The following is a 144,179-nucleotide window of genomic DNA, read 5'->3' as shown; positions in this document are numbered from 1 at the left end:
TTCTGCTTCCTTCTTTGACATTATTATATGAGACATGGACAGGGGCAAGTTGTGCCTTGAACAAGTCATGGCTACCCCATGTTGTCTCCTTTTGGCTAACCATCTTGACTCCCACTCTTACCTCTGTAAACAGTCTGGTTGTTCCAGGAGCAGAAGGCATACATTCTTGTTCCTTGTAGAAGCGTTACATGCTACTGACTGACCAGCTGGGTCTGATAAGCCTCAAGTGGCTAATCAGCATAACCTAAGGGCTCTTACAGACGAGTGTTTTTAGCTGCATTTCGGTTTCATGCATTCATGGTATTACTGCATAAGGACTAAGTATTCTGGTTTTCACCGCCCCTAATTGCCAGACCCAAATAAATATACAGGTATAGGATCCGTTATCCAGAAAGCTCTGAATTACAGAAAAGCCATCTCCCGTAGATTCCATTTTATCCAAATATTCCAAATTTTCAAAAAAGATTTCCTTTTTCTCTGTAATAATAAAACAGTCGCTTGTACTTGATCCCAACTAAAATATAATTAATCCTTATTGGCAACAAAACCAGCCCATTGGGCTTATTTAATGTTTACATGATTTTCTAGTAGACTTAAGGTATGAAGATCCAAATTATGGAAATATCCGTTACCCGGAAATATCCGTTACCCGGAAAACCCTAGGTCCTAGCATTCTGGATAACAGGTCCCCTACATGTATTGGATTTACAGAAAAGGGGCAGATTTGGGGTGTTATTTATATATGGCTGGTAGGAATGGGTTGGGTGTTAGAGAAAGGCCTTATCCAAAAATGTCCCAATATTCAGATTGAGGGTTTTGGATAGAATGTTTGCATATGAAGAATAATTCATATGGCATAACATCAACAACCAATAATGGTTGCTACTTCAACTTTTTAAACCTGACCCATTTGAAACCCTAATTCTTCAATTAAGGTTCATGTTGCTGCTTTGGAACATTGCAGTCTGCAGCATACATTTGTGCCAGTTTATTATCAGTCATTCTGCATTTAAGTCTCATATGTTGCCAATATTAAAGGAATCCTCAGAAATTTCTTTAAAACTTGCGCTCCCCAATTGCTTCTGCTGACAACATTGTAAGCGTCACCGTGTTCCATCTGCACATGTGCTGGAGCAAGCAGGAGATATAGTACAAAATGTAAAGGATATGCAAGGTGGCTCAATTCAATAATATAATCCCTGCAAACCACATCAAAACATTGTATCAAATTATATTAAAATATATCACAAGGCAAGCATTTGTTTTTCCCATCTGAAAAACAAATGCTCTGTAAGGCTACAAATATATAGTTATTGCTACTTTTTATTACTCATTTTTCTTTACAGACCCTCTCCTATTCATATTCCAGTCTCTTAATTGAATAAAAAAAAAAGTCGTGGTCTTGCTGCGGGAGTGTTCATTGGGCAAAAGTGATGTCGGCCAAGCCTTGGGGAAATGTGTTCTTGTTGCAGTGCTACTGGAACACTGGAATATATTTGGAGTGTTTGGTAAGTGCGTATGGGCTTTTTAAAATGGGAAATTCTTGTGTTTAGGGTTTCCCTGTCCTTTAAATGAAGTAGGGGCTACATTTATGGATGTGGGCAAGAGAAACCCAAACATTTCCATACCCCAAGACTTATGTTTAAGCAACCAAGTGTGCGTTGGGGTCCTGGGGAGCATGTTTAACTAAGTACCTTAATGATTAGCATCAATATACATTCCCCAATTGTAGAGCACTCACACTTGCAGGTACACCCGTAAATGACCCCCTCAGGTCTCCTTATATTTTTCCTAAATCCTGTTCTTCCAGCAATTTTCTTTTTATAATTACTCGCAAAACATGCATAATATATGATCAGTGTGTAGTGGGTGTTAGAGCCAAGGGATCAAGAAAATATTTTACGCTGTTGTACCCATTACAACAACATTGTCTTGATCATTTTCCATAGCAAAATCTGAATTTTGTATTAATGCTTGCTTTAATGCTTGCTTCTTGGCAGAGCTTGTTACTCAATGCTGCTCTTTGCTGCCATGTATTTTATTATTTTTTTTTTTACTTTCAGCTCAAAGCCTGATATGTACAATATAATTTATGGGAAGCTACAAATGCTTCATCTTTCCTGGAGTTATTTACAGTTGGCTTGCATCAATATAGCATGCTGACATTTGCAATTAGACACACACACAGCATCAAGGGCTTTTTAAAGTTTGGCTTAGCACTTGTACCTTCTGCCAGTTACATTGTGCAAAGTATTTAAAAAACCATGAAACCTAATTTTTACTTAAGACTTTGCAAATTCGAGGCATTTAGATGACCAGCAGAACATGATCATTTGGCAAATCAAATGCGCTTTTTAAAATGAATATGATGGAACAACGTTAATTCATTCCTCTTACTTGAACTGAGTTGGGTCGTTGATGTCAGTGATGTACTGTAACTTACCCTGACCATTTACGGGCCTATATTCCCGGCCAAACAAGCCCCTCCATGACTAAGATATAGCAGTAGCTTGGCCAGATATCTTTCATGCTAACTAGTTCTGTCTAGCAAGGACCATATTGGCCTTGGATGTCCTAACCTATGATTAAATTGATGGACTAGAGGCCAGATGTTCTCATCAGCCTAATATGGCTCATAATTTGGGTTACAAAATCAGGAAAAGGACTCATTTGGTGACAAATGAGTGGATTTTGGCCATCTTTCGTTAGTAGTGAGTGCAGTTGATTATATGTCAACCACGATTGCATTATCTCGAGTTGGTTGCAAAACGATTTACCAAAACCAAAGGATATGTGAACTTAAGTTTAAGCACTGTTGGTTATTCTGTAATTTTGGTCTTTAGATGGTCCAGCCCAGGGTCAATAACCGATGTAGGTAGGAGGAATGGCGTATAGTTGGTATAATACGAAAAAAGCAACAGTAGGGAAAATGGCAATAATAATAATGTGGATAATTGTTACCCTGCAATTTTGTAGTTATTGTTGACCACAACTGTCAGTATTTGAGGCCCGATGATCTTGAACTGAGTGACAATTCATTTTTACGGATTCTTCAATGTCTTTAAGGACCAGATATTGAAGAAATATACTTTGATGGTAGAGCTCTTTTGTGTCTACTCCAGTTTTTCCTTCTCTAATCACATCTACACCATTGCTTTTTTACAGAATATGGCCAAGATAGGCACTTCTATTAAGCAATGAAAATACACAGCCTCAGCATCTCAAATCTCAGCTACTAACCAGCTTCCTGCCCTTGCACCATTTCTATATTCAGTTTATCTGAAATTTTACTGGCACAATGTTCTTACTTTATCAGAAGATAACCCATCTACAGCATTCCTCAACTCTGCTTCATTATTTACCATTAACTGAAGATTCATTTACAATTTCTTCCTTCTACTACTCCTCAAAAGATCTCCTCATTTGTACCAAAACATTCCTAAATGTCTCTTATGTCCTCATGTGTTCACCATATACCTATTGCCTTCTCCTACCATACCATTTCCTCTTACTGCTCTGTACCTCTGGAATAGTTTTCTTTTCTGCCTGCCTTTAAACCCCAAATGCAAGCTTATACCTTAAAGCACTAGCACAGTATCTGACTCACTTTGAAAACTGTCGGTAAATGCCACCAGCACCGTGAGAACATATTACTCTTTCTTTTGTCTATGTGCATAAACCACCCACATAGATGATCAGCTCTGTATGGAGGAGACCCCCCTTGACTCATTTTTCTCAATACATGTCAATTATAGTGTTCCATGTAAGGAATATCTTTTGTGCATATTCTTGCCTGTGTTATAAATTTAAGAATGCTAAGTTGAAATAGTCAGGTAGCAATATATATATATTATATATATATATATATATATATATATATATATATATATATATATATATATATATATATATATATATATATATATATATATATATATAGACCAATACAAGAGTCCTCTGCACTCAACCCATTATCAATATATTTAAGACAGAGACATTTTGTGCATACTGCTACTGAAAAATGCCTTACCCTTTTTCAGTAGCAGTATGCACAAAATGTCTCCGTCTTAAATATATTGATAATGGGTTGAGTGCAGAGGACTCTTGTATTTGTATATATGTATTTTGTGGTCACAGCCTCATTGCCTAATGGTTTTAAAAATTAGTGGTGAGCACAACTTTCCCTTGTTTGTTGTTGCTTGAATGGAGCCGGGCCATTGCTAGGCAACCGGCATACACTATTATTCGGCATTACATTCGGCTTACATACGGAGTGTGATTTCCACGGCATTGCTGAACTTTCTCACGCTGGATGTTTCCAGCTTCTTAGTCACGACTCCTCGATTCCTTATCAAACCCATGCCACTTGTCTCAGCCTACGTTAAAACGGAAAATATTATTAGCAGGGTACTTCCTTCCAAAACCACATAAGTCTGCATGGGGGTATATTTTCGGCGAACACCCTTGGGTTTATTGACCAGGTAATAATTGGCATATCTGGTAGGTGCAAGAAGAACAAGGTGAAACCAGAAAAAATTTAATTAAAAACGAGAATAATATTTTCACTTTAATGTAGGCTGAGACGAGTGGCATAGGTTTGATAAGGAATCGAGGAGTCGTGACTAAGAAGATGGAAATATCCAGCGTGAGAAAGTTCGGCAATGCCGCGGAAATCATGGCAACAGCCCGGCTCCTGTCAGGCAACGTACGGAACTCTGGTACGCAATAGCGCGCACCCACCTCTATGCTGCACAGGGATTGGGTAAAAGGCTGTTCGGTTAGTCCAAGAGGGGACTCTGGGTAACGACCTGGAGAGGTAATTTTTATTTGGCATGGGCTTTCTCCTTCACCCGGTCCCTATTAAGGGATTGTGTAAGCTTTATCTTTTCCACTTTCTTCCAATGTACTGTCCCACCTTCCTCTCCTAATAGATATGTTGCTGCACATTCCTTGCGCATTCTCCAATAAAGTATAATATTTGTTAAGCTTCAGAAGAGTCCCGTGAGTGTCGCTATTCCTGCAGATATACCATTACATGTTTGCTGGCATTTACACAGGAAACAGAGTGCACCTTTGGGTGCATATATATATATATATATATATATATATATATATATATATTTAAATATACAGGTACATACATATGCATTGAACACTATAAAGTAGCACTTTCAATTTCGGTAACATGCAGTTTTAAAAGCAATGGTTGAAACAAATAGTTTCCAACATGTATAGAAATCTGCCATTCATTGCCCTAATCTGCATTCATTGCATTAATCATCTTCCTGTTATGTTAATACCTCATCTGAATGTATAGATAATTCTTGGCATTTTTAAGAAATTCAAAGTCTATAGACTTCAGTTTCTCTCAAATCCTTCCCATTAATCATTCCCCTAACAAATGACTAATTATGCATTTTACTCGTCGTCATATTTTTCATGTAACATTTGTCTAGGTTAAATGTATCCTGGTAATAGCAGAAGGTATGCTCAGTGTATGATTTTCTCATTTTCTTTTTTAGCCAGTGGTTTTTAAGCTCCTCTAAAAAGTCCACCATCCCCTCTCCATACCTCAAAATTAGGTATATGTTGTTCTACTTTACTCTACTATAGTTCTAAAAATAACTGTGGCAACAAAGAAGCAAATCAACCCAAATATCATTCTGTCTATCCTACTGGGCCCTGTATCCAGGCATTTGGTTGGGTCAACTAACTTTATGGGCAAGGGAATATCAAGGCAATAATTGTTTGTGCACAGATTTTTCTTTTGAAAAACTGAAAAATCTTTTTAGATTTGAATATGAAAATTGCAGTCTAGATTTTATTCTGTAATCAGCCCAATCTTTTGAGGAGGATTTAGTATTTGACTGAATCCAAAAATTATGGATTTAGTGAACCACTGTTCACTATTCTGTTCACTGTTACCTGGGTGAAATGTTAGGAGTAAATGGATCACAGGAGGTGGTTGTCAATGGAACATTTACAACTTGGAGTTGACGATCCGACAGGGTTCTGTCTTGGGTCCACTTCTATTTACATTTATACGTAAACAATGCATCTGTGTTTGCTGATGACACAAAACGTTGCAGACAAGAAGATCTGAAAAAGCCGAGCAGGTAAATGGCAGATGGGATTCAGTGTTGATAAATATAAAGGATTTGCATTTGGGATATAAGTAGGGATGTAGCGAACGTCGGAAAAAAAGTTCGCGAACATATTCGCGAACTTGCGCAAAAATGCGAGCGGTTCGCGAACGGTTCGCGAACCCCATAGACTTCAATGGGAAGGCGAACTTTAACATCTAAAAAAGACATTTCTGGCCAGAAAAATGATTTTAAAGTTGTTTAAAGGGTGCAACGACCTGGACAGTGGCATGCCAGAGGGGGATCAAGGGCAAAAATGTATCTGAAAAATCTGCCTGTGTGTGCTTGGAAGAGATAGTGTAGGGGGAGAGCTGTTAGTGATTTCAGGGACAGATGATAGTAAGTTTGCTGGCTAGTAATCTGCTTGATACTGCTCTGTATTGGAGGGACAGAAGTCTGCAGGGATTTGAGGGACATTTTAGCTTAGGTAGCTTTGCTGGCTAGTAATCTACTGTTCTCTTTAAACAACTGCCATACGTTGACCTTGTAGGCATTGTTTGCCCAGTTTTTTTGGTCGCAGCCACTGAAGCACAGTTGCCAGAAAAAATATGCCATATAAATGCTGAAAATAGTAATTTTTTGCCATATACGTTGAGTCAACGTATGGCAAAAAATGACTATTTTCAGCATTTATATGGCATATTTTTTCTGGCCTCTGTGCTTCAGTGGCTGCGGCCAAAAAAACTGGGCAAACAATGCCTACAAGGTCAACGTATACACTACTACAGCGGTGGATACGGATTACGTAAAATATATGAATGCTGCTTGAAAAAAAGTAACTCAAGTGGTTTTTCTAGAGACGATAATATTATCAATATTTAGACAAAATGTGAACAAGCTCACACAGCTAGATGGCGGTTTGAAGAAAACACTGTGCAAATAATGCCTACAAGGTCAACGTATACACTACTACAGCGGTGGATACGGATTACGTAAAATATATGAATGCTGCTTGAAAAAAAGTAACTCAAGTGGTTTTTCTAGAGACGATAATATTATCAATATTTAGACAAAATGTGAACAAGCTCACACAGCTAGATGGTGGTTTGAAGAAAACACTGTGCAAATACTGCCCACAAGATCAACGTATACACTACTACAGCGGTGGATACGGATTACGTAAAATATATGAATGCTGCTTGAAAAAAGTCACTCCGGTGTTTTTTCTGGAGACGGTAATATTATGGATATTTAGACAGAATGTGAACAAGGTCACACAGCTAGATGGCAGTTGGTTGAATAACACACTGGGCAAAAAATGCCTACAGGGCAAATAATGCCTAAAAGGTCAACTTATACACTACTACAGCGATGGATACGGATTACGTAAAATATATTATGGCTGCTTGAAAAAAGTCACTCCGGTGTTTTTTCTGGAGACGGTAATATTATGGATATTTAGACAGAATGTGAACAAGGTCACACAGCTAGATGGCAGTTGGTTGAATAACACACTGGGCAAAAAATGCCTACAGGGCAAATAATGCCTAAAAGATCAACTTATACACTACTACAGCGGTAGTAAAATAAAAAAAAGTAAAATAAAAAAAAAATGAATATTAAAAAAAAAAATTAAAGTTGGTGCTGCTGAACTACTAGGAGAAGCAGATTAGCACACCAGTCCCACTCCCCAACACTGCTAGACTAATAGCACTGGGCTCTTATAGTAGTAGTAGTAGTAGTAGTAGTAAAACAACAAAAAAATAAATAAAAGCAGTCCTTACAAGGACTACTGTTATTGCAGCAGTCAGCAGATGAGATCAGAAGCAGGACAGCTGCCCACTGCAGCTACATACAGAGCACTGCAGTAGAAGGTAGATTACTAGCCAGCAAAGCTACCTAAGCTTAAATGTCCCTCAAACCCCTGCAGACTTCTGTCCCTCCAATAACAGAGCAGTATCAAAACGATTACTAGCCAGCAAACTTTCAACTGTCCCTGAAATCACTAACAGGCAGCAGCTCTCTCCCTACACTATCTCTTCAGCACACACAGGCAGAGTGAAAAAACGCTGCAGGGCTTCGGTTTTTATAGGGAAGGGGAGTGGTCCAGGGGAGAGCTTCCTGATTGGCTGCCATGTACCTGCTGGTCTGGGGTGAGAGGGCAAAAAAAAGCGCCAACAATGGCGAACCCAAAATGGCGAACGTCGCGCGACGTTCGCGAACTTCCGGCGAGCGCGAACACCCGATGTTCGCGCGAACAAGTTCGCCGGCGAACAGTTCGCGCCATCTCTAGATATAAGTGATTATAATGAATAACTAATAAGCATCACTTCCTCAAACCTCCTTGGAGTGAAAAGGCTTCCCAACAAGTTGACCACCTGCAAGTCACACCCAGTGTAAGCCATTTGAGAGCCCGTTAAGCCTCACTCTGAAACCCTACCTCCTGGGACCAAAACCCAAGGAGATACTAAATCAAACTCTACTGGGCCCCTCCCCACTCTGTCAAGCATCTACCTCACCACCGCTATGACTAAAATTGGCCTGGATGATGGATGGAGAGAAACACATCACCTGAATAAAACATCCCCTACTCCCTAGCAAACCACAGTGTGGGATGCTGCTTCTTGCAAAGCTAAAACAGGAAGGGATCCAGACTTGTCTTATTGCTTATCCACACACTCCTCCAAGGGTCAATCTGGTGTGTTGGGGCCCACCAAGACCACAACTTCAAGGGCCCTCAATGCAACCTCATACCTCTCCCTCCTGAATGTGCACCCCTGTGTTCTTTCACCCATGTGGCTGTGATCAGGGGAGAGGCGATGTGGGTGAGCAGTCTAGCTTGACTATGCTTCCTCCCCTAGAATCACTGCCCTTAAAGGAGAAGGAAAGCTACCAAGGCAGTTTATTGCCAATAGATAAGCCACAACAGTGTAATCTAGAACTCCATTTTTATTCTTTACAATGCTTTTCCATACCTAAATAAACAGCTCTAGACACTGTCTCTATTTGTTTAGGATACCAGCTGCCATATTAGTTTACATCACTTCCTGCCTGAGCCTCTCCCTGCTCACTCATAGCTCTGAGCTCAGATTATAGGAGGGGGAGAGGAGCAAACTGAGCATGCTCATGCCCAAGCCCTGGAGGGTTAAGCTGAAAACAGGAAGTCTGATATAGAAGCCCATGTGTACACAATAGAAGGAAAGAAATGTGGTGTTTCTTTTGACTCTGAGCAGCATTACTGAGGGTTTACTAGTGTATTTATATAGACATTTCTAATAAAGCTTACTTTGTTTTAACCTTTCTTTCTCATTTAACCCGATTTTCCTAGATGGAATTAGAATTAGACAGGGTGCAACTAGGGGGATGGGGGCTCAATCCTGAGAAGGGGGAGCAGTTACCGTCAGGCATCACCTATATTTCTTGGTATGGCTCTGGCTGTACAGGTAGATAATATATAGAATATTTAGAATTTCTCCCCTTTATGAAGCAAATTGGAGTCAGTAACAAAGTTTTTTTTTTTTTTGCAATCTCAGCTATAACGTAATTGTTTAACTATAAAACGCATACTTGTTATGATAAGTGTGATTGCCTTTTCCTTTTACATTTATTATGATTTGAGTTTATAACATGTTTGCAAGAATCATTCAATTGTAATTTGTTCTCTGTCTCATTTATACTACAAGCTAATTTATTTTTAATTACAAATGTGAGTACACTTTGGATCTATTTCTTCACTCACAATGCAAAGCTCAGCCCAGGGACTCGATAACACGGCGAGTTTATTTATGCCACGTCTTTGGCAATTGCGTTTTGGTTTTAGCGTTGCTATAACATTGCTCTAATTGCCAGTCGGATGGTGACCTTCGCCCAGTGAGCTGGAGGGACTACTGAAGATTGTTAGTATGAATCACTGAGCATTGTGTAAACATTAGCAGCAAATATTGCGCAGAAATGATTTTTTTTGGGCTCATTGACATTTACAGGGGTGATCATTCATCTGTTTAATTGACTTTCAGCAGCCGAGAGGTTGTTTTGCTATTGCACGTCTGTCTCGGTGGGATATATACATTAAACCAAGGAATTGATAAATGAGAGGTATGCTGAAAGCTAATAATATTTCATATATCCAAAAGTTAAATCTCATCCTATCCCCCCCCCACAATAGCCTTGTGAATCTCTGCTGTGTTCTTCAGTGTTTTGTAATGCTTCCACCTCTCCAAACTCTTTTATCTCACATTTGTTTCTTCCCATACTGCTCCACCATGCAATATTTCCCTTGATGTCATTTCAAATTCATGTTTCACTCCCAATGATGGCTTCCCTTCTTTCTTCAAGCTCCATTACGGTTTGTCTTACTTTTATACAAAGGCTCACCATTGAAATTCCCACCACTGGCTGGGAGTAGTGATGGGCGAATTTCTTCCATTTCGATTCGCCCAAAAATTTGCGAATTTCCAGTGAAATTTGTGAAGCGGCGACAAATTTGGTCAATTTTGATGCCGGCATTAAAGACAGTGGGCGTCCAAATAGTGTTGACGCATGGCGGTTTAGACGTGAGCAACTTTTCTGCCGCACATCAACATTTTTTTGACGCCGGCAGGAGTTTCGCAAATGTATTCGCTGCCGGCGAAACGTGGAAATTCGCTGCAAATTTGCGCCTGGTGAATTTATTTGCCCATCACTAGCTGGGAGTAACTGACGGTTCTCCCAGTATAGGCCACTGTGTGAGCAGCAGTGTCTTGGTGGGGGGGCAGACTTCGCACCAGGATTGGACTGGGGGGGAGGTCTAGCAGGGGCCTCCCACCAACCTCTGCCACCTCCACAGACCCCCGTTCAAGCCACACTTACCATCTAAAGGGACGAGAAACAATTGATACAAAACATTTTCTAAAAGAATTGATGATTATTATTTATGGGATGTTAAATGATTATAATTACAGATGCAGAGGTGGGTCTTTAGGGAACATTTGAAGGTTTTGAGTGAAGAGAAGGGTCTGAATACATATGCCAGGGAATCCCAGAGGGACGTTTAAAGAAAGGGAGGATATGTTTAGTGGAAATGAGAGGCAAATATCAGAAGCAGATCATTTATATTTCTATCTATGTTTTAAACCCAAGGGGCCCCAATGGGGCCTGGATGCCTAAGCAAATGCCCCCTCTGCCATACTCTAAGATCCTGTTAATCCTAATCATTTAACTTTTCATTTCAGATATCAGTCCCTTCATACAGGGCAGAATTAACAGCAGGGCAAATGGGTCTGCAAAAATAGATCCATCATTAAGAACTTGAACGGACCTATGGACAGATCCATCACAACTCTTACGTAATTCTTTTACTTCTATAATTTATTAATATCTTTATGGAAAGTGTCTCAGAGCTAAGGCATGTCAATATATTATGGTACCCTGCAAAATGCTTCCGCAAGACCCCCAAAGAATGGCCCATTTGTAGCTCGAGGCCCATAATCAGGCCCTGCCATCATAGTGAAGAACATAATATTCCAAATGAAAAAAAATTATCTAAACAAAAATATTTCCACCTATGGATTCCTAGTTTTTTATGAACCTGGAAAAGAATTTACTTCCCTGACTAAAAGCTAAAGCAAATGCAAAGGACTTTTTACATCTCTTTTTCAACCAACACATGCTGTTAGTAGTATTTAAAGCATACATAATATGGCCTGCGTCTTATAAATAGATCTCCAGATCTGCAGGGGAATAATATTTTTTCTCATTTACCCAGCATTAGTCATACCACTGCACAGCACCTGCAATTCAGTCTTTCAATCCATCAATATTTTAAAGTACGGTTTTTCCAACCACTATTTTTATGGAAGAGCATGTAAATTTTAATGTTGCCAATAAATCATTTAGAGGGCCATTCCTAAAAAGCATAAGCTCATGCAAGTCATGAAGCTAAGTGCTTTTCTATGGTTACTATAGTGGGCTTTCTGTTTGGTGACACGGCAGCTGTAGTGCTTTAAACACGCATTCATTTCAATAAATTAGGAGTGAGCGAGAAATTATCACTATAGTGAATCATCTGGTTTTATTATGTATATGGTTTTATTTTGTCTGCAAAGGGATTTCAGCCAATGCTTCGACAACGTGCCAACAGAAATGGGAATCAATAGGGGAATGCAAATATTTAACAGAACGAAAATCGACAAAATTAAAAGGGACAGTTTGCCTTAAAATTAAGATGCGTAGTTATAGAGAAACTGCCCTTTTTTGCTTTGGCAGAAAATGTGCAAAACAACTGGAATTGAGAAAATGCATTGTAGTTTTTCTATCTCCAAATGCATTTTTTTCATCAATTTAAGTTTTTTCTTTACATTTTTTCTCCCACCAAATTATAGTGGGAGATCAGTTCTCATTTTTTTCCCATTAGACATTTTTTTTCCCTTGTGTGAAACAAAACGCATGGCGAAATCCTGGCGAAGATTCAGATGTAGATGCCAGAACCATTTTAAAAAGCCGCTATGGGGCAAATTTTAAAATTTGAATCGTATTTGCCGCAATACATGAATATATCACAAATTAGAGTATTTTAAAAATTACGTTTTTGAAATTCAAATAATCAAGATTAATCCATTGAAAAAATTCAGGTGAAAATATTTGATTTGGCATCTAAAAAACAAGCAAGTTCCTATAAATGTCAATAAGAAGCTATTTTACAATGCGTTTTATTTTTACATGGTATGCAAGTTTTTTGTTTTTGCGAATGATCACAATCGAGTTTTTGCCTTTTGAGTTTTCCATAAATATTCTAGAGATAAAATAAGAATCAAGTTTAATTAATTTTTTTCACAACTGAATTTCTAAATTTTTTAATCAAAGTGGAAAAAAAGGTCTCAAAGTGAGAGAACCAAGGTGAGCGTTCTTGGGCAGGCAAGGGAACTAGAACGTGTGACACGAGGAATGGGGAAAGAGTAAACGTAAACAAGTTGGGGTCATTAACCAATCAGTCAGTGTAGTACAGAATCAGAAACCAGAAGCATAGTCAAGGAAATAGGCAAAGGTGGGTTCAGGCAGCGATACAGCAATGGTCAAGGAGAGTCAAGAGTCAAGGAACAATTCAAACAAGAAGCGCACCCATGAACAATTAGGAATAGACCAATGGGAAAATGGTCATGATTGCCAATAAATATTTGAATGACATCAGATGTTGTGTTCCGAAAGAAAAGATTGTGAGCAGTAAAACCAGAAAGCCGAAGGATGTGGGCGTCCCTGCAGTGAGAGCACAGGTTTCCCCACCGCCCCAATAGACCACCATGTATTATAACACATTCCTTTGGTGGTACTAAAGGCATCGGGTAATGACTAGGATTTACACAACGGGTCCATTTTTATAAATGACCCTGCTGTGTCAAATTAAAGACATATGCAAGAATCGTTAGATAAAAATGCTTGCTGCTCTTAAAGGAGAAGGAAAGCTACGGAGGCATTTTATTGCCAATAGATTAGCTGCAATAGTGCAAGCTAGAATGCTATATTTATTCTGTAGAATGTTTTACCATACCTGAGTAAAAAGCTCTAGAAACTCTCTGTTTGTTTAGGATAGGAGCTGCAGTATTAACATGGTGTGACATCACTTCCTGCCTGAGTCTCTCCCTGCTCTGGGCTCAGATTACAGTAGAGAAGGGAGGGGGTGGGGAAGAGGAGCAAACTGAGCATGCTCTTGCCCAGGGCAATGAGGTTTAAGCTGAAGGCAGGAAGTCTGATACAGAAGCCCATGTATACACAATAGAAGGAAAGAAATGCTGTGTTTCTTTTGACAGGGGACTCAGAGCAACATTACTTTGGGGGTTTACTGGTATATTTAGATTGACCTTTCTGATAAGGCTTACGTAGTTTTAACCTTTCCTTCTCCTTTAAGAAAATAAGGCTTGGAGTGATTTTGTGGAAGGTATCCTCCACTCCTTACTACTTACTAGTTGATCCTGTTTATCTTTTACTAATTTTTTATTTTCTTCATATTTTAATTCATAGTGGAGTGTCTGACTTCTAAACAGCAAGGTGCAAGCCTTACATTAAGAATCGATGCTTTAAGAGCTTAGAATGCCTTTAAAAGGCAATATTTATCTTCGGTTACTTTGGCAGGTGGCTTTATTGTACCACTGTAACGGCTTTGCTGGCTTGGCCTGAATTTACAATGCGCTGTACATTCTTCTTCTGTAGGTAGAAATCTCTCTGCATAAATGTTAAGCGCACTAGGGGAGTGTAGCGGGTTTTGTGTGGGTGTCAAAGCAGAAAGTTGTGCACCCTTAAACGTTGGTGTGCTCCATTGTGGAATGCTTTGCTTCGTTGTCAAGAAGGAGGCGCCCTTAGCTGCGTACCAGTGCCACTTCATGACGTGGTGGCATGTGATGTAATCTTGCCAAGTTTTGGTGAGAAAATTTAAAATAAAAGGATGCTGTAGACCAGGGTTCAATTACCGAATACTGAGTGAGTTACCGGGTGCTATAAATTTGCTATTTTGACCTTGGTCCTTTGTCCTTGGTTCCTGACACTTCTGTCTGTCTCGGACCTCACTGATTGTCACCTACCTCTGACTATTGCCTGGATTATAACTTGTAGGCCCTTAACCCCTTCTATACTGCGACTTGGACTGTTCCTGCTTGCCTACATTGCAGCTTCTTCCTTGGTCCTGACTTTAATATTGTAAGTGCCATTAGGCCTTGAGAGGAGAAAGGCCATAGCTAGTGGTCTTTATGGATTTCAGAACTTACAGCTGCCCTTATAATAATGCTGTTTTACATATAGTAGAGTGCTGTGTTAATGTTTCACCCTTTTGACACCTGCAATGTAATTGTACCTCACCCCCTGTGTCTGTTTTTATTCAACTTAAGTGCAATATTTGTGACTGATAGCAGTTTATCTCATGGCAGAATAAGGACCTAGCCCAGCCAACCTAAAGTTGTGATTATTTATTTTTTCTCCTAAATTTTACTACAAAGTTATTATTTTATCCTAGTCAGCGCATATTTGCTTTTCTCTCAACACTGACGTTTTGCACATTACAGTTTTTAGATGTATTTTTACTGATGAAAATATGAGCACTCATGCACAGATGTTGAGGATATTTGAGGCACAAGAGCCAACATTTGATGGGAAAGCATCAGGCTAATCTGTCAGCATCTACCTGCCGTATTTTGTATCCAGAATGTTTTTAGGGTTATTAGTGCTGTAGATGAAAGAAAAGATATTTCAATAGTAATGTATCCTTGTTCACTTAAACACAACATTCATCACTGGAACAGCCCTAGGTACTTCTAGCTGCTGCATTCTCAGCTCCATGCTCCTGCTGCCAGAATACAGATTGATTCTTTATGAAGTGAAACTTCTGTAAATATTTCCACATATCAAGACTAAAACAGTATAATGTTACAGGCAGCATTTAAAGGAATGCTATCATCCCAAAATGAATATATTTTTTCCATACACATTTAATTAGTATCAGGCAGTTTTCTCTGATTAAATGCAGGAATGGGATCCATTATGTAGAAACCCGTTATCCAGAAAGTTGAATGGCATCTCCCATAGACTTATTATTCAAATAATCCAAATTTTTAGAAACTATTTCTTTTGATCTGTGATAATAAAACAGTAGCTTGTACTTGATCCAAACTAAGATATAATTAATCCTTTTTGGAAGAAAAATCAGCCTATTGGGTTTATTTGATGTTTTCTTGTAGACTTAAGGTACAAATTACGGAAAGTTTCATTATCTGGAAAACCCCCCATTCTGGATAACAGGTCCTGTACTTGTATTTAGGTGTCCATGTTTATTCTGCATTGCAAATCTTTCTTATTTTTAAGGGCACCTATAACATCAGAATTGGTTCCCCTACATGAGGTGCTAAGTAACAGAGCCTTTACTGGTTGAGGGAAACAATATTATTTCTTCAATCAAACCCCCCTCACTAGTACTGTATCATTATATGAATGACATAGGAATTGGGGAAACAATCCTATATCACACTAGTGAGCATAAATAGTGAGCAGGAGCATGTGCCCCATCATGGTTGCCCAGAGGGGGTTGTTCTTGACAGACTACTCTTGTTAGCCTACATCTCCAGTGGTGGAAACAATTTAATGGGCGCCCTAAGCATAAATAGGATTTGACTAAAAATGCTGTACTTTTTATACTGATGTTACTAGGGAGCTACTATGGCCACCCTTGGAGGCAAAGATCTTCACTGCTAAAGGACAGTGGTGGACTTTGATTGGCACAAAACCTCAAGACTAAAGAGGGGTCATTTACAAAGGCCTTGGGCAAAAGCACACGAACGCTAATGCATGCCTGTCCTGATGCTTTTTGTGCATTTACATTCCCCTGCTTGTTTCTCCTGTCCTTGAATACATTTTTGTCTAACCCTAGTCTGCACTAGTCTGATCTCAAAAGTGAGTAGGTACCCTGTTGATACTGCTGCAGAAAGTTTTGTGGCCACAAAAAGGCAGTGTTAAGACTATGGGCTCTCCTGGCAAGTTCCAGTTGGCCACTCAGGGTTCTAGTCCTACAGAAGGTTTAATTTGCATACACAAAAGGGGTCACTTATGGATTCACCAGCAAGGTGCTATAAAATTCATATTGATGCAATACATTAAGCCCAAACATCTCCTGTGCTTCAATATGGGTGCAAATTGCATCCATCCTGCTTTACTGATGAATGGTGCCCAAGTTTGCCCATTAATGCTTTGGAACTCAAGAGCTACCACTACTGTGGACCAGGGGGTTTACTTCAGGGTTCCTACAATGGGTCTTGACAATAGGCACACCAGACTTGTGCCTAGAGAATCTTGCAAATGGAATTTTGAACTTGTGTTCTGGAAGTGACCCAACCTTTACTCTGGAAATGCTAAATACGAAATGCACCTGATATGTGTCAAAACACAAGTGTAATTAGATGACTCCTAAAGACTGAATTGTTTTGAAGATCACCATCTTAATGTAATGTCTAAATAAAAATGCTGGGCATTCAATAGAATACTGACTATACTGATCAAATAATACCATATAACGTATAATGTGTTCAACCATACAAAATGTTATCAATGGCACTTTTATGTTTTTTTTCTCTAAAATTGCATCTTATATTAATAGTGTAGTAGAATAATCAGCTGCCTGGCGTAGAAGTGATACATTTAAGATAAATCATGACTTCCATTCGTTTCCTGTTCAAACTACTCATTGTCAGCTTGTCAGGAGAGAGGTTTTGTTTGCTTGACTCTGAATTTCCACCACAGAAATCTAAAGTGCTCCATAATCCCTCTTTAAATTATTCCAATTAGTTTCTGACAATCTTGAGACGCCGTATCTCCCGCTGCCTTCATCTACCTTCATCTATTCAGAGGAGTACACTAAAGCAACAGGCGAGTTCTTAAGTACCAGCATGCTAACGACACATAAATGAAAATATTAGGAATTCAGTTCACCTTCCATTTCATAAAATAAATCTCATTGCTGTGCTTCTAAATTGACAGTAAAAAAAAAACCATCTTAGCCTGGATGATCTCATGCTGCATTCAAACGCTGGGCTTCAGAAATTCACATCACTTTACACAGTAACAATCAGTAACAGTAAGTGCTAGTCCCAAGCTATGACTCGGGAACAAGAGCAGCTGAAACTGAAATAACCAGCAAGCAGTGTGATTAATGGGACTGTTTGCAATCCACAATCCTTCCAATTTTATAGCATTTAGAATGAATGAATATTTGCTGTTAAATAGTGGAATTATTAATTAATTGTTTGTATTTATATAATAAATATATGTGTCTATAAAGCACTATTAGGATACACAGCACTGTATAGTTTTACAATATAGAAAAATAATACAGGTATGGGATCCACTATCCCAAGGTTGGACTGGGACATCAGATAAAAACCCAGCTGGCCCATACCCACTCTTCCCGCCTGCCTAAAACTACATGCTTCCTGACCCCCCCCACCCAATCGATAGAAGAAATATGCACTAGCATATTCTGTATTATTACAGAAAAAAAGGAAATTGTTTTTAAAAATTTGGATTATTTGGATAAAATGTAGTCTTTGGGAGCTTTCTGGATAACGCAGTGTCACACTGGGAGGGTCCATGCCCTGTGGAGCTGGCACATCAAGGACCCACACACACCTGCACCATGCCCCTGACCTCCCCCACCCAATCAATAGAAGAAATATGCACTAGCAGGGGGGGAAGTAGGTGAAGGGCACTTGTGTTTGGCACAGGGGCATGGAGTTGATGGGGGGGAGGTCAGGGGCATGGTGCAGGTGTGTGTGGGTCCTTGATGTGCCAGCTCCACAGGGCATGGACCCTCCCAGTGTGACACTGCGTTATCCAAGCTTCCAAAGACTACATTTTATCCAAATCATCCAAATTTTTAAAAACAATTTCCTTTTTTTCTGTAATAATACAGATCCAAATTGTTGATCCAAAATAAGATATAATTAATCCTTATTGGAAAGAAAACCAGCCTATTTGGGCTTATTTAATATTTAAATGATTTTCTAGTAGACTTAAGGTATGAAGATTCAAATTATGAAAAGATCTATTATCTGTAAAACTCCAGGTCCTAAGAATTCTGCATAACAGGTCCCATACCTGTTAGTAAATAAATAAATATACAGAAATTAAATGCCTAGTGGTAAAAGACACATATGGAAGGAATCCCTACCTAGTAGAATTTATAATCTACATGGATGGACAACATATAGGCACAAATAGGATGGCACAGTGCATAAGGGTTTGGAGAATAGCCCTTAAGTTTTAGATCTGGGCAGATAGCATTCTAGTGCTCCTTAATTTAGGATCTTTATTTTGAAGGGGTTCAGAGAGTGTTCCTTACAGAGAAATCCAGGGATAGAATTTCAAAAGTAATGACTGAGCAGCAAGAAATACAACCGATGGAAGTGGGTGTGAATAGTGTGAAAAGACAATGGCTTGAGAGGAGCAGTGAAGATGACCAGGAACATACATAATAATATTAATTACAATCACAATATGTTCACATAATAAATGCATATATAATAATACTATTAGAATTACATTATGGGGCCCATTCACTAAGTTCGAGTGAAGGAATAGAGGAAAAACAGTTCGAATTTCGAATGTTTTTTTTGGCTACTTCGACCATCGAATTGGCTACTTCGACCTTCGACTACGACCTTTGAATCGAACGATTCGAACTAAAAATTGTTCGACTATTCGAAAGTCGAAGTACTGTTTCTTTAAAAATTGCTTTGACCCCCTAGTTTGCCACTTAAAACCTACCGAGGCCAATGTTAGCCTATGGGGAAGGTCCCCATAGGCTTGCTAACAATTTTACGATCGAATGATTATTCCTTCGATCGTTCGATCGACCGAATTCCGCAAAATCCTTCTACTTCGATATTCAAAATCAAAGGATTATAATTCGGCAGTCGAATATCGAGGGTTAATTAACCCTCGATATTCGACCCTTGATACATCTGCCCCTATGTATCATTATTTGTTGGGATTAATATTTTATTCTAATAAAAAGTTTACCAAAATATAAAAATATAATATTGTTGCTAATCACTAAAAACAACTCTATAGAATTGCTAAATATGCATTATTATTATAAACGAATAATATAATAGCATAATATAATGATATATATATATATATATAAACGAAATAAACAAACTGATAAATATAATAATTTGGGATAAATATATCTAATTATATAATGATGATTGGTAAATAATCATAATTATTTATAGTAAATTATATTTGTGCTAAATAATATATTATTATATACATATTACATAAATAAATAAATACACAAACTAAAAAACATTCATAATTAAATAAAAAAAATGTTAATTAATAATTTTTTGCAAAATGTAATCTGATGCTAGAATTATATAGCTGATTATTGAAAGGGACTGTACTGCATGGTTTTGGAAAATCATACTGATTGGCTGAAAATTTCTAAAACAGTAAAGGAAATATCCATCTACAGGGTTTTAAGACTAATTTACAAAATAGCCAATTTAAATTAAACCAAAATACTGTTGGCGAGTGCAAGTTTAGGAGGTTATTTACATTTCAAAAGTCAAATTGATCGAGTTTTTGGGCAAAACTCTCAGAAAAAAAACATCATGCAGGCACTTAACTTCTTCAAATGGTTCTCTGTCATTGACTCCTAAATGACCCCGACAGGTTTTAGATAATGTATTTCCGGATTCAAACTATTTCCATGGTCGGGGTATAACGAATCTCAAAAAAATTCTATTTTTTTTTTTGACCCGGAAATGTGGGTTTTGACCGAAAAAATAACCTCAAAAATTCATATTTTCGTAGAAATGCAACTCGAACGTTAATAAATAACAACCTTAGTGTTTGACATAGTAAGATATTGAAGTTTGTATCCATTTATTACATTTCAGTTTATTTCAATTGCTCTTTAGGTTTATAATGTCCTGCCCTACATTTTGTGTGTATATATATATATATATATATATATATATATATATATATATATATATATATATATATATATATATATATATATATATATATATATATATATATATATATATATATATATATAATACAAATATAAAAATGTAAATATAAATATATATATTATATATATATTTGTAAATAATATACAAAAAAAATGAGTCCAGAGCTTTATTGGCTCATTCTATAAGGTTTATGAATGCACAATGAATCAACAACAAAGGGGATCAGTTGGACATACAGAAGCCACTTACAGAATTAGGGATGACATTTTTCCTTTATCTATATTTATACTTAAAGGGGTTCTGTTTCCTTATCACATCAGAACTTCTGGTCTTTACCCTTAAGAGCTTGGTCTTACAGTCTCTGGATTTCAGGTCCCAGTGGGTTACCTTGTGGTTACTGAGAAGAATCTGACCATTCAGAAAACATTGCCTGGTGCTCTTAAGCTGCCCATAATAGCTTTTATCAGGTGTGACATTCTGTTCTAAAAGGGTGAGACTATTCTTCTTACAGTCTAAAATCCCCAATCGTCACAATATGTGACACATCACAGAGACGAATTATTAACTTTTCAGCGAGATAGGCTCAAACTTCCATCAACGATTTGAAATTATAATTATTGTAATTGCACTGAAGCAAAGCTTCCTTATCCTCTCGGATACTGTTGTGATTTGTTCTTTTCTGCCACAACGTAACATGATAAATTGTTTCAAGAGACACAAATGATTTATTGTTGGCTTAGGGAAACTTTAGATCAGTAAAGAAATGTATAAAGACTAAAGTGTTTGTTTCCCCAGATACACCGTTTTATTGAAATTGCTTCACGGTACAGTGAATTAAAATTAAGCATTTAGACACAATAATTTGTATTCATCTGGGGTAATGGTATGAGATTCTTTCACCTTCTTGTTAATGAAATTTGTATGTTAGGTTTTAAACAAAATTGAGCATTGTGTCAGCCGCAAATGCACTGCTCATATATTTCATCCAAGCATTAACTAATTCAGAAAGCAGAGAAAAATTGTGAGCGCTCAGTCTAACCCACATGGTAACATTGGCCAGCTGCTTATTTTTGACAGTACTCGGACTAACCTACATTCTGGAGTTGACCAATTGCTACAAACGATATACAGCCATTATTTGCATGTACAAAAGAGTGAAAAAGAAAAACAATCCAGATACTCTTTCGAATATAGAGAATTGAATGCAACTTTACTGCCTTGGAGGAAGAAGAGCGCTAAAGAACCTTGAAGTGGCAGATTTATCAAAATCGGAAAAGAAATAAAATGCTGACACAGGAAAAAAACTTTTTTCTCGAATGCTAGCTTATATAAGAAAAATAAGACAAAATATTCCTGTGTGGTTTTTTTCCGGGAAAAAAGTCACATGCCGGGGAAAATTTAATTGTCCCATTATATAAATAAATAAATAAATAAAGTTTTCAGAGAACATTCCCATTGACTTCTATACAACCTTTTTCAGCTTTTACTTGGCGAGTTTTTTGTGGCAGCTTTTCATGGTTTTATTATTTAATAAATGGTTACAAAGAATATTCTCGAGTATATTCGCACTCGTGTTTTTTCACTGCGTTTGTTCTCAAATTGTGAAAAAAGTAGAAACTCAATTTTTCGAAAAATCTGCCCTCTTAATGCGCATATATTTCTAATTTGTTTTAATTATTTGACCCATAATGAAAAACATATTCTCATGTCTAAAAACAACGTGTAAGATTATGTAAAGTAGTGTTTCAGTGCTTAAACATTTTTAAAAATATTTATTTAACAAAATATAAATTGTGCAGGTAGTAAAATACACTGGAACCGGTAAAATTAAATTTTTCCTGATATGATTACCTATTTCCATGTAAATTTTTCATCTCTTAAAAAATGTTCTTGCAATTTTTGTTTCAGTTTTTACTCCTCTTTAGGGATGAATAATACATTACAGTTTCACAGTGAAGTTTGTGATTTTGTCAGCATAGACTATGTTTGCTAATCTCTGCTAGAATTTCACTTTGCATTTTGCTTCACAGAAAAAATGTATTATTCATTATTATATGCCCCATGTTTTCAATATCAACCAATGGGTTTGGAGCCCTCCCTAGCTCGGTCTATTCAAGGAGCTGTCTGAGAACCACTTATATAAGGCCAATATAAGAACTTTTTTTTCTATAAACAATAGTTGTAGATAGTGTTAAGGAGCTTCTCTAACAACACAGAGAAATATCTATTACAGAGCTAAAAATGACTTAAACACAATGTAATTTCCCCTTTTTGCAATTTTTGTTTTCTGGCAACCCAAAACAGGCCAGTTTGGCTCCTCACATTGATATTGAATATTTGACTCAAATGGTAATGAAAATGTTTGTCTAGTTCTGGAAGAATCCGTTATTTTCTATAATAGGCTGCCCTTTTTTTATTAGAATTATTAAAAAATGTGGTTCTATTACCCCTGAATACATTTGTCAACCTTTGAATTGCTATACATTGCAAAATGACTATGAAGATTTTCATTCATCCAAGTCATGGTATATCTAATATAAGTAATTAGATATTAGTAGTCACCAAATTGTTTAAATCCAGCTGAAAATTTGACTTTGGAAAATCATAAATATTTAAATTTGTGATTTTTGTCACAATTTTCTCAAATGTTAAATCTACCATTCAAATTTTAATAAATTTAGCCCTCAATGTGTTGAATTTATCTGATAGTGTGCTCTCAGAGTGCCCCCAGTAGACACCTGTGATTCATTTAGCTATATATGAGTAGGGCACACACAGTCCTGTTTTGCCATAAGGCAAGTTGAATAACTGCCCAAGGTAAGTTCAATAACTGAACATCCATTTTTTTGAAAATTTGAGAGTGTGATGGCTTTCTCTATGCATTACAATATTTGTACTACTGAACCCTATCCTGTTAAGGTAAGACATGGGGTTTCATTGAGGCAGTGCAAGTGCTCTCAAAACACAATCTAAAACCTCAATCTATGATGTGACAGAAAAATAACTTTTAGTATATAGACAGTGGGTTTTCTAAGATCTCAGTATGGACTTCTGTATGACATGGAGACTTCTTAGTTCTTGGTGATGACTGGCAGATCTGTTTCTATAGTGCATCCCGAAGCCAACGTCATATTATGGGTAATTATCATGGTAACATTTATATACGTATAGAGGGACTCATTTATCATTCTTGTATATGCGAGTCAGAATCACTGACATAATGCCAACTTATGAATGAGAAGCATTCGTTTCCCATTATGATGTCATGATGGGTACAGCTGAAGACCACACAGGCACACTGGGGTGTAAGTATCCACAACAAGTATTGCAAATAAAGAAGTGAAGATTCCTTAGACATGGAAATTGTGTTTGCTTCTAATATTTTCCTGTGAGTCATTTTGTTTGTTAGTGTTGTGGCTATTCTCTATTCATGAGGTCAATGGATAGGATATACTAACAGATACCACCCAGCTGAAGCATGCAGTAATAAAATTCTACATTTACGTTGTAAATTGGAACAAAAAACGTGTAGCATCATAAAACTAGTTACCCTCGAAAGCCTATTTACTAAGAGCACAAAGCCCATTAATGTATTCAAACATTCCTTTTAGAATTTCTTGGATGGTTATTAATGTTTTTTCCAAATATTATTTGATACTTTGATGGCTTTTCAGAAACAACTGTATTTTCTAAAGCCTTTGTACAGCTAGGGAACATGCCTAATATGAAGAAAAACATATCCCCCAAATATGGGGAATATGTTCAATCATTAAACTTTTCCTTATATTTTCTTTATCTGATCAAATAAGCAACTCGACAGTGTTCATTTTTGAGCATTAATGGTTAGATCATCTACATAGATAACTATGACTGTGTGCCAGGTTAAAGGAAAACTATACCCCTTAAACAATGTAGGTCTCTATTAAAAGATATTGAGTAAAACAGCTCATGTGTAAAACCCTGCTTCATGTAAATGAACCATTATCATAATAATATATTTTTTTAGTAGTATGTGCCATTGGGTAATCATAAATAGAAAATTGCCATTTTAAAAAATAAGGGCCGCCCCCTGAGATCGTACAATTCACTGTGCACACATACAAACCACATGTAAGGTCACATGAGCCAATTAACAGACAGAGTTCTGCCTTTTGCTTCCTCACTTCTTCCTGTTACAGTTAGTGTTGTAGTATTTCTGGTCAGGTGATCTCTGAGGCAGCACAGATAGAGTCACAAAATGGTGGTTCAAGGCAAGAGATGTAAAAGGGCAATATTTATGTAAATATATATTCCAGTTAGGTAAAATTCTTTAATATGTCATATTAAAACTATTTGATATAATAATTTGATATAAACTATCTGTTGCTTGAGTATTCATTTTGGGGGTGTAGTTTTCCTTTAACTCAGTTTTGCACACTTGTTTTAAAGTCCTCAAAGCCTTAGCTTCAGTCTTTTAGGCAGATTTTGTAGGCAAACCTTTACAACTTCTTAGCAAACATAAAAAGAGGGTTTAAAATATTTTTGAGGACATAATCTTAATCAGGGATAGAACCAGACAAAGTTTCAGATGGATTAGAAAAAACTTTACTGTTAAGACTAAAGTTGGCCATAGACGCAAAGATCTGATCGTACAAATCATTGTATGATCGGACTTTCCCATCTCCGCCAGACGAAAAATGTTTAACTTAGTTTCTAGCAGACTTAAGGTGTGAAGATCCAAATGACTGAAATATCCATTATCCAGAAAACCCCAGGTCCTAAACATTCAAAATAACAGGTCCCATACCTGTATTTCACCATTTTGTATCTCCAACCAAGTAGTTAGTTAATGTTTAGCCTGTCTCATATATACTGTATTTCCTCTGCTTATATTACTACATTGCCCTAATTTGCATGATAATGGTTGTGTAACCATACTAAATGTATGCAAACCTACTTTAATTAAACTGAACCTCATTTTATGTTTTCTTGCCAAATTTGCCCTGAATGTTTTAGTTAAATTGCCTATTCTTATTATTGCAAATATGGGGGGGGGAGGGTTGTGGGTGCTTGAATCATTTAGACAGGGCTCTAAACGTTTTGAAATTGGCCTCAGGTGTGCACCCACAACCCCCTCAGTTTTGTATTCTTATTATTGGTCTACAGTGAAACTTTTTAATTCAACCCCCAATTAAGGTGCAACCTTGCCAGGAATGGACCTGCAAGTGAAGCAGGCCAAGGTCAAGCAGAATCAGGGGCAGGCAGAAGGTCATGGGTTGGCCAAGTTCAATTGTACTCCAGGAAACAGGCACGGTTGTACATGGCAAATCAGCGAATAAGGCTTCAGGAAACACAGAAGAAATAAATAGGTTTTAACCAAGCAAAGACTGTTCAATGCAGTGTCTAAAAAGGCCAATAAGTTGGTGCTAAACAAGTAAGAAGTGGTAGCTTACCTGTGCACTAATGTGTGTGCAAAAAAGTCAGTGTTGGACTGGCCCACCGGGATACCAGGAAAAGTCCCGGTGGGCTCAGGTGTCAGTGGGCCCTCATGCTGCTAGATATTTGGCCTATTCCATGGCCATTCCCTATTTCAATGAGAACTAAGTGGCTTAATAGATTATAGCATTATAGTATGTAAAGAAAAGAGACTTGGAGAATAGAAGTTGAGTGAGGAGAGGAAGAATAATATTAGTGAGAGTGGGCCCCTGGTCTAAAGTTACTTGGTGGGCCCCTGGTCAAAGGTTTTTGGGTTGGCCCCCGGTGTCCCAGTCCGACATTGAAAAAAGTGATAATGCACTCACAGGTGGAAGAAACATGCCCAGGGCCATGCTACGATCAGTAACAGGCCTTACAAAACGCTGGCCCCTTAACATATATAAAAAAAACATTTCATTTTCTCGATAGAATATATAGGACAGCAAATACACATTTACCCCAAATCTCACACTAACTGACCTCCGCCTTGACCAAATCTTTTATCACCTAATTTATTCAAAGGAATGTTGCTTCCTGGGTAAAACAAAAGCATTGCAAGTTGTGGCATTTTTTCGTTTTGCAGGTTGGACATCTCTGATGTATATACTGAGAATATGTAACTATTGCTATACAACCTGTTTACTTGTATCTATGCCCTACAAGGAGCTTCTCTAAAGCTATTGGTAAATCCATACTATATACCTAGCTCCCAAAAAACTGTGAGTACTTGTGAGTGCCTTTGATGACGTCTTATCCTTAAACAGAAGAACTCTATAGTAACTATGAACAGAATAATAAAAGAAAGAACTGAGATTTTTTTTAAAAAAAATTGTTGCTGGAGCAAGCTGATTACAGCAGACTCTCTATGTTCCTACGCCAGCTGATAACACTGCATATCAAAAAGACTTTTCAAAATTCAAATACAGAACCTTCTTAGAGACCTCCGAAAGAAATTTGAATAACTTTCTTGTGATTAAATAAAGTGAACATCTTAAAAAGGACAGCTTGAAAACTAAATGGAAATTATTGTACAACGGCTTATTGAACATTAAAAAAAGGAATTATGTCCTTCAGTCACATCATTGTGGTTTAGTTTTATAAAAATTAGAAAATGTAATTTCAGTCCTTTGCCAAATGGGTATTTAAGGCCGCCTAAATGGTGTTCTAAAGGGCCTATTTGCACAGAACCAAATAATTGGACGTTATTAATAATAATAATAGTAATAATAATTGGTGACCATTCCACCCAGATTTTTTTAAAAGGAGAAAAAAAGAAAGCACCACCAGTGCTCCAACACCATGTTTTTTCTTCTTCCAGGTATCCCATGTATCCCTTGTGCTGATTTAAGAAGAGGGCAGATACAATACAGTAAACAGTATAGCTATAATAACATAAACCCTCTTCTCATTCCAGTTAAATAACAGAATAAAACACCAAACTGGCAAAGCTTATTATTGGCAATTTAGTCCATATGAAAGACTTGTTGCCATGGTCTTGTCAAGGGCTTTCTCTAGTTGTACACGAAACACAGAAAGCTGCTATAAACACCATTGTGCCAGTACTCGGTCTAACTCTAAAGCATCCCGATTTTCTCCCACCAGCCATCCTTGGGATTTCTTTAGATAGCAATTTATGGGATCACTTTTAACAAGAAGGTCACGCAAATTTGTACCTTGCCTATAGCACACCATTGGAGGTGCAGGAATAACCTGCTTTAGGTCAGGATCAGTCTCAATAATTTTCCAGTAATCTTTTAAATTTTTACTCAGTTTACTGGTGCCCCCTTTGTATTTGGTGCTAAAGGTAATTCTAGGCTCCTTAAGCAGGGAAGTGTACGCCCTATCACACCGTCCCCTAGCAATTGTCAAAGCATCATGTAGAACCTTGTCAGGAAAAACTCTGTCTTTAAATCGAACCCACATCTCATCTAGTTGTTGCTCCGCCAGATGACTGACAGAGTTGTTCCTCAACACTCTGCAAAATTGCGAGATGGGTAAAGATTTCTTCATATACTAGTCCCTTGAGAAAAGATGTGTCATGTTCACAGCCAGTTCTGTTTTCCCCAGATTTCTCGAAGGGCTATCTGAGAAAGAGTGTTCGGCCATAATTAGAGGCCTTATTACTGACCATGCACCCCTAAAGTAGATGGCCCAAAAGAAGGAGACAGATAGACAAGTGAATTGATGGTTCCTCACTCTGCAGGACTACTGTGAGTGAGCCAGTGAGACAGAGATGGGCAATGTTGATGTCCTGTCCAGGGTTCATTCATGCTGGGCCTCAGTTGTTCCAACCACAGGGTTGAAACAAGGATGGGGGGTATGTGGTGAGGTCACTAGACAGAGCTTATATACTGTATCTTCTAGGTTCCTAACAGAGTGGTTCCGGGAATGTTAGTCCAGCCCAGGTGTTTTATGTCTACCTGAGTCACCTCAGGTGGATATTTAAATAGGCAGCTCAACCTAGAAGGGAAAGCTCCAGTCTGAGGAAATACAAAGGAAAGCTCCTGCTCCTGGTTAGTTACATAAACTGATCTGTGTTAGGTATAAGCCCATATATTTGCAAGGATTTTATTTTGTTTATTTGTTGCATGTGAAAATAAACTTCCGGAAAGACACACCATGAGTTGTGGTTGTGTCATGGGCTGCTTTACCCCCAGAAAGCTGACGCCAAGCTGAATGAAGTACAAGGTACTGTTTTATTATTACAGAGAAAAAGAAAATCATTTTAAAAAATTTGGATTATTTGGATAAAATGGAGTCTATGGGAGATGGCTTTCCCTTTATTCTGAGCTGTCTGGATAATGGGTTTCCAGATAACGGATCCTATACCTGTATTAGTTATCTTAGCTGAAAGTTGCTCATTTATAATTCTATAGGACCTAGTAAAGTTAGTGTACCTCACTTTTCCACAGCGTATGACCTCCACAAAATTTTTCCCTGGCCATCAGTAGGCGTAATGTTAAAATGAGCAACAAATAACTGTGATCCGTTTGTTTCTAAAAAAAAAAAAATAGGCTTTGTTTAGGAGATGAAAAATACCTTTTATTTTGAATAAGCCGCGTGATTAATTCCCCAAGAACCTTTGGCGTAAATGTTGAAATGAGCAAAATGTAACTTTGAGTACACATTACTGACATCTAGTTTATATTCCTAAAAAAGTACGATTTTACTGGAAATTGCAAAATAAAAGTTATAGTTTACGTTCCCAGATGACTGGGAAAAGAAAGTTATTTATTTGACTGATTTTACACTACACGGGCAAATTTATGTTGTAAGCATAAATGTATGCAAGCTAATTAGGAACCGAAAAAATTTCTTTCTGTTCATGTGCTTTAATTTCTTTTTAAAGAAGACATCATTTACATAGGTACAGATGTAACATTCATCACTGGTCACATTGTTGCATCGTTAAATTGTCTCAAGGTTCAATGAGTACGATCACCAAAATGATAACAGTAATGAACTTTGTGCCAGAAAATTTTTGTACCGTTGATTACAGAGAGAAGTATCGCAAAAAAAAAAAAAAAGTTAATATATGAATTTTAAAAAAATGCCATATTCAATTTTTTTTTTGCATAGAGGTTTTTTCGCACTAGCCTTCAGGAGAAATTGTAGCTCCAAAATAAGGCCTTATTTACAGTGTGCAAACTGATTAAAACAGTTCAAAGCACCTTTTTGCACTTTGTATATTGCCCCCATTGGTTGCACTGTAAGGTGTGTGCTCCTAGTGTTGCTCAATTTCTAAATACAACATTGCCTGTATTTGGCAGCTTGCATTCAGAATTCCCTGGAATACATCTAACTAATGCATTGTTTATACGTATGGAGCACGGGGTACAGGAGAGCCCCTCTATTCATGAGAGACCTGCCTTGCTGTCTGCCCACTGCCTGGATTTCCACAAAGTGAACAGGGTAGCCTTTCCTCTGTATGCATGTTCTGAGTACATAGACACTAGGGGACAGATTTATTAAATGTTGAAGTGAAAATTAGAATTAGAATTAGAATTTCCACATTTTTCTTGGTCAAAACGCTCAAATTTGAATTATCCAAACTCAATTTGAGTTTTAATTTAAATTCAAATTTTGAGATTTATCATACTCTGGCCCTTTAAGAATTAGAGTATTCACTACCTAAAACCTGCTGAATTATAAGTCAGCGGGAAAGTCCAGAGATCAAATTATATGTTTGCATCTTTCCTGACATTTTTTTAGATTTGAATCTAATTTGATTCGAGTTTTCGGGTTGTTTAAATTTGTTCAAGTTTAACAAATTCGATTTTATTAATAAATTTTGTCTAGTCAAATTTCAAATATATGGGAGTTTAAGGGAGTTTAAAAAAAACTCAAATGAATTTAAAATTTGACCCTTGATAAATGTGCCTCTAAGGGGTGCAATTTGTACTTGTCATCTGGAGCAATAGTAAATGAGCCCTAGAATTTTAAAACAAGGTTCCAGAGTTGTGTATATCAAACCATAAATCAGTAAAATGGCAGGTCAAAGTTAAGGAACCTTAGTTGTGGAGGATGTAGTGATACTATAGTTAAAGCATACGGTATATCACATAGGGTGTATTGATCACCATGAAATGTCTCAGTGACAAAAGATCCATATACAGTAGATCAGCTTGAAAATATTTTGTGTTCCTTGGTCATGAGCCATGATCTTGCTGCAAATCTAGGGGGGTTATTTACTAAACCTTGATTTTTTTCTGGTAGAGTTTTTTTTTGGCAAAAACTCAAATTATTAGAGATAAAAAAAATGAGTATACCCCAAAGCTGCAAAAAGTCAGAATCTGAAAATCAACTTGTCAAGGTTAATGTAGAATTCAATAGCAGAAGTCCCTTTTACAATTTGAAGATAATTATTGTCCAATAATCTGAAAAATGTGTGGTTTTCGGGGGGGCAACCAAAAAAATCTGAAAAATGTGTGCAATTCGAATTTTTGCTTGAGTTTTTTCCCGTCTGACTTTTTTGAGTTATTTGATTGATAAATAAGATAAAATCGTGGTTTAATAAAAATATGGGATAAATTCAAGTTTTAGTAAATAACCCCTTAACAGTAGGCAATGTTAAGTCCCAAGGAAAGTGCCAGTGATCAAACTACCCTGTGTGAAGTAACCTCTAGGCTACTGTACAATAAGTAGGCCCATAGTAGGACCTGCACAGTCACATGACAATGTTTCACTAAAGTGAACATAAAACCACAGTTAAAATATATAACAATGCAAAGTGGATCACAAAAGTTAACATGAATTTTTAATCTCATTTAAAAAAATAAATACAAATACACATTTGCAGATAGGGTTCATCTATATGGTTTGATTATGTCTTCTCAGAAAATATCACTCTTTTTTTTTTATCATTTTTTAGTGCTTCTGATTGCTACTTTCTAAATAAATGCATCCAACGTGGAGGGACCTCGGAGTTCTGGATCTCTCTATCTACATCTTTGCAGAAATTAATGTGAATAATCATTTCCAGACACCAAAATGTCAAATAAGTGCAATCAATGTTGGCTTAATAATGGCTGTTTTAATAAAATATAGAAATATCATAAACTTAGTAAAGGACTTTTGGTTTATGCTCTAACATTAATCTAATTTTTGTTTATGAATTGTATGCCTCTTTAATTTAAAAAAAAAAAAAAAGTATTTCCTGAAGTTACAAATATAATATTTCCTGGAAAGAAAAGTAACCTCTATTCATATTAAAAATACTGATCATTATTTAATTCTGTAAATATACTGTTACCGTAATGTACATTATACAAAAGAAATGGTTGGAATTGGTATTTATGAATCATATAAATCATATTAATCTGAACTGTATTTAGAGACGTTCTTTGTCATTTTATTGTGACTGCCATGCTAATTATATTAAATATTGAAAATACTATTATTCTTATACTTATTATTAAGATTTTCTGATAAGGCCGAACTGGCGACAACCTAGAACCAACAACCCTTAACTAGAAATGAATCCATTCGATAATTAATGGTTTGTTTTGTTGTATTTAAAAATGAAAATATTCGTTAATGCTTTCAATATTAAAAATCAACACCTAAATCTGTATTTATGTATTTCTTTATAATTTTTTGAAAAATAAGAATTCAATTTTGTAGCTGGATAAGAGAACTAAAGAAAAAAACAGGGAAAGCAAAGTATTTTGGTAAAGGGTATTGGACAGAATACAATGATATTTTTGATAATATATTTTATATACATAATATACATTTTTTATATTGGAAACTTTTTTTTTAACAAGCAATCAGTGCTGCACATTAACCAGGTAGGTCAAATTCACTGCCCGTCTGGTTCTCTGAATTACAATTGTATGGGCCATACTCATTGGCTGCTTATGGGTTCTGGGATTGTAATTCATAGCACTGGGGGCAGCATGAGTTTGACATATCTGATGTAATCTCACAAAACTGTACAATCAACACACACATACAAGAAGCATAAATTAAAAAAAAAAAGACAATTTTAAAACATGTTAAATACTGAGAACATTGTACAATAGGTACTTATGTTAAATACAAAAAAATAAATAAAATCATGATAGTTTCACATAAAAGTTGTACAAACAATAAATTATTCTTTTTTTTTCAGTGCTGTATTACATTATATGTCTCAATCATAAATTTTCCCAAAAAGTGTTGTATATTGCTTTCCCCAGTAAAAAAAAAAAAAGAAAGATGTTTCCACACAGAGACTTTAACCAATTTGTTAACATTAAGGGGCAGATTTATCAAGGGTCGAATTTTGAAGTTAAGAAATACTTCAAAATTCGACCATCAAATTAAAATACTTCGAAAATCGAAGTCGAAGTTTTTTCCATCGAATTTGGCTATCCTGCGGTCGAAGTAAAATCGTTCGATCGAACAATTAAATCCTTCGAATCAAATGATTCGAAGGATTTCAGCGATCGATCGAATGATTTTACTTCGACTTCCAAAAACTTAGAAAAATGCTCTAGAAGGCCCCCATAGGCTAACATAGCACTTTAGCAGGTTAAATTTGGCGAAGTATTGAAATCGAAGTTTTTTTAAAGAGACAGTACTTCGATTATCGAATGGTCGAATATTCGAACGATTTTACTTCGAATCGTATCGAAGTCGTAGTAGCCTATTCAAATTGACATTTGCAAGCTTCTTAAAATATCAGTATCCTAGTTCTTATGTTTAAAAACCACGCGGTTCATTTTCTTGTTATTGTTCAGTGACAGCTTCAAGTCGTTTTTTTTTTTTAAAACACTGACACTATCATTGGTAATTGTCTCTAATTCTATTTGTTCCATGCATCTCTGCTACTTTCTCCTGAAATTGTCTGAGAATGACAGTTGTGTTCTTAAAACACAAAAAGTGGCTAATTTAATCATTAAATGCACTCAGGTAAAAATATAATAGAAAATTGAAAACTATTTTATAATGTCTAAGGGAATTTTACTGTAAGAGTAGGCAGTAAAGGCATTTTACTGTAATAGTAACTAAAATGTGGCACATTTAAAAAAAACAAAACAAAGGATTATGATTAATGTTTAATGATGGGCGAATCTGACCTGTTTTGCTTCACTGAAAATTTGACAAAATTTAATGAAACAGCAAAAAATGTGTCCACTGCATTGACGCCAAGGGGCAAATCTGGCGAAGAATTTCGCTCATCATTAATAAAGATCCTATGAAGAAAAAACATTTCTTCTTACACATTGATCATCTTTTAAAAGAATATTAAGGCCTGATTTAATTCATTAATTTTTATATTTCTTTATATAAATAAACTCACTGATGTATCAAAAATAACGAGACAGTTACATGACTATCCATCAGTAAATCAAAAATGAATAAGCTAATTCCAATTAAAATATTCATTTTTTTTTAAAATTTTACAAAAAATAATTGATTAAATCAATTTATAAAGAAAATATAACTTTATTGCATGTTATCTGTGATCTTATTTTCTGTACTTTCTGTAATTATTTTATATATTTTAATGACATAAGCTTATATTCAGTTTTGGGGAAAATAAATGTTTTTATATTATAATAATCTCTATAAAAAAGTTTGCTTTAGAATTTTCTGTTCAAGGGATTTTCAAGAGCCCTGATTTAATTCCGAATTTTATATTTCTTTAAATAAACAAATTCACTGATCTATAAGGAATAATACAACTGAAACGTGACTTGCCTTCAGTAGAACAAATACAAAAAAGCAAATCTTGCTAAAATTTTACAAAAATAATTCCATTGTAAATGAAAATATATCCATATTTTCTTTCCTTACAATTATGTCAAAATATTATTTTACTGGGTAAACTATTTGTGTCAATATCAATAAAGTAAAATAATATATGTGAAAGCAGCATAATGATTATAACATCTACTTTTATTGGATTGTGTTGTATTACTGTAAAGGTATTTAAACAATATGTACAGTATATTTTTCTTTCTTTTTTTCATTTTAAAACGGATCCTGAACAAAAATGGTTTAATTTTTTTTTAAAGCCCAAATATTTAAAATAGTATGTTTTCAAATATTTAAGATGGCTACAAGTTCACAAATTGATATCAGGTACAAGTTGTTTAAAAAAAAAAAAGTGTTTTGAATGACGTATTTTCCTCTGATGACCTTTTGGTGATGCCAGGAAACTTTAGACTGTGGCTGCCTGTATTTGGTAAAGTCTGTCTGTTTGAAATAAATGTGGCCAAGAATGACCTGTTCAACAACTGGTCTAATTTGTTCTTTTATAAGTGTTTTATATGTGTTTTTATGTCATGTGAAAATATTGCTGACTTCCCGTAACCTAATGAAGCTGTTTTTTTTTCCAAACAATTTTGAAAATGATCCTTGGCCATATCAACTAAAAAATGTCTAGCTGCTTTCTAAAAGTAACAATACATGATGCAAAATCATTTGGGAAAGACAATGGTAAAATTGGCATGATGCTGCATTAATTGATTTGCTATCAATAGCAAAATGATTGATCTCTGCAAAGTACTTCAGTTTTAGGCTCTAGTGTTGGTATGCTTTATTTCCAGATGCATTGTGCCACAGTTGGTATATTCAGTCTTAATATTTTCACTCTAAATTTTTTTTGATGACTTGTCTAGAACATTCTGCAAAACCTTTTTTCTCTCTGTGTGGAGACAGTCTTGGATACATGTGCTTTGCCTTTGAATGTTTAAGCATTTTGGGGTACATACTATAAAGCAGAGACAGCACTCACAGTTTGCATCCCATAATTTACTTATGTGCCCTCATCCACAGTTAAGGTACTGCGAATGACAATACAGCATTGTCTATAAAGAGAAACACACCATAACACCCCAGAAAGCCTCTTATAGCTCACTATATAATGCAGCTCATTTACAGCCAATCAGAAACTTAGTAAATTAACATTTTAAGGGGGTAATTGTTCCCATTCTAATAACTTACATTAACCAATCAGCAGGTAGCATTCTTCTGGCCTGCTGTTTGAAAGCAAACATCTGATTTGTTGTTTTGGGTCAATAGACCTGGGCCACCTGTTCCCACATTTTAGTAATTAAGGTGTGCAAACATCTGATACTCTAATGGCTAAATTACTTCACTTGTATATAATATTCTCTTTTTTAATCTAAGTGTATATATGTATAAAGAATGTCAGATGTTTACAACACTCCAATGACTTTTTTTGGTTCTAAAAAAAAATCTTTCCACAGAATCAGCTGTGTACCTTTGACAAAGATTGTAACATTTTTTGAGCAGGGAAGGCATCACATTTTCTAAAATGAAAATCTGCTGTCATAAATGAATGGGGTGTGGGGGGTAAGGAACCCAAGAATGAACAGCAGCAAGCTGTTTTTCCAGTAAATCTCTCCAGCAGCCCCTGTATGAAATGGAATGGTCACAGCAGCTGCAGAAATACTTTGGTCAATCTTGTGCTTAAATAAAGAAGCAAGTGATATAACGTGGCACACAATATGACACATATAGTATTTACAATCACCACAAGTATAACCTACTGCATGCCATCCACAAGTACAAATTAACAGATGTTCCTCAAGGTTTTTTTGTTCTATCTAGAGGTAGGTGGCAAAATAAGGAGATCTTTCTCCTCGGAACCTCCATTACTATATGTCACGTTCTACCTTTCATGATTTTGAGGTTGTGTTGCCATTTTATGGTACACATTATAATCTTGATGAATGTTTTCTTTTGGTAGAGACTCAACAAAGCCTCGGCCTACATCTGTGTAGATAGAGATACTGTAGCACTACAGTAAAATCAGAGCAAACGTAAGTCCTTTGGTTAACACTTCTTCAGCAAACACTGTTTAAATGCTGATGGTCTCTGAGAAAGTAGGCACCCTTTAGCTAATTTTCCGTGTCCATCTTGACACTGGACAGTCCTGGTGTGCCAGCCGGTGTCACATGTTCTGGAGCAGGAAAGCCATGGTCCTGTCACCCACTGTGGCTGGGAAATCTTTGGGACCACATTGTTAATGTTATTTATACTGTTTGTATTAGAATCCTGTTTTGAAGGTACATAAAAACTGTAACGTACATCAATAGGTTTGCTTTGATCTGTGGCAAGGATCTGGACTACTAACACTTCTTGAGTTGATGAATGTCCCATGGAATGAAGCATATCTTCTGCATGACTCCAGCCACTGTAGTTCATAACAAAACCATTCATTTCAATAATGGTTTCAGATGTAGATATCATATACTTCCCATTGGTGATATATTCCCCCGTTTTCTTTTTTAATGCCAAGTAAGCTGTAAATCTAGTCTGGTCTTTGGCTTTGTACTGTCGTACTTTTATGTGGGTTGCACCTTCAGGAATCTTAACGATATCAGTGTAGCCTTTGCTGTAAAACAAAGAGAATGCATTTTAGAAAGAAAATGTTATTTTAATACACAATATATAGAAATAAAATGTTTGTTGGAGGACCCTACAATTTTGTTTACATTATCATCTGTGGGAGCTAAATCCTGTGAGCACTGGTCGTTGTATGACAAACTGGAAACTTATTTTATCTAAACATGAAACTTGATCCAAACATATACCATTCTGTACAAGGAATAATATTTTTATTTTAGGGTCACTTACCCAAATGTGGTTACCAGATATTTCTTTTGAATGAACCTAATGATATTTAAATCATTTCTATAATTATTGAGAATGTGGAATCATTATGGACCCATTCCATTAATCTAAATGAGTGATTTGAATTATTTAATTGAAAGAATGCTCCAATTTGACATTGAATGGAGGAAACTATAAAACTAGTTGTTTCCAAGTATATTTGTCGTTAAACTTTTGTAAGAGTGACATTAACTACCCCCATACTTCCAAATTATACATACAAGTATAACATGCAAATCAAAAATGTAGTGCAAAGTTACACAGGAAAATGGAGGTCCATGTCTGTAGAGCTTGGCAAAGGTTGAGTAAAACCAACCCAAAATAATATTGTGTAGTAAAATGTGCCCAAACTTACCAAACAGTCCAGTAACTGCTGCTTGGTTGGTCATCTTACTGCATAACTTTTTCCCTAATAGCCTATGTGCTACAACCACAAGAACATCTGCCACCATAAGGCTACCTTCAGTAAACTTATATGTAATTTGGCCAAGTTGTGTAGCTCTAGCTGCAGAGAAACAGCACCTCCCAGAATTCCATACCAGGGTGTGAAGATGAAGACATTTGTTAGCATGTTCATGACCCAGCTATGATTTGACTTTGCAGATCTGAAGCCAGGGCAAATGTCCACATTCTCACTTGTAGAGAGAGTTATACTTTGTACTAGAATACTATAGATATTATACGTGTTCAGCATTTATAACCCAATTTATTGAAATGTTTTTAGCATATAAGGCTATACTGTACATCTACAACACTCCCTTGCAACTTAAAATAAGTGACAGATTTTAATCTACCCACGCAATAAGTACAAAAGGAATGCTTTTAGTGGTAAATGTTGAATTTACAAGAGGGTCACTTTCTAAATAAAAAAATACTTTAATGCTCAAGGCATTTCTCTTCTGGAAAATGAGTTTATTCCCCTAAATTCTAAAAACACAATGACAAAAACTTGTTGAGAATCCCTTGAAACTATGTGCAAAGGCTACCTACTTGCTTTTAGAAATTCAAATCTCACACAGGGTATTTTTCCTGTGGCAACTAAACCTGGAGGATAGTCATGCAAATGTGGTGTATATTGTGTGATATTACATGATTGCAAGCAGGGTCAGCTTTAGGGTGAATAGTGCTGCTGGCAAAATTGAGCTTTTGCTCTAGTCCAAAAAGTCCACCCATAGACAATTTGAAATCTAGGGTACAATGAAAAAAATATATATCAGTTTTCAGAATAGGACTTCCATATGGTGCCCTGTTCAAGGTTTACAGCCAAAAGGTTGGCAATAGTTGCAAGTGAACCAAATAGATGAAGTGTAGTGTAGTAAATTTTGCCAACTGGTATTAATTGGTCTAATTGCCTTGGCCTCTAACCAACTTGGACCCACTTGCCCACAAGTCTTGGCTTACAATTCTATCTACCCAACCCGTAACATACTATCTGCCACCTGCCCTGAAACAGGTGGAGGGCAGAAATGGAGATGGAATGACTGATGTGGGAATAAAAGAGCAACATGCTCTCAGTCCTTAGCCAATCTGCAAGGCAATAAGACAACTCCTCAAACCTCCTTATTATTGCAGGTACCCTTCTAGGTGCAGAACTTGATAACTTTTGAAAAGATATTGGTAGTTTTTGCTTAATTTAGAAATTCTGTAAATTAGCAAAATATTATAGGGGACAGTTCTTGGCTACATTAATCTTGCTCCAAACGTGGAAATTAAAATACTTTTATGTGATGGTTAATGACTCTCTATAATATATTTTCAAGACAGCTAATTTTCACACTAATTTTCAACTATTGAAAGCTATCCTAACCTGCACCAAGTGTTTTAATGCTGTTCTATGTTTTTGTAATTCTGTTCTACAGTTCCCATCTTTGTTTTAACATAAATTCACGCAAATAACATATCTGAAAATGAATCAGAATAAACACATATATAATTATATAAATTCTTCAATCCTGACTATTGTTCTGCATGGGTCACAGTGAACAGATGAGATAAAGTCTAAGGTCAATCAGTTGATCAGTCTGACAAAAAGATTGCTGCAGAGTAGACATGATTAGTGACAAGAACCCCTTACTGACGCACGTTGGGATTATTTTCTTACTGACACATCATAGCAGGCAGCCTTGACAGTAAAAGTCTATAAAAGTCACTGTCTCTATTATTAGATGATTAGGTAGTTGTCAAAGTTGATGGCAGATTTATCTTTTAAATACTTCTAAAATATTTACTGTTCAAAACGCAAACTTCATATTCAATTTTTAACAACTTGTGCATGTAGAGCACCCCTATGCAATACAAATTCTCTATTATATTCCCATCATGCCCTTGGAAAGAACAGTCTTGTCATTGAGGTCACACTGTGCCACTGTTTCAATTGCACACCATTTGAATGGAAATTGGCCTGTAGTTGGAATCTGAAGGCTTCTAATAATGATTAGGTCAGTTTGTTGTCATTTGAAGGCCTGATTCTCCACCTCTCCACTTGCTCCTCCACAGGGTCCCTGTTGATCATTTTAGCCCCAGCCTGACTCCTGCAATAATCCCCTTCCTACCACTTGGTGAAGACGGGATATTATCAGCTGATAACATAAATAGCACCCTGTTCTACCTTTAATTTCCTTTTGCATCCTACTAGCTCCATCCCTATTTGGATTCCTACAAAAACAGCATTGCCCATAATCCCCTTCTCCTAACCAAATGGTAACCCTATTCCTTACTCTGTCTTGGCCCTGTTGTTCACAATAGAAAGACACTGGAGCCACACACATGTTGCATCAAAACAGTGTTCTGTTTTATCCACCCAAAATGTTATCTTGAATTGGCACTCGGTGACCATAATAAATGGGTAGAACACCTTTTTGAACGTGTGCAGCTCCTATCTCATATTATTGCCGACTTGATACCCCGCATACCATGTGCATGTGATAACTCACCCTCGTGGTCTAGTGAGGGTGCGATGCCTGCCGCATCCGAGCCCCCTGCACCATTCTTCCGGGTTGCAAGTTCGGATTTATCCAGAAACTACCAAACGTGACTTCATCAAAGGCGCAAAATTCAAATATTTAAAGGACTCTTTGTGTAGTTTTCATTGCCCAATGTAAGAGTTATTTTCTAGAAGTTCCTGGGTGCGTTTCTACTGTGAATTCCTACTGTTACGGATTCTGCCTATCCCTGGTTCTCCTCCTGTCTGCTGCATGTCCTGATTAATGCCCATTTTGACAACTCTTTTGGATTCTGTTTTTGTACTGCAATTCTGGTATGTTTGATCTGGCCTGTGACCCTGACCATCCCTATGTCTCCTGCATCTGTACCTGGCTTTTGACTATGTTCCTTGTTCTACAATACTCTTGGTTCCCTTGCTTGTTTAGAACTCTCTCCTTGATTCTCCCACAATAAGACCAAGCAGCATCTGAGTAGCGGAGGGCTCCACCCAAAGCCAAAGACGGTTGCTACAGGTGGAAGAGTAGGCCGAGACCAGAACCTGCATTACAGTGCAATTCAGAACTCACTAGCGGATATCACTGTTTGATGTCATTCTCTACATAATAGGCCTTATCACAGAAGGAGATGGGCCTTGCTCATTGTGGGGAGAACTGTTGGGTAATATATGGAATGTGAGGGGGTTGCAGAGGATTTAGACCTCTCAATATGAAACAGGCTAGAAGTAAGGACTATAAAGGATCTCAACAAACATCTACGACTCTATCCAGTTCTGCCACCTCCACACACAAACATGTTTTAGTAATTTCCTATCCCCTGATGTAGATATTCCAAGCAGATACACGGTATGAATTTCCATGTCACTGATATTTTATTGCCAAGTGCACACATTGAACTTCCTCCATGTACCTGAAGTACATTTACTTGGCTTGCACATTACTGCATCTCCATCGATACAGTCAGAAAGTGTTTTTAGCCATTACACTGGTTATTATTGTCTATTTCATGCCTTCCAGCTCCTAAATGGGCACTTTTTTGGAGTTATCATTTACTTTTTTTTCGTCTATGTGCAGTCAGTATCTCTAAGTGTTTTCTGAATGTTATTCTGATATTGAAGGACAAGAAATAGCAGAGCATGCAGTTCTTCTGAATATGAGATTACATCACCAGATAAATATTGAGTGAAAGGAAACATCTGCTGACCAGAGCAAGCATTTATCACTGAATTAATGGGGTTGATTTATTAGAATTTAAATGATAATATCCCATCCACAGCCAATCTTCCCTCTTTCTCCTTAGCTAATCCCTAGCTCTTGTTCTGCATGGGTCCCTTTCTCCAGCTTCCTACTAGATCATGGCTATTAGATATCTACAGATGCAGCCACTTTGGTTTGTCTGTTTGACACAGAATAACTAAACACAGATATCCCATTTATCTCATTTAACACAGAAAACTGTGTCACAACATCCCATCTAATTAAAGCATTCACCATTGTGAACAATGGTGCTTTGGTATGCTAATGAAAAGGTTAAATGCATTAAATGAGTTAAGATGACTTTAGATAACCCAGTTTCTTCAATTAACCCTGAGTCATGACGCATTTAACTCACAAATCCAAGTGGCTTCATCTGTACATTGCATTGTTCTCAGCAAAGCAGGAGATCATTTACACCAAAATTGTAAGGCTTCCACCATGGAGAGGCCAGGACCAGTAGCAAGGGGTCTCAGATTAAGGGAGAATTCATATGTGCTCTTATAGATACACTTGAAAGCTCAGCTTAAGGTCAGTAAGTTTGTGATTTGGGATGAACATTTATGGGGTTATTTATCAAAGTCCAAATTTATCTCAATATTTTCTGCTTCAAACTCCGATCAAATCCGCTCAGGTTTTTTACGCTTATTTGTTATTACATTTTCCTGAAAATTTGCTTTGCGGGAAAAAAAATCAGATTTTCATGATTTTCATCCGAAAACTTCGGGGGATTGCACGAAACCCAGCGCACATCAAAAAATCATTGGGACTTCTCCCATTGACTTATATGCAACCTCAACAGGTCTGAGATGCCGGATTTTCAGTTTCAGACTTTTACATCCTCAGGGTTTAATAAATTCTGTCCAATTTTATAACTAAAAAAAAAAATCACAATTTTTTGTGATTTTTGAATTCGGAGTTTAGTAAAATAACCCCCTTAGTGAGTGACAGATATGATTGCCATTCTCATTAAAGGAGAACAAACACATGATAAGAACCCTAGAACCCAAATGAGGCTTCCCTCTCCCCTCCCAAACGGTACCACCAGGTACTATCATTCTCTCTACAGGAGCATGTATGGTTGAAGCCGAACCACATTTTGCTTTACCTGAGCATGCTCTGTTTTGGTGGTCACAGTGAAAAGAAATTTAAGTGGAACCACATGGCATTCGGTAGTTGTTTGGCGAATCCCTGATAGTGTGGTTAAGTAAGGGGGGGGGTGGAAGACTGTAGAGGGGACTGTTGTTCTTCTCCTTTAAGGTAAGATTACTAAGACCCTGTGCATACTTGATTAAAGCAGTGTGTTCAAAATCTGTGATATAAAAGTCATGACAAGATCATCAGTATTCTATGGTCCATTCAGAGTAGTATAGAGAGATATTAATACAGTGAAGTATATCCTTGGGAGAAAAACCAAGCGTCAAAATAAACAATTCTGTAAAAATTGTAAGGAAAAATGCAAGTATTTAAGTTTCATTTTCTTTGGGCTGCATTCTTGTATCACACTCCCAGTTCTGTCAAGTTGAGTCAAATTCAGGGTGGCAGCAAAAGCCTGCATTTATTTGTTCATAATATATGAACCAAATGTAATAATCCACGGCCATCGATTCCTTTTATTGCTAAGCCTGTTGTTGTTTAAACGAGAGGTCAACTTGAAGAGGAAATATTCCAGGGCTGCTAACCATCTGCATTCTTTGTTTAGATAAGACCTTGAGCTGGAGAAGGAGCCTGTGTATTTGAGTTGACTGCAGCACTAACACTAAGCTGCATTCATAACAGCAAAAGGTACACAAGGCAAAATGCTGTCCCAGCCAGACATAACAAGTGAAGTAAGAGAAGCAGTTAATGTCTCCAGGGATCTTTTCATAAAAACATGCCAGGGGAGCACCCTGTATGTTTTCTGCACAAGAAATAGACAAGGGTGTTGTACAAATAAGATTTATCAACCTTTTTTTTGTTTGCAGCACAATCTTTACAAGTAATGTGCATTTAAATGATATCTTAGATAATTCTTGAGAGCATTGTAGGAAGTTATTATGGAAGGCATCAGAAAAGGCTAAAGGATGACATAAGAGAAGAAGATCATGGACAGAGAGAAGCAAACTGGAAGGGGAACGCTTAAAGGAAATCTTAGAAATCGATAAGACCCTCGACATTATATATTAGCGCCAGGATTGCAAAGTGCTAGAAAAGTAATCTCAAATGCTTTTTATCCTGTCCCAGAACCTTCTGCAGTGTGAAAGCTCTTTTATATGAGGGTGCATTGTATCTGTAAATGGTATAACTCAGGATATGTCTGTTTGATATCCCCTGATGAACAGTGATGATATATTATCATTTGCAGAAAATAAGGCTGAGTTAACACAAGCTACAGAGAAGGAGGTGAGCAATGACAGAACCATTGTTACCAGAAAACTGATTAGGCATCGCCATAAGGTTAAAGAACCAAGCATGAAAAGCTAAATTAAATGTAAACTGTATTTATATTCATTTGATTTCAGTTACCAGTGTATCAATTTAAGGCCATCCAGTTTTTCATCAGGGTCGTGCTAAAAAGTATATACATTGGCGTGCCAAAAGGTTCAGAGAAAAATTCACAATTAAAGGAAAAGTTAAGTTCCCCAAGGATTGTAATGACTTACCTGATACCCCAGGCTGATGCTCCTGTTAGCAGAAAACTGCACCAGCCTGGGGCACTAGTGAGCGATTCTTTTCCTCCCTTCTTCTTTAATCAATATCCACAGGCTGTCACATACACAGTAGAATGAATAAAACGGCTTTTAACTCTACTGCATATGGCCACCCATGTGAAGGAAAAGGATTGCATGCTGGCTCGTGACTCGGGCACTGGACCAGGGTATCAGGTAAGTCATTACAATCCTTGTGAGGTGCCCTATCATTTGGCAACCCCTTAGAACTTTCATTCTCCTTTAAAGTGGCCATTCACAGGCAATAAAGGTACCTCAAGACCAAGTCACCAGCTCCCCAGGGGCCAAATGATCAAATCAGCCCCAAGTGTGGCCACATTGAGCAGATGCCCCCTCATCTGCAACCTGTCCAAATGAGCAAATCATTAGATATATTGACAGCTTTAAAAAAATGGTAAGTGTCTCATCTGCCTATAACCTTCATGTGCAATCAAGGTCTGACTGTTCCAGTGCACTGTTCCCATACCCAGTGCCAGAACAAAATACCACTTTTGTTGCTCTGTAGAGTCCAGAAAATGGAGGGGATGGCACTAGGGCATAGTAGTTCCTAGGTCTCTGCTATAACAACCTGAGAGGCAGGATCTGGTTGCTGATTAGTTGGGCCCTTTAAATGAGTGATTTTCTGTTCTCCTAGCATGAAAGCAGCAGTGCAAGGTCTGAAAGTTTAACTGCCATATTCATTGCTTGTCACTCAATAGATCTGTGCACGCATATTGTAAATTTAAAACCTATCAAGCACATTCTTTCTTCTCTACTGCAAAGCAGATGTGCACCATCCTTGGCCACTCCAGCTTGGAATGGACACAAACCAACATGGCACCCGCTGCATGCACTTCAACATAAACTGCATACAGATCTAAAGTGTAGCTTAAAACAGTGTTCCAAGGGGGGATGCAAGCTCACTAATACTTAATTAGTTTCCATTAAAGCAATTAAGAATTGTTCGTTTAGGACTGGTTGTTGGAATGGCATCACAGCAAGCCAAAAATCTGTATGAATACCTCTCTTAGTTGAGAGGCCATACTGGAAACATGCAGCATACTAGGTTTACCAATGGGTTTCCTTAGCTATTCCACAGAAGAGATTTGTTTTTGGATGAACAATATCCGTGCTACCTTATCCTGCAAGATTACATAATCCACAATAATTCAGAAAGTATCCAATAAACTATTTGAATTTTAAAAACCACAGACTTTAATAACCGGATTACATTGCTAACATGCTCTAAACATAGCTGTTTTTATTACACATCTGGTGACCATATGAACCGGCAAATCATTGATCTGAACTAGGTGACAGTTACCAGATGACATGAGACACTTCATAGGGAAACCCCTTGTTCCAAAACATCCCCCAGTTAAAAGAATGTCTTCTAGAGTTCACTGGGCCCAAGGATCCCTCATGTCAACATAAAGCAATCCTTCGGTTAATCATGGACCATCCAGGATAAAAAAAAATGCAAGCTATTGCTTCAATTCAGTTATTTTCACTATATAAAGCAATGTAGCTGTTATTAATAAAATTGTCAGACTGAATTTTGAAATGAAAAAAAGGAAAAACATCAAGTTTCAGTTCTGGGCCTTCTGCCTATAAATGCATTTATTGGACAATGAGCCAAGATAAGGAAAGAAAATTCTATGTGTTATAAATATATCTTCATATTTATAGAAAGTACAGCAGCCTAAGTTCTATCAGGCATATTGAAATCATAAATATGGTTGCATAGTTAGCATGCCTGCCCGCTCCTTCCTCCCTCCATTGTCTGCAGGTTGTCACACCACAGGAGCTCCACCTAACCAATGACTTACACAAGTGTGTTTCATTGTGTACTTCACACATACAGGTTCACTCTAGAGCATATTCAACAAAATAATGACATGAATTCAAACAGTGTTCATCCAGAGGACGGCAACACAAAACCTAACTAAGACAGCTACCAATATATCCACCCCATAAATATCAGTGACCCTATAAAATGCAATCAATTTCCTTGGCCAGTCTACTAATGAATTTTAATGATAAAAATGGAAATATCAATTTATGTCAGAGATACATCCAGTCTATTGTTAACTTTAATGATTGTACCCAACATCTCTCCCTTGGCAAAGAGTATCAATGCCTTACTACCCTTATTGTGAACTCTCTCTCTCTCTCTCTCTCTCTCTCTCTCTCTCTCTCTCTCTCTCTCTCTCTCTCTCTCTCTCTCTCTCTCTCTCTCTCTCTCTCTCTCTTTTGATGCTAAAGATGGAACAGATTTATTTCCAATCTAAATTAAAGTGTTACCGGTGCAGTCCTACATATGAATCACTTATATACTTAAACATATAAGGTTTATTTACAAAGGCACCCACGAGTGTGGGTGCTCTAGAATGGACACAATGGAGAGGGCATATTGACACAACTAATTATGGAGTGTCCAAAAACACTCCAGCATTCCACATGGTTACCCTGCCTCTTCAGATGAATGGTTTGGTCTGCAACTATAAATATTGACTCTGGGGCACCATCGAGCCACCACCACCCTTGATGATAGCTTCAGGGTTCTCACAGTTAGTTGCAGGCCAGACGTGTGCCTAGTAAATTGGATGCAAAAGCAATCTAATGCATTCTCCTAAAGTGATACAACCCTCACTCTGAAAATAGATGTAACTTGCACAACATAAGACAAATTCCATTCTAGCATTATGGCAACTCGTGTCTGCAATTGCCCTGTAAAAAGCATTGTGATTTCATCCAAAATTGCTCTTTGCAATTATGTTTCCTTCTATCTAAGTCAACCCTAGAACATAGCCACATTAATCTTCTACTCAAAGAACTCTTTTAGTCAGTGCTGCTCTTTTAAAGGTGAATACTGCAGTGTAACAATGTTTGCACCTTGACAAAGCTTATGTAATATCCAAAGATTGTTCTGTTAATGAAGATGTTTTGCATGTTCTACTCCTACATATTGCCGGAGCAAACAGAAAGGCTTTTGGTGTTAAGAAAATGTTTTCTTCCCTTTGCTCCATTCCATGTGTTTAAGGGGTAAGTTGCAGCAGAACTGTTGATTCCGAACAATTTATGTGTGTAAAAGATGTCTAACACAGTGCACATACCACTGGCTCAGGTTTGACTGTGTGGTTTTTCTATGGAAACGCTTGTTAAAGATCTAGTTAAACTTATGTCAAAGATTTGTCAGATCTGAATAACTCTGAACCAGCATACTGAGTTTCGAGGGTGCCTAGTTTCGAGGGTAAATCTGAGACAGAATATATTACACATTTATATAAAGCAGGGTACATAGCTACAATCATCTGGTGGAAAATATGTTGAAATTATGACTAAAGGTGGCCATGCACAGATAGATTACAGCTGCCCTTGTATGAGGCACTCTGATGGGCTTACCCGACCAATACCTAACTGAAAATCAGTCAGACATCAATTGGATGGGGTTTAAAAATGTATTCGGGGCAATGGCCATATCAGCTCTTGTCCTGATGGCCTGCATGCTCATTGTTACGATCAGTGTCGGACTGGGACACCTGGGGCCCACCCAAAAACCTTAGACCAGGGGCCCAGCATGAAAATTTTGACCAGGGGCCCACTCTCAGTACAATTATTCTTCCTCTCCTCACTCAACCTCTATTCTCCTAGTCTCTTTTAGTTATACATACTATAATCTATTATTCCATTAAAAAGTAATGGCCATGAAATAGGCCAAATGTTTAGCAGCACAAGGGCCCACTGACACCTGGGCCCACCAGAAGTTTTCCTAGTATCCCGGTGGGCCAGTCCGACACTGGTTGTGATCCTTTTGTTTGGTCCTCAAGGTAGAAATATTGAGGAAAGATCAGCTTGTTTGGCGAGCTCACCAAATGAACAGAACTTTCTATATATGGCCAGCTATGGTCATCCAACTAGAGGCCCTTTGTCTGGATGTAACCGTTCAAGAGATATAAACTGAACTCCTACACTGATCAAGAACTCATCTGATCTCTTTAAATTACAACATTGTACCGTATGATTGGCTACAGGCTGGTTACAGATGTTTTTACTTCATAGCTGGTCAATTACAGAGGAGCAAAGCAGAAAAACGTTTATGTAATCTATACAGGTATGGGTTCTGTTATCTGGTCGTTATCCAGAAAGCTCTGAATTATGGGAAAGTCTTTAATCAAATAATTCACGTTATAATAATATGGTACTGTGTACTTGATCCCAACTAAGATTTAATGAATCCTTATTGGAAGCAAAACAACCCTAATGGGTTAATTTAAGTTTAAATGATTTTTAAGTATACTAAAAATATGGTAAATTATGAAATGATACCTTATCTGGAAAACTCCAAGGCCCTGAGCATGCTGGATGATAAATTCCATACTTGGTTAAGAAAGTTATGTTATTTCTTTGTTTGTGCAGCAACAGTGGAAGAATAAGCAGGTATCACTAGAAAAGTTTTAAGGCTATACAATTCTGATTGGGGAGTTTAGACTTCCACTGCTAGTTTTCAGTTGAGATTAACACACTTAGGGGCACATTTACTTAGCTGGAGTGAAGGATTAGAATAAAAAATACTTGAATTTCGAAGTATTTTTTTGGCTACTTCGACCATCAAATTGGCTACTTCGACCTTCGACTACGACGAGTTCGACTTCGAATTGAACAATTCGAACTAAAAATCGTTCGACTATTCGACCATTCGATAGTCGAAGTACTGTCTCTTTAAAAAAAACTTCGACCACCTACTTCGCCACCTAAAACCTACCGAGTACCAATGTTAGCCTATGGGGAAGGTCCCCATAGGCTTTCCAAGCTTTTTTTGATCGAAGGTATATCGTTCGATCGATGGATGAAAATCCTTTAAACGAATGATTTTTCCTTCGATCGTTCGAACAAAGGAAATGCGGTACATCCTTCGACTTCGATATTCGAAGTCGAAGTATTTTACTTTGACGGTCAAATATCGAGGGTTAATTAACCCTCGATATTCGACCAATAGTAAATGTGCCCCTTAGCTGCAACAATAGGAGGCAAGCTTCCTCACAGTGGTATCATGCCACAATTCTCCCTTCTGGGCCCAGCATGAAAAATAAGATTATTACCACTAAATTCCAAAGTTTACATTAATATTGATATAGTGTGAGAAGGCTCTAAAATTAGCTTTTTTGAAGAACTGAAACATGTTGGGGAAGTTATCAAAACAGCTTCAAAAACTGGAAAATTTCCTGGAACAAGAATTCTTAGAGATACATTTTTAAAGCAATTTAACAATTACTTGCAAATTAGGAACAGCTGAAAACTATGTGGGTGCTCCAAAGAGGGGTTACTGTTTAGTTGACATGGTCTGGGGTCAGACGAGGCTGGCTGAAACTGGTCATGGCTAGGGGGAATCAGGAGTGAATTAAATGCTCAAAATTTTAAATCTGTAATGCTGGGAAGAATGCCTTAACCTCTTCTTCCACAATTTTATATAACTGACAGGGTCAAGCCCAAGCAAATAACCCCAAACAGAAGATAGTTGTAACTGATCTCTATAATTCTCTATAAGCAAATTGAGTTATAAACTAAACTGATTTTCAGAAGTCATTATTTGAAGCCCTCCTTTTTGGTCTAACAGCCAGGTCCGCCTACCTCATAACCAAGTAAAGAGGAGCAAAAGCCTACTGACTTCCCGCTTTCCAAACCACACCATTGGAGAGTCTGACAGCTGACCTGACTTAGTAGTGCAGCAGGGTTTTCAGGATTTTAGATCTTCTTGAAGACAGTTGAAGATGGGTCCAGATCACATGCTCCTTTGGCGAGTTGCAGACTGATGCAGCACAAAGTGGTGCTTGACAACTCAGATGCTATGGCAGCTATGTATTTTAATCAGATATAGAGGTAAAGGAAGTTGTGAGAATTCCATGTGGTACAGATCAAGAGAGGAGAAGGAAAGCCTTTGGAGAGGACCTTGGGTTATCAGTAGGCTTTTAAGTTCATGGAATAAATTTTCCATGGTTTCAGAGGAGCCCTTGATAGCAAATATCCATTTATCCCACATCTCAACGAACTGGGCCCCAATAAATTGTTTCTGGCTCTCTTAGGCGAACCAGCCCTGAATTTTGGTACCCAATGCACTAAATTGCCAAAACAACTAAACATCTTTCATTGTATATATCATATTTCAGAGTTGTATGAACATTTGCCTGTGACTTCTATTTACTCACAAATTTTAAAATGAGGATCTCCACTACTACTAATTTAGCTTTATAGAGGGTTTAAAGGGTGATTTGGGTCATATATCCTGCCATATTTTTTCCTCCTGTCGTTTCAAATGTGTTCCATATATTATTGACCTATTTGCAACTTCCTCTCCTTATTTGTTAGTAGCTCAGAGTAAAAATATTTAGCAACTATGTCCAGTAAAAGTTTTTATTTTGTCTAAAAAAGTGTGTGTCCATGGTTTATTGTGCAGGATTTTGTCCGGAGCAAAGCTCTGTAACACCCGATTGCCTCCTTTTTTAATGTGATTGGTTTAAAGATTGCAGCAATTTAAGCTTCCGGTGCTTTCACTTACCCGTGCAATAAAAGGCACTTAGCTCCAAATAACCTTCCTCTTGTAAAAGTTACATTTACGTTAGATTCGCTTAAAAATCGTACATCTGTATTATAGCGCTCAGTCTTCCATCAAATTCCAGATAAATATACTGCAAGTGCAGAGCCAAGGAAGTAAAGCTCAAATTAGATGTTACAGAAGAAAATTTTTTTTTTTTCCGTTGAAGCGGATATAGGAATTTAAGCAATCAATTTGAAAATATTTGAAATATAAAATGATTGTTTGCACTGCCATAGCAGTGACTATGTATTTTTACATTTTCAAATAGAATCCTTTAGAATACTTTTATTATGTAATTGAATTATTTAAATAAAAAAACGTATCTTTATTTAAAATCAAATGTGTGAAACATGATCCGTTCTGCTTAATGATTACAAAAGTGAGGCATTTGTGCTTGACCGTGTTTTTTTTTTTTTTTTCAATTGGCCCATTTGAGTTCAAGCTGGGACATCATTAAATCTGAGCCTTCTATCTGCCTTCGGGGTCTGAAGCTGTACTTCTCTCTCAAGCCAATGTTTACTTGTCTATTTTGCTTCAGGACACAATGAATGTCATAGAGGTGTTTATATGGTTTGGCAGCCTGGCTGCTACTGTGGATCTTGTTTAAAGGCATCATCGTGATGCGGAGACGAAAGTCATGTATCGTATAAACAGCATAGTGCATAGAGATAAGGATGGCTTTATTATAATACTATGCAACATTCCACTCCAGTTTTTATCTTATTTTGACATTTTAAAATTATATTTTTCACCAATATTATGTTTTTCCAAGACCATTCAAGGTTACATTCTTTGTGTGCTACATTGCCCCCCTTTTATATAAGTGGAAAACTACTACTGACTACTGAATTAATAGTCTATCATAAGAGATACATTTTAAAATGTTGTGTGGAAAGGGAAATTACCAAGAATTTTGGTTACTTTCCATTCACATATAAATATTAGAGAAATGTCCCTTCTTCATTTAGCCCAATATTTCAGCCAAATCCATTTAGTTGGCTGGACACTTGCCCCTACTACATGTGAGGGGTATCTTCTTAAACCTTTTAGGATAGAACCAATATTGAGGGGCCGATTCACTAACTTCGAGTGAAGGATTCGAAGTAAAAAAACTTCGAATTTCGAAGCTTTTTTTGGGCTACTTCGACCATCGAATGGGCTACTTCGACCTTTGACTACGACTTCGAATCGAAGGATTCGAAGTTAAAATCGTTCGACTATTCGACCATTCGATAGTCGAAGTACTGTCTCTTTAAAAAAACTTCGACCCCCTAGTTCGGCATCTAAAAGCTACCGAAGTCAATGTTAGCCTATGGGGAAAGTCCCCATAGGCTTGGCTATCGAAGGATATTCCTTCGATCGTTGGATTTAAATCCTTCGAATCGTTCGATATTCGACCCTTAGTGAATCGGCCCCTGAGTTTTGGATTCACATATGGAACCCATCATTTACTATGTGATAGTTATGTATCTTCTTTTTAGTTGGGTCTACTTTTTAAAAGTTGAGCTGAAGAAAGTTATTTTTTGAATGATTCAAGATTTTATTTTATAAATCTATCAATTTTTCTCAATCTTAACCTATGATATAAATTTAGGAGCTCAAACTTGACAATATCCATTGAATTATGGAAGGTTACTGAAATCTGTTCCAAGAACACCAACACAAACTCTGAAAAACAAAATGATGTAGTTTTGGGTACTTTCCCAATAGGTGAAGAACCCTCTTATCTTTATAGACTTCATTTCTTTGCAATATAGTTTTGTATTCAATAAATATAGAATATCACAATATACAAAATCACTGTTTTTGCAAATTTGTGCTTAAGATAATACCTTTTAGTTGTGTAGGTGCCCATGACCTTTGCACAGCTGGAGTTGTCACCTCCACATATACCGCATTTATCAAACTGGAGCTTGGAACCTATAATCCCATCACAACCCGTGCGAACGCATTTCCCTCTTACGCACACCGAATTGCTGTAAGGTCTACATTCAGTGCCATCAGTAACCTGCCAGGAAAAGAATGGGGAAAAATATGAGCTACAAAGGGAAAAGGCTATATCTGTTCTTACTAGAAACATAATTGTTCTGGACAGGAACATGCCTCTCAACAGAACAGCCAGCAAAACGACACATTCTCTATAAACAGTACAAGCTATTATTTCTCTACAAAAACAACCATCACTTTTCAGTCTATTTGATTTAAGGTTAAAAGAACAATTTGTACAATTTACTATCGAGGGAGAAAAACAACACATTTTTGTGGTCCAAGAAATAACCATTTTTTTTTTAAATCAAGAACTGATTTGTACCTTCAATGCCAATAAAAACCTAGAGTAGATCTAGAGGCGTTAATGAATTACACATGAACCAATAAAAATATTGTTTGTAGTGGAAATATGTTCTGCAAATATTGGTTTAATTAATCGGCACCTTAAATAGAGTAAATAGAAACTCTCACATCTTAGAGCCTTCATTGCCAGTATTTGGTGAAACTCTAAAGGTGACTAAACAATAGCTGATACTGTAGGAGGGTATGCATCTGATTGGCCCATGAGTCCACTAATTGGAACTGCATAAAGAGAAGATGAGCTGTGGCTCTTCCTCCTCTGCCAGTGAACCCTACACTGGGTTGAACTCTAAAGGTATATTAGAACTATACAATGTCCAATTCTGAAGGGTATCCATCTGATTGGCCATGTGGCTCTTCCTCCTCTGCTGATGAACCCTGCACTGGATGGCATGGTCATGGAATATTGTCATGTATTGTGGAATAATTGTAAAACAAAATCCATTCTGCATCACTTTCAGTTAAATACCTGTATATATAGTTTTAATACAAGTGTTATTGGCTTGAGGAACATACAGGAACCATGGTCTTTTATAACTTAAGTTCCAGGTAAGGATGTTTTCATTAAGTTGTTATTAGCTCAGGGCATTATAATAGACATAATATGAAGGAAAGTATCAATATGACTTTAAATCAGTTCTGGAATGAGGGAGGGATGATCATGGATGCCATCCTTCCACTTCTTTATTTCTGTAAAATAGCAGCCACTCAGGGGGGGGGGCAATAGTTTTGACTCCCAGAACATTTTTTTTGTTGTTGTAATACCGGAACTTTCTTTTGCTCCCCCCTACTTCTGCATGCAAATTAAATGGAAAGGTTCAAAAGCTCAAGTAGAAGCGAATTTATTCGGCAGTCATGGATTCACAGTGAATTTTCGCTTATCGCCGCCCACTAATGTTTTCGCGGAACTGCGGCAAAAATTTGCAGCAACAAAAATATTGTTGCGTGTCAAAATTGACACGAGCATAAACATTGTTGCACGTCAAAATTATTCGGACACCATTGACTTTAATGCATTTGGACAAAATGGACGCGAATAAATAATTTGGAAGCCCATTGTGAAATTTGTGTTTTGCAGATTTTTCGCCAAACTGAAATGGGACAGATTAGCCCATCAATAGCAACTATATCTGGTTGTTATGACTTATAACCTAACTAGGGCACAATCGATTGTGCCCTAGTTAGTTTACTGTTTAAATTACAAGGTAAAAGTTGAAGGTCCATAATAAATCAGGCATTGGGCTACAAATAAACTGCTCAATGCTTTGAAGACATTAGCAAATGAGATATTAGGAAAATAATGTGTTATAAATTACCTTTTGTGAAAAAACAACATAATATCCAGTTCCTTTGGCTTGACAGATAAGCTTGCACACATCTCCGGGCTGAACTCCTGCATACTTGGGCACCCACTCAACAAACGTCTTCACACCTTTAGCATCAGTCTGGTAGCCATTCCTCGCTTCACACTGTTGTTGCCGGAAAGATTTAGCTTAAAGAAATGGAAAAGGTTAAGGTTAATGAGATTTTTTCATTCTAGTAATGGGTAAAGAAAGTTTAAAGTTTAACCCACCAACCCAGCTGAATATGAGATGCTGTGGAACCCAACATCAGTCAGATCTATTGGTGGTGAAAAAATATAGATAAAGTTGAACTGACTAGTAATGTAACAGTTGTTTGATAATATCAGGGGGACCCATTGGGCTGCCTTTAATCTTTTGTCAAAGGGCAATTATAAGATTCTTGCTGACATCTGAAGGAATGCTGGGAGTTTAAGTTCAAATGCTGGAAATCCACTGGTTGGACAATCTCTGTGCCAAATGGAGCTCCCAGACCTCATCCATTTTCAAAATCGCTTTAATTTCTAATGCTTATATCAGTCAACGTTAACTGACAATTTGTTGCAATGTCAAGACAAAATCTTGCATACTCCCCAAAAACGTTGCAGAACTTTAACCTGCATATGGAATTCTTGGAAATTTTAATGTTAATGCCACCTTCAGAAATGCCACAGCACAGGTTAAAATGCTGCAAATATGCTCTTTATTCCTGAACACTTTATATGGCCATACCAGTGGAACTGTATCTAAAAGAGTGTAGAAACCTGGCTAAAAGTCCAACTTCTTTTCTGTATAATACAAAAAAGAAATATAGAAGAAAAACTCAATGATAGATGTATGCCTTCACAGCGCGGCGCTGAGACAATACCACACCATAGGACATTAATCAATACAAGCTGCTCTTCTGAAGGCACAGAATTTCAGTGCAGCAAATACATTGCTGGCGATGCATTATTTATCAAAAGAGCTACATCAGACTGATAAATAGTGGATGCTTGGGCATTAAAGGGACTGCTCATCTTTAAGGAGACTTTTTGGGCACTTCAAGTACCCAAACACTTTGGACCAAAGTGCTCAAAAGCAACTCATTGGTTTCTATGTGCACCCTCTGCATGACCATGTGCTGGTACTTTATGACCTGTAAAAAAAATCAATGTCCTGTTTCTAGACAACTAACACCTGCTAAGCGTTACAGACAATTTTCATCCAAGTCAATGGGGGTGCTCTTGGATTCTTTGACAAGGCTTTTGAGGACTACCTCTAGATCCAGTGCAAAACAACTAGGGATGCACCGACTCCACTATTTTGGATTTGGCCGAACCCCCGATTCCTTTGTGAAAGATTTGGCCGAATACCGAACCAAATCCTAATTTGCATATGCAAATTAGGGTTGGGAAGGGGAAATTATTTTTTACTTTCTTTTTTTTTTTTTACAAAAAGTCTCGCAATTTCCCTCCCGGGTCCTAATTTGCATATGCAAATTAGGATTCGGTTCGGCCAGGCAGAAGGATTCGGCTGAATCCGAATCCTGCTGAAAAAGGCCGAATCCTGTCTGAATCCCGAACCGAATCCTGGATGCGTTGCATCCCTAAAAACAACCCATGTTCCATTGGCGTTAGTATAAGTAAGGCATCGCATTGTAAAATAATAAGTAGTACTAATCCTTTTTTTTTATTATTTGTGGTTTTTAAATTATTTATTTTATATTCTAGACTTCTCCAGCTTGGAATTTAAGCAACCAAAGCAATGACTAGAAAAGAACCACCACCACCACATCTATAAACACCACTGTGTTCAAATCACTAATGTCACATTACCATACTGACCTACGGCACCCGTATATGCAACATATGTTATAGAACATGGGTTTCTTCTTACCATTAGATGGGCATGGGGTAACATTGCAAGAACGGTAGATTGCTCGCTTCCCTATGCAATACTTTCCACTGTTCTTAGGGGCAGGATTATTACAGTGGCGATATGCAAACTGGACTCCTCCACCACATGTGCGAGAGCACTGTCCCCATGGTCCCCAGGAACCCCAATTACCATGGCTGGAAACCTGTAGGGTAGAGATTATTAAAAGTGTGAAAATAAGAAAGGCAACTTAGTTGAAATACATATAGGCTGAATACAAATATACAGCATAAACAAGAACAAGTTGTGCTACATATGACTTATGACTCAATTTGTCTTTTCTTTATTAAGTGAGTCTTCCTTGTATAATGGAAGCGGAAATGGCTAAGACTCTGCAGGGCAGCTGTTTCCAAGCTAAAAATCACAGATAGGTGACCTTAACCCCAGTAGTTGTGATGTCAAAAACTGGACATGGTTTACATGGTAATGGCTGTGCTGTGTGACCCCTACCCCTAGCATAAAAGGCTGGATGGAGACTGTTTAGACACTTGGATCCCTCTCAGTGAGGAGGATGGATGTGTTTTCAGAACCTGGTATGGTGTAGACCCCAGAACAGTACAAAACAGAACAGGGTCCCTAAAAATGACTTTATTGAAATTAGCCAGTATTAAATGCAGTCTTCATTAAAAAAACTGATACCATAAATGTTTCTCAAATATAATGATAGTATCACACAGGCTGATATGTCTGTTTGGCCTGGTTGCCAGACAAACAGACCTGTGAGCAATTGGGCAAAGCGGAGAAGAGTCAAGCTGCACCGAGGCCAATTTTGTGGGCCAAATAACCTGATCACAAAGCAACTGCACAACTAGTACTTCCATTCTGGCAGAGACCTTGCAGCTGCCAATGTAAAGATTAAGTGCTTAAATGTAATTTTAATTAAGTGACTTTTGTACAGTTAGAATGATCACCAATGCGGCACCACTCATTAAAACAGCCAGGTTCATTTTTTTCTTTAATTAGCTTTCCATTGGAGGCGTGTTTATGATCATACATACCGAATAATATTTCTTTTTGTTTTTGTCAACACATTTTCCATGGAGGCATATTCTTCCTTTCCCGCATGGTGTTCCCTCCACTGCCGGAAGTTTCTTCGTTAAACACACCATTTGGCCTTGCCGTACAACTGCGCACCATAATCGCGAGCAGACATCCATGCCAGGACACACAGTGTATGTCGGCCCAAAGGCGAGTTTGCACTGGCGGATGGCATCATAGCTCTGTCCAGGAAGCTCTTCTGGTCCCAAGATTTGATTTCTAGGTTGATCCAGTAAACAGTTTCCTGAAAAGGCACAGAGATTTATATTTACATTTAGGTACAACATTGAGAAACTTTACTTCCAAAAACCATGGGGGCCCAGAGCATTTAGGGTGAGATTTTGGAGGAGAATGTTTTAGATACTAATGGAATACTAGCTAAATATTCACATTTGTATATAAACTAAATTCTGGGGCCTAAAACCACTGATTTACATGAAGGATGTTCTAGAAGAGGTCCTCATAACTCCCCCCCTCCCTGATAAGCTCCTGATAATTAAACCCTACACCCCTAAGTCTTTCAATTAGTGTCAGAGGTGTCTGCAAACAGTGGTGTCTCCTCTGCCTGACACGTTGGGGATATCCATAGACCAACAGTGCCTTTAGATAAAACTATTGACTTAAAATAACAAAAATAAAACACCAGTGTGCTTTTTTTTAAACCCCGTTATGGGCGGGGCAAACTTCACATGTTACTACACAACCGAAAATTAAATAATGTGAGTTCTACTTGTGGTAGAAGACTATATAAAACTTGCTTTGTAGATTCCTATAAAACTTAAAGTAATATTTGGGGAATGAGCCTGGGCTAATGCTTTCCATAACTTTGGCTACAGTAGATACTTTTTTTTTAAATGGGATTTCATTACTGACAGCAGTCTTAAACTAAGAAGAAAAAAAGGTACAAATACAGAAGCAACCGCCTCCGTGGAATTCTACAAAGCTGTCGTGGCTCCTAAAGAATGCAGTTTGGCAAAACTCCACTGGGTCTGAAACAGCAAACACTCCTGCCCTTGTGCCCACTCCAGGCTTTGAACACCAGCCTCTACTTTCAATGCTCGGTGGTTTCATGGAAAAAGAATTAAAAAACAAGCATGTAAACCGGAACATTAAAACAGACTGTTGGTAAAACAGAAAGGCCAATTTGAAACACGCTAGTAATTCCACTAAGTGACCTCGTCTACCCTCTGTTTAAGAATTCAGGTCATCTGTTTCTCAGCTTTTGTCAATGGAATGTTGTTTTCACTGCAACAAGTAGTCCTTTTGGCAGCTAAAAACATGAAAAAAAATAGAAGCAATACTGGACAAACTTCAGCAAATGGGCCTATTGGCAAATTATACCTATATATGCAAATCTATATAACGAAATGAAAGAAAAAAATGGAATTTACAACATGAATCTAAACAAGTCATACTCTATTACCAATCATTTTATAATTGTTTGTTACAAAAGAAATTGATTGCAAATGCCTAACACAGGGATTTCAGTCAAGTTGTTGCCGTACAAACCCCAAATACTTTTTTTTAGGAGTTGTGGATGAACAGTAGGTTGCAAATTTACTTATGTTGTTTAACTGTTAATTAACCCTCGATATTCGACTGCCGAATTGAAATCCTTCGACTTCGAATATCGAAGGATTTACCACAATTCGTTCGATTGATCGAATGAAAAATCGATTAAATCCTTCGAATCATTTGATTCAAAGGATTTTAATCCATCGATCGAACGATTTTTGTTCGACCAAAAAAAGATAGCAAAGCCTATGGGGACCTTCCCCATAGGCTAACATTGACTTCGGTAGGTTTTCGGTGGCGAAGTAGGGGGGTCAAAGTTTTTTCTTAAAGAGACAGTACTTCGACTATCAAATGGTGGAATAGTCGTATGATTTTTAGTTCGAATCGTTCGATTCGAAGTCGAAGTCGTAGTTGAAGGTAGAAGTAGCCTATTCGATGGTCGAAGTAGCCAAAAAAATTCAACTTTTTTTTATTCTATTCCTTCACTCGAGCTTAGTAAAGGGGCCCCTAGATGTAGGGTGGCAATTTTACCTATATAAAGCCTTGTGATTAATGCAGAAGGCCCAATGGTAGCCAACCATGGAACAGCTGGAGTCCTGCATACAGCCTTATAGCAGGTTGAATCCAAAAGACCCAATGGGTAAAGGGTATAATTCCCAATAATCATTTTTTAATAAGGCCATAATGAAGAATGCATTGTGCTACATTATATAATGTTCAATATCTGCTATACTTAGCTTTACTATATGTCAGAAGGAATGCACCCAGGGGGCTACATGGAGGTCAAAAGAACAGTTTGTCTCCTATTTATGGAGGAGCGCTAGGATCTGCTAGTCTCTCCAGAACTTTAATTCCAGGAACGACCATACTTAATATTCATGGAATAGATTATTGCAACAACCTTTGGATCAAAACCACCTTCATCAAGAAACACAGAGTACAGGTGCAAGAGATTACAAGGAAACTGAAGACTTCAGGGGAAACTTCCATAAAGGCAAACTATATGCCAACTAAAGGCCACCAAGAAGCTGCAACTTAAATTGAGCAGAACCTCAGTTAGGGGGAAACAGCAGAAGACATGGCTGGAATACAGAAGTAGATGGTGAAAGCCAAGCGCAGAGACAAAGGTAAACACTAAATTCTTTAAAATATTTAAAATATTTAAAGCGTTGGTAACTATTAACCTTGACCTGACTACACATCCATTGGGACCACCCATTGGCATAAATCATGTACACTTCAATATTTTACTAGGAATAATACAATAATTTCCTGCTGCGAGACCCTTGATATACATAACCTCAAAACAGGGGACTTCAGTAGAAAGAACAGGTAACAGGTAAGCCAGTAAATGCAGGAACTGTTCATTGTATATTGGGCAGATCAATTCCTTTCCACTATGATCAGTAGCAGAAAAGTAAGAGCCGCGTGTAATGCTATTCATCTTGGGTATGGGGAATAGGGATAATGATTGTTTCCCTATATAACATTTCCTAAACAGTCACTGTATCCCTCTTGTGTCCTCAGACAAACTCGGAATTGTAATCAGACTCACAGAGCGGCTTTGGCACAGGTCTCCACTAGTACTGCCACAGCCTTAGATTAATGGCATTACGTCCGATAATGAAATATCCTTTGTTTCCTTTTATCGAAGTAATTAGATAGGGCCGCGCAACTATACCATTTGAGAAGAAAAATAGCCTTATGAGAAAAATTATTGGAATAATTCATTTCCCCAACCCCTCTTTTTAAAACCTACACTTTATTCAGGATGATTTATTGTGGCAAATAGCCCGATTTGGTACAAAAGTGTTTCTATTATAAGGGTCACTATAGTATAATTTTTTATATAGATTTGACAAATGAAACTATTAAGAGCTGGATGTATGTTTATTCTTTTTTTTTTTTTACTTTCTTTCCCCCAAGCTTCTATGAAACCTCGACTGGATCCCAGGTTTATTTTTGCCTAAGCAGAGACTGTTGCTCTCTGATCAAATCCTTCCTTGCTATTTCCGACAGCCTTCCTGTTGTGTTAGAATTCCATTGGAAGAAGCCAGAAGGAACGTGGCACATAAACCTGGGATATAGATGGCGGAACAGTCAAAAACAGGGACAATGGGTGTATCCAGCAGAGCATTAGAAGGTTACTCTACAATTATCCCCAACCAGTGGTTCGTGAGCCACATTTTTCTCACCAAACATTTGGATGTTGCTCCCAGTGGCATCAAAGCAGGTGCTTATTTTTGAATACCTGGCTTGGAGGCAAGTTTTGGTTGCATAAAAACAGGGGTTCTGCCAAACAGAGCCTCCTGTAGGCTGCCAGTCCACGTAGGGGCTACCAAATGGCCAATCACAGAACATATTTTGCACCACCCAAGAACATTTTTCATGGTTGTGTTCCCCAACTCTTTTTACATCTGAATGTTGCTCACGGGTAAAAAAAATATTGAGGATCCCTGCTTTATGAGGAAAAAAAATTGCAACTTTAATTCATAGTTACATAGTTAAATTGGGTTGAAAAAAGACAAAGTCCATCAAGTTCAACCCCTCCAAATGAAAACCCAGCATCCATACACACACACCCCTCCCTACTTTTAATTAAATTCTACATACCTATACTAACTATAGAGTTTAGTATCACAATAGCCTTTGATATTATGTCTGTCCAAAAAATCATCCAAGCCATTCTTATAGTCATTAACAGAATCAGCATCACAACATCACCCGGCAGTGCATTCCACAACCTCACTGTCCTGACTGTCATCCCTTACTGTAGCTGTCATTTTTACATAGAAGAGAAGTTTAATGTTCAAGGGGCAATGACTTGATTCCCAAAAGAGACAATTACCTCCCTGTTGTCTAGACCTACCAACTTCTCTGCACAGGTAAAATGTTTTTGGCCTGTGAACTCAGGGTTGCTTTCAAAAAAGAGACAAAAGGGCGTCAGTTTTTTTTACTGCGAGAGCTTTAAAAGGAAGCAGGTCCCATAAACACCCTAAATTTAATCAACTGGAAGAGAATATTTGTATGATTTTAGGAAGATGTATAGCTTTAATAGCACTGCAGTGCAGCTAATCTCCATAGGGGCATAGAAACAGCATGTCATCGTGCAAGGCATACAGCAGCTCAACATCTTAACAGGGCCGTATACCCCCTTTGTTCAACATAATTGCAATAAATAGGATGTTAAAACTTCTTTATGCCTATTGTTTTAATAAAGAGAATAACAGAGCATACAGGGAAAATAAAGCTATTCCACGTTCCTGGTTCTTGCAAGGCAGATTACCAGCACCCTTTAATGACAGAAAGCCAATACAAAGAGGCAACGGGAGGGGGATGTTTATACAGAGCTCAGTTTCTCTAAGTATGTGTGAAAGCAAAACATTGTTATGCTAGTGTTTTATAGTATTATATAGGCTGTATAAATGTACAAACAGATGAACAGACCCTTTTATGCTCTTAATGAAGCTGCGCGACCAGCAGGGTGCAATTTCCCAAATGTTCACTTCCCACTGCTGAATTCTCAGAACAATATCAAGATATTTATAAAACATTATCCTGCAGTGTCATCTGATATGCATCGGTTGTGTTTCAGCATTTCGCCTGCACTAACTACTGCGCTGTATGGGCCAGAATCTGTTTCTGCTACAGTAATCACAATGTGCAATAGAAAATGAAGTCTCGCACTAATGTAAAACGAGTGCAGTGTCACAAAGCGCTGGTAACACATCCTATCAGGCACCCAGTGAAGAGTGAGGATTCGCATCGGCTTTTCACTCATGCAGAAAGGTACAGAGAGTTATTAGTTATTAAGCGCAGCAGTTTAAGCAAGGTCATTGCAAATGGAGGAGAGAGAGAGATAGAATCTTATAGCTTTAATTTGCCTTGGATGGCAGTTGCGGCAATGCCAGCTCAACCTGCAAACAAAACATCTCTGGGAGGGACATTAGACTGGCAATTATGGAGCTGGAAAGGGATACTTTGTTTGTATGGCATACCTTGCAGAAAGAACGAGAGCAAGAGGAAAGTAATTACTAAGCAAAAAATACCGAATAAAACCGGCATTCTAACACTTTTATAACTGGCGGCTGGGGCACTGTTCTGCTTTAGTGTGCGAATGTTTTGTCTCTGTTATCTACAATGTAGATGCTCCCACGACTGGGGCGTTGTTTTATTGGAGTCTAAGAAGTACAGGCACGGGATCTATTATCCGAAATGCATGGGACCTGGGGTGTAACTTGGAGCCCCCTGCCTGAAGGCTGCTTAAAAACATTTCAACCAATCAGATTGTTTGTCAACAACATGAAATTATACAGCTTCGTTACCATTAGGTATCATTTTATTACTGCAGAGAAAAGTGTAAAAAAATAAGAAATTGCTTGCTTAAAGAAAACCTTATAGGAAAGGGCATCAGAGCCTTCTGGATAATGGATTTCCAGCTTATAGATCACTATATAGCATCAGACTGGGGGACCCAGAGTCTGAGCCGCAATCAGGACTGGGGGGTAGATAAAGGGGCAGCACATAAGGAGTCAGGCAGGGAGCGCTTCTGGGTGAGTGGGCCCACCAGTTCCAGCAGTCCGACCCTGTCCCTGTATGTTTCTGTTGACTGAAAGCATTATATCAGCTCCAACTCGTGGTGGGTCATTAATTTGCACAAAAAACAGATGCAATGGACCATGTTTTCAGCACTTTGAACCCTCCCATGATATAACAAACTTCTAAGCTGATTTCATATGTAGCACTATAGTAAATTGAGTGCACCGTTCACTATCTATAGGCTTCACCCCTATACTGTGCCCCGGATGAGACTTTAATTCTTAGGGAGTAAGCCCTTGCAAACGGTGTGGAGGCAGGGTGTAGTACAGCTGTAACTTTGTGCAGGGTACAATGATTGTAGATGGTGGTTCTTTTGTAGATGGTGGTTCTTAGAACCTAACCAAAGAATATATTTATTGCACAGGAGCATCCACAATGGAGTGTACATATAGAGCAAACAGGATCATACAGCACATTTGGTCAGTATTGGTCCCCGCAGGGAAGAGAACATATACAACAGCAAGTACTCGGGGTACACCCAGCTTTTGTCCTTTTCCCTAAGTGGAACCTATGGGGAATCTCAGTTTGTACACTAAGTCCCTACTTCTGGGCAATTGGTACATGTGATCATAATCCCTCTCACAATCCTCGGAAGAGCTTCAAGCTTCAATCTGTCACTCCTAGAGTGGCACTCTTAAGGTGAGTAGCCTGTCCTTACTAGACCTGACCTGTCTAGGTTCCACTGGAGCCCTGACTGCCTGCTGAGGCCAGGACTAGCACAACATGGACCCTGGGCACATGTTTGCCCAATACTGGGAGACTAGTTTACCAGTCCCCTACACATATATCAGAATACAGGAGAACTAAGCACTAGTACTGTATATTTTGGGGAATTATTAAGAGTTAAAGACTTGCCAGTCTTGCACATTTTATGAGTCTCAGGAGAATCCCATATAAGCTTTTAACATGAGAGTTTAAAGTGCCTGCTCATTAACATGTCACGGAGCTTAGATAACTGCTCACACTTGTCACTCCATAGGGGTGGCCTCCTCCTCCTCCCTGGGGTAACATGTGCCTCAGGTCTGAGTTTGCTGTATCTGCCAGCAGTAATTTTGTTGTTTTAACTGTATTGGCTAGTTTTGACAGGAGTTATTCTGGGGTTTCTGTGGGTACCCATAAGTGTTTATTTATGCACATGCCCTAGGGGTCCTTTATATAGGATCAACCTCCCCTGGTCCTTCCAGCGCACAAAGCTGTTCTGTCTATCTTTCCTAGTGTGTTCTACAACTGGAGCAACCAGCCTCTATTTATTCACAAAGGACAAGATAGTGGCTTGTACCTCATTATCCCAGACTTCACTAAGGTTTAGTTAGCTTAGGGTTAATTCTCCACTCTGAGGATTTTTTTCCCATAATAGACCATTATTCCTCAGGATCTTCAGCAGCATACACCCCTATGGAGTCCAAAGAGACCAAGTGCAACCTCCCTGTATATAGTCTAGGAAGGAGAAACTACAATCTCTACCCATGGGCCTTTAGGAACACATTCCTCCCCAGAGCATACAGTATTGGTAGGGAGTAGGGATGGTTGTTAAAGGGATGGTTCACCTTTACGTTAACTTTTAGTATGTTATAGAATGGCCAATTCCAAGCTACTATTCATTTGGCCTTTGTTTCTTCTTTTTTATAGTTTTTGAATGATTTGCCTTCTTCTTCTGATTCTTTCCAGCTTTCAAATAGGGTTCCTGACCCCATCTAAAAACAAATGCTCTTTAAGGCTACAAGTGTATTGTAATTGCTACATTTTATTACTGATCTTTCTATTCAGGCCTCTCCTATTCCTATTCCAGTCTCTTATTCACTGGGTAATTTAGACCCTAGCAACCAGATTGCTGCAAACTGGAGAGCGCTGAATAAAAAGCGAAATAACTCAAAAAAACACAAATTATAAAAAATGAAAGCCAATTGCAAACCTTCTTGGGACATCACTCTCTACATCATGTTTAACTTAAAGGTGAACAAACCCTTTAACTCCTTACATATACTAAATAAGAAACCAAAAAAATTGCATTGATAGAAAATGACACAGACCTGTGTAAAATGTATTTTTATTTTGGTATCCATTAAATGACTTTAACATAACTACCTATTACCGCCATAAACATCTACTTTCTAGAACTGTCACCATGGGGCTTACGGCACGACTGCAGCTGCTTATGGCCAATTCTGACTTTCTAATTCATTAACTAGTAAATGAAGGCAAATAAAAGGACAGATGAAAGGAGCCAAATTGACCGAACAAGTTGGCCTTTTTTCCATTAAGTTATGTCTGTGCGTTCTTAACAGAAATAAAAAGAACTTCGCTGCTATAATAGTCTGAAGGAATCAATATGGTAAAATGCAAGAACATTGAAGGAGAATCAGATGGAACACGATCAATTAATCTCACTGTCTGGAAAAGCCCTAACTCTTTCCCCTCACTTGTGCCTTTGTATGTGGTTCATACTATCTTTAGACCATAGATGCAGTATCCCATTTGCTTAAAGTATCTATAATGTAGTAACATCAAGAAATGGCTTTGATTAGAATATATACGCATTTATTTATAGCATTTCAGTAAATGCATCCTGAAGATAGAGCTGAACCAAGGAATACTCATTCTGTTCATTACAGTCTCAGATCAAAGGAAACAGGCACTAAATATACTGGGCTTCAGGAAATATAGCAATTTACAGTGATTTTTCTTATGCGCATAGTCCAATGGGCCAGCAATGGCCTGACAAGTAAATTAGTCTTAAGTGTAGTAGAGTCAAATCAGTGATGTGATATGGAATCAGAATCTATATGAATAACTCAGGTATCTGAGATGAAAGAAGTATGCCAACCTGAGCCTTCATGGAAAATTTAAAAATGTTAAAGTTCTAGAACTGATAGAATCGAGGGGCCCACATTTCTTACAGATGCTTCCTTCACTGCTCACTGCAATATATGCCCTTGGACCACTTCCAAATGTTTCCATAAAATGTATACGTAGTTAGACATATTTATACATCTGCAATTAAACTGTGATATTATTGGATCTGAAGAGGCAAGGGAACCTCATGGGAGATGAGTATCCAAGCCGGCCTTTGACATCATGGCATGATCATATTTTGAAGTCATGAGTTTAGCACAGTGATTGCAGAACACCAGGCAAAGTGGAACCCAAAATTAGATGCAGGGAGGGGACTAGAGGGAATCATTTCAAAATAATGCTGTTAATAATTCTGATTGGGCTCATTTATAACATGGAAGGCATGGTGCAAAGTGCGAAAAATATGCCATGTTTGTGCACACTATCATCCAATCTAGATGAATCTCTGCAATTCTCTGCACTCAACTTCAGAGCAGAAGGACCTGTGGCCACACCTGTGACTGCTGTTGGCAGCACTGTATTCATGAGGGATGGGCATAGGCATGTAAGGAGCATCCACTCTCCCATCGCTACTTGTCCACTACTTTGAGAATTGTATAGACAAACGGATGCAGACCAAAACTTGTGTTTGCCAGTGCTAAATTCTTCATTATGCACTGGATTTTTTGTCCACCACAATGTGCAGACCACAGCCAGACCCCAAACAGAAGTGATGATATTGAATCATCCTTCTGAGTCCTACCCTAAGGCATGGGCTCCGTTGCCCAAGCTGTTCCCAGCTACTGCCAGCGAACAGCTCGAACGGGAGGGTCCCCCTTCACTGAAGCTAGGGAGGGCCCACCACCCCGTCCCCCCGAAGGGGTTTGGGGACGTTTGGACTCCCCTTCGCCAAAGCTAGGGGGAGTCCCGTCTACCCTGGGTTCTGCCAAAGCTTCCCCCAGGGCGTGTCATGGCCTGCGAGTCCAGCCAAAAGACCGTGACTCCATCCAGGGTGCTCAAACCAGACACAAAAAAGGTGCTGCAGTGGGCGGTGCAAGGCCATTGGTTGCGTTCTGCAAGGCTCTGGTTGGCAGCCAGAAAAAGAAAAGACTTCCTGCCCACTTAGGGCTAGTCCACACGGGGAGATAGGCACGCGTTTGCGGTCGCGGCGACAAAGCGCCGCGCCAGTCGCCGCGACCGGCGCAGGCGACAGGTTTGTATGGGCGCCTATGTAAAAACGCCTGTGCTAACCACACGAGGCGATGCGCTTTTCAACAGTCGCCTGAAAAAGCTTGGTGAGGCATTTTCAGGCGACTGTTGAAAAGCGCATCGCCTCGTGTGGTTAGCACAGGCGTTTTTACATAGGCGCCCATACAAAACTGTCGCCTGCGCCGGTCGCGGCGACTGGCGCGGCGCTTTGTCGCCGCGACCGCAAACGCGTGGCTATCTCCCCGTGTGGAATAGCCCTTAATGGTAAGAGCAAAGGAAGTGAAGCTTGATTAAGCATGGGAGCATGTGCATCTCCCCTAACTCAAAACGCAAGTCAGGGGCCACCCTCATGGGAGCATCAAGCTTAGTCCAGAGGACCAATGGTTTCTCTGTTCTTCAGATAGGAGCATTAGAACAGATACTCCTCTTTGGTCTTGCCAGTCAGAGGACCAAGTGGTTCCAAAGGTACTACACTTGATCTTAGCCAAAAGCCCGAGAAGCGATCCCAAACAGAAGTGATAGTAAATCTGTAGTTTAGGGTCGGCAAGTAGAAATTGATAACTCACACACTAAGGAAGAGGCCCAGGTGCACCGCTCTAAGCACTCAGCACGGGGAGAGGACAAACCAAAAAGTGGGCACTCAATGAAGGCAATCTTCCACCAGGCAGATAAATTCAAAGTGAAAAGTTTATTGTGTCCACAGCCTTACACGTTTCATGATAAACACTTAATCATAGGCTAACTTTACAGAGCCATGCTACAAATATTTAAACAAAAATACACCAATCGCAGAAGTGGTCTGACACCTAAGGGGCATTTCTTTGCCCCCCTCAGAGCTCTTGAACTTTAGTCCAGGGTCTTTGTAAATGACCCCTTAAACAGAGAAGAAGTAAGTCCTGACAATGCAAGCAATGCAAGATGCTGGTACGTAAAGTTTATCAACATTCTGAGGTCTGCAGGCTGGACAACCCTGATATTACTCAATGATATTTTTCATGTATGAAATGTAATACTGTTTTTTAATGTTCTCTCCACCAAGGGACAGCTTTGATGCAGGAGGCCTGAGGCTCCTTATTTCAGGTTCTCTAGGGTCGGGTTCCAATGTGATACTGATAATATATTGCAAAGAATTAGGTTATATTGTCACTTTTTGCTGTACTTTCTCACTTGTAAAATAATAATGAACTGTCGGACTAAGCAATACTGTTATAGAGAACAGAATAGAAAAGACAGAGGCTTATAAGGCAAAACATTTTACAAACAAGCTGTTTACAGAACACAAGGACGTTTTTGGAAGACGTCTGAAGCTGAATCTGCACTGGTGACTCTTAAGTCTAGATATGCTGCTGGCAACAGTTCTCACAAAATAGCTCTAATTGTTTCCTACGGGGCAAACAGACCGGGATACTTCAGCAGTTGCAAACAATTTTAATTCCTAGTGGCAGGGACCTTCCAGGACTGCAAGTCGCTGGGAAAAAGTAGGTCTCCTTTGATTTAGCAGGAGCTGAACTGCGTCTTGAGTCAAGAGAGATAAGTAACAGAGTAACAGAGATGCGCTGTTGTGTCAGTTGTGTCAGTTGTGTTTGTGGGGAGCCAGACTGTAATGAAAGGCACTGTCCTGAACTCCAGGGCTCCTTTTTAGCAATCAATATTAAGGTCATTGTATAGACTAAAAATGCCTGGCACATTTAATGATAGGGTGCCTAGTTACAGGCGAGGTGGGAGGTGCAAAGTACAGGGTGCACAGGCACAAGGAAGCCTTACATGTTCCTTGCCTACACACTCAGCTGACTAACATCACCTGAGGATACTCTCTTTTTGACACAATGAGTATCGCACCCAGGGGCGGATACCAGGGGCGACAAAAAAAAAAGAGCTGCTCTGAGTAACTTTAAGAACCAAATTTACGGTTATGAAACCAGGATTACGCAATTATGCTCTCTGACCTGGACCATCGTGGACCCTCTGGAAAGGTGAATGTGGGGCAGGGGAGGTGGCATTGTGAAAGTCGCCTCAGAGTGGCAATGGTTAAAGAATCGCCCTTGATCGCACCAACAGAATACAACTTACCTGTGATGCAAAGATGCATTACTAGTAGGAGCAATCCAAGCCCTCCTCCACCATTAGCTCTTTTGGTCCTCCCAGAATACCAGCATACCACCAGCAGCCAAAAGGAATCAGGGAATTCAGAGATCAGCAACTGCTGGAGGTGTGTTTGGCACTTCCCTGATTTATGTAATTTCCCCATCACATGCTCAGATAGGAGGCACCAAACCCATTCCTATAATTCCAACTCTGAAGCTAGGTGAAGTATTTTTACTTCTCTTCCCTATTCTTCGGGAGGCACCTGACCATATGCCCTGCAGGATGGAAGTATTCTCCATTGGTACAGGGGTTTGTGGATCCCCAGAGTATATAATGGGAGGAAACATGTGTGCAGTGCCTTTTTGGGCTTCACCATAGCAGGGGCTGAAGGTGCCAGAGGGCCTGAGGTGAAGGTAGACCTCAGAAGAGGTTGGACCTTAAGGTAAAAAATCCTTGACCACTTGAATGGGGTTAATAAGTGTAAGACTGTCACAGTACACCCCAGGTATGTAAGATAATCACAGATAGGGAGCAAGAGCCCTTCTGAGCTTGACTAAAGGGAATTCATTGGGCTAAGGTTCCACAATCTGCACCTGCCAGATTGAGGACTTCAGTGTAGTAGTGTAGTAGGCCATTCCCTTGATAAACCACTGAGTATCCTGCATGCTAGAGCTACATCCGTGGTTAGATTAACAATTAATGTGCATGTTGTATAAGTATTGCTGAATCTACTACCTCAATGTATAAAGTGTATACAGTCTACCCCCTATAATTTTACAACTGTTTGTGTGTTGTTACAAAAACAACACACAACAGCTATTAAGTCATTATTAGCCTTAAAATTTAGATTTCATGCAATAAAGTATATCTTATATTATTTTACTTGATGCAGGCCAACCGGCAGTAATTTTCATGCAGACTTGACAGCTGTCAATGACTGTAATGAACAGGGTGTAATATTTTGAGAGCGGTTTGTATATTATCGTGTTCTTACCGTGGCCGTCGTCCAAGAAATCGGTGATTGTCGCCGAGGTGCACTTTGACCAAGGTTTCGAAGCATCAATGCTCGTCAGTACCGATGACATAAGGCGTTTGTCTTCCAGGGAGCCAAAGTTTTCCTCGCAGAACTTCGAGTCGTCATGGGAAAGTCCAAGAAGGTGTCCTAGGAATTAGGAAAATACGGTTGGGATTTAATAGAAGATTTGCTATCTTTGAAAGCTCAGAAAGTAAAAAGAAAAATAGAGAATAGAGAATAGGGTTCCTATGTGATGTATAATTCACAGAAAAAAATGAATAAGCTGTAAAATAAAGTTACTTTAAAGCTTTTTTAGACGTAGCCACAAATTCCTTACACATACTCCTAATAGCACAAGGTGCAACCAAGCAATGCGTGTGAATTTCATGGGACATGATCCCTTTGAGCAAATGCTGACCTTCTAATCAGAGTCTCTGATGATGGCTTCTGTCAACTGAGCTCAACAATTTTCTAACATAACACATATGGACAACAGAAATGTGATAGACTATGCAGCGGCAAGCTCCCACATGCAGAAATCAATCACGCAAATGTTTGTGTCTGGTACAAAAAAATGCCAAAACTCCATTTATCATGGAGTCTCGTCCTGGGTCTATTCTTCCCATGCAAAAAGACCCAACTTCCCTATAATACTGGAATTCCCCTCTCTTTAGTAACAATAATGCTGTGTTTTCTTTTCTATTCCCTGAACTAAATTACATTTCTAAAATTGAACTTCTATTTATGCACAAATATCATCTTCAACCCAGGCACAATTCGTCTGTCAAGTACGTGTTTTACATGACCTTGAGTAAAGTATGGAATCATACAATATATTATAACCTTTTAACACAAGGCCTGTGAGATCAATTTTAGATGTTTTAGTTGACCTGGGGGGGGGGCATCTATGGAATTGTACAATACATTATAACCCTTTAACACAAGGCCTCAGGGGTCAATTGCACAGACCTCCAATATTTAGGGCAGTGCTATGGGTTCCATAAGACAAACCCATATCTCCATTCCTCAGTTCAGCACTTGCAAATGTATAAATGAGCCTTTTTTTTTATAAAATGTAAAGGGATGGTTCACCTTTATGTTAGCTTTTAGTATGTTGTAGAATGGCCAATTCTAAGCAACTTTTCAATTGGTTGTTATTATTTATTTACTATAGTTTTTTTTTATTATTATTTGCCTTCTGCTTCTGACTGTTCCTAGCTTCAAAATGTTGGTCACTGACCCTATCTAATAAACAAATGCTCTGTAAGGCTAGACATTTATATTTATTGCTACTTTTTATTACTGATCTTTCTATTCAGGCCTCTCCTATTCATATTCCAGTCTCTTTTCCAATTAAGTGCATGGTTGCTAGAGTAATTTGGACCATAGCAAACAAATTGCTGAAAATGCTGGAGAGCTGCTGAATAAAAAGCTAAACAACTCAAAAACCACAAATAATACAAAATGAAAACCAATTGCAAATTGTCTCAGAATATCACTCTCTGCATCATACTAAAAGTTAACTTAAAGGTGAACAGCCTTTCGGCAAAAAAGTCATTTGTTTTGAACCATGAGAATTACACAGAGATTTGTCAGCTGATACAAAGTGTTTTGAGTACTAGGGGTTCTTATAAATGGATGATAATGTAAAAATGCAAATTTGATGTTCACATCAAAAAATTCTATTCCGAACCTATTTATAGCAATGACTCATGAACCAGTTTATAGATCTTCCAAATCAGCACATTTCTCTGTGAATCATTTGCATTTCAAATGAATAATATTTTTACTGATTCAACTTTTTTTGATGCTTGTAGTAAATGAATGATTAGAGAGTCGGTGGTCTCATTGGGTTCCATTCTTATAAATCACACTATAAATGGCATCAGAGAAGACAGAGAGTGATAGAGAGGCTGCCCGCTCTTTCCCAAGCAGTTATACTAGCAGCAAAGAATGCGATGTGGTCAGGGAAAGTCAACAAAACACAACTGTAGACATGTTGCAGGTGTGCTACTTACTATTTAATTAAACTGCCTCACAGGACTAATTGGTTCAAGCGTATCCCCCTGGTAATAGTTACGTAATTGCTTCTTGTCACCTTAGTTTCTTTTCCATGTGCGGAATGCCAAAATTAACAGGGATTTGTTAGAAAACACATGTCAAGTATCGGGTAACATGTTTTCTGGGCTTAAACTTGAGAAGTATGAGGTTCTTTAAACATTTTCAGAATGAATTAAGATAAAAAGTCTTGAAATGAGCGAAGGTTCTTAGCACTTAATTCTTTGTGGAGTGCGCCTTATATTGGTTAATTTATGTAATTATTTTCCTTTTATGTGGTTCATCTTTATTTTAAAGTATCCACAAAATTTCCACCTAACTTCTGGTTCACAACCCTCAACATCGTTGGCTTTAAACATTGCCTCAAGGCGTATCAGCATTAAGCTCGAGCGGGGGTCCCCAACCTTCTGTACCCACGAGCCACATTCTAATGTAAAAAAGAGTTGGGGAACAACATAAGCATGGGGGGTGGCAAATAATGGATGTTATTTGCTATTTAGTAGGAGGCTCTATTTGGCAGTACATTTGGCTTTATACAACCAAAACTTGCCTCCAGGAATTCAAAAATAAGCACCTACTTTGAGGCCACTGGGAGCAACATCCAAGGGGTTGCCAAGGGGCAACATGATGCCCAGCCACTGCTTGATGATCACTGAGTTAGAGGATTCTTGGATTAGAACATCGCCCTTCCCTACCAGCCATTTCACAAGCTCTTCTCCCTGTCTGGTCTCATAGGAACCTAGAAACACCTTTGTCAATGGGTCCACCTAATATTGTAGTATTTTTAAACTGGCTTCACGGTGTAGAAATGGCATAGCTCTCCAGTGTTTGAGACTCATGGTTATGTAAACAACTCGATATTGGCTTACTCAAATCCAAAGGGCAGACACATTCAGCCAACTATATACCTTTACAACCACAGTGCCTAAGTGTAGAACATGTGCTAACCATGTGTTGTAATCTTCTGTTCTTCACCGGCCCACACCCGGACAGATATATTCGACTCTATTGAACCAAATAAATATCATTACAGTACAGACAACCAAATAACCACATCACTGTTAGGATGCACATGGTTTGATCAAGACGACAAGATGTTCACCTTGCTCAATCAATAAATGTACAAGTCAAATAGACTGAATTAGTGAATAGTTATAATTTTAGCATACAGGCATTGGACCTGTTATCTGGAATGCTCAGGACCTGGGGCTTTCCCTGTCTTTCTGTAATTTGGATCTTCATACCTTAAGTCTACAAGAGAATCATTTAAACATTAAATAAACATTTAATTCAATAATATTGGTTTTGCTTCCAATAAGGATTAATTATATCTTTGTTTGGATCAAATACAAGGTACTGCTTTATTATTATAGGGAAAAAGGAAATAAAATCTGAATTATTTGGATAAAATGGAGTCAATTGGAGATGCCATCCTGTAATTTGGAACTTTCTGTATAATGGGTTTCTGGATAACAGATCCCATATCTGTACAAACACAGAACTAGCCAATTCAGCCTTTCAGACTAGAAAACCTACTCAATATTTCAACTATACATATTCACTTTTATGCTGATCACTAACAAAGTGAACCTTTCTTCTACAACTTGACCACTGAGTAATCACACCTATGGCCAGACTCACCAAATGTAGGACAAACTGGCTGTAATGATACTGTACCTATCTTAATCATTGCTGCTTTGCCTTGAAATCAAAGAGTGAGGCAATAATCGGTCCTGGATTTCTGAGCCCGTATAATGAAAAATATGCTTGAATATGAGCTAATGTCTTTCAGGTACTGGGACCAAATATTGACCAATATTGAAACAGTCTTCTCACAAAGCAACAAATACATTGGCAGTGTGTGGCCCACTTTAAATCTGCTGCTGATGTGTTAATGATGGTGAGGAGGAAGGGAAGCTGCCCTAACGTGTAGTGATATTCAACCAATGTTCTCCATGAATTAGCAAACGCAATGCTGACTTTGCATTTAATGTAGGAGAACATGTTATCTGTTGGTATGTAAGCAATACTTGGTTTGGTGCTCAAAGGAGAGACAGAAAGCGGAGTATATGACGTCGCACAATCCTAAATTACCCTTGTGTTAAACGTTGTGTCTACCTGCTTAAGGCAATCAACTTTGCATGAATATAAATAAATAAATTATTGTGTTCGTGTTGTGATCATTCCAATCAATCTGTGATTATCAAAAACAGGATCAAATAAAGTGCATTATTAAACAATTCATAGTGACTCAGATATTTAAAGTGCATAGTGCTTGATTGTGAACATGGAAAATTGTTTGAGCCTGCGGCTTGGACTGATTAAAGAGACATCATAAAAAGTAACTTTTATTTCATCTACTAAAAATTCATTGGTTGAAAGGGAATTAATTATTAAAACCACTAAAAACAATTAAAAGACAAAGGTGGAAATCGGATCTGGATTTTGTATGAAAAGGGGTGACAGTGTAAGTGTTTCCTTAGACTGTTCCCATATCGATCTCACGACACCCGTTTCCCTATAATGGCTGAATAGTAGTCAGGGAGTGCGTTAAGGAAAAGTTAGCACTGTTGCAGTGATCTCCAAAGTGACTGAGCGAAGGTGAGCGAGGATTGGGGGTTATGGGGAGGTGCCCCTTGATGTCGAGCGTGATATGTCAGCCACTGTACAGTATGGTGTGCGCAAAGTTTTACTGACACTGTGTCCTCTCAGAGACACCTAAAGCGTTATGGCCTATTCCCTAGACACTACGAAAGCGACACATCACACTGACAGATCCGCTGCACAGGACGGTATGAGGATGGGTTCCCCCACCAAGAAAATATCATCCGTTCTTTCCCCCCTAGTCCTCTAACCCACTGCGTGCTTAAATAAGGTTCCTTATAGTTCCCAGTTTTTTAACCGCTAAATTGGCAGCTAAGCTACGGTGCACATCACAGTGCACATACATACATACGGTGCATATCACAGGCTTTGTCAAAGGCTGTGATATGCAGGTGAAACGCGCGTCAGGCGCATTTTAGAATTGTTAGGCAGGGGGGCTGAATCTACAAAGAATCTTTGGGCTACCGCTTCACAGCAGAAACGGGTGGGAAGCTCTGTGGGTGAAGGGGTGGGTTCTCGACGGTGATTTTGTGGCTGGGATAGAAGCTTAACCTCCATTTAAATCTAAAACTAATTGAACACGGCTACTTTGGTTGTTTATCTTTGGGCTACCGCTTCACAGCAGAAACGGGTGGGAAGCTCTGTGGGTGAAGGGGTGGGTTCTCGACGGTGATTTTGTGGCTGGGATAGAAGCTTAACCTCCATTTAAATCTAAAACTAATTGAACACGGCTACTTTGGTTGTTTATCTTTGGGCTACCGCTTCACAGCAGAAACGGGTGGGAAGCTCTGTGGGTGAAGGGGTGGGTTCTCGACGGTGATTTTGTGGCTGGGATAGAATCTTTACCTCCATTTAAATCTAAAACTAATTGAATACGGCTACTTTGGTTGCTTACTTTGGAGGGGAGGGGGCGCTTGAGGGTGAAGGGGTGGTGCACCAGACCTGATTGCGCTTTCTGTTAATCCCTATCTCAGTCTATGGCTTATTAACTAAACTCTGCTGCCTACCAGCACTCGCATGCCAGGGTTGGCAGTTTATGTATTTAATTTACCTGATTTAATTCAGGGTTAATCGACATACAGCCATATACACTGGCTTCTCTCTCTTTGGCTATGGGAGGGTGTGCTTGAGGGTGAAGGGGTGGTGGATATTTTAAGGCCTAAAAGCCATCATACAAGGTTTACCCCGACTTATGGCTGTTAAATTATTGTATGTGACTTACCAGTATTTACATTTGTAGGCTCGTGGGTTACTCTTTGACATCCCAAACACCCACTGTATGCTGTGTACTTTTTTGCCCATTTGAATTCGGGTTTTTTGCCTCCCTGTCCCTAACCTTATTTTAAACGCTCCTCTGGACTTACGGTTTTAATTCATTTATTAAAAGTTACGTTTTATTGTTCCTTGAGTCCTCGGATTTAAAGATGGGGTGGTGCAACTTTAAGGGTTAATCTTTTTCTCTTTTGTGCTACTATTTATCCATATAACCCTGCACACCATTTGTCTGTTTCTCTTTGATTTAGGGGTGGTGCTCCCTTATTCAGGCTTACTTATATTGTATAAGTAGAACTATTAATTTGGAATCAGTGATACTTGGACTCTTTACAGCAGGGATGCTAAATCAAGTCTCCTTTTATATCTGCCCTAGCAGGCCATTGAAGAAGCCCAATGGCTGTATTGTAACAGCACTGGAATCACAGTTACAACACAACACTGTTATTGCTAACTGCCTTTGATATATAAAATTCAACAGACTCCTGAGCTCTAAAGGTGGCCATACACAGGGCGATCCGCTCGTTTAGCAATGTCACCAAATGAGCTGATCTCTCCCCGATATGCCCACATTGAGGTGGACGATATTGGACTGATCCAATCATGGGCCCTAGGGCCCGTCGGATGGCCCCACACACAGGCCAATAAGCTGCCGACTTGGTCTTTTATCAGCCCGTGTATGGGGGCCTTTAGTTGCACATTAGACAACATCAGTGCCTTTCAATGCTTATTCACAGCCACACAAGCCATTGTACCACTGAATGCCCATCATTTATAGATGCAGTGGACACAGGTCTGGACTGGGACTTGAAAAAGGCCCTGCCATTCCAATAATAGAGGGGCCCAATCAGCTCCTTACCAGCCCACTAAATGTGACTTTCTATGGCATCTTATGGCAGCCCCTCTGGCATTTGCCAGAACCCACAGATTGCCAGTCTGGGCCTGAGTGGACACAAAAGTATGAATGTCAGGTGGACAGCCATCATATATAACTGATTGCTTGTAAAGTTCTGTAATTCAAAGAAATGCTATAAATGTTTTAGCCACTTCCAAGTTTGCTTTTGGGAAAATATGTTTCCCCTTGATTTTCAAGTATGGCAATGTGGCAATATTCTCTGTTCAGCAAGCATCTCTCAGCATTTGATTAAGATTCCGTTTATAATGTTTTTTTATCCCAGTGTGATCTATATTATGTTATCTGATAGCAAGTCTCTCCTGTACAGCATATGTCGTCAAATCAGCATCACTGAACTAAAACAATTAAACTGAATTAAATAAAATGTATGGTGCAAAGGGATTTAGTGCATTCCAACTAATCACTTAAGGTGCCACCAAACCTTCGGAATTAGCTTTTCTTTGCATTCACTTTATGGAAATATTAAGCAAGTGTCTTGCCTTTCAAAAATGATGTTATCCACAAAATTAACTTTTCCCATTGTTCTGATCTCCACCTTCCAATCTTCTATTGCAGAGGTGCCCAAAAGGTAGATCAGGATTTACCAGTAGACCTTTAGCTGCTGATCAGTAGATCTCAATGAAGTGTCAACAAACAGCTTGTCTAAATCACCCTCTTGTTTCATGCTTTTCATTCAGACATTTATTACATTTAGGTTACATAAGAAATCCTTGTTTGTTAAATCAACATTTAAGTAATATTTTCCATGGAACAGAATGCTAACACTGCTTTCATGGCTGTAGATCCTAATGGGACATCACTGCTAAAAGTAGACCTTGCATTAGTAAAGTATAGGAACTCCTACTCTATTGTATTTACCCCCTTAAATACTCACGAAGGAGGACCAACAAGTGGTCAAGGGGTGTGACCTAATGTAGTAAGTAGGTAACCAGTCAAGACGGGTCCAAAATACTGTTAAATTATGTCTCACTTATCATATATAAGTTACATAAATAGTCATTATTTATAAATCTTTTATCTGGGGCTTTGTAGGCTACTTATCCAACTTTATCAGCTCCGATGTGAGCTCCCACATGGGAATCCATGAGTTACAAATAAATTGAATTGTCAATGGATGTCAGAGAACGTAGTTGGAACTTGCTGATTGGCCCACAAATGGTTATGTGGACTATTAATCTGTTTACTGCATTTAAGGAACTATCATTTTACAATAAGATAACCAAGATGACTAAGTAGTAGATATCTGAGTTAAATATCTACCCTGTACTTAAAGAAGAAGGAAAGCTATGGAGGCATTTTATTGCCAATAGATTAGCTGCAATAGTGCAAGCTAGAATGCTATATTTATTCTGCAGAATGTTTTACCATAAAAAGCTCTAGAAACTCTCTGTTTGTTTAGGATAGCAGCTGTCATAGTAGCTTGGTGTGACATCACTTCCTGCCTGAGTCTCTCCCTGCTCACTTATAGCTCTGGGCTCAGATTACAGCAGAGAAGGGAGGAGGGGGGAAGAGGAGCAAACTGAGCATGCTCACGCCCAGGGCAAGGAGGTTTAAGCTGAAAACAGGAAGTCTGATACAGAAGCCCATGAGTACACAATAGAAGGAAAGAAATGCTGTGTTTCTATTGATAGAGGACTCAGAGCAGCATTACTTTGAAGGTTTACTGGTGTATTTAGGTGGACCTTTCTTATAAGGCTTACTTAGTTTTAACCTTTCCTTCTCCTTTAAGTAATTTACCTATAAAACTAGCTTTTTCGTTTTCTCTTCTCTATGGTCCCCAGGACATACGCACATCTTCATGTAAAAAAGCAGGTTGAACTGCATGTCACCCCAGGTTCAGAAAGAACACAATGGTCAACAGATATAGGTCAACAGAGTCAACAATGTTGATAACTTGTCAAGTGTTCGGTTCCGTCACTGAACAGTTAAATCCATTAATCAAGCAGTGGTTATCGGCAGGCAGCAAAAACAGATTTACAAAAGGAGAAATAACCCATTCTAAAAAGTGCCACCAAACCATGGTCAGGTGAGTACTATGGTATCCTACAATGATGCTAATGAATTACAATATGAAATTACCACTAAGACCAGGTTTGGGAGCTAATAGTCACCATAACAGTTTGCTTTCAAATAATGTAGATGTCCAGTAAACCTTTGGCTGGTTCTATAGTAGGTTATTAGACCAGGTGCAAACTATTAGCTTTGTATCACTTTACTCAAAATACTTTAGGAACTCACATATTGTAATGACATATGTGCACCAAGAGAGCAGGAAGACTGGATGTCCCATAAAGGAAGCTCAAACCACTAAGGCAAGCCCATTCACAATAAGCATAATCTTACATTCAGCTTCTAAATATCCAGCGGAACATCAGAACTGATAATTATACAATGATCAAAGGACAAGAAGTCTTGTCTTTCCCACATCTTTCAGAGGAGCCCGCCCGTAACCTTCTCTTTACCCCTGCTGAATTGTTTTAAGGTAACCTGTATCAGGATAGAGTACAGCTTTCAAAATAAAGTCCTGTTTCATTTCCCCCCGTCCGTCAGGATAAACTTCTACATAGATCAGCAAAAGGCGTAAAAGAAAAAATAATAATAAACCTCAAACCACTGCAAAAACAGAGCGTAGATAGTGTTGTGTCTGAGACATTTCCTAACAGTTTGGCTGAACATTCTTCTTTGATTTTTAGATTGTCAGACGTGTATTTTTTTTTATCCAGTCCACCGGGCCCACCAGTGCTACAGCCAATCAAAGCCTGTTTGGAGACAAACGTTTTGGGAAATATTGAGTAGGATTAAAATAGCAAGCTTGATTATTGAATTAAATTGTACCCAACGCTCACAGACGAGGCTTCTTTCCACTGAGACGCTCATTCCTCCAACATGTGGGCAGCAGGTGGAATCATTATGACCGTTACATGTTATTTAATAGATTCAAGGGAAAGCCAAGAATTTGATGTAAAATATTAAACTCGGCTGTTTACACTTGCTGTTTATTTCTTGACAAAGCACTTTGCTGCTTCTGATTGCCTGAAATCCGTGCATATCTGACATAGCCACCTGTAAGCCATCTTGCGTCGGCTTTTCTTTCTCAGCCCGGCATGACGTACTTAGTGAAATTTGTTTCATTAAGGGAATTCAAGCAGTCATCATGACTGATCACCTAATAAGGCCTCACTAGGAATAACATTGTTTTAAGCATGTTAAATGACTTGTTAAATAGATTTTAGTCTTCTGACTTGTAGGCCCCTGACACCCCCAGCCTGCACCAGGAATATAGCAAACAACGCTGACCCAGATAAATAGTTTTTTATATCGAAAGGGATTTTATAATGAAATATTTACTACCTACCTGCCTGGACTAGCAACGAGAGTAACAATAGGAAAGTCCAAAGAACATCTTTGAACACATGAATAACCTCAACATGTGCAAAGACTGCATCTATCGTAAATGAGACCCTTTGTTCTCGGCCTGGGATGGTAAATTAAGTTTTGTACAATATTATTGACCCGCTTTAGTAGTCTATGTGGCTCTATCCATGACACATTGGGGAAGATTTACTTGAGTGCCAAAATTCACCAGCAACCGCTTTGCACCCATCGTTACACTTCGGCAGTCGAAAGTTCACTCAGACAATGTTAATTCACTGGAATGAAGAGTTTCATTGTGGGCGCCGAATGTTTCACTAGCGTTATTTCGGCAATGCGATCAATTGAAAGCGAAGATGCGCTAGCGTTCATTCTGCCTAGCACAAATTTGCTAGATGTTTTGCACTCAGGTTAATTTGCATATGGCAGGAAATTTAAAGTTGAATCAACGCATATGTTGCAGCAAATGCATTATATTACGCAAGTCCAGGGAACCTTCATGTAATGCCCTACACATGAGCCCACTGTATAGTTAATGTCCCATATGTTAGAAAATGTATGGGGGAACCCGGTTACCCAAAAAAAAAAGTAAGGACTTTTGCAGGCTAAGGAAAAGACACCAGTGTTTTTTGGACTTTTTTGGAAGCTTTTTTCACTTAAAAATATGATGTAAGTAACAGAAGATTGAGGAAGATCTATGCACTCCAGTGCACTTCACCTGGTCTAAACTGGCGAAAGAGGTAACGTTCAGTAAAATCCGCATTTCATTAAATTTGCGGAGTAACGTCCATTCGCCAGAGCTAATTGTCGCCTGGCGATAGAGTGCGAATGACCGCTACCGTCTATCTCTTTCGCTAGCGAAGTTATGCCTGCGCCCGTTAGTAAATTGGCAATGTCCCTGCGGGTAATGCTAGCGAATTGACGCTAGCCTTAGCCACTTCACACTCGAGTAAATATGACCCTTAGGGCCAGTGGATATATTGTTCCTTTTTTAATTAATCTACACTAAATAATATATTTTTCATGTTATATTTGGAGGCCCTTGTGAATTTCTTTTTGAGTGCCTGGATGCCCCCTTTGATTTTCTATTGGTTATCCACTCCCTAAGCTGAGGGGCTGGTGCACCTGGACCACTTTTCTACTTGGTGAGCACATATATTGTGTCCTGTACTCCTATTTTTAGTTTTGGTGCTCCTTGGATGTTGCTCCCAGTGGCCTTAAAGAAGGTGCTTAATTTGGATTTTCTGACTTGGAGGTGAGTTTTGGTTGCATATAAACCAGATATACTGCCACTTGAGAGCCTCCTGTAGGCTGCCAGTCCATGCAGAGGCCACCAAATAGCCAATCACAGCCCTTATTTAGCACCACCAGAAACTATAGTCATGCTTCTATTGCTCCCCAATTGAAAGTGACTCACAGGTAAAAAAAAAAAAAAAAAGGTTGGGACCACTGCTCTAGCAGACTGGAGTTACATTTCTACCCAGTCCAGTGTGATGGATGGAAGGGCCTGCACCCTAAGAACATTGGCACACTAGGTAATTTCCCTAGCAGAGTGCTATCAGGGAGAACCTTCTCCATCTGTCATAGTTTTCCTTTCATAAGAATGGCATCTACTGGTGACACTTGAATCCTCCTTATTTCTGGGTGATCCATATTTGTCTCAGCCACTGTCTGTAATAGACAGAGCCATTCTCATTCTTTAGAACACCTCAGTTCTCCTAGAGCCACAATAGCTGGGCAATGGTGAAGGAGCAAGAAAGGAAGAAAGAAGGACTAGTTTTTAGTATACTGGTAACAATTAAATTGGAAGGTGTCAGCATCACTCAGAGTTTGATAATTAACATTGTATTTCTGCAGAAGAGAAAACACATGGGCCTACCAAGTTCAACCCCAAGTTCAAACCCAAGTTCAAACCCAGGTAACATCATTCTTTTTTTTTTTTTAAAGACCACACTTTGAACGTTAGCTTGCATGTTCCTTGTACAACCTCAGATATTTTTCCTTATTGAGAAGGAAGGCTGTTTCTCCTCTGACATGCCATTTAGCATGACCCCTCGGGCTTCCTTCAAAACAAAAGACATACATTGTAGGTGTGGTGCAGAGGAAATGTGCTCAGCGGGGATTTGAGTAGCAATTTCGATTAGCACTGATATGGCAACTGGACTTGACACCGGCATTGTAACGAGAGGAACTCTAGGAGAGGTGCTGAAGTTCACACCTCTCTCACAAAGGCCAAGGAAATGGGACTTCACACATGATTAAGGAAATGGTAACAAAGCATTCCAACTTTATTAAACCTTTCCCACACTGTGATCTAATTCTCAGTGCCATTTTGTTTCATCCTGATATGACCTTTTGTCTTTAACTCTCTCTCTGTGTTAATTTCAGAGTCAATCAATGCTTTAGTCATGACACTAAAGATATGCAATGTTCTTATGGGTGGGGGCTACTCTGGAATATTATTTAATGCATAGCAATTATATGTGTAAGGGGAGTTGCATGTGTTTTTGATGACACAACTCCCACCTCACATCTGGAATTATGGGAATAAAACACTGTATTGTGGGTAAAAAAAGCACCAAGTTGATTGAAGCAAAGCATTGATCCCCTACCAGTGGCAACAAGTTGCTCTCCAACTCCTTGGATGTTGCTCCTAGTGGCCTCAAAGCAGGTGCTTATTTTTTAATTTTGGGCTTGGAGGTATCTTTTAGTTGCATAAAAAAACAGGTGTCTCCTGTCTGACAGTCCATATGGTGCTTTCAAATAGCCAATCACAGCCCTTGTTTAAACATTTATTATTTATTATTATTATTGATGCATAATAAATACGGTTCTCAAAAGTGTCGAAAAATCTCCCTATTATCTTACTAATATAAACCGTGCCCATGAAATCTCTTCCTGACAAAGTCATCTGAAAATGCTGAGAGCAGCGAATCTGTCCTTGGAATGCGCAGAGCTCAGCTGCAGAGCCCTGGCAGAGATATGCAATCCTTACAACACATACACGGAGCTGCGGGGTCCTTGTATTGTCTGGGAGAAACATAAAACCAAGACTGGAAAGTCTAAAAGCTTCCTGTTTGGTGCACCGACAAAAATGGGAGCGATCAATACGGGATCATGTTGCACGGCAGCTCTACTTTAACAATTTCTTTGATAAGGGACACCAGGCTGGGCAGAGGCACATAGAAAGGCAGGTTACTGCAATAAATCTACCTTCCTTTTACTGGAGTGCCATCTTATTCCTTGTTATCATAATTAAGCCCTAGAAACCAGCTTCTAACCCTGAGAGTTTGCAGCAAAACATATGTAAATGATTCAAAAGCCAGATGCTGCTGTCATAATATCATTATGCTAATATTAAGCTGTACTACTCCTTTAAAAAAAAGTTTAGTATGATGTAGGGAGCGATGTTCTGAGACAATTTGCAATTGGTTTTCATTTGTTATTTTTTGTGGTTTTTGAGTTATTTAGCTTTTTATTCAGTGACTCTCAGTGACTCTCCACATGGCAATTTCAGAAAATTCGCTGCAAGGGTACAATTACCCTAGCAACCATGCATTGGTTGAAACAAGAGACTGTAATATGAGAGCCCTGAATAGAAAGATCATTAATTCGTGACGGCCGATTATGTCCCGTTTCGCTTCGCTGAAAAATTTGGGAAACGGTGAAACAGCAAAAAATTTGGGAAACGGCAAAAAATTTGTGAAATGTGTGAAAGGCATTGAAGTCAATTTACACTCTTTATATGCGCGACTATTTTGTCCAAATGCATTAAAGTTAATGGGTGTCTGAATAATTTTGACTCGTGACATTTTTTATTTGCGCGACAATATTGAAACGCAACAATTTTTTTATGCGGCTGCGGATTTTTTGCCGGCTAATCATTGCCGCAGTTTTGCGAATTTATTCGCGGGCTGCGGAACGCAGAAATTCTGCACAAATCCATGCCTGCTGAATTTATTCGCCCACCACTATCAGTAATAAAAAGTGCCAATAACAATACATTTGTAGCCTTACAAAGCATCTTAAAGGTGAACCACCCCTTTAAAGAAAAAGGAAAGGCTTAATCATTTGGGAGTGGCAATTTGTTAGGCACCCCCCCATTATTATAATAGCTAACCTTAGACTCAGGGACCCTGCTACAGTCAACAATGCCAGCAGAACCTGGGCCAGTGCAGTTTTCAGCAAAGTGCAGCACCACCTTGGGGTCTTAAGGTGACCATTCACGATAAGATCTGCTTGTTGCCAAACGAGCGGATCTTTCCCCGATATGCTCACCAACAGCAGGGTCCTATCGGGTTAATCTGAACAATTGGATTACAATGAAGACAATTGGCACTGACGAGTCCCTGATCGATATCTGCCCGATGTTTGTCCTGATATCAATCAGGGAGACCCGTCGGAAGTCCCCATACACTGGCAGATATAGGCAGCTTTTATCTGCCGTGTATGGTCATCACTATAATCACTGGGGAGGGGGTTGCCAAACAGATTAGCACATATTAATAATAAAGCTTTTCCTTGTTCTTTAAGGGACTGAGACCTGTGTATCTTTAAGTGCAGTTAGTGACCCTAACTACCTGTATAAGGCTAGGGCCACACGGGAAGATTCAGGGAGATTAGATGCGACGATTAGTCGCCAGGCGACTAATCTTCCTGAAATCTTCCCGTGTGGCCTAGCCCTTAATGTATAACTATGCTAAAATAGAATATAACCTATAACACGGCTGGAATTACCAATATAAGGATGAGCTTATGAAGGTGTATAACGATGCTTGCCTGTTTTTGGGTGTGTATGACTGTTTTCAGCAGAGGAAAACACTGAAGCCCAAGATTTGCATAAAAGGCTCAGTTTCAAGGGATTTAACAACATTTTCCAGTGCGGATATTTTTTGTAATTAAAATACGTCTACTTTCCATTGTATGCCAGGCCGACTTCCTTTTTGAGCTGTAGTTAGAGCCTGTGTTTGTGAATGGATTCCGTGTATTTACTTGCCAAGCCTCTCTCTCTTTAGTTGTTTTTACTCCATCCATTTACTTATACTGCCGAATATTTTAACTATTCTACACAAGTCTCTAATTGGACAAGCCAGATTTATTTCCTTTCCCCAGAAATGGATTTAGGTACAGTTTGTGCTGAAGGGGCTGTGAATTTTAGGATGCCCGTATGTACTCAAAGAGTCCTTCCCTGGATGGGAAATAATTACAGACCTTCAAACAGGATCAATGTTTTATCATCTCAGTTTTAAATAAAATACACAACTAGCGCAGATCAAATATACACATGAAAGGGTTGTTTATATGTGTGGGGATGGTTGTTTAAATGCAGGTGTTTGATGTCCTTCAGAAAAACTCCATTATGGCAGTGGGGAACAAACAGTTAACCCCACCAGCCTCCCATGCCATGTACAGTATAATATTTTGGTTGTGGTGGGACTATAACACCACTTGAGGTACAAAGCTGTCTTTGTGACAGTCTGTGGCATGTTCATGGCCTTAGTTGGCTTAGATGACAGTTGTATTTACTGCATATGTTCAGGTTAAAGATGAAGACAAATATGGGGGCTACAACAATAACCATCAGCATATTCAAGTTACAGGCTGAAGAACAATATGGGAGCTACAACGATAACCGTCAGCATATTCAGGTTAGAGGATGAAGATATGGGGGCTACTACGATAACCACGAGCATATTCAGGTTACAGGATGAAGAGAAGACCAATATGGGGGCTACAACAATAACCATGAGCATATTCAGGTTACAGGGTGAAGACCAATATGGGGGCTACAACAATAACAATGAGCATAGTCAGGTTAAAGTATAAGACCAATATGGGGGCTACAACGATAACCATGAGCATATCCAGGTTACAGGATGAAGACCAATATGGCTGCCAGGACAAAGGTCATGCTGGACATATCTAGATGTCGAGTACAATGTCTCACAGTGCATGTACCTGGGATTGACATTGCAACTAACTGATTTCAGGGGCTACGGAGGGCCAGCCCAGCTAGGAGGCCATTATGTAGTGCATTGATGTGCAATCATTAAACCCCAGTGCCAAAATACAGTAGGCCATCAAGTAACTCAATGCTTTATGTCCAGGATAACAGAAAATATACAACTTTAAATTCATGGAGTAATCAAGATGTCATAGCTCCTCTTGTGCTGGTCAAACGAGACCAAACATTAGATCATAAAGTGGTCTCAAAGCTAAGGAAGTCTGAAAACTAATTCTGCAGGGTAATGTTTTGTTTCCATTATTCATTGAGAGGTAAATATTGATATACATAAATATTATTTGACCTTTTTGGCAATGCTACAGTGTCATAACCAATGGCAACCAATCAGGAGTTAGTTATTACTGATCTAGGCCAATTTACATCAAAAATGGAAACATCTGATTGGTTGCTTTGGGTTAGGTCATGGTATGGCCATGTACTAAGAGAGGTTAATTAAAGACTTCTCTTATGTATATCCCATAGAATATGGAGTATATGAAGCATATAACCATGTATAATACCTCCATCCTTTGCGTTGTAGGACATTTATTGGTGTTGGTTTGGGCAGGCTTATCTTTCACACAACTTCAATGAAATCCACTCATGCTGACTTGGGCAAATCCATTTAATGCCAAGGCCAAGAGTAAACTGAGCATACTGAGCCCCCTGGGACTGCGGTCAACTACCCACATGTCTGTGCGCCAAACCTATAAGTGATTGCTGTTGCAGGGCTGGGTCTGGGGTGTTTGGGCCCATGAGGACTGATGCCATTAGCGGATGAGTCCTGCTCTGAACAAGGCTAAAATAACTTATGCTGAACATGGATATATATCCTGTTTTTCTATAAATTCAATAGCCATTGCTTTGAAGTTCTCGTCTCATCCTGGACCTTTTTGTCACATCACTGCGAAAATATAAAGTGTTCTAATTAGCTGCCGTTTAGGAACACGGGGATTAACCACTTTAACATTCTCAAATTCCACAACCTATTATTTCCTTTCTATTTAAAGATGTTTGAACTGCTGAACTGAGACTCCAAAGCAGACTATACTTTGATTTGGCAAGCACTTAGAAGCAGTTTGTGAGTTGGCAGTTTCAGATTTGGTTTGCCTAGCTCTGTCTCTTTCCTGCCAAGAACATGAAATAATATTTTTCTTTTTTCTCCCTTTTTTTTTTTTTTTGGTGTGTTTGTAGTGAGATGATCACTTTGAAAATGGATGTTTTGTTTTTACATATTCATTAAAGGCTGAGTAATCTAAAAATGTTCACAAATATAAGGTATCAAACCGAGTGTCAGCTGATCTTCCCTTTAGCAAGGAAAAGGGAATATGAAGTAAGATGGAATGTGTGTGTGTGGGGGGGGTGAAAGAACTGAAGAATGGGGTTACATAGGGATAGGCCACATTATGGCAATATTTTGATTTCCATCAAGCCAACAAAGAGCTACAGTGCCATACCATGCTCAAAGACACACCTATAGTAAAGTAGAACTCTAGGACCCTACTGACCATAACCATAACTGAGGCCCATAGGGCAGACCCTAGTGCTGTTTTGAATGAACTTTATAGTTGGACTAGGAGCAGCAGAACCATTTTGCCAACACCCACTCCACTGCAGCTTAATTCAGCCAATGAGAAAGAAATATTACATAGACTTAAAAGCTGGACGTTACTGCTTGACCATTCATGGCTCCTCGTATGGTTCCTGACCATTAGGTTGATCAGTTCATATACTGTACTTAGTTGGCTCATGCATCAACACCTTAATGCTAGAGACTGAAGAAAATGCCTAAAAATTGTACAATATAAAATATTATAGCAGGTGAAAACTTTACTCCATTTCTAGTAACCTACAGCAACTGGATGTTTGCCCCCAAACAGCAGACCTGTAAACGCTCCCTGTTGATTAGCTGCTATGGGTTTTCAGACCCGGAGAAAACTTTCCAGCTGTTATTTATATAACCCTCCTACTAATATATATGTTCACTCAATTTTGCTTTCAAAAATTCTAAATAACCCCCAGAGGGGAGCACAGGGGTATAGAGACACCATATATAATGCTTTGCCGATGGCCCTAAATATTGTTCCATAAAAACATAATCCTCCTGCAAAACAGACGAAACAAGCGTAAAGCTGGAATTCATTGAAGAGTATTTGGGTTTGTCAAATGCAGCTGTTTAAAGTGTTTGATTTGGCCAAAGAACAGAAAAAAAGCACCACATACCAATTTCGTGAGCGACAGTGAAAGCTGCGTGGAGGCCGTCATCCTCAATTACTGCACAGCTGCGCTCCGGTGAGCATATGGTTCCAACGTCTGCCATTCCCAAGGTATCACATGAATGATGCCCACATAAATCCTGTCCAAGAAGGAAAAATAAGTAATGTAAATCATATTTTACACTTACAGTGAGCAACAACATGTTGTCAGCCACTTACACAGAGTAAATCCTTGGCTCACAATGATGGAAGTCTGGCAATGGTATAGAATGCTACAAAGTCACCTGGCACATTAACCCTACTGTACTCACATACAGTACATGAATAGGAATCCCAATGGCTTATGGTCCCAACTCTTATATTGATGAGTATTGAGTTATGAGACCTTACATCTGTTTGAAAAACATCTCCCCAGCTTTTGACTTAAAGGACTACCTGTGTGGTTTAAAGGAACACTAAAAAAAATGGGTCACTGTCTGGTATTTGGCTGATTGGCCCTGCAGGCTGAAAGGATTTATACTATAAGAGGGCACCTCCCTGTTGTTTCCTTTCATATCGATCAATAGCCTGAATTATCTGAACAAGAAGCTGTGGCGTCGTCATATCCTCATCTCCTGATGTACCACGCACTCGCCAACACATCCCAACATATGCCATCCAATATGACCTTACAATGATTGGTTAGAATGGAGATCTAAACTGGCAAACATGCCCAGAAGGTCAGTGTGATAACCTTCCTGGAGTTGGACCAGGGACCTGATGTTCCTGTATTGTCTGCATTACCACTGCTCTATGCTAGCAGACAGCTAAGGCTCTGGTTCACTCCTATGGCTATGCTTGGTAATTGCTAGGAAGCATGGCTTGTTTCACCAATTTGGTGCCTGACCTTGCCAATCTGCTTCCTGAACTGACCCCTACGTGGGTTTGACTATTCTTCGGATTCTGACTATGCTTCTGCTTCCTAAATTGATACCGCACAGTCTGTTTAGTTTTGACCTTGCCTGTCCTCTGACCTCACTCTTTGTTCTCCGTTCCAGTTACACCTTACGCTTCACTCGCCTGCCCAGAGCTTTCACCTTGGTCCTCTCGAATTAAGTCCTGGCGGCATCCGAGAAACGAAGGGCTCCTCCCTAAGCCAAAGGTTGCTGCTATAGGCAGAAGTATGAGCTGTGAATGGGACATTGGGATTTACTCTGGGTTTTGGGATACCATACTTGACAGTCATGCAGTATATTCAAATTTTGGCCAAACTGCCTGACCAAACATCAGCACGTATAACTTTAGTCTTCGCTCTGTGGTAGACTGGCAACAAGCTTGAGGCCTTCTTCATCGGGTCAGGTACCCACCTTCAAAATGATTGGGAATCTGGTGGAAAACCCTAATCTCTAGACATGTGGGAAGTGCAAAGGTACCCTACAGAGGGAGTCAGGAAGGCAGTGGGCCACAGAAGAAATTAAAACACTTCCAGTCTAGTTTGATGTCAATTTCAGTTTAAGGGGACATCACATCCATATTTGGCTTTGTCGGGATGACTCTGTGAGAAAAGCTATTCAGAAGGGCTCGGATAGACGTAACATGGAGAACAGGGGTGGGTCAGTGGGTCAAATTAAGTTGTAAATCAGGTTCTGGATTGGTCTGTTAAGCCAGACCAATCAGGCTGTACCACAATATTCATAATTACCTCTTATTATGTTTAAACCCCTTTGCAAAAAGCCAGATGAGGTGGTGGTATATCATCGATGGAGTGTTACCTGATTACCTGGACAATAAAACAGCACCCTCAATTGCAAGAATGACTACTAGGTTTTCTCATTGACTGTAGAGAGAGATAATAATCTATGGCAGCATAGGTGTGTTCTAAACACAATAACCGTGTTTTCGTTTTCACTATTTATATATATATATACATCTATATATATAGATATATATATATATATAGATATATATATATATATATATATATATATATATATATATATATATAGTCATCGTTTTCTCTTGGTTGAGCTATTTAGCATATACATTTAAGGAAACTGCTTTTTAGAATGAACCGATTATGGCGAATAAACATGACATGGGAAAACAACATCATTTTTTATGGAGGTGCCACATGCTCTGACATCACAAAACACAACCCTGACCTGTACTCGTAAACAAAATGTGGGTTCTGGGATGAATGGCTGTCTAGCATAGACCTCAAGCGTCACATTCTTTTTACACAATACTTTAATAAACTCAACTGCGGGTTGCTTTTTTGGAACTGTAAAGCACAGTGTCGATGAACTGCAGGAGGAATCATTAACATGCAATCATTTCTCTGTTCACAAGTCGGCAGTTGTTATCCTAAACAAAACCGTGTTTGTTAGCAGTAAGTAAATGAAATTAGATTTTAACCCCTGGGGGAAAAGTGTGGCCTATTTACTAGGAATGCGAATTCAAAGGACTATTAAATCCACAAGTTGTCAGGGCAAAGGGGAAAAGGACTAGCAGTTGTACATGGGGTACATTAGCTTTTCATGTAACGCAATTAAAGGAACAATGTCCCACAAATAAAGTGCCCAATTGAAAGAGTTTGACATGAAAGACATTTCTGTAACAGTAGGAGACACAGGAGGCCAGGGAATTAGTATAAAGGCAAATGGTTTATTTCATCCAAGTTGGCATTTCATTAATGAAAGTCTTATTATAGGCTTGCCAGTTTCCAATGGTCTATACGGGGCTTTGAAAGCAGCTGCCTACTACTAGCAGTGTTAGGATAGGATATGCCGCTTAATTCCCAGATATAAGAGATAAGGGTTACGTTAACCACAATGTACACAGAGTACAGGTATGGGACCTGTTATCCAGAATGCTCGGGACCTGTGGTTTTTCAGATAACAGATCTTTCTGTAATTTGGATCTTCACACTTTAAGTCTACTAGAAAATCATGTATACATTAAATAAACCCCAAAAAGCTGCTTTTGCTTCCAATAAGGATTAATTATACAGTATCTTAGTTTGGATCAAGTACAAGCTGCTGTTTTATTAATACAGAGAAAATGGAAATCATTTTTAAATATTTGGATTGATTGGATAATTATGGGAGACAGCCATTCCGTTATTTGGAGTTTCTGGATAACGGTTTTCTGGATAACGGATCCAATACCTGTATAAGGAAATATGGTCAAGCTGGTGACTTATCTCCAACTATCTGTGCTAGTGATGGGCGAATTTGTCCCGTTTCCCGCAAAATTCGCGAAACGGTTGAAAAATTTGGAGAATCAAAACGCCGGTGACAATTGACCCACAGTAAAGTCAATGGGCATCCGTTTAATTGTCGCCGGCATCGGAACTGTGTTTTGACACCCGTGAATTTTTGCGGCAAATTGCGCCTGCCAAATAAATTCACCCATCACTAATCTGTGCATGCAAAGCCAATGCAGGGGCTTTTTTAATAGAATGTCCAGTAATCTTTGGATATCAATTGTCCCATTGTCCTTTCTTGGTTGCTGTATGGAGCATCAGCAGGTGAATATGAGGCACTTTTGGTTGAGATGCATTTATTTGGATCCAAAACCCATACATTGGATATCAAATGTCCCAGTCTCATTTATCAGCTGCTGGATGGGGGAATTGGCAGGTGGATAGGAGCCAGTTCCCCCTCATTTTGGTTCAAATCCATTTATTTGGATCCTAAACCCATACCTCCTCAAATATGAAGACGTTAAGGCTGTGAACCACACCCACAAAGTCCACTTGTATGAATAACACCATATTCTGCCCCAAACCAAACTCACTTTCCAGGAACCCTCAGAGTATGTACCGGAAAGGTTGTTTTTGTTTTTTTAACTCTTTTTTAATTTACCATATAGCCACCCAAGGGTCGACCCGTAAAGTTGCCAACCTAGACATGGGCCCTCTGGTGTCTATATGGTACTACTCTTCCCTACCTATGTAATCAGGAGACATTCATTAGTTACAGATACTGGTTGATGTAGAAATGTTCTCTTTCCATTTCTGCAATTGTAGGCTGTGTCTTAGGGGAAGCCCATTATACAGGGGGTTCAACTGCCTTCTACTCCTCCCGCAGTTGCTCTGAACAACCAATAGTGTTGTTAAATGATAGCAACATAGGAACATAGTAAGTTAGGTTGAAAAAAGAAACACGTCCATCAAGTTCAATCTTTTAACTCTAACTCTATTTTAAGCTGCCTAACTGGCAGTTGATTCAGAGGAAGGCAAAAGCCCCATTTGAAGCCTCTCAAATTTGCCTCAGAGGGGAAAGAAATTCCTTCCTGATTCCAAATGGCAATTGGACCAGTCCCTGAATCAACTTGTACTATGAGCTATCTCCCATATCCCTGTATTCCCTTACTTGCTAAACACCATCCAACCCCTTCTTAAAGCTATATAATGTATCAGCCTGTACAACTAAATCAGTTTCTGCACTGATCAGAGCAAGAAATAACAAATACCATGGGTTTCTCTTATTTAAACCAATCGAGAGAAAGCATATTCAATACACGTCTAATTTATTGAAATCATGTGATGCATAAATGATTATATCCTCTTTAGGCATCACATCCATCACAAAATGAAAGTCCCTGCCATCCTCATGGAGTCTGGGAATGTCTTATTGTCACCAGTATTTCCTAATTCCATAGTAAGACATTGGGACAGATTCAGCATTGCAAAAAAAAAACGCAAAAGAGGTCTATGGTGATATCTGGAACAAAATAAGGAGATTGAATCGGATCCATTATCTTATCTATCACTGATAGAAGTTCACATCAATCTTTGATGCAAGTTCCAACATCACAGAGTCAGACTTGTCACCATTCCAAAGAGACGTAAGAATGCGGACTGACAAAAGGAGTGCTCTTGTTGTATAATACAAGATACTGTTGGAACACGTCTATCAACAATCTGCTGTTCAAATCTGTTTAGGGGAAGAAAATCTGTACATGTGTGCGCGTGTCAGCAGAAGATTTTTCTTTTTTACATTTCTCTTAATGTATTTACGTGCATATAAAGAAATAGGAGAGGTTGTAAGCTTTTTCTCTGCAATTAACCAACACTCCCTAAGCCACCTGTTCATATTCAATTTCAGTTTTCCTTAAAAAAAAAAGACAAAACCGACAAAGAATGTACTTCCAAGTTATTTCTTATTCAAATGGAAAGAACGTTTCCAGCCTAAGTCCATGGCATAAAAATAGGAGTTTTACAGGTTTTTGGAACTAACTTGTTTTGCCTGCAGAGAATCTCTGTGTACTCCAAATACACGGAAATATACTATATCCTGGAGAGATTTGAGGATAAATGAAAGGTACCCTATTTAATGTTTATTTTTTTTAGGGTTTTTGCATATCTTTGTTAGTGTGTATACACACATCTGATTGTTGGTATCTCAGAGTTAGTGGTTAGTTGTATTTCTTTGCCAACCTCAAATGTTTCCAGCCCAAATGACCAGAACTGCAAGAGCTGCGGCTTCTGTTAATTTTCTCATCTGCTCATGTAGTTTGCACTGGCCAACATGGTTCATCAGCAGATTTGAAGCAAGTTCTACCATCTGCAGTCTGAAAGGATCCCACTAATAGTGTTATTAGATGTTTTGGGCCCCACAACAAACAAATTTTAGGGCCACCATATCCAGAAGTTGTCCTGTTGGACCAATATACATTGAAATTGCTCATTAATCAGGGCTTCATGGTGCCCCCTATACCTCCTGGGCCTCCTGCAGCCACAGGGTCTGCATCCTCTGTAGTTACACCCCTGGATTCCACAATGATTGGTGAAAACAGCCCCACCAACCAGGCAAACATATCTTTGATGTACAGCCAGCTTAACATTAAAGCCTACTGACAGGATCCTTCCCTGCTATGCCCACCGGCCAATTTCAGGCTGATCCAATCCAATGTGATCCAGTTGGATCACAAAGATGGTGATATAGGCTGTTGGGGTAAGCAGCTGATGCAATCACCACCCCAACAAGATTTTTAAACCTGTCCAATCCATATCTGGCCAACTTTTGCCCATCATATTGGTTGGGTAGACCCGTCTAAAGGTGGCCATACACAGAGAGATCCGCTCGTTTGGCGATGTGCTAAACGAGTGGATCTCTCTCTCCGATATGCCCACCTTGAGGTGGGCAATATCGGGCTAATCCGATCGTGGGCCCTAGGGCCCAATGATCGGATCCTAGCGAATGGGAACGGGCAGTCAGATCGCGGGACCGCATCAACAAACAGATGCGGCCGCGATCCGATGGGATTTTTAGTCCCATCTGATCGAGATCTGGCCGACTTTCGGGGGAAGCCCGTGGGGGGGGGCCCCATACACGGGCCAATAAGCTGCCGACTCAGTCTGTCGGCAGCTTTTTTGTATGGCCACCTTGAGTCCCACATACATGGCCAGATAAGCTGCCAACTAGGAGTGAATGATCCAAATTGCCATCTAAAAAATGCCCATGTATGCCTGCCTTAAGGGTATTGGTTCAAGGATAATTTTGTCACCTACTAAATTTCTATCACATAGGCAGGAGTCAAAAGGCTATAAAATACTTTTGCATTGATAATAATGGTAATCACACTGACCCTGCCAGTCATTGGCAATGGGCAATGCCTATGTCTGAGCAATAAGGAGCTGATCAGGCACTGCACTGGCAGGGTCAGAGCAATAATAATGTATAATATTTTGCACTTGGCCACCCACGTGTGAGCGAGAAACCACAACAAAGCACCACATGTACCGTTACCCTAAAATGAGGCACCATATGAAGGTGACTACATACAGGTGCAACATGGTTCTTGTATTAAGCAGAGAATAAAATAGAGTATTCTGTTGTCCATATTTTATATTTGTCTTTGCCCCTAATATAAAAGGCAAAATTTAATGTTACCAATTGAAGGTAAGATGAAAACAGATCAGCGTATTGTTTCTATGCATTGGACATTCCTGTAATGTTACAGCTGTTCTAAGGAAATAAAAGCAGCTCATACCCTTTTCATTATCAGAGACAGATAGCGTCTTTATCAAAGTGTCTACAAAAATCTTTTAAAAAAGAGGCTACAGGAAGTCAAGCATGGCGTACTGTAAGAATTAGACAACCTTATCTTTGTTGGAAGGTTCTTCCCATATTGTTCTCCCCAGTGACTTCAATTAACCAAAATGTTCATTATACGAGATATGTATGGAGGCTGGGAAATAGAACTATGTGTTCTGAAGGACAGCAATGTCTAGCCTTGGACCTTTCGTTGATTTACATACAAGGAGTTATAATCGAACAAAAGTTTTGACAGCACCAATGTAAAAGTACTAGTCTCCTTTACTGTTATTATCCCTCAGGTCTCTTGTTATTGCAGTTTATTCTTTTTTCATTATTCAATAAGGGAATGACATTCATGAATAGTTTGGGCTTGGGGAATCCAGCAATGAGCGCATGCAATATGCTCATAGTACTAGGGGAAATCACATTTTTGACCTTCATGGAAGGTGTGCCAGGGTAAACAGCAACAAACAGGGTGGCATTACTGGCAATGATTTCCTCAAGGCAGTTACCTTGTCATTTTTACTCATGGTTTGTTGGGGTGGTTCCTTTGTAGACATACTATTGTGGTTTATATGGTACTGTGATACATTTTGATGTATGTGTGTGTGGTCGCTGAATTGCATAGAGTAGAGTTTTATTATTTTGATTTTGTGGGTGGTGTACTGCATTCTGCTGTGTTATGGGCACGGTGCCACATACTGTGTTTTGGTCATGGTAATTACTCTAAATTATATTTTATTACATTCTGTTGGGCCATTCTGGCACGAATGCTGTCAATGTGCTTTTATACCCACTGAACTGACCTCAGTTGCTTGTGTTCTGTTGTATAATCTCCTCCAGTAGGTAATAATAGTAATAATAATAATAATACTGATGATGATGATGAAGATGAAGAAGTTTACATCTATGTCAATAAATTATGTCGATAAACTTCTGTAGACCAATTTCTCCGACATGTTCCTGAGGCAGAACCTGCATCTAACAACATAAGACAACTCTGTGTTGAAGCCAGCAAATGTTATGTTGCTATGGTCATGCAACGTGGCAGTAGATACGACATTTCAAAACACAGACCTTGGGTGCAGAACTGGTAAGGGAGAATCTAGGACTACAACTACTCGTTCACTTTGACACAACAACAGTTGTATCTACTACTAAATGTCCAATGTGCCAGATGTCTCCTGATCTTCAACCAGCCACTGTTGGACACCACTACCCTGCACAACCTCATAGCCATCCAAAGACCTTCAGTAATATGGAGCTAAAAAGTTTCAAGTTGAAGATTGTTGCTGTACACGTTTCTCCCCTCTTCAGCCAAGGGAATAACATGCTGATCCAGCTTCTATAAATAACAGTATTGAGAAGAACTCACATCAGAATAATTTAGCAAGCTCTTCTCATGCCGCTGACAGCTAAATGTGGGAGAATTTGCCTTCATGTACTGGGGGCCTATGTGACCTCGGCAGAAAGGAAAAAATGAAGATTTAGCAGCAAAACACAGTAGCTGTCCTGTGTGAAAGGAGTTCTGTGGGAAAGCTGATAGGAGCGAAATACAGGAGTAAATAATGACAGCATCTGGGGCCAAGCATAACATGGAAACGTACAAGGGATTTAGCTGTCTAGAGATAAAAGAGGAAACTATCTGTTCTTTCTGGGGATTTACAGGTTATGCTGACATTCCATCAACTGCCTTTGTTTTTTAAAAAATTCACTTTCGTGGGGGAAATAAACTGAAATATACTATGCATTAATTAAGGGAGGAAAATCAGTAGCAATAGCCCCCCTCCTAAAGAATTGTACATATAATAATCATTAACCAGGAGACAAGGTTGAGCACCACATGGGTAAACTGCCCACAAAAGTCCATTCAAAAGCGAAATGTTCTAAATTCAGTCAGGACGTGTGGACCTTACTTACTGGTAAGGAGTTTCATCAATACTGCCCCCTGCCCTTCTTACCCTTCATAGAGGTAAAGATAGACATACATTGTAAGATTAGCCAGGGTTGCCAACATACTGAGCCAAATTCAGATGATCTGATTGTTTGGTGCACTAGTCCGACAGTAGGATCATAAATGGGTTTATAGGGAGATCCATAAGCAGAGGATGCCAGTGTGTTCTTTGCTGGATGGGATTTTCTAACCTGCACAGTTTTCAATCAGATATTGTTGGTCAGGCCTCTGGGAGGGCCACATTCAGGGGTGTAACTACAGAGGAAGCAGACTCTGCAGCTGTAGTGGGGCCCAGTAGGGCCCCATGAAGCCCTAATTTATATACAATTTCAAAAAAGAAGTCAACCTCATTTTGGCGGCCCGAAAAATAATTTGCTGTGGGGCCCAGTAATATCTAGTTACGCCACTGGCCACATACATAGGCCAATAAGCCACCCGAGGGACTGGATCAGAAGCTTATCAGTCCATGCTTGAGGCCTTCTTGGCCACCTTAACAGGAGAGAGTCTGGATCAATGTTCCCCAACATGTAACTCACCAACACCTTGGATGTTGCTCTCAGTGGTCTCAAAGCAGGTGCTTATGTTTTAATTCCAGACTTGGAGGCAAGTTTTAATTGCATAAAAACTAGATGTACTTTCAAGTAGAGCCTCCTGTAGGCTGCCAGTTCACACATAGGCTACCAAATAGCCAATCATAGTATTTATTTGACATCCCCAGGGACTTTTTTTATGCTTGTGTTGCTCCCCGACTCTTTTTACATTTGAATGTGGCTCACGGGTAAGAAAGGTTGGTGACCCCTGGTCTGGAGAGATAGGCAGTGGGGCAGAATAGGGCATGTGTGCTGCTCCACTTCAGATAGCAGAATATCCCAGACTGCACACCAAGACAAAATAAAGTAGGCAATACTTAATAAATGGCACAAGGTTTACTCCAGATCTGATTAAGAATACCAACCTGATTTCACAGTTGACTGGTAAATATTACCATCGGATTGGTTGCAAGGGGTATAAGAACGGGTGCAAACTATGCCCTGTTAATACATTACCTCCTAGTAGGGTTGTGGTGTATATAACCAGCCCAGCAGGTATAAATGACACCCTGCACCCATTTTATTAATAGAGGGAACATAACAGACTAGTTCAGCCCCCTGCTAGAGTCCCTGGTACTTGGGATCAAATCCAAGTGTTGACCCTGAACATGTAAGTGATTAGAGTCAACAAATAGGCTTTTGTGTTTATCAGATTGCACAAATTCTTACAGCCGGGCATATCAGGACACTCAGAGGGCAAGGAGGGACTTCTTGCTATGCCATTGGGGGGGTGTTTTTCTCAATATTCTTTTTATTTATTTTATTTAGGCCACTGGCTTAATGTCTACCAGGAATTCTGGAAATCCTTGGTATGCCTTGATTTTCTGTATATTATTTATCAAATCTTATTGGTCTGCATTCTGTTTTTCTCCATTAAACCTTACACTCCAGTGCAAGCCTGTGACATCCCATTAGCCAGTGGAACTGCGAGGAACACATCTCTTGGCAATAACATAACAGGTCACCCCAGGTAGTTCTGCTGGAGAAATTTCATATATTTATGCCAAAGTCTTACATTGTCATGTGCTCGCCTAATGCATACTTTTCCCTGTGCCTGAGAGCTACCAACTGCTTGTGAAATGTTCTCGTTTGACAGCTAAAATGCAAATATTATTCTGCTAACACACAAGCACGAAGTTCAAAGTAGCCCTTGCTAGTAAACAGAAATGGAAAATGTACCTCACGCGTTTCGCCTGGTTGAAGGATAAATACACCATTAGGATGTGCAAAAAAATTCAGCTCTGCGGGAGGCTGAGCCAATCAAAACACAGAGATGCTTGTTTGGAGTCTAGCTTAGAGATGAGGAAACTGCAGACATCCAGATATTGTCAAAACAAAAACTTTTAACCCAAATAGATGTCATTTAATAACAACTGCAAGACTCCAGCCCCATCCTGCACTGGGAATTGCAAGGATTAATAGTTTCCCAGTAATTAACGATGTTCCCCTTTGCTCTGTCCATTAATTATTCCATATTACCCGTCCCTGAACAAACTTCTGCCCTCCAGTTCTGTGAGCTGTAGTTCAAAAAGATATAGCCCTGTGAAGGAATTTAGCGTTAGGCTGCCCAGATAACTAGTGTAACTGAGGACACATATCAAGTGCAAGTATTTCAAGGATTCATTCTAATCAGCAGCGTAGCTAGAAATTACTGGGCCCCATAGGAAAATCATTTTAGAGCCCCTGTTAACTTTGGGAATAAGATTTTTATTTTGCAAATTATATATTGAAACTGCAAATCCAGTGCCTTTATGGCCGGGCCAATCTTATCATCTGCGTCCCCTTGACTGGGTGTTGCTTGATGGTAGGCTATGGGGACTCCAGGCTGAATATGCAAATACTGTATTCCCTCTGCTGTCTGCCACTGTAATACTACCCATTCAACTCTCTCATTGTGACCCCCAGCATTTCATGACATAGTTTTAACAAACTGTGACCACCAACATTTCATGGCACAGTCCTAACATACTGTGACCCCAGGATTTCATGGCACAGTCCTAAGACACTGTGACTCCCAGCATTTCATGGCACAGTTCTAGCACACTGTGACCCCCAGCATTTCACAGCACAGTTTTAACAAACTGTGACCACCAACATTTCATGGTACATTCCTAACACACTGTGTCTCCCAGCATTTCATGGCACAGTTCTAACACACTGTGACCCCATAATTTCATGGCACAATCCTAACACACTGTGACTTCCAGCATTTCATGGCAAAGTTTTAAGAAACTATGACCACCAACATTTCATGGTACATTCCTAACACACTGTGATTCCCAGCATTTCATAGCATAGTTTTAACAAACTGTGACCACCAACATTTCATGGCACAGTCCTAACACACTGTGACTCCCAGCATTTCATGGCACAGTCCTAACACATTGTGACCCCAGGATTTTATGGCACAGTCCTAACACACTGTGGCCCCTATCATTTCATGGCACAGTCAGAACACACTGTGACCACCAGCATTTTATGGCTCAGTCTCCAAACTGCAGCCTCCAAGCTTTTCTCAAGAGACCGAGTGTCAGCCTCCCTCCCCAAGCTCCGCACACATATTATCATCAGCAAACCCCCATGCCTCTTGTCTCCAGACAGCTGCAATTTATATAATGCAGGGAGTGACGTCACAATATCTTCTCTTGAGAATGTGACACGCACTCCGGAGGGGGCAGCCAGGTATGCTAAGATGAGGGTCCCTGATTAGGCACAATAGATTCAATATCTGGGCCCCCAGCAGTCACAGTGTCTACTTCTATAGTTATAGCCCTAATTCAAATGAGTTATCCTGCCCTACCGCTGAACACAGGTGAGATACAACATGCAGAGTATTACCTGGGTTTGGTGGTTCAGCGGCTGTGCCGTGGGTACGGATACAAGTGAAAAGAGTAGCCTCCATTAACTCATGCCTTCCCATGTGGTGGAATTAAAATGCCAAAGCAGAGGAACGCAAGAGTAAACATCTGTGTATATGGGCCCTTAGATGTGCCTGATTTTAGGTGGGAATGAGGACGGTGGCAGTTCCCTAGCAACAAGCTTTACACATCCAAAAAAAAGTTGGCCAAATCCTGTTACTTTTTTTTTCAAATTTAATAAAAACAAACGTGCTGAGGTCATTTCTACTCTTTTTTTTTCAAATTGCTTTGCCATTCAGGCTGGGGCTCCATTGTTAGCGTGGAGCAGGGTTAACTGAGGCAAATCATTACTAACATAAATATCACTTTACCGAGGAGCATACAGGATTACAGGGCACCGGCAACTGAAATCCTGATTTTAAATTCCAGACATGTTGCCTCATTGTTTTTTAACCTCTTTCTTTCTTTAGGGGTAAAAAAAACGGTGGGGGGAGGGGGAACTTGGCCGGGGCCTTTAAGGCATATGCTTCTAGTTATGGTATGTAGGTTAGTGTCTGTCTATTTATAGCCCAGCCACCATGACTGTTGTGTACATTGCACTATAAACTTACACAAGTGGTTTAGTTAAGGAACTGATTGTGTTCAGATGCTTTCTCTGATGTTACTGGCATGGAGAGGGTTGGCACAGGGAAGGATGGAACAAACCCCCCCGTCCGACCACATTATATAGTGAATAAAGTACCCCCTATTGTAAAATAAAAGGATATTATAAGTTACCGTGGAGTTTCGTGACCATATAAAAGTACGAGGCCGAAGGCCGAGTGTTTTTATACTGGTCATGGAACTCCGAGGTTACTTCTAATATCCTCATATTTTGCAACTGGAGGTACTTTATTTATTATAATACACAAGTTTCAGTGAGTCATGTGACAGAAATTACGTCAGAACTCACCTTTTTTAACTGATGACATCACTACTCACCGTTTATAAGGATATAATTTACAAGATATTCATGGCTTTTGTGTATTATATATATATATATATATGTACATCATGACAACCTACAGTTTTTTCTGAACTACAACTCAGACCTTCTGGGACCATGGGAACGCTGGCAACATTCAAAGATTGCCAATGGGCACTGAGCTATAAAAATGGATACAAAATTGGACACTATTTTATACTATTCACTTGCACGTAGGCACACCCTGTGGGACTTTTGTTACTGGCCATAACTGACCCCATTTGTACATGAACTCAGGGTCGCCCCCATCCCCTACCTTTTATTTGCTCAAATTTTCATCATCGGGACCAGAGCAATGGGGATTGGCGTATGGGAGATTTAAAAAATGATCGTAACTCCTGGGCATCAAAGAATAAGAAGCACCTATGGCGGAGCTCACCCAAGCGTGCAGTGTCTCCTTGCCGGTCGCAGCTATCGTTAGACTTCTGTCGCTTCTCTCAAACCCTCGCTTTCAAAAACCTACGCATTTCGTGCCTGTATAGTCAGCACTTCCTCAGGGTTTAGGGTACCCTGAGGCAGTGCCGACTATACAGGCACGGAACGCGTAGGTTTTTGAATTTGCACACCCACTGTTACTACGTTTCCACAATAAAGCCGGATTGATATTAAAGCCAGTGTCTTCTGTGCGGTGTGGTCAGCGCTGTAAAGCGAGCATTATATTTTGCAATTCGGAGTATCTCCTGGGCATCCCCGGTGTTTTTGAACAAATGCTTAAGCATGACTTGATGCAATTGCCAATTTGCAACCTGCAACAATGCTGACAGTTTGGGGAAATTAGCCTCATTGTGGACGATTAAATGATAATCCACATGCAAATGTTGCCCCTTACATGCTGAACTTGCTTGGGAAATGAGCACTGAAGAAGGAATGATATGCTGCACTTACCCTTTACTCTTACCCTTTCACTAAAAGGGCATAGTAATCCCAACCAGAGTCTAGTAACATTTTTGGCAATTCTTATTATGTTACCCTCTAAACACTACTGTGCAGTTGCTCAGGTTTAAAAATCAGGGGCATGAGCACATAATCATAGGGATTGCATATGATTAAGTGCTGGGTAAGCATGAAACGCATTGGGCTACATGTGGGGGTTTTTGTTGTATTTTAATATGATATAATAAACATTTGTTTATCAATAGCATGATTATATAGTGAATAAAGTACCCCCTCTTGTAAAATATAAGGATATTATAAGTTACCGAGGAGTTTCATGACCATATAAAAACACGAGGCCGAAGGCCGAGTGTTTTTATACAGGTCATGGAACTCCGAGGTAACTTCTAATATCCTTATATTTTAAAGCTGGGGGTACTTTATTTATTATAATACACAAGTTTCAGTGAGTCATGTGACAGAAATGACATCAGAACTCACCGTTTATAACTGATGACATCAGAACTCACCGTTTATAAGGATATAATTTACAAGATATTCATGGCTTTTGTGTATTATAGAGATATTTTAAGTTTTAGGCTAGGGCCACACGGGAAGATTCAGGGAGATTGGTCGCCTGGCGAGGCAATTTCGAGCGACTTTGAAAAACGTGTCGCCGCGTGTGAATAGGCACAGGCGACTTTAGTGCTAGTGGGTGCAAATACCAGCAAGCCATTCAGGAAGATTCGACGTGGCGATTAGTCGCCAGGCGACTAATCTCCCTGAAATCTTCCCGTGTGGCCTAGCCCTAATGAGCAGGAAGAGACACAATGGGTTGGTGTTGCCCTTCCTTATATGAGCTGACTATTTGCTATACAGGTATGTGACCTGTTATCCAGAATGCTCGGGACCTGGGGATTTCCGGATAACAGATCTTTCCGTAATGTGGATCTTTATACCTTTACTTTAAACAAGGATTAATTATATCTTACTTTGAATCAAGTGCACTGTACTGTTTTATTATTACAGATAAAAAAGAAAAAAAATTTGATTATTTGATTATAAAGAAGTCTATGGGAGATGGGCTTTCTGTAATTCTGAGCTTTCTAGATAACGGGTTTCCGGATAATGGATCTTATACCTGTACTACATGTTAGGTGCCAGATTGTAATAAAATGATGATGCTGTTCAATGAGGTCAGTGGAGTGGAGAAATCTAAGGGCCATAAAAATCTGTTGGAGGCCACATGTTACTCAGTGAGATAGCCCTGCAGTGGCCCATTCCTTTTCTTTGAGCTGCTGGGCAATTACAGTAAGAAGACAAGAAGCAGCAAAGGCCAGTCGGGCCAATCAAGGGAATCTGGTTGGAAAGGAAATAGTTTCCCTGAAATAAAGTGGATTTTGCTTTGTGATTAGTGGTTGGACTGGGGTGCACTAGCTCAGAGAGGAACTCAATGCACAAGGGAAAGGGAAAATAAATCAAACACAACAGCACCCACTCCCCAAAGAATGTCCAGCAATGAAATGTATGCCATGCCATCTGGGACAGCCGTTTCCACTCGCCATTCCAGGGATTTTTATTCCCCTTAAGCCTCAGATGTTGAACTGCCTTTATAATCCCCGAGACTGGCATGTAACTTATGACTTGAGAAAAACATAGGAAGACAGAGAGCAAATGTGATTCATCTGAAGCTACACAGGCTGCCAAGTCCCTAGCGCTTGCCAGGAGCAGGTTTATTTCTCTTAAAGGACATTTCTGGCTGGCTGTGTTCATTACGGACGCTGCGTGGATTCTTTAAGGCATGTATGGGCAGGTGGGTTCCCCCTGTTCTGGCTGTGGTGAATTCTAGCACCTTTTAAGGAGTGGTGAGCAGCAGAAGAACAGAAAGCAAAGAGAGATTAATGCTGCTGCCTTTTGCAGACACAACTGATATTTTAGTAACAGACCCAGGGTGGCCCCAGAACAGGGCTACCAGCATCCCAATGAGGCATTTGGTGACAGTTGTGCCAAGCATAAGACCAAACTGAGAGCAGTAAGAGCTCTGCATGGTCATCTTTAGGGCTAAGGAAAGTCCAGAGGCTATGGATGGAAACAAGGACCAGAAGTTAATGAAATGTGGACATTGGCGAGGCAGGGGCTTTATCTGCTCTAGGGTTCCCCTCAGTGGACCTACCATGGGGTCCTGGGTGAAGCAGGAGCACTACGAGTAGGTGATAAGGACAAGGGTGCAGGTAATGGAGACTGGTTTAGGTTAGCAACAGGGCCCATAAGGAACAAGTTTTGAAGTGCTACAGAACCCACCTTAGATATTAGATAACAGAGCAGTAAATGCAGCCTGCTGATTGGTTGTTTTGAGGTATGAACGCTACTATTATATTATCCTTATTTAATACACAAGAGCCATGAATATCCTGTAAATTATATAGTGAATAAAGTACCCCCTCTTGTAAAATATAAGGATATTATAAGTTACAGAGGAGTTTCATGACCATATAAAAACACGAGGCCGAAGGTGACTTCTAATATCCTCATATTTTGCAACTGGGGGTACTTTATTTATTATAATACACACATTTCAGTGAGCTATGTGACAGAAATGACATCAGAACTCACCGTTTATAAGGATAAAATTTACATAGCTTTTGTGTATTATATCCTTATACACAAAAGCCATGAATATCTTGTAAATTATATCCTTATAAACGGTGAGTTCTGATGTCATCAGTTATAAACGGTGAGTTCTGATGTCATTTCTGTCACATGACTCACTGAAACTTATGTATTATAATAAATAAAGTACCCCCAGTTGCAAAATATGAGGATATTAGAAGTTACCTCGGAGTTCCATGACCTGTATAAAAACACTCGGCCTTCGGCCTCGCATTTTTATATGATCATGGTACTCCTCGGTAACTTATAATATCCTTATATTTTACAAGAGGGGGTACTTTATTCACTATATAAACAGTGCTTAGTGATGTTATCGGTTATAATCGGAGCTTATAATGTAAACCGCTCCTGCTTTGTGAATTCCCAGTGAATCTCTTCTGCATTACGGGACACCGAACGAAACAGAGTTGATCGTGTGAGAGCCATAGGAAAAGGTAAAGATAAGTAATGGAGATACACATCTCTTTCTGGTTTCTATGCTCATTGACCCTGGCAACCAGGCGGCATTTTAAATTCCAGGTGGCTGGAGAGATGCAGGAAAGGAGGGCAGGCTCAACGTTCATCCATGCACGCCTACATGATTTCAGGTTAACTTCCCCTTTAATACTCACAGTTGGAAAACCAGGATTCCTATATCCCTTAGTTAATCTCTGTGGGTCAGGATTCCCATTTACACTCTGCCCACCCACCGCACAATCCCTGTATGTACCCACGCCTTTCCTTTAACCACGGGGCGCCCTATTAAATACATCGCAGTCATCCAAGGGAAAGAGAGAAAAAAAAAGTCCAGCCAGCTGAGCAAAGTCTCCGGGGCCTCATTTCAACTTTCAGCTGCAAAACTGACATTTGCCGTCTCCCTCCCGTCCAACCTGCGTAACTGGGTTATAAAATGTTCAGTGTGGCCCCAGGCAAAATGTGAGCAGAACGATTTTTCATCAAGTCCGGGCTCTGTTTGGTCAAAACGGAATAAAAACAGAGGCTCCATGGGTTAAATAGTGGAACAGACGCATCCTGCTTGGTTATCCTGTATTATTATTGAGTAGCCATTCAGTATATAGTTGAAATAATAGCACATTGTTTATCACTGAAGCCAAAGACTGTTATACTTGTTATGATACTAACTTGTAACCTTTGTTTTTCCAGTTGTCGTTAAACGACAACTCCCAGCGTACCACCAAGCGCTAGAGCTTGTTTGGGTTACCGGGAGCTATCCTTACGGAAGATCTGATGGGGCCGCCAGCTGCAGAAGCCTGTACTGGATTCCAAACAGCCACCTGTGTTTTCATTGGCTCGGCCTTCTCTAGTGCTGATATTTTGTTTGGCTCTCCAGATTGTGTTGAACTTCAACTCCCGGATGAATACTGTCGTTGATTGCTGGAGTTACATCTGGAGAGGCTGCAGGTTGCCCTAGAGTTAGTCCTTACCACTGGAAACTGACACCCTGCAAGACTAACTATGGTGCAGACTGCAGCGGTTATTGTACAGCCATGAAGTTTTGATCCAAATGAATTACTATCCATAACACCTGCTGAATCCATATGTAATCTGCTTTTTGGGGGAGTTAAATGGCAACCTAGGGCCTCCAGAACATCTGTAGATACTGCAGATTGCCCTAAAGTTGTACAGTTGCCTCCTAAACACTGGATCGCACAGGTAACTGACACCCTGCAAGACTAACTATGGTGCAGACTGCAGTAGTTATCTTGCAGCCATGAACTTTTAAATCTAAATTAATTACTATCCATACCGTATGCTGGATCCATATTGAATCTGCTTTTTGAGGGAGTTAAATGGCAACCTGTGGCCTCCAGAGCATCTGTAGAGGCTGCAGGTTGCCCTAGAATTGTACAGTTGCCTCCTGGATCACACAGGAAACTGACACCCTGCAAGGCTTATTGTGATGCAGACTGCAGTGATTATTCTGCAGCCATGAAGTTTTGATCTAAATGAATTACTATCCATAACACCTGTTGAATCCATTTGTAATCTGCTTTGAGAGGGGGTTAAATGGCAACCCTGGCACCTTGTGAGTAGGTTAAAAAGCACAGGTGGCTATACAGTACCTCTATGATTTGCCCTTAACTGGGATCAGCTTTCAAAGGTCTTGGAAGCACAGATCTCTGGAATGTATAACATAACCCATCAAAGCTGTTTCAAAACAACAACTCCCAGCATGCTTTCCAAGCCAAGGGAGGAGCTGATATTTCCAACAGCTGGAGGGGTGTGTGACACTAATGTTGTGAGGGTTTGGGGAGAGAGAGGAGGGTGCATATGGGAAGTAGGGTTTGTCTGGGGAAATGTGCAATGCTCAACCCAGCACTACACACGCACACAATCGCATGTTGTCCTATTACATAACCCAAAGCCAAATAACAAAACATAAGGCCGACACATATTTCTTTGAAGGCTAGATGGGAAACGGAGATAATATGACAAGAATCATCTACAGACACACAAGAGAGGAGGCTCTAGCCCGGGGCCCTTGATATTTAAGGACTGTACTTGTTTATTCCTATTCCCCCTAATGTCAAGGAATTGCCGAGGTGTGTGCAGAACACACGTTCTCTCCTCTCTCTTAGAGCTCAAAAGGAATGACTGAGCATGGGAAGTGCTGCTTTGCTGCCAACAGTAATTGGCTATGGGGATGGGGTGGGGGGAGCATGAACTGCACCTGTTTCAGTACTAGGAATGTTGCCAGCAATACAGAAAACTCACATGAAGCAGCCACCTCACCCCCCACCTTAAAGACTCGCACATTGGAAATCAACATGCCAAATCTAGATGTGAGCTGCAGACTGCACTGATTATTGAGCAGCCATGCACATGTTACATTTTCTGGTGAAGGCCTGAGTCGCTCCGGTAACTTGCAGAATGCGGTAGAGTCACCCTGCAACAATTTCCCTTATTGCTGCTCTTTGGGTATCAAAGGGTTAAAGTTTCTGATGAAGTGCTATAGCCTCCCATGGACCTGAAGCCGGCTGAAAATTACACGTCATTGTTTTCTATGGCGTAAACCATACAGGTACACATGGTAGATGGTCACCCCAATACTACTGCTTCCATTCTCACTTAATATGGACAATGCAACAATTTCCCTTATTGCTGCTCTTTTGGCTATTAAAGGGTTAAAGTTTCTGATGATGTGCTAAAGTCTCACATTGACCTGAAGCCGGCTAAAAATTACACGTCATAGTTTTCTATGGAGTAAGTCACACAGGTACACATGGTAGATTGTCAGCCCACTACTACTTCCCTTAAAATGGACCTTTTAGGCTATTAGAGTTTTACAATTTCTGATTATAAGCTATGCCACACAGGTGACTTGTAGCAGCCTAAGAATTACATCATTGTTTTCTATGGCGTAAACCACATGAGCTACATATGGTAGATTATCAGCCTACTGCTTCTGCATGGATCACTGCTTAAAAAAAACCAGACCTGTTTGGCTATTAGAGCGTTAAAGTTTCTGATGAAGTGCTAACCAAGCTGAAAATTACACATCATTGTTTTCTATGGAATAAACCACACTGGTGCACATGGTAGATGGTCACCCCACTACTACTGCTTCAATTGTCACCTAATAAAACCTTTTAGGCTATTAGAGTTTTACAATTTCTGATTATAAGCTATGCCACACAGGTGACTTGCAGCAGCCTAAAAATTACATCATTGTTTTCTATGGCGTAAACCACATGAGCTACATATGGTAGATTTTCAGACTACTGCTTCTGCACTGATTGCTGCTTAAAAACCTGACCTGTTTGGCTATAAGAGGGCTACATTTTTTGATGAATAGTGTGGTTTTAAACTGGCTACTTGTAGCTGTCTAAAAATTGCATGTTATTGTTTTCTATGGCATAAATCCCACAGGCATCTAGTATTATCACATTGGGGATAGTGTGTCTTATATAAAAATAAAGCATTGCCATGACCTTGGGTTAAACTTGGTTGTTTGTTGTGTGAAGTAGAAAGACATTAGCTCCTGGGTGACCATTTGTATGTGATAACTTGATAGAAGTAGGGTACTTTTCTCTCTCTAAATGATTCTTGGGTTAAACTCCTGGTAAAAAAGAGGAATAACACCCATCCCCTCCACACACATTTGATCTACCACCTACCTCCCTGGTGAAGAGGATGGCCGCATCATAGTGCTGATCGTGCTCATCATCCAGTTGGTTGTGCTGATGTTGCCACTTGCAGAAGTTCTTCAGGGTGGTGGCCGCGTTCTTGTTCACATCTGGCCCCTTGTCCTTGTCTGTCAACATCACCACCTTGACCACAGCCAAGCGGATATGGTTTTCAATGCTGGCATGACTGTACAGCCTCGATGCAATAGAAGCCAAAGTCAACAGATAGTGGTGGAGGTCCTTCCCGTACTTCTTGGCCATGGACTCATCAGCTACCAGGAGGAGTTCCACGTGTCTGGACTTGGATATGGACCTCCTCTGGCGTTTCTTTAGTGCGGTTGACTGGAAGAACGTTTCTTTGAGGTTGGGATCAGAAGGAACTGAGGTCTGGTTGGCTTTCTGAGGGTTCTCCTGGGTTTGCTGGTGTTTGTGGGGGTGCCCATGCTTATGCAGCCTTTTCTTTAAGCCATGGGTTTCACAGCTGGCTCTGGTGGGTACAGTCTCAAAGCTAAAGCGATCCTTGATGAAGGCATGGAGCACCCTCTCAGAACCATCGCTGTAGACATGGGCTTCACCTGCTGAGCCTTTGATTAGAGGCTTGATGGTGTAGTGGGCATGTTTGATTGCAAAGTAGCCATCCAAGCCCCCACACAGGTTGAACACAGCCAAAGACTGGGGGCTGGAGTCCACTGTCCCCCTGTAGAAGCAGTGTCGCTGGAAACGGTGCTGAGGATGGAGGCGTCCCAGGTACCTGGTGCTGAAGTGGGGAGACAACAACAACTCATCCCTCTCCAAGTCCAGCAGAAACTTCTTGCCGTCCGCGTACAGAATGTAGCCCACCTTGCCCCCGCCGGCGTAAATCTGGTCGATATTCTGCACGATGCCGCTGCGCCTCTGGTGTTCGCCCCGGTGATGTTTATAATGGGCAGGTGGATCGGCCCGGCCGCTGGAGTCGGCAGTTTTGTTAGAAAGCGCAGCGGCGGCAAAGTGCAACTTCCCAGCCACAAGCAGCAGCAGCAGGACGCTCGGGATCAGCACCATTGTTCTCTAACTGAAAGAAGGGGAAAATATAAAAAAAAAAAAAAAAAAAAAAAAAAGCGTCTGGGATGAATCAGCCACAGGAATAAAAATGTCAACAGAAGCAGGAACCGGTCAAAACTTTGTTCCTGTTAAGCAACAGCAGCAGATTGTGGCAGCCTTGTGCTTCTTTCAGCATCAGCGCTCACAATAGACTGGAAACTGCCAGCTCTTCTTACAGTGGATCTCAAGGATGCGAACTGCCGGTTTTGAATACGCGGTATCTCTGTGCAAACTGCCGGCTCTGAATACTGCTGTATCGCTCTGAATACTGCTGTATCTCTCTGCAAACTGCCGGCTCTTCGGACAATGCCGGCGCTGCTAACTGTCAGCTCTTCCTCCAGGTTTCCCAACTTGATCAAGGCGCCCCTGTCATTTCTCTATCTCCCTGGATGCAGTTCTTGCGCCTTTGTGGCTGGTCCAGGGGAAGCAAAGGCGCGTCTGAGCGCAGGAGTCGGCACAAGTCGCACAAGTCGCCTTTTTTTTTGTAGTTGTGACCCCCCCTCCTCTTCCAGCCCAGGGTGGATACGAACATGAAGAGAAGAGAGAGAGAAGTGAAGATGAGAGGAGGTGGAACAATAAATTTATACTGGAATGCCATTTTCAATGAGTCGTCACTGCAGGCTGCCTCTTAAAGGGAGAGATTTTTTGGAGCAGCCCTCCCACCCCAAATAATCCCAAGCGCAGGGAAAGTGTTATGTGTCTGCAGCTCTTTCATTTCCATCCTCTCCGGGATCTTATTTCCCAACTTGTCGCTGACTAACAGCTGACTTGCTGCATCTTTGTGGCATTTTAGCGTCTTTTCCTGGAAATGCCCAGCAGATTTGACTGGTGGGTGTTGTTCCTTCTTATGGAATGCTGGGGGTCTTTAGACACCCCACAGATATCCAACCTGCTCCATTCAGTCACAGCTCCCAGCATGCACCTGCACCAAAGGGATGAGGTTTAGTTAAACAGCACTTTGGGGGTTACAAAAGGGATGAGGTTTAGTTAAACAGCACTTTGGGGGTTACAGGTTGGACACCCCCTGCTATTGGTGTGAGCCATCCTGGCATTAGTAATATACATTATATGTATATAGGTATGGGACTTGTTATCCAGAATGGATGGGACCTGGGGTTTTTCGGATAATGGATCTTTCCGTAATTGGGATCTTTAGAGCTTAAAGGAGAAGTAAAGTCGTTTAGCACTTGGGGGTGCCAGGGTTCATCCAGCGAGCACCACGGAGCGATCCTCTTCCGCCTTCTTCTTCCTTCATGCGACTGCGCATACGCATAAGAGTGAAAAGCCGAACTTTAACTAAAAAGTCGACTTTTTCATTCTACTGCGCATGCGCCCGCCCCAGGACATTTGAAGAAAGAATAAGCCGGCAGGGGATCGATCCATGGTGCTCGCTGGTATAACCCCGGCACCCCCAAGTACTAAACGACTTTCCTTCTCCTTTAAGTCTAATAGAATATCATGTAAACATTAAATAAAGCCAATAGGCTGGTTTTGTTTCCAATAAGGATTGGGTCGGGATCAAGTACACAGTATTGTTTTATTATTACAGAGAAAAAGGAAATAATTTTAAAAAATTGGATTATCTGGATAATTGGAGTCTATGGGAGAGAATTTCTGGATAACAGATCCCATACCTGTACATGTACCTGTATATTTATCTATATAAATCAATAAAGGATCAGCGTTCTCTTTCATCCAGTGAATAGTGATGGGCAAATTTGTCCCGTTTTGTGCAATTTTCGCCAGTTTCACGAATTTGGCAGGAAATTTGCGAAACTGGTGAAAAATGTGTGAATCTGCGAGTTTGACATCAAAATGGGCACCGGCATCAACTTTGAATGTCAATGGGCGTCCAAATTTTTCTGACGCTGGTGAATTTTCGAGGCTGATTCGCAAATTTATTTGCTGGTGGTGAAATCGGCAAATTCGCCATGAATTCGTGCTTGGCAAATAAATTCGCCCATCACTACTAGTGAACGAAGTGTTTACTGTCAACACAGCATCATATCCGACGTTTCAGTCCCACTTGAGAAAATGTCCCCAAGTGAGGAGGCAGCATGTTAAATAGCTCTGATATAAACTGTGAAAATACTTTCTAAGGGTCTAAAGGCTTGAATAGGATTATGGGAGCTGCAGTTTAGCCAGAGGGCTGTAGTATTGACAATGTGTGTTTGGGCTAATAGGCTCAATTTATACAAAAGGAGATAGAGGGAGCAGTAGAGAGGGAATTTGGCATTGCTAATACAGTGACTGTAAGAATGAGTAGGATGAGGGCAAAGTTTCAAGGTAAGGGACACTTATTCCCCATGATGTTGTGCGAATGGATTGTGCCACACAAGGGGCAAAGCTTGGGAAAGGCTAATGCCAGGCTTATGTATTATGAATCAAGTAGTGAGAGATGATGTCAGGCAGGTTGTTAGTACTGAACTGCGTAGCCTCCACCCCTTCCCTGTGCAACAGGCCCTGCATCTATTACTAGTTACACCTGCGTGCAAGGAATAGCTGTGTGTATATTGTTTATACGACACACACTGTCCAGCATACATTCTAATGACCTCTCTTTCAGCCCAGACCCTGTATTCACATTTAATGATGCAAGAGGAATAGAGGCTGCAAACATCCAACTACTGCCCCATATGGGGTGAAGATCAGCCAGTGCCAAAATGTAACACTTCTACCTTATACCACCGTTGCACATGGTAAGCACCCCTTACATTATTTTACACAGGGCTGGATTTAGGATCAGACACAGTAGGCCTACGGCTCAAGTCAGAAGAGGGAGGCCGAATTATGTTTAATTACGCTAGACATGTCCATGATGCAGAACTACAACTCCCACTATTGGCTGTTGGGGGGGGGTTGAGAGTTGTAGTGCAACAGCAAGTCAGAAGGACACGGGTTAAATACATGTCCGTGTATGTCACAAGCACAAGAGAAGACGCCAGCGTAGAATCGCTTAAACTGACAGGTATGAAGTCTATAAAAGAGCACGGGGCATGTGTGGACTTGGCTTTATTTTGAGATTAGTTGGAGTTTTTTAGGGAATTGATACTGATAATTTGCCACAGGCAGTAAATGTGCCATTCCTGAGCATCATTGTCTGCTTTAAAGAAGGATGGTCCCCACTCATTTAACCCCATGAATATTTCTAGCTAAAGTTTTAATATATATATATATATATATATATATATATATATATATATATATATATATATATATATATATATATATATATATTTAGCACCTCTCAGGCTCACTCCAGGTCCTCATTAAAGTCATAGTGGATCAGTTTAATGCCCTATTCTTTCATTTGTCACTATAATTGGACTGGGCCAGCAGGAGACCAGGAAAAAACCTGGTGGGCCCCTCCGACCCAGGACTACTCTCCGCTCCCTGCTCCGATCCTTGACTTTTGGTGCTCCTCCCCCATCCTATCAAAAATGCGGTGGCAAGACGGGTGCAAGTAGAGGTACGAGTTGCAATGGAAGGGGTGATGGGAGGCAGCGACTCAGGAGGGGGGGTAACAAGCTTAATGGGCCCCCCGACACCCCAATCCGACACTGCAATGATTAGCTGTTTTCAGCAGTGAAAGAAAACATTGGATTGGATGCCAAGTGCAAATGTGCTCACTGTTTATTAGGGATGCACTGAATCCAGGATTCGGGTCGGGATTCATCCAGGATTCCGCATTTTTCAGCAGGATTCGGATCCTTAATTCTGCCTGGCCGAACCGTATCCAAATTTGCATATGGCAATTATGGACGGGAAGGGAAATCGTGTGACTTTTTGTCACAAAACAAGGAAGTAAAAATGTTTTCCCACCCCTAATTTGCATATGCAAATTAGGATTCAGTTCAGTATTCAGCCGAATCTTTCGCAAAGGATTTGGGGTTAGGCCGAATCCAAAATAGTGGATTGGGTGCTTCCCTAGTGTTTATAAATGACCCCAGCATTGTACCCCAACTCATTAACTCACACATTATGGGACCTATTTACCATGCTGTGTAAAAAGTGGAGTGAAATATTAGTGGTGTCGTTGCCCAGAGCAACCAATCAGCAATTCGATTTGATTCCTCATACAGGAACATAGGGTTAAGAAAAGTAAAAGCATCTGCCAAATATTTTTCTGGCAAAATTATAAATAGCACTCAAGACAATGTTATGATAAATAATAAAAAAGGTTATTTTCTGATGTCAGTATCTCTTTTAATTAAAGGTGAAGCACCCCATTAATGCAAACAAAGTTGAAAAGTGGCACATGTCCTGTGGGTGGCAAACTGCCAGTATCCGTTTCCCTAAGATATTACAATTAACCTGGAAATTGAAACATGAATGCAGGTGCAATACAATTCCCAGCACCTCCCCCACCCAACAGTCATTCGTGGGAGTTGTAGTTCAACATCATGGGGAACTGCAACTCTTTTTACTGTCTGCCGATGACATGAGTTGCAGTTGCAAGTGAGACATCCCGCATCCATATTCACAGGCAGATCGAGAGCTGATCCTGAGCATATTCCTACTGTGCCTAATTAAAACTGGGGTCCTGCTCAGCACCTTTATGTCATGCACCAGTTCCAGAAATCTCAGGCAAAGTGTCATCTCATTGTCTTTTCTTGATTGGACAGGCTGTCTTCGAAAGTGTCAGCAGCGCTTTCTGGCAGTCGGTGTCACTGCCACTCTGACATGCTATTAATGCAGCTAAATAAACTCCACGCCGAGCGTTTGACTCGCAAAGAGTTCATCTTTCATCTTTAAGGTCTGATTATATAACCTTACAGCAGGTCACAGAAAATAATAAACAGAAATTACGGAAAAGTGCTGCAAGAGGCTGCAGAGAAGGGCTACGTTGAGAAGCAAATTGGTGGAGGTTACGTGTTTGCAGCTGTGGTTTTTGTAACCCGTTGAGTACTAGAAAATCCTTCTCTGTTCCATTGCTTTCCAAGCTGTTCTCTACAGCATCAGGTTTTTGATACAGCTATGGGACCTGCTATCCAGAATGTTCGGGACCTGGGGATTTCCGGATAAGGGGTCTTCCTTAATTTAAATCTCTGTACCTTAAATCCTCTAAAAAATATGTAAAGATAAATTAAATCCATTAGATTAGTTTTGCACCAATGAGGCTTCATTATAGTTAATCTAGGATCAAGTACACAAAACTGTTTTATTATGACAGAGAAAAAGGAAATATTTATTTTAAAAATGGATTATATGATTAAAACTAGGGATGCACCGAATCCAGGAATCTTATTCGGCCGAATCCTTCTGCCCGGCTGAACCGAATCCTAATTTCCTGAATCACATGACTTTTTGTCACAAAACAAGGAAGTAAAAAATGTTTTCCCCTTCCCACCCATAATTTGCATATGCAAATTAGGATTTGGTTCGGTATTCTGCCGAATCTTTCGTGAAGGATTCGGGGGTTCAGCCGAATCCAAAATAGTGGATTCGGTGCATCCCTAATTAAAACGGAGTCTATGGGAGATGGCCTTCCTGTAATTCGGATCTTTCTGAATAACGGGTTTCCAGATATTTTTATTATTATTAGTGTGTATAAAGCACCAACATATTCCACAGCTCTGTACAATAGAAGGGTTTATGCACCAATCTACAGATCACATACAAATACTGACTTATACAAGGGGTAAAGAAGGTCCTGCTCAGCAGAGCTGTTAGTTTAAGAGGAGAGTAAGAAACACAAGGTGTGAGGTTGGACAGGGTCAGTAGTAAGAGAGGTGAGAAATGTGGTATAGAGTATTTCATGCCAGTGCCGGGCCAAGCTGGCTGGGAGCCCAAGGCAATGTAGCCAACCCATTGACTCCCCATCGCACATACTTGTTTTACTGACAGGGGTGGTGAGAAGGGTTTAGACTAAGGGTAGGCTACATATGAGGAACGTGCCTGGCACTCCTCCACCTTTATGCCTCCCCCTAGTTCTAGTCCTGTTGCATGGATAGGGTTAAGTATAGGTATGGAACCTATTATCCAGAATGCTTAGGGCCTGGGGTTTTCTGTATAAGGGATCTTTCCATATTTAAATCTCCATACCTTTAAAAAACGTATTAAAAAATCATTTAATCATTACATAGACACAATAGGATTGTTTTGCCTCTAATAAGGATTATTTATATCTTAGTTTATATCAACTACAAGTTACTGTTCCTTTATTACAGAGAAAAGGCAAATCAATTTTAAAAATCTGAAATATCTTATTAAAATAAAGTCTATGGGAGAGGGCCTTCCCATAATTCGGAGCTTTCTGAATAACAGGTTTCCGGATAACGGGTCCCATACCTGTAGAAGAGTGTAATAAGCATTTGGTAGGTTCTTGGAAATATGTTAAGTATAAGGACTGGCAGAATGGCATGGTATAGGTGTCTGAGCCTGGCAGTTGCATTGTTATGGACTGGAGTCAGTCTCTAATGGGTGGGCCCATTAGTAGAGAAACATTGTAGTCATGTGACATATGCAGAGGATTAACACAATGGCAGCATCTTGTGTGATGAATAGTGCTGAGCAAAATTTTTCGTCAAGTTTGGACGCAAATATGACGCCCATAGACTCAAATGGGTGAAAAAATATTGTTGTGCGTGAAAAATGTTGTCGTCCGTAGACTTCAATACATTTCAGCTTATTTTCACAGTTTCGCAAATTTTTGCAGAAGCAAAATGGGTCCGATTCGCCAACAGGCCCGGACTGGCAATCTATGGTTTCTGGCAAATGCCAGAGGGGCTGCTGCAGGATACCATAGAGAGTCATTGTTTAGTCTGCTGGTGGGAGGCTGTTTGGGCCTCTGTGGACTGGAAATGCCAGGGCCTATTTTAAATCCTAGTCCAGGCCTGTTCGCCCATCATTAGTAATGAACAATTATATGTTAGAAATATTCAGTAGAAAGTGATAGGAGGAAAAGCATAATTTCCATGTAAGACTAATTTTATCTACATGTAGTATAGGTAAATCTAACTGACACCAGTCAGTTGAACTGAAGAAGCTGCTCGGATGAGTAGCGAAACGTCTTCATTGATTACTCAGCTAGTCCAGTTGTTTTTAGATTTACCTATACAGGTATGGGACCTGTTATCCAGAATGCTCGGGACCTGGGGTTTTCTGGATAACAGATCTTTCCATAATTTGGGTCTTCATGCCTTAAGTCTACTAGAAATTCATTTAAACATTGCATACAACAAGGATTAATTATATCTTAGTTGGGATCAAGTACACGCTACTGTTTTATTATTATAGAGAAAAAGGAAATCATTTTTAAAAATGTGGATTATTTAGATAAAATGGAGTCTATGGGAGAGAGCCATTCCGTTATTCGGAGCTTTCTTTATATCAGGTTTCCGGATAAGGGATCCTTTACCTGTACTAGATATACCATGACCTGGATGAATGAAAATCTTCATAGTCATATGTAAGACTAATGTAATTTAAGGTAGTGCCAGGTAGAGATGACTCGCAAACTAGAGGAGACCTGAAATAAGAGATCAGGGTTGTGGTTAGGAGAGGAAAGAAACATTTGAGCCATAGAGGAGTAACTAAACACCATATTCTATTGATTTATAGTCCAAGGAAAGTGATATACAAACACAGGACAGGGCCATGAGGAACCCCAACAAAAGGAAGTAAGATACTGTACATTACAAGAGTGATTTGAAAGGAAGAGAGACTGGAGAAGGAGAGGGTGATTGGCAGTATCAAATCCTAATGAGATATCAAGCAGGCTGTTGCTGAGATTTGTCCACATACACACCTGTCAATTGCCTGCAATTTCAACAATAGAATGCCTGAGTGCAACATGCATGTGGTCAAGGTAGGAGCTACCGTGGCATCTTCCCCAATAGTGATGGGCTAAGTTATTCGCCAGGCATGGGTTTGCGGCAAATTTTCTCATTTCACCACCCACGACTGTTTTCACAAAAACTGTGGCAAATATTTGCAGGTGAAAAAATTTGCAGCGACAACAAGAAAATTGTCGCTGGCATAAAAATTGTGTAAAAATAATTTTGACTCCCGTTGACTTCAATAAGTTTCGCAATTGTTTTGCTGTTTCACAAATTTTTCGCGAAACGGGACAGATTCGCCCATCACTAATCTCCAATACAAGATACATCAGGCCCACCGGTCCATATGCCAATAACACTGTACTTCTTATATTTTGTATATTTTTGTTGAAAATTAGTAAACGTCTTTCTTTATTTGTTGGCCACAAAATTCATTGGCACCTTCCACGGTCCTCCTTTTATGTTACTTTTTATATTGTTATTTCATAGAAGGAGCTAGCAGGGGGTGTGTTCTAGGTGTTGTCTGGTGTTTATAGGGATTGGCTATGGCAAATGTCTTTCCCTAGACATGGTATTATATTATTAAGTACAGAGAGATACCATAAACAGCATAGGGGTTTCCTCTGTTCTTAAAATAATTCAACAAGGAAATGTTAGGGGTAAGTGGCCCTTTAACTTATCTGCCATCATTGTTTCCTCCCACACCCATAAGTGCCATTAGTCTTTTTTAATATCTTTCCATATCGGTAATATTGCAGAACTAAATAACACAACAAGCCTCCAGGCTGCCAAGGAAACAGAACATTAGGTGGGCTCATAGATCTCATGATATCAGCTCAATGTGACTCTGGGGTGACCCTAAAATCTAATTCAATTAAGACATCATCAACTCTATAATTTCATTATCTGGCTAATAGTTCAAGGTTGATGTAAAGTATGTTTTAAGAAGTTTGTCGATGTTTCATTTAATGGAAGCTTTTGTGTTATTAACGTTATGGTCTTCAGATAACAATCCGTTCCTCCATGAGACACCAAACCCAGATCGGAAGTTCCGGGCCAGCATTATCAGCATTTTAATAACTTGTTATGTATAATTACTGTATAATAGTGTAATAATTATAGTAGTGTAATAGTGTTATTATAGTGTTACATACAAACAATTATTATAGTAATTGTAAAAATCAATCTAATTTCCAGCTCTTTGGGAACTGCTATGGGCATCAGTATAATGATGGCTGCCACCCATAGAGAGTTCTGTACGATGGTGTTGGAAGCTATAGACAAAGCACAACTATTAATACTCTAGTAACTGGACTAACTGGCCAACTAGTAACTGGCCTTGTATAAGGTGCCGAGATATTGTTTCAATGATATTTCCACAGTTATTAATGAATATTGAGCCATTATGAATAATAATGAATTCCGATAAGCTCAGATAAGCAAAAAAATGTTCTATAAATAAACAGCCCTGTGCAGTGTGGGACTTGATTCATTTCCTGACCACAAATGATGGTGATGTTTCTACAGAGTCACCCAGAGGAAGCCTTCCTAATAATGACTAAGGATGTTATGTTCCCGACAGCCTTCGTGGAGGCAACCACAAGAGACATGGTGAGGATTGTGCCCCCCACCAGAAAAGATCTATGCAGCACAATGGTATGCTGGACCCCACTTGCAGAAATGACCTCTGTATTGCTCATTCTCCGAAGGAGCAGTGTAGCTTGGAACAGAGTTAAGGAATTCTAGAGAAGTATTCTGAGATCCAGGTGGTTGAAGAAGATTAAATGTGTTGGAGAAGTGTGTTGAATGCCAACTCTTGTATCACCTAAGCTTTGTGGCATTTTTAAGTATTGACAAAATATGGCTTTAAAGCATATGAACCCCTCCGGAAAACAAACTGGTTGCCTGCCATACCAGTATATGCTGAACTGGAACAAGGTAAAACTGAGCACACTCTTTCCTTCCTTCAGGTGGCCTGGTGCACAATGTAAGAGGGTACGGCAACCCCCAAAGGACAATAGTATAGAAATACACTGGCACTCAAGGCAATTGAAATGCAGGGTTACCCCTTGCTATTTATTCCGTGCGAACATGCAAAGTTTTGGGGGCGAGCCCCTTTATCAAACATGCTTGATAAAGGGGCTTGCCCCGAAACGTTGCATGTTCGCACGGAATAAATAGCAAGGGGTAACCCTGCATTTCAATTGCCTTGAGTTCCAGTGTATTTCTATACTATTGCCTGCCATAACAGCCACCTTCCGCAGCAGTGTCAAGTGGTCAAGTGAGAGCAGGCAGACCATAATCCACCATCCTCCTAAGACCCTTGTCCTAGGAGGTTGCCATCCATCTTTTGACACCCATGTGTCAAAACAGGTGTCTAGCCTCCATCTTTCATTCTATTATCAGTTGTATTCAAAGTGCATGCTGGTGGACAATGCTCCTCAAAGGAAATTGGGACCACTCCTTGCTCCTACATTTCCACTACTACCTTTCCCTATCCTGACTCACTTCCTGTGTAATGTTCCTTCCTCCTATTGAGTCCAACTTTCTCCTTTCTCCACCTCCTCCTTTTAACAACCTCTGTTCTGCCTGCCCTTCCTAGCACCGTCAAGGTTCCTGCCCCCTTAATGCCCCCTTAGCTCTGCCTGAGAATAATCCCCATATACCATGGGCCATAAGTATAAGTTGGCACCCTATTTCCAGTGCTGACAGCTATGTGCTACATCCAGTTATTCTTAGTGCGCATTTATGAAAGTGATCAAGCCCCAATGAACATTCACAGAGGTCCATGTCTTTCACCCACAATGTACCAGATTTTGGGAATCAGGTGACTTTAAAAGGACACCCACATCCCACCCCTTTCATGGTAGCTAAAAACCTATAACCACAGCTCACTATTCATGGTGAGTAGCATACCTACAAGTGGTCTTGGCAATACAATATGCTTGGGTGACATTTGGGTAAGGCTTGAGTGTCCCTTTATCTTCAGGAATTTAAATGATTACATGATTACATGATTTCCTAATGCAAACAGCACAAGCGCACAGAGAGTATTAGTAGTGCTGGGCAAGAGTCATATGTGTTTTGTGCCCACAGTATTGGCTCTTTTGTGTTCTGGTTATTAAAAACTATTAGTGTCAACCAAAGGTGAGTTTTGGATTCTTCTAGGTGAAGGCACTGTGCCATAGTGTTCTAGGACTCTAGTCCCTCCCCACATCAGCCTAAAGAGGGTTGCCCAGTGCCAGCAGCTAAACATCAATGAGCGTGTCTTTAATTTAAAGACGGTGCCAGCAGAGCTGATAGTATTACACTTAGTATGAAGAAAAATAAGCAACCTCAATGTTCAAAGGCTGCCCTAATGGAACAGAAATATAAGTTCTTCATGCGCTTTAGAAATGGCAAAGTTCACTGCAGCAGATGTGAAAGGGAAAATCAATGCAGGTTGAGAGCGGTGGGATTACAACAGATTATATTTCACACACGGGCTAATGAAATGAACACCATAAACATAAGCGTGTTGAGAAGACACTTTTTTTGGTGCTACGTTTGTGCTGGTATTGGAGTGAATTTCTTGCTTTACATCTGGAGCATAATAATAACCTTCCCCACGGTGATATTACCTCATAGGAATAACATAGAAAAGTTTTATGTTTGAGTGTTACAGGGAAAATATCTATTTAGGGAGGGTTTCAGAGCTGCTTACTGTAAGTCAAAGGACACGTGGCTATAGGTCAGGAAGTTTGAGGAGCACCTAGTTTAGAAAATATAACCAGAACTTAATTAAGCAACTCTCACACCATCCCTGCCCTTGCACTGTATGCCCCAGATGCATCAGTAAATTGTGCTGCATAAGTGGATACACAACATCAAGTAACTCTGTGGGCCGGCCAAAACTGACTATACACCCTACACAACATGTACACAAAGACACATTTTGGTTTGGTTGGGGCAAACATGGCAGCAGATGCATAAGGTAGGACTATGGAAAGGAACTAAAGTGGACCTCAGTGACTTTTTTTTCTTGTAGGAGGTTTATTTCTCCCATTGCATCTCTCTTTCTCTCTGGGTCTCATTTATTAATGACCGAATGCAAGTCTTTAAGCAGTTAGGGGAAAAAAATGTAGTTCTCATTCAGAAAACACTTGATCCAGGGCATACCCACCCTTTGCACCTCGGAAAACTAAAGCTTGACTAAGGAAGTAGGGTAGAAATGTTGTACATTACTTTATGTTTTGGGCTTCTGTATCAGCCTAAGGAAACCACAGCCCTTTAGTAATAAAAATCTGTCCCTCCAAAGAAAAAAATCCGGTGGGCCCCAGTTTTCATGGGCCACGTCGGCCCAAATCTGCTCTTCTGCCTGGATCAACTCCTCTCCCCCGGCCAGACCAGATCAGGAAGAGGGAAGTATGCACCGAAGTCCTGCTTGCGCGTGCACGTGGGGATGGTATCTGGTGCGAAGTTCAGCGCCAGTAGAAAGGCCCTTTCATTTTCTTGGAGGGCCCTGGCATTCACGCTCCCATTTTCCCAGTGGGCCCTGTACACACCAGTCCGACCATGTCCAAAGATGCCCATTTTTTTCTGCTGATTCACTGCACATGCTCTGTGCTGCTGTCACTTACTGAGCTTAGGGACCCACTCACAATATACAGTACACATAGAATAAAAATGTCACAATATAAGGCTGATTAGTCATTAATACAGATAATTACTACATGGCAGCACAGAAACCAGTGCAATTATCATCAGAATTTAATAATCAGCCCTGTAGCATCAGCTTATATTACAGACCAACCTCATTTTCTGCTGGATAATTAGTGACGAGCCCTAAGCTTAGCTTCTCAACAGCTGCTCAGAGCCCACTGAGCATGTGAGTGTCACAGACACTTTCCAAGATGGTGACCCCCTGTGACAAGTTTGAAGTCCTGGATCATTGCTGCTACTGACAAGCTGAAAAGCTGGTGCAATAGGTTTAGTATATAAAATATGGCATTATTAGCCATAAATTCATTATTAGGGTTTAGTTCTCCATTTAGGAATTGGGATGTGCCTCCCCCCACTTTGCCCTCAGGTGAATAAAGTGCTGCTGAGTGCAGGCAATGCTGTATTCATGATGGAAGTACAGGTTCTTGGGTAATGAGGCTGTTTTTTCCACTTCACATCCTGTACAAATAAGCCAAAGCAAACAAGCAAATAACCCATTCTTTCTCTCTCATGGGAAATATCTTATTCTTGGTTGAATTGCTGCAAAGTAGCTTTTCACTGCTGTTAATATTGACATGTGGTCTTATTTATCTTACTCATGGGTACAACTGCTGAAACCCTAAGGGGCATAACATTGGGGGCTCGCAGTAAATTCTGCACTCAGCAATTGTGTAGAGAGAAGCATTGCTGGGCACAAAAGAGCTTATTGCAGTACAGGGCTTTCCTGCACCTTCCCCAGGCAGCACATCTGAATGATGCAAAAGCTAAAGGGTATTCCAGGGGGGAGCATAGGACATTCTGGAGGGTGTCCACTTGCCACCCATCACCCGCCCCTCTGAATGTAGCACTGCCAAAGACATCACTTACAGCATTTCGAGCAAGGTGCTGCATTCTTATAGCATTCATCTGCATTCATCTAGCTTAATCCAAATAACCTTTATATACTGAACTTATTGTTCATCAGCCCTATAACAGTTATGGTCCAGGCCTTCAAAGTTCTTAACAAGAGTTTGCCATCTTGGATCTTCTTAGGTCATCTTTTGGTGTCAGCGGCACTGCACATGCTCAGTGTGCTCTGTGCTGCTGTTGGGAAGCTAAGCTAAAGGGTCACCAGAAATCATCAAGAAGAAAATGAGATTCTTCTGTCATAGAAGTTGATACTACAGGGCAGATTTTTGCATTTGGATGCAGAATGTTACCCGGAAAAAAAAACGGGCACCCTGCGGAATGAGGGGAGGATTTTCAGGTGCGGGTATAGATGTGGGTTGCGAGTCTCATTTAAATTTCTTATCTTATGTGCGGTTGTCTTTGTTTTACTCCCTTTAAAGTTTTACAAAACATGTTTCTGTCCCCGCCCACATTTGATGTCACTTCTGGGTTTGCAGCAACATCACTTCCTGTTTGATGGTGATCGGCGGGTTGCGGGTTGGGCTGTGGATAAGGCATTTGTGGGTCCAGGGCTGGTATAGGATCAAAGTGGGTAAATATGTGGGTTGTGGTTTGGGTTGCGGACTGCGGTTTCGGGTTGAGTTTGGGTCAGGTTCGGGTCTTAGAAATTGGTTCTGCGCCAGGCTTTAGCACAATGCACTGGTTTCTATGCTGCCTTGTAATGTAAATCAGATTTATTTACTAGTAGGCCTTGTATCATGCCTTTTATATTATTTAAATATATTGCATGTTCTGTTAATCAACAGAAAAAAAAGGAGCTTCTGGGAGGCATCTTCAGAGACACAGATCTTTACTACTTAAGAGCTCAGACAGTCACAAAAATTGGAGCGCTCACCTCTCAAACAAACACCGTTGAAGTGCCAGGTGCTGAACTAGAAGACCCAATCCTGTCCTCGGGTCACATCAATCCATAGACAAAAAATAGCAGCACACTGTTAAGTTGCAAAAGTGCTCAAGTGCATAATTTATTTAGCCCACAGCATACAAAGACAACGTTTCGAGCCAACCAGGCCCTTGATAAAGGGCCTGGTTGGCTCGAAACGTTGCCTTTGTATGCTGTGGGCTAAATAAATTATGCACTTGAGCACTTTTGCAACTTAACAGTGTGCTACTTAAGAGCTCAGAACCTAATGTACAGCATTTCTAGCCTACTGCTTTTTTAAGCTTAAGCTCTCCTTTAATACTTGTTGCTGATTTCCTTTTATTTCCCCCACAACTGCAGGAAAAATATTCATTTGTACCCAGAGAACACTCTCTGCTTATCAAGACAAGATTTATCTTGTGCTGTTTATAATGTACTAAATAGTTTAGCGTTATTTGTATGATTTCTATATTATGTCTGAATCAATCCTAATGTTTTAATGAAGCAAAGTCACCGATCATTTATATGAATCCATTTCTTTTGTTTATACCACTGCCGCCCAGAAGGACCATAACTGAATGAGATAGAAGATGGCAGAGGTATGAAATTTTAGCCACGTAACGAAATCTACATTACTCTTCCCATATATAAGTATAATTGAATTCTTTCAGAGCTAGCCGGCTTTGTTTAAACAAGTTAAATGGGCGTATACAAAAAAGGAGATGGATTAGGTGATGATAGTATCCCTTAATTGTGTCTGTAGACAACCACATCTGGTAGACACTTAGCTGCCCTCTCTGCGGAAATCTCCTTTGCATTGTTCAAGAGGAAATTTCATTATCATTATGGAAAGGGCTAGTCTCTTGTTCTCAGCAATGGAAAAGATCTGCAGAAATTCACGTTTAGCTTGAGTATACTTGTATATATTCATAAGATCCTCTTCTGAGCACCCCCTAATCACATTGAGGGTATCAGCTGCCTGCTTATTTATGTTCCAAGATGTATGACCTTCTGATCATTAATACTGCTCCACACCTGCCTACTGGCCTTGGTAGAAGAGCAGAGTTTATTTCACTTCCAGCACTGGGCAAATCTCTCATTAAATTCAAGCACAAAGAGGTGCCGAAGAACAACATTCTTCTAACAATTCCTCAAATTCCAAGTATATGTATTCACTTTATCACAGGAAAAGAAGGGAGGGAGGAAAGTGTCAAGGGTTCTATACAAGGTTTTCTAGTCATCTGAAGAGATGGTTCAACTTGTTTCCTTAGTAAACTAAACAATCACCTTAATGTTCCTTGCCAAGGATATTTAAGTCAACACAGTGGCCTACAAATGAAGCCAAGACCAACATCAACCTTATCAGAAATACCAAAGACTAATAAATAAGAATTACTAGGGTTTGTATAGTAACTATATAAATATATATAGTAAAATGTTTCCCAGGTCCACTGTCCTATAGAAACTTCTTGACAATTTGCTGTTATTGGTCAATATGTCTAATAGACTTAGAACTTAGAAAGCAAGTATCTATTTGGTAAGTGTTCTACAATAGTTTTTTTTTTAATCTTTGAAAAGGTCCACAATTATTCACTAATGCATTCATTAACTTAACATTTTCTGCATATTTTGCATTTAAAATGGAATAGAGATATATAATTCCCAAGTTGTTATTAGCTAATGGCTAATTGGACTTGGTTTAAGGTAAGAGAAGCTAAAGTGAAAATCATAAGAGAGATATCTAGACACTAGGGGGAATTACTGAGTAGAGATCCCATGAATAAGGTGTAGCCTGTTCTTGTAGTAAGATTGCTTGTAGAGGGAGGAAAATGTGAAGGGTTCTCTACAGGTTTCAAGTGATAGTTCAACTTGTTTCCTTAGTATACTCAGTAGTCACCTTTATGTTCCTTGCCAATTATATTTTAGTCAACCCAGTGGTTAACAAAGGAAACTAAGACCAGCATCAAATAAGAAGACCAAAACCAAATGAGAAATAATAGAGGTTTTATAGTAACATGAGCAAAATGTTTTTCAGGTCCAATATCCCATAGAAACTACAAAAAAAAGTTAGCTGTTATTGGTTGACTTATATTATAAACTTAGAAAGTATACCTGTATACTGTACTTGGTTAGTGTTCTACAATAGTTAAATATTTGCAAAGATCCACAATTATCCCTTAAGATTTTCTGCAGATTTGCATTTTAAAGGGATAGAGATGTATTCTTTCTCTACTGTTATTAGCTAATGATCTCAGTTTGAGGTCTGGGCCTGTGAGAGGCATGGGTGGAAGGAAGATATCCCAATCCAAATGTTGGCATATTTTTGTGAAATGGTACTTAGTGTCAGGCGGTAAACCCCTAGTTCATAAAATGTAGTGTCTTTACACTCCACTTATAGAAAGGGATGAGTGGACATGGTTTTAAGGTAAGGGAAGCTGAAGTGAATGAATAGAAGAAAAAATACTTCGAATTTCGAACGTTTTTTTTGGCTACTTCGACCTTCGACTACGACTTTGAATCGAACGATTCGAACTAAAAATCGTTTGACTATTCGACCATTCGACCATTCGACCATTCGATAGTCTAAGTACTGTCTCTTTAAAAAAAACGTTGACTCCCTACTTCGCCAACTACTTCGCCCATAGGCTTTCCTAGGTTTTTTTGATCGAAGGAAAATCATTCGATCGATGAATTAAAATCCTCGAATTATTTCATTTCCTACGATCGTTCGAACGAACGAATAGCGGTAAATCCTTCGACTTCGATATTCGAAGTTGAAGGATTTTACTTCGATGGTCGAATATCGAGGGTTAATTAACCCTCGATATTTGACCCTAAGTAAATGTGCCCCTAAGTGTTCTAGAAAGTCCTGTAAATATTAAATAAACCCAATTGGCTTGTTTTGCAATTATATCTTAGTTTGGAACAAGGTACTGTTTTATTATTACAGAGAAAAAGTTTGACTTATTTGGATAAAATGGAGTCTATGGGAGATGACCTTCCCGCCACTGTGCTACGTGAAAGCTGAAAGAGTTCTTTGTCCGTTCCGCTAGCTAACGACTAACTGCTATTGCCCTGTATTGCCAGTGGTCCATCAGTTTCACAATCTGCCGGGGGTGGGATGCTAATATGAGAGATACATTATGTGCCGCTGCGCTCTGCTGATAATAGTGCCGCAAATAGGTCATTAGCCTGACATTTCAGCACAAATAATGGGATTTGCATTATCACACGGGGAGAGTAGTTTTGACGTGTCAGCATAATGATGCACTTCACTTCGCTCTAATAGAAAAATAGCATTAAAATATATATGTTCCATTTCTCTTGCTTTGTGCCTATAAAGGGAATGGATGGAAGAATTTCAACAAGTGATGTGATGTCCATACAGGTCATGGAAGTTTTGAGAGACAAAAGATGGCTAAAGTAATTGAGCTGTCCCATTACATGTCGCCAAAAATGTTTAAAATGGTGAAAATAAGCAAAAATCATCAATACAATGGGCGTTTTTTTCGATGTAAAACTGCAATTTAATTCCCATGCCAACTTTTTTTGCACAATACATTGCAACTTACGGACTTTTTCCATGGCGAAACTTGGATAAAAATGTTTATATTTGATCATTAGGCATCTACTTTCCCACTGTGAATCACACAATCATAATAATAACACTAAGCACCAGAAATGACACAATCCCCACTCTCAAAAATGTTGGATGCAATTGCATTAGTATCGATGCATCTGGTGCAATTAAGGCAGGTGCAACTCAATGCTCAACTGCAATGAGGCTGGAATTATTGGAAAAAAACATAAAAAACAGCAAGTGAATGCAAATCCCTTCCCAAATACAGAAAGGATTCTTCTTATAGATTGTAACCTTTTGTGAGCAAGGCCCTCCAATCCTATTGTTGTTATGTAGTCCTTGTTTGTTGCCGCTGTATTAATAAATGATACTGTTGATGTGAGATCTGTTCTGTCGAGGGATCATTGGGAAAATAAGAAATGCTATCCCCATGATCCATCATTTCAATTATAAATCTGTAGTGGAATGGAAATTGAAATAAAGGTTCAGCATTTCTGGGAAAATGTTCTTAAAATGGCATTTAATGTCAGCAAGAGGGCCCTGCAATCAGCCTGAAGGCAAAAGGTCAAGGAAAACACGATGTATAGAAAGGAAAGAATAGGCAGCAGCAATGCAATTTCATGTCTATAATGTGGGCTGGGGGGGGGGGGTTATCTGTCCCAAAGACTGTTTTAAAGGGGTGAGGTTTTTGGTATAATCAAGCACTCTAATTTAGACTTAATTATTGGCTCTCAGTATTTGAGATATCATTGGTTTATTATGGTGTGTTTTCTCAAATGAACATTCTCCTACTGCAAATGACTCATACTGTGTGACAATAGTGTTCTAAATCCACAAGATGTAGAAGTCCCCCTCCCGAGTTGGTCAGGAAGCTGTCCCGAATTAAACAAGCTCCTCCAATTAAGTTAACACATCTCTAGGAAAGGGGAAAAGTGCACAAAATCACAGATAATTCTTAATGAAGTGAGGTATAGTATATGAACCTTATACACTTAAGTCTAATACCTGCCAAAAGTGCAGGTAGGTACAAACAAGATACCCTTATTATATAGCCTGCAAAATATACACATATAAAAACAAACATGATTACAAAATGTTACTTCAGTGGCCAGTGAGCAATACAATCCTGAATGGTGCAGTTGGGTGCTTACCAGATATCCGATACCCATTTTAAATTAACTGGTTAGTGGACCAGGTCCATCGCTAATGAGCAATTCCAGGCATTTTGCTGCCCACAATTGGAGCTTTTAAATGCTTTAAACAATGGAGGTGAGTGACATTTCTCTAAGATTGAATTGAATGGCATTGCAAGTCATTTTTAAGGTAGGTAGAACGTCTGATAAACACCTTATACCCGCAAATATTGCTTTTAGGGATCAACATACTTTATTGCTATAATGCAGGAATTCTAACATTTCCCGTATATACAGTATATATATATAAATATATATATATATATATATATATATATATATATATATATATATATATATATATATATATATATATATATATATATATTATCCCACAGCACCAGCACTCAGATCAGTGTATAACAGGTGGTGCACGATCAAAGTTGCATATATAGTTTAAAGAGGATCAGCACTCACATCGTTGTAGATGAAGAAAATAGTATTTATTCAATAGATTTACATCTTAATCCATTAAGATTAAGATGTAAATCTATTGAATAAATACTATTTTCTTCATCTACAAAGTTAATTTGTTTAGTTCAGTTTATGATATAAGCCACACACCCTTGCACCAGACTGATTAGTGGTGCTTGCGAAGCAAATCATCACTACTGTTATCTTGCAAACTTATTTTTATTCTTCTTCCGTATGAAAGTTTGGCGCGTAACTAGTCCCGCACCGTTTGTCCTAGACCCATGAATGAGGTGTCAAATCGTGCGGCTTAATCGGGAATGGGGTGGTATGACTTTTCTAAGGGGTGGGTGGTTAATTAACCACCCCGAAAAGTCCCATAGATTAACATTGAGGCCAACTTTTGACGGATTCTAGCGCAGAGAGGGAATCTTGTAGAAACGTTAAATTTACCACATTTGAAGAGGTTTGCGACCTGTGTCAGATGATACCCCACACGAGGGTATAAATTTTACCCCCGGGGCAGGAGAGGTCCCCAAATTTGCCCCATTGACTTATAATGGGGATATTTATCGAATAATTAGTTTGTCGCAGACCCATGAATGAGGTGTCAAACCGTTCAGCTTATTCGGGAATGGGGTGTTGTGACTTTTCTGTCCTATTTTGGGGACCCAAAAAAGTGAGCGGAGCCGCAAACAACCAATCAGATTTTCCCTATTGACTGCAATGAGAAAATGTAAACAGCTGTAATTCTCACAGTAATAAAGCCAGAGCTCCCAAACTTGGCACCGTGGGTCACTGGGTGACTGCGGCCAAAATTTACAAAAAGTGGGCAGAGTCTATAACAGCCAATCAAATTTCAGCCATTCAATTAAATAGGAAAATTTTAAACTGCTGCCGCTCTTAGACGGTTAATGGCAGCCTCCTCAAAATTGGCACAGTTGGTCACTGGGGGACTGGGATTAAAATTAAGAAAAGTGGGTGGAGCCAAAACCAACCAATCAGATTTCTTTGATTGGTTTTAATGGGAAAAATTAAGAAGGCTGCCATTCTCTCAGTACTGATGTCAGGGACCTTGAATATCACAAATGTGGTCGCTGGGGGTTTCCACTTCAAGTTTAGAAAAAGTGGGCGGAGCCACCAACAACCAATCAAATTTCATTCATTGATTTTCAATAGAAAAAAATAGAAATGCTGCCATTTTTACACATTAAATGACAGCATTCCCAAACTTTGGTATGTTAGTCACTGAGTGACTGTGGTTCACAATTAGGAAAAAAAAGGGGCGGGGCAACAACAGCCAATCAGATTTGGGCCTGAGTTTTGCCACGGCAAGCACCACTCAAATTTTCTTCAGGAAATGTACCTCTCTAGTTTTAATTGCAACACATGAATGAGCTGCATTTTTTGTTTTTGTATATTCTATAAAGGAAAGTGGCTTTCCCTTTAATGCTTGCTCTCCCAACCCCCGCCCCTCTAAACACAGTCCTACAGATCACTTAAAAGCCCATAATGCTGAATGTTTCTTTGGAAGAGGTCATGCCAAATAAAGAGAGAAGCAGGTATGGTCTTTCTCCTCCCAAAGAAAATACCCTTTGTTCACTTAGGTAGGACTGATGCATGGACACTGCCTTGGCGGGGCGCATCAGCTTATGCATACTTTGTACAAACCATGTAACCAAAAGTGTCTCTTTTTGCCAAATTCAGATAAGTTCTCTTTAATCCAATTGTTCCTTAAAGTTGTATAATGATAGTGCTGGGTTAATTTGTTTAGTTCAGTATATGATATAAGCCACACACCCATGCACCAGACTGATTTTAATTGCAACACATGGATGAGCTGCATTTTTTGTTTTCTGTTTTTGTGTGTGTATACATATATATATATATATATATATATATATATATATATATATATATATATATATATATATATATATATATATATATATATATATATATATATATATATATATATATATATATATATAGTAAGTAGCCGCACTCCAATCTGGTCTTTCTCTAATTAATGCTGGTGCAAGGTATAGATTTGTTGAAAAGACCAGCACTCCAGTTTGTAATCACTCAAAATGCTTTTATTGCATACATATATCCAGATATATGGATATATGTACTCAATAAAAGCATTTTGAGTGTTTAAAAAATGGAGTAATCAGTATATATATATCTGTATCAAATCCGTATATCATGTGCGGCCCAGACACTGCACATGAATATTTGCCGGAGCCACATAAACACAATGTACGTGCACCATATGATCACTGTGTGCCCTGGGCTGCTGCCCATTCTATCCAGTAGCTCATCTCGAAACTATGTGAACCATCTGAAGCAAAATGAAACCATTCATTTTCTGTGGAATAAATGTTCTAAAACTGATCTGAAACACAAATATTTTGGGTCAGATTCCACCATCACATTTGTCTAGTAACACGCTACCCTTAAGGAAACATGCCATCAATCTACAAGTGACAGAATATAAATCAGCCGTATCGAATCATGCTCAGTTTTAATTGTAAATCCAAGCTAGATGCCCTCAAAAAGTAGGTAGTTGCTAACTTGCACTGACGTTACACTGCTTAATTTAACTTGCTGGTCTTTGGTTGGCCACCAATCTTACATTACTGCAAGTGCCCCCAAAATTGTTTTATCCGTGAGCAGCATTTAGATAAAAAAAAAGTGTTGGGGAGCAACACAAGCAAAAAAAAATTTTCCTGGGTGGTGCAGTTGGCCATTAGGTAGCCCCTATGTGGACTGTCAGCCAACAGGAGGTTCTGTTTGGCAGTACAGCTGGTTTTTTATGTAACCAAAACTTACCTACACGTCTGGAACTCAAGAATAAGCAACTGTTTCAGTCCACTGGGAGCAACATCCAAGGAGTTGGGTGGAGATCACTGCATTACTGTATGAGATTTCCTCATTATTCAATGTGTAGTAAGCTTGGGGGAGTCAGTGTAGATCTTTGACCTAGCCTTCTTTCCTCTGTGCAACCTAACCTTTCTGTTTATCATTTATAACCAGTGGTTAGGGTTTACGTTTGGTAGAAGCTTGATTAATTAGACTACTTAGAAGTCATTTTGCGTGTTTTAGTCAAGCCAAGAACAATGAATGATCAAAGTCCTGAAGGCTATATAATGATAACAATCTGAAGTCAAGGTGAACGAATATTGAGACTTTAAAAATCCATCTTATATGTTTTAGGGAAATCCAAATGCTTCCAACTAGAATATGACTACATAGGTTAAGGGGAAAATGGACGTGAGATGGAGCACAGGTGGTAGATCCTGGTGGCCTGTTAATTCAGTGACTGCTTGCATGGACCAAAGTAACCAGATTGATTTACCAACAAGTGGAATCTACTTAACACATTTGGAAGATCAGAATCCAATGCAATGACGCACTCCAGGCCAAAATTTCCGTTATTACTGGCACTATTTAACTTTTTATTCAGTATTTGACTTTTGCAGTATCTGATGTCTCTGTCCATGTATATGCCACTCCAAAACCAAATCTCATGTAGATTTTTAGACTTAAAGAGGTGGTTCACCTTACTTATAGTATGTTAGAGAATTGCCAATTCTAAGCAACTTTCCAATTGGCCTTCATTTTTCATTAATTATAGTTTTTGAATTATTTTCCTTCCTCTTCTTATTACAGATTTCAAATGGGGGTCACTGACCCCATCTAGAAAACAAATGATCTGTAAGGCTACAGATGTATTGATATTGCTACTTTTTATTACTCCTCTTTCTATTCAGGCCTCTCCTATTCATATTCCAGTCTCTTATTCAGATCAATGCATGGTTGCTAGGGTAATTTGGGCCCTAGCAACAGATTGCTAAACTTGCAAACTGGAGAGCAGCTGAATCAATATCTCAAAAAAACACAAATAATAAAAAATGAAAACCAGTTGCCAATTGTCTCGGAATATCACTCTGTACATCATACTAAAAGTGAATTTATAGTAATTTATAATTTATAATGAATAATAATTTATAACAATAATAATTGGAATAAAAATGTGCAATGAGAGTCATTTTTACTTTGCCCATTTTTAATATAACTACAGCTAACCCGGAGGAAAGAAGAAAAAGCATTTTATAGCGGTTGTAATAAAAATTCTTAATGACAAAAAAAATATTTGGTATCTAAAAAAATACATGACATCACCTTTATGAAGATTGTGAGTTAGAAATTTGATATACTAATATTAATTTGAGAGGCATACTTTGCTGTCAGTCATTCATTGGTGTTCCGAAAAGCTTCATAAATACAATCCTTTAAAGTGTTTGTTGGCTGTACTCCTACACATGCAAGGGAAGGTAAGGACAACTTTCTAATGCTTTTAGTCTCTAAAAGTCCCCAACTACTCTGAGAAGCCCCTTATAATAATCGCCAGAGGAGTGAACTGATTGTGTACCCCTTATAATAATATAAGGAATAATATAGAGACCTAATTCCATGCAGCCCTGTCACCTTCCTTGACTTGCTCAAGAGTCACAAATCTAAATAAACACAAAAATCCCATGTAGGGCCTAATCTTTGCCGGTGATTAGTGTGACTTGAAGGTGTTTATTATACATATTGTTGAATACATCAGGTCACCAAAGGTGCTGTGCCGTTGGGTGAACGACAGACTCAAGTGATTGGACATTGTGGAATGTTCCGGTTATGAATACATACCTGGCATCTGCAAATGGCCATAAACATCAGCTTGAATTTAGTGCACAATGGACAGAAGGACTTACCTTGGTGAACTCAGTGTGTTAGCGTGATTAGTATTTACTCATATCTAAGATTCATTTATTCCTATTCTAAATGAGGCAAACGAAACATCTGGCGTGTTTTCATCCATAAAACATGATTCATTAAAGGCAAAAATACTATGTTAATTAAGACAACTGTTTTACTTCTGCTGCCAAGCAGTCCCAACCACACAGATTGGGTATTGTTCCCTTGTAAGAGATATTTGAAATTGGCATCTCCTGCTGAGTAGGTGTATCCAGTGCTTGTTTGACCTTCCTTGCTGTTCATGGCACATGAGGTACATCCTCCAATGGTTTTTAGCTGGTGGAAAAGCGCCCATATGGGTTAGCGGAATCTGCCTGTCACCACTAGTTCAATTCATGCAAGTGATAGGCTGAGCAATCACTTTGGAAATATGCCTCATGCCCACCTCTAAAGGTGGCCATACACAGGCCAATATAAGATGACGACAGATTAAGACGGCATTATTGTGCAGTGAATGGGTTTTCGGACGCACTTCCCTAAACAATATATGGCCCAAAGTCAGCCAAATGTCGATCGGGCAGGTTTAAAAACCCCGTCGGATCAAGGGCTGCATCTGTTCGTTGATGTGGTCCTCAATTCGTCTACCCGTTTTTCCTCGTGATCCGATCATTGGGTCCTAGGGCCCACAATCGAATCAGCCAGATATTGCCCATTGGGCAAATCAGGGAGTGATCACCAAATGAGCAGATTTCTGTATGCCAGGCCAGCTTAAGGTCTTATATCGGCATGGCCCACAGGGGGGATAATAACACTGCCCAAGACAAAGACATAAATTATCATACTCTAAAGCTGCCCATATATCTGCAAATTTAAGATGCTGATTATCGTCCTTTAGACCAATTTTGGTAGCATAACTATCAGTACATGAGGCCTCCAATGGGCCTCCCAGACCGATATGTGGCCAAAATCAGCCAGATCACAATCGGCAGGTTTGTTGATGCAGTCCTCGTTCCGTTGACTTGTTTCCCCATCATTATAATTTGATCATTTGGTTCTAGGATTAAACAATCAGATTAGCCTAAAATCGTAGCCTTTGGTGGGCATATCGGGGGAAAGATTCGACCCTGGCAAATGATCAAACTATCAGTTTTACAAGGGCAATTTTCTGGTTAGAGTAAATAGTTAACACGCTGAATTACTAATTTCTCCAGTCACTCCGAGTGGCTGACTGTACTGAACAGCAGCTGGTTTCTTTTGAGCTCTGATAGGTGTCATTCCTTCACATATGAAACCGTTCTTCGCTGTAATAGTAGCATTCAAAATAGCACAGTGAGAGATATGGTTGAGTCCTGGGAGCTGTAATTACTGTCTGTCCTGAAGCAGGTCGCATGAACAGTGATCAAGAACTATTCCACTCTGTTTTATGATTTATAAATATCAGTGGCCTCACTTGTACTGATTCAGTAAGTTATTTCCCAGCATCCATTTTTCTATGTATAAATGGTGGTGATGTTGATGGAATATCATCTACTCCCATCCACTCAAAGACTCTTGTTGCCTATAGATTAAGAGAGGATGACCCATGTATAGCACTCTTAGATTAAAGTGCAACCAATGGTTGGCCAGAGATTCATCCAGATGCAAGCATACAGGGATTCTGTGGATAAACTGAAGGTGTGTGCTTCTCTCTAGTCGTACATCTATGACCTACGCATTAAAGCACCTAATGACTCGTGTAACCCTATATTTCTCCTCTAATGATTATTTTGTCTTTGCATAGCCCCTCTGCACTGTTGGATCAAATGTGTCTGTTAGCTTTAGATTGTTGGTTTTTCTATTTAGAAACTTGGCATGTTATACATCTTACACAAAGTTCTCTTAATTCCACAGCCCAAAGTTGGTGAAATCTGTAGACAATATTAAAGGTCAAATCATTCATCTGTGGCTTACTTACTACAATTCAATTAAATGGAAACAGAGCATAATTACCCTTTTATGTGAATTCCTTACATTTTTCAGGTTTTCGGTAACAGCCATGTGCGTAATTAGATTTTTTACACTGCATTACCATGCTACTACCGTGATTATTGGTGCCATAGTTAACTGACCTTTACTTTATTGTTTCGTTAACACTGATGCGGGAACTGAGTTTTATAGCATTTTTCTCCCTAAGAATGTAGATTTTGTTTAAACCTGAAAGAGAAAGAGTTTAGACTTAGCCGAGAACTGAATTCATTCCGGTGGCCCATTGTAAGGAAAGCAAAGGCAAAATGAGGTTTTGTGTGCTACAATGTATACAATAGATATTATAGATTCTTGTTCATTACATATCCATACATAACCTTCCCAAAGTTTCCTGTCGGAGTGCTTTGTTTATCCAGGTGTAGCAGCTCCCATTAACATATGTTAACATTTTTGATAAATGGTTTCTACTGTTATTTTGAATTAAATAATGACTTGTTAGGAACTCATCTTGTCCAAAAAAAAAGCATTGGCTTGGTTATTCTACTCTTGCTTTAGCAAATGTTATTTCCATTAGGCGTTAATAAAGGAATACCCCTCATTTGTTAAATCCTGCCTATTGTGTTTCATTTGTTTGGAAATGTGTCTTTGCTGTGGATTAAAAAATGTTATCTTTCTAGAAGCTGCAACAGAGAGGGCTCTTGTTTTTAAGGAGGACAGGAGAATCTCATTTGAACTAGGTCATTTTGGAGATCCACCATGCTAGGAGGTGTTCCTTTTGTTATCATTCTAGAAGCTGCAACAGAGATGGCTTTTGTTTTTTAGGAGGACAGGAGAATCTCATTTGAACTAGGTCATTTTGGATATCTGCCATGCGAGAAGGTGTTCCTTGTTCTTTTTGTTATCATTCTAGAAGCTGCAACAAAGTAGGATTTTGTTTTTTTAGAAGGACAGGAGAATCTCATTTGAAATAGTTCATTTTGGAGATGCACCATGCTAGGAAGTGTTCCTCGTTCTTTTTGTCATCTTTCCAAAGGAGGACAGTCATGTTCTATATATTTATTGATCCATTAGTTTGACCTGCATATTCTTCTGTCCAGAGGACTCTTGGTTATTTTTAATGATGCAACTCCAATATGTAGATATATATTTATATAATTAATATTGTTAATTTTTACACGCCTTTATGTGCATCCATGCTTTTATGCACGGTGTTGTTACTCAGTTGTGTCAACAGTCTTTTTTTGGTGCCAGCACTTATCCTTTATTAATATTTCAATGGAAGTAAACTGTAATTGGTTATACACTTAGCTCATTATCCACTACTTCATGCTGCTGCTGTTTAAGTCCATGTCGCTGCCTGTCTTGTCCATTAACTTTTCTTGACTCTGCATTATCTAACATCAGCCTTCATTTCCCTTTATGCATTAAGAATTAAATTCAGAATGTAGTTGTGATCATAAACCTGAAAGGCTTAATAAAAGTGGGCGGTACTGCACTGTGCTTTTAATCATGGCGTGTGCAGTAACTTCTACTACTAATGGGAGAAGAGAAATGTCTTAGAGAGAGTTAAATGTTTGTTCCTCTCAAGACTCAAGATTACTTTAAACCATGATCTAGTGAAACTCAATCCACGTGTGAAGAATGCTTGAGGTTCTTTGCCAGAATGGTTGGATTAGGAACCTACAAATGGAGTAATTCCATAGAAAAACAATTATAATGGCCAGGAAGGGAATGCCATATGGTTATGTTATTTAATTCAGTATAATGCTACTTGGTAATTGGTAGTTGGCCCAATTCATTTGAAATGATACCAGTGTCACTGACCAGAGTTGCATGTGAGATTCTAGACTTACAGCAAAAGGATATTGCATGTACTGTACTAATGTTTATATCGAGGATGAAAAAGTCATGACAATTCAGCTGTCAGAATAACTGTTTGAGTTCTTCAGACTAGCATTCAGAGTTCCCATTCGATGGAGATGGCCAAGTATCACAATGGTTTTTAGTTTACGCTGAAAACGAATACATCCCTGGAAGTCACTGTTGAGTAAATGAGTTGCCTGTAAATGGTTCTGGTGACTTGAATTTGTGAAGGTGGAACAAATAATAGTAGAATAGAAGAAGTAGAATATTGATTAGATTTCACCTGGATTCAGTTGTCCAGGATAAATGGGGGCAGTTTCTGCTCAGTGTCAGGATTATTATTACTTTGAATAAAATTCATGTTATTAGGGTAGTGTGTCTTAGCTAGTAAACTATATGCTACATGTTACTCTCAGCAGCTTCGGACTATAGTTCACTCAAGTAAACTATTCTTCTCTTCCCTCTAAATCCATAGGTCCCTAAGAAGAAGGATAAAGGGTACTAACCTCACTTTCACTCCTAGGTAAAGGTACTGGCTGCTCACTAAAAAGCTTCTCTATATTGTGCTTTTAGAGCACCTGAAGAGATAATTAAACATGGGTCACTGGCTAATCACTTATTTCCATTGTCGACCTGCCCTGCCGTGGGCTCTTCTGGGATCTCTTGCTAAAGAACTCATACTTTACTTGGGTATTCATCTATATGAAGGTTTGGACCTACAGCCTCTCTTCTTTCTATCGACATTCCAATAGAGAGATACAAGAGCTTACACTTCGCTGGGGGCTTCTTCCATATCAGTGTGGACCTACATCTTTTCTTCTTCTTGTTGAGGCTCTAAAGAAAACAGGAGTTGGTTTGGACTTACATCCTCTCTTTTTTTCCTACTGAGGTTCCAAGGGAAAGAAAACAAGAGCGCACACTTCACTGGGGACTTCTACATAAGGGTGTGGACCTACATGATCTCTTCAAGATAGAGACAAACAGGCTACCACTATACTGGGGTCATCTTCTACATAAGGGTTTGGATGTACATTATCTCTTCTCCCTAATGAGGTTCCAAAAGAAAAAAACAAGAGCTTACACTTCACTAGGGCCTTATTCTACATCACGGTTTGGACCTACATACTCTTACTTCCTACTGAGGTTCCAAGAGAAAGAAAACAAGAGCTCACACTTCAATGGGGCCTTTTGTATCATGGTCTGGATCTAAATACTCTCTTCTTCCCACCGAGGTTCCAGGATAAATAAAAAAGGGTCCCCCCTATACTGGGGCCTTCTTCTACATCAGGGTTGGATGTACATAATTTCTTCTTCCTATCCAGGTGCCAAGAGAAAAAAACAAGATCTCATACTTCACTTTGGCCTTCTTTTACATCAGGGTTTGGACCAACATACTATCTTTTTCCTAATAAGGTAACTATGACTTGACTTGACTCTAGTAGTGATGTTCTAGCTACTCCTTACTATTCCACCTCAGAGAAACACCATCGTGTTAGAGATATTCTACCCCATACTTTTTGAGAAAATTAACATAAGAAAAAAATTATTGTTGATAATAATTGTAAAAATAATGCTGCACGTGATTCTACAGATGTTTAAAAGCGGAGATATTGAATTTCTTTTCCTCATCAAACAGCCTGCATTTTTATCCTCTTATGGGAACTATAAAATTCTTCTAAAGATTACCTAGTAAGAAACCGAACATACTATTAAATAGGTCAGTTTACATTAACTCAGCTCCCTCTCCAAGGGCTTTTGATGTAGTCTTTGCACATGATAAATGTAATGCAGTCTGAAAGAGGAAAGTTCTGAACTCACTGCATTGGATTTCTTCAATGTGTATGTTAACCCTTCTTTCAATCCCATAAATAAACTGGGAGATTAATTGGGCAAATCACCTGCAGCTAATGGATTACAACAATATAGTTAAAAAGTGCTGTGAGTTTTATATGATGAAATGATTTACAATCTCTCAAACTGAAGTATTTTCTTATTGTGTCTGATTTTAAAAGTCATTTAAATTAAATGTAATTATGGAGAATCCTAGGAATTTCCTGAGTATAAACTGCAGTTCCAACATAATTGATCAGACGGGGATGTAAAACACATTTTAACAGAAAACATACTGTATATATAGGGGCAGATTTATTAAGGCTCGAATTTCGAAGTTAAAAAACTTCGAAATTCGACCATCGAATTGGCCAAATTCGATAGTCGAACTTTTCTTTTTGAATTTTTTGGCCGTTTTCAGTCGAAGTAAAATCGTTCAATCGATCATAGCAACGATTTAATCGATCGATCGAACTTTAACTTTAACTTTTTAAAACTTCTAGGTTCTAGGAGCTCCCCATAGGCTAACATAGCAATTCGGCAGGTTTAAAGTGGCAAAGTGTTGAAGTCAAAGTTTTTTAAAGAGACAGTACTTTTGAATGGTCGAATATTCGAAGTATTTTCAATTTGGGTCGAATTTGGCCTATTCGATGGTCGAAGCACCCAAAAATACTTCAAAATTCGAAGTTTTTTAATTAGAAAATTCACTTCGACCTTTGATAAATCTGCCCCATAATGTTGGTTTTAAGGAAAATAACTGTGATCCCTCTTAAAGAAAGACATATTTTTGTGATAAGAGGTTTTATTGCATTCTTCAGATAGTGTACATTAAATGCAATGCTGTAAATAGAAACAAAAATACAAAATCAGAAAGGTAAAAAGAGAAAGTTTTATTCAAAAGAGAAAGGATTGCCATGATCAAGTCAAGCATATAGAAGAGACTAGATGAGATGACAGATCCTTTCTCGATGAAAAGGCTCCACAAGCGGCTTATACAGCATGGAACCGACTCGAGGATGATACAGGGGTGAGTGGAGAGAAGCCAGTGAGGCTCAGTCGAAGAGATCGGTTCCAGGAAGAGACAAGAGGCAAGTCATTAGTTCTGGGTCAGGTCAGGCAGCCTACATGGAAGAACGAGAAAACACGCGAATGGTTTGGACAGGCATCGAAATTTCAGGGTCAAAGGCAATAATAGGCCCAGCAGACTTATCCCCAATGAATGACATACTAATAACTAATAAATAACAAATGCTGGAAGAGACACCAAGCCCACTCAAAAAACATTTTGGCCCAACTTCTCATTTTGGCCCAACTTCTCTCATTTATGCATCAGATACAATGATGCCTCATATAACAATGGCAATGTTACACAACCTCTAAAGGTGGCGATAGACTTAACAATTACGATCTTTCTTGGAAAAGATCTTTCCAAGAAAGATAGATTGTTTCAATACACACGTGTAGAGCAGAATTGTCAGATATACAGGTAGATATACAGGTAAAAACAATAGAATTTTACCTGTATCTGACAATTCACCACTAACAATGGCCGATGTTTGGGTGCCTTCTAGTGATGGGCGAATCTGGGGTGTTTCGCTTCACCGAAAAATTCGCAAATTTCCTGCGAAATTTGCAAAACGGTGAAAGATTTGCAAAATGCCACCGGCATCTCGTTTTTGACACCGGCGTCCATTTTTTGGACGCCAGTGTCCATTTTTTTTTGGTTTTGCGAATTTATTCGCCGGGGCAAATCGTGGGAATTTGCCATAAATTTGCGCCTGGCGAATAAATTCACCCATCACTAGTGCCTTCAAAGGCACCCGATCAAAATTTTCCGCCCAGCCCGAACGACAAGCCGATCCAAGTCTTCTTCATTTTGTACAATATTATCTGTGCACCTATGGGCACCTTTAGGGGCTGAAAAATCCTACCACTTAGCAATCATTCACACTGGGCTTTTGCAGAGGCATTGTTTGATAATTGCAGGACTCCATTGCACCTGAATGGCACACAAGTTTGGGGGGAGGGTGGAAATACATATTTGTCTTCCCCAGGGTCAGATTGAAGGATTGAAATAGACCAAACATTAGTGCCATGGTACATTAAGGACTAGCAGTGAGGGCTATGGTGTAGAATGACATTAGTTCAAATGAGGAGACCCCACTTTTGGCAGAAATGTAATGGATAAATTGAACAAGCGGATCAGTGTCCTAAACACACAGTTACCCAGACAGACCAGTGCAGGTCCATATATAAGTAGTGATTGGTGAATTTATTCGGCATGCATGGATTCATGGTGAATTTCCGTACTTCACCGCCGGCAAATCTTTCCGTGAAACTGCGAAATTGGGACACGCTTAAAAAGTTTTGTGCTACAAAGTTATTCAGACTGTCATTGACTTTAATGCATTTGAACAGAATTTTGATGCCCATTGACTTTAATGCATTTTCGCAAATTTCTGGCGAAGCAAATCTGCGGGACATATTCGCCCATCACTATATACAGTATAAGGGCTTATTTTGAAATACAGGTGTTCAGGTATTTGGATTACAGTACCTAAAGGGGGAAATGTCACTGATAAAAGCATGCACGTTCACCTTTTACCTCTGTTGAGTGAACTTTCAAAAAGGCGATAATTATCTTAGGAAACCAACACACAATAACTTCCGGTCAGTCAATAGCAGTAAGAAATCTCAGTGGCTGGCGAGTGACACAATGTAAAGGAATAGAATTTGGCAGTAGCAACTGATATTAATGATGAAAGAATAATAATGAATTATAAATCTGGGGAATCTCCAAGTGTCATCGTCATATTATACTGATAACCTTGGGGTTCCATTGGCTCTCCAACTTTGTTTTGCTTGCATACCTCCTGGAAGTGTGCCAGATGCAGATGTACTGTAATCTCTTGAGACACAGGTCCTTGACTTTTTGTGGTGCCATGTAAACAACTGATGTATCATTTCATCTATGAACATGGTCACATCTGCAATGTCAGGAATGTTTCTTCTTCAGGCAGCCATTATTTATCATCCAGGAATTCTTCATTGACCTGCACCCATAGTTTTTCCATATGGAATGGAGAAAAACCGTTGAGTATGTTTATTAGAGAAGTC

The 144,179-nt window shown here is 39.4% G+C and overlaps 1 protein-coding gene across 1 annotated transcript; it reads right to left on the bottom strand.

Annotated features, from left to right (window-relative positions):
* Positions 1–33,066: 33,066 nt before the first annotated feature.
* On the bottom strand, positions 33,067–112,173 carry adamts5.L (ADAM metallopeptidase with thrombospondin type 1 motif 5 L homeolog). Its single transcript, XM_018245960.2, has 8 exons — positions 110,091–112,173; positions 88,986–89,118; positions 70,516–70,683; positions 57,242–57,525; positions 56,205–56,388; positions 54,303–54,478; positions 52,470–52,645; positions 33,067–36,884 (listed from the first exon to the last, which is right to left on the bottom strand). The coding sequence occupies exons 1-8, from the start codon at positions 111,138–111,140 to the stop codon at positions 36,323–36,325; spliced, it is 2,733 nt and encodes a 910-aa protein (XP_018101449.1). The 5' UTR covers positions 111,141–112,173; the 3' UTR covers positions 33,067–36,322.
* Between the last annotated feature and the right edge of the window lie 32,006 nt (positions 112,174–144,179).

Source organism: Xenopus laevis, chromosome 2L, assembly GCF_017654675.1.
Source record: "Xenopus laevis strain J_2021 chromosome 2L, Xenopus_laevis_v10.1, whole genome shotgun sequence".
NCBI classification, from domain to species: domain Eukaryota; kingdom Metazoa; phylum Chordata; class Amphibia; order Anura; family Pipidae; genus Xenopus; species Xenopus laevis.
Note: the sequence above shows the minus strand (reverse complement) of the source record. Positions and strands in the feature narration are given on the sequence as shown.

What these genes read in the sequence shown, in the direction of transcription:
- adamts5.L (XM_018245960.2), bottom strand. Translation starts at nt 111,140, where the DNA reads ATGGTGCTGATCCCGAGCGTCCTGCTGCTGCTGCTTGTGGCTGGGAAG. An exon ending in TTTCTTGGACGACGGCCACG is followed by an intron (nt 57,526 to 70,515) that starts GTAAGAACACGA and finishes GTGCCTTTTCAG; the next exon opens with GAAACTGTTTACTGGATCAA. An exon ending in ACAAAAAGAAATATTATTCG is followed by an intron (nt 56,389 to 57,241) that starts GTATGTATGATC and finishes TCTACCCTACAG; the next exon opens with GTTTCCAGCCATGGTAATTG.